The sequence below is a fragment of the Homalodisca vitripennis genome, chromosome 8 (assembly GCF_021130785.1).
Source record: "Homalodisca vitripennis isolate AUS2020 chromosome 8, UT_GWSS_2.1, whole genome shotgun sequence".
NCBI lineage: Eukaryota > Metazoa > Arthropoda > Insecta > Hemiptera > Cicadellidae > Homalodisca > Homalodisca vitripennis.
The window spans coordinates 54,539,016-54,683,194 of NC_060214.1; the positions used below are offsets into that span (position 1 = coordinate 54,539,016).

At 31.2% G+C, this 144,179-nt stretch overlaps 1 protein-coding gene across 1 annotated transcript; it reads right to left on the reverse strand.

Annotated features, from left to right (window-relative positions):
• Positions 1-1,995: 1,995 nt before the first annotated feature.
• On the reverse strand, positions 1,996-45,061 carry LOC124367133 (zwei Ig domain protein zig-8-like). Its single transcript, XM_046823786.1, has 7 exons — positions 44,990-45,061; positions 18,621-18,708; positions 17,297-17,475; positions 10,041-10,254; positions 8,335-8,512; positions 4,882-5,018; positions 1,996-2,263 (listed from the first exon to the last, which is right to left on the reverse strand). Exons 2-7 carry the CDS (start codon positions 18,676-18,678, stop codon positions 2,160-2,162), a joined length of 870 nt encoding a protein of 289 aa, XP_046679742.1. The 5' UTR covers positions 18,679-18,708; positions 44,990-45,061; the 3' UTR covers positions 1,996-2,159.
• Positions 45,062-144,179: the final 99,118 nt, after the last annotated feature.

The following is a 144,179-nucleotide window of genomic DNA, read 5'->3' on the forward strand; positions in this document are numbered from 1 at the left end:
TATATATATACATACATGAAAAATATAACTATATTACATGAATAACATATACATATACAGTACTATATGTCAGGTTAGTATATCTAAATAGTACCACAATAATTATATAGCTATCGTATAAAGTTAAAAATTATAAGAAAGCGCACAAAGTTTTTCTCTTTATGAAAACAAATTGGCGTATTGAAAATAGTTTTTAAATGCTTTTCACCTAAACTTGCTCTAATAAACTGTCGAGGTTGAGAAAACTAACAATCCTTCGTCTACCTGAAGTAAGAGAATAATCACAATTGTTATGGTAGAATTAAATTAACATATAGAAATATCTGTATATAGAAATTATTATGGTTTACTATTACCTGTTATCTATTTATATTTCTAATTATATAAAAGCCACAAATTGACATGCAAAGTGGATTTCCACAACATACTGTACCTGTAGGCTACTAGAACCATGATGTTTAAATATTCTAGTTCGATACCTGTATGATAACCAGACTTAGTAGTTTCACTTCAGCATCACTCTGCTAACATTAGGACATTAAGAATGGAGAAAAATATTGTCTAATGTGTGGACACCATTAATTTTTCGTCCAATTTTGGTTGTTTATAGGTTATATATATACATTTACAAAAATGTTTTATCTATAAAATGAAATATTTAAATTGACAGTGAATATCAATATATATTATTACATAAATTCATAAATGGAAAACCTCAGGATAACTGTTAAAATAAAATCGAAAGCACCTATTAATACGCCTGTGTAGAGAGGACGCGTACAGTAAGATAAGAATCATTAGCACATGATAATAAGAATCATTAGCACATGATAAAAGTTACCTGCTAAAATTTGGCCTTAGCTAAACGACATTGAGTTCTCCGCATAAGAAAAATGTTACATCTGATGCAATTTTACAAATTTAAGCTTGATCGCAGCATTATTAGAGTTTCTTGTTTTATACATAAGAATTAAATTTACGTAACATAAGTCGAAGCACTACTTGCAGTCTAAAAAATGTTATTCCGATATATAATCTTAAAATTCTTTTAAGCTTATACTATGTATTTTATATATGAAAACCACCATGGTACTCGTAATAAATAAAATGTAATAAATTATCTGAGAATTATATGAGAAAATTATGAGACATTATCTTATAGTGTGAGCGATTCAATATAGGCACGACTTTTGATTATTAAAAATACAATTACTCAGAATATGTTCTCCTCCTTCTTCTGTTTGATAAGTTTTTCTTAAGTCGAGGAGTTCGTATCGATAAAATATAAGATTTATTCGTTACATTATGTTCGTGTTTGCTTATAATTATTCAATTAATTCATTAAAAACCACTATTGTAACATATTTAATTACCAATCCCTTTTTTATTACGATTAATCATGTTTTACTACAGCTATTATTATTTTCTGTTTATTCTTAATTTCGAGCGCCTCGTGTTCTTTGTACCCAGCAATATAATATTAGTTGCAATGTATATTAAGATAATAGATATCAGTAACTATACTGTTTAATGGAAATAATGAAGCGAATAACAATTCTTGTTATTATTACAAAAAGTATACCCCCGTTTGGTATTGGAGAAGGATAGTTAACATATACATGCATTCCTAAACCAAGAAAAACACATATTATTCAGTCAAGCAAGACTTGGTTTCGTACAAGGCATGTGTTATAAATAAACAATTAGCCCGCGAAAACTTTAAACCACTCTAGCTTCAGACATCGTCTTACAGAAAATGGTAAATGCTAATCCAGCTTCCCTACCCAAGTTCATATAAAGTAATAAATGAATATTCAATATATAATTACCATTTCAAATTACTATTTTAGATGTACATAGATACAAAAAAAGTATTTAAATATTTGTAGCGAGTATTTAATTTTAAAGACCTGAGAATTGCATTAACGTACGTTTTGATAGTATATTCCATATATTTTCAAGACCAATGTATTTGGGTTTAAATAAGAACATCAGTTTAAAAACTATAAATTTATATCCCGACACAACAAGAAATCACACAAAAACAAACCTATAAACACCATTAATAAATCCACTGAGTCAAGGGAGCTTTTAACTTAATCATATTATTGTTGAGTGAAATGAGTTGTTATTGGAAAAAGTAAATATAGTGAATGACGTCATCTCATTTCCCAGAGACTGAAGAGAATTGTAAACAGCGAGGTACAGATTGATGAGCTAAGGAGAGTGCCAGTGCCGTGCTGCATAGCCGCAGGTGTTTCCCCTAGGCAACAGACAATGTAGTGAATTAAAAACCATGAGCATATCGGCAATACACATTTAGACTTTAACTAACGTGAACAATAAACTTAGTTTGATTCTATCAATATGAGTACTGAGAAAATAAAAAAAAAATAAGAGATGGCTCTGCTGATGATCATCTTGATATTACTAACATTAGAAATTTTTTTTAATGTTGAGACAATTTTACTGCTCTATTTATGGTCGGAGAAAATTGGGAGCTGTCTAATTTTCTGGAGCTGTAATCAATGCGGATCCAGGAAAACTACTACTTAATTTAAACTTGTCAGGAAATCTCAAAATAGTATAAGTAAAATTGTGCAAACTGTGGTTTCATCTGTATAATAAACATATTTGAGTTTGTCATCTTTCGTTATCATGTGTCCAGAGATGGAAGTTAAATTTTGTTAGTGTTACATTGTTCCTTTTGGCTTTATCTGAAGTTCGCATTGTTACCGTAGACATTTAAGTTCACAAGGTTTTTACCAAAAAGACATCAAGTGTTTACAAGGTAATTTGGTTGCTTTTTTGTCTAGAAGTGGGACATATATAAGGAAGTACCTTTGGTACACCAAAAGATTCATCATAGTCTTTGAAGCTGATAGTAGTAATTTATTATGACACCCTAGTATGTGCTGACATTCTGTCTGAGATATATATTGTTCACTGACTACGTAAATACTTGTAGAGCCTTTAAAGAATAAAATCATGAGTCCTACTTCTTTTATGAAAAATAAAAGTTCTAAAATAATTGAATTTCAAAATAGTTCACCACTAAACAACACTAAACGCAAAACTATACAATAGATTGTTTGAACCCATATTTATAGAAATGTGGCCGGATATTTAAATAGAAAGGAGAACTACCTTACCCATCATAACAATTGATTCACTTTAAAAATTTCTTGAAAGAGAGATAGCCCATCCTAAACCTAGCAACATAAAATAAAGCAATTCTAAATTCTATGTACTAATAATTTATAATTCTCGTCCTAATAGTACATGGCAGCTATGACCAATAGTCTCTCCCAATTTCTTCTATACAAAGGCAGATACATTTATTATATGTGTGACAGAGAAAGTAATGTGCCTAATTAAAACAATTTTACTGCGTTGATACTTTATCAAATACACCGATAGAATCCGGTGTAGAAGAATAACAAGGCCATGTCCTATGTTACAAAGGCGATGTCAAACATGCTTTCTATTGAATTTTGACTTATTAAATTAAATCCGTAACGACACGAATGTTAGTTTTACCGTGTTATTTTTCGGAAGTTAAAAATCGATTTCAGTTATATCAAATCATACTCTATTTCAGGTTAATAGTAAAAAAATATCATGTTTTTCTTATTCATTGTTTTACACACACAAGCTATCTGCAGGTATCTATATAAAAGCTTCAAATTATGAAATAAAGAGTCAGAGAGTCATTGTCTGTAGCCAAATATTTGGACTTTCCCACCGTGGATGGCCCTGATTTAATTTCAATTTACGTAAATGAATGTTAACTTTAAGTGTGCCAAGCTACAAAATAACATTTATTTTTCTTTAATAGTTTAATTCTTCGATCCCCTTCATTTTCCACTTTAATCAAAACAATTTATGGATTCATTTATTAAGGGAAATCTCTTTGTATTTCAAGAAAATCTTCTTTTGGTTCTTCTACAATTGGGAATTCCTATAACTATCATGTCTTCACTACATATTTAACTTAATTTATAAATATCTTAAAGGAACTTACAAGAAGTATCACTCAAGGTACAGTATAACGAGCTGAATCTCAAAGTGTATACTACATATAACAATAAAATTTTCCTAAAGAACTCATGATTGTCGATTCACAGTTAACGAATATAAATTACACATTATAAAAGATAGATTTTGGTAAAATTACTACAGAAATTAATGCAGTCTATATCCGTATGTATAATAAAAATTATTTTTTCGCCTGAGTTAAATCCATAACATGTTTTAAACCTTGAAAAATATAGAAATGTAAAGTTATTGATATAACAGGATCCTTGAAACAGAACGTATGTTAAATATAATCATTACTGTATACGAGATGTTGCTGTATTTGTATTAAGTGCAAAATGTTCATTTAAACATCTGCATGCATATAAAACAAATATCGAAATTTTTCAAAATAATATATAAAACTAAACAAACATCTGTTAAATATTATCGTTACTCTATACGGGATATTGCTATATTTCTATTGACTACATTACTAATTCCATTAAACTGAGGCTACGAAACATGTACGTATGAAGCATCATATACGTGTCACTTATATGACGTGTTTGAATAAACATGTTTTTGAGAAAAAAGTTACTAGAGGCACAGATATGAACCGAGTGTTTAATAAACTCAGCTTACCTCCTCTCCAATCGACTGTATGTTATTACACTTTGAACTGCCGTTTGACTTGGGCTTGATTTAGAATACTCGTTTCATGTTTCTGATGGTTACGATTCCTTCAGATACTACTGGTGTCACATACAAAAGGAGCCCTTTTAGAAGTAAAATTAAAGTTGTATCGATTACAATTGTAAAGTTATGTGATCCCAAATTAAACCAGCCAATTTTATTACCTACCAATGATGACATGGACGGCCACAGTGGTTTCCCCGACACCCGCCAGAGAGCAGGTATAGTTCCCCGAGTCCAGGGGACTAGCGTTGGCGATGAACAGGCTGCTCTTCACCCCATTATCAAAGATGTCTGACTTCACACTATATACAACCAATATATATATAGTAGTCATTAGCTTATATTATATAAGATGAAACATCATCACCTTACAATGCAAGTAAAATTCTGTAAAATAAGGGTTGTAATTAAAGTTGATTAATTACTACAACCACAATGTTCAGACTATTAATCAACCAACGGCTATAACAACGCCTTGGCAGTGCAATAGCGGCATAACAAAAGAAGCTTTTTAACTTTCCTTCCTTTCTTGTATTGCGGCCATGTACACCACTTAATGTATAAAACTTAAAACTGTTAAGAAATGAGATAATAATAGTGTAACGGTGTGATTAGCTATTAGATAAAATCTGTTTAGTTGTAAAATATCAGCCCAATGTTCTACTAGTTTTTATATTGTCTTCCAATAGTGATATATAAGTCTCAGTACCTTTGCGTTACATCTAAAGTGAAGAAGAAAATACTATTTTGATTTTATGCCAACTTTTGATAAAAATTATAATCAGGGCTGGAAATTCTGTTCTCTAAATAATTGCTACAAAATTAGAAATCCGCTAGGCACTAAGCTGTAATTGTAAGAGGTAATTGAAAATATGTAATTCTTACAGAAAATTATTTCAAAACTGCTTTAAACTTCATTTGTATGATAGGCTAGGAAGAGCTAGCATTTTTTATATACAATTAATTATTTCAAAATTTACTTTCACTAGGCTAAATTATGAAATGTTATTAAAAAAAATCTAATTCTTTCAGGAAAATAATTCAAAACGAATCTAACCATTATGTGTAATATAACTGGCAATTACTGAAGCTGAGTCGGACTAATTTATAAAAATACTTTAGTAAATACAGTAAGATTTCGGTAAAGCACACTTACGCTACGTTAAAACAGTTTTGTTGATGAAAACTCTTGCGCTGGTGTGTTTTATAAAGACCTTATGTGCCTCTATATCACTATTTCTATTTCGATATCTAATGTGATTTGTCAAGGACATCATACAAATTAACTGATGTAGACTAGTACGTATTAAATACGTTACCTGACAGTTCTAATGAAAATTTAGCTCTTGCGATATCCTGCAACGATAATATTTTTCATTCGACATATTTGCTTCATAAATACATGAAAACATACTAAACATTATGCATGCTAACTTCCAATTAGCGAAGAAAAGTTCCAGATGCAACTCGAATTATAATGAAGTGCCTATTGATTCGGACGCGTATTTATAAAGTACACTATGTGAACAAAGCGGATATCTTGATTTGGATAGAGTTTTAAAATAGAAATAATGTCATATAAAACATTATTTTATTAATTTCTATCTCAGGAAAACGCGTGAAATTCATTTTAATATATATTTATTTTTTTAGCAATACTGGACTATTAAAGTAAGCTCGTTATAGGTAACTCTTATACTAGTAAACGTACCTTTAAATGATATGTAAGTTTTGTTTTTCTAAGAACAAGTTCCAATTTTAACATAATAACTTTCCAATTTTGCAAAATTTTTTTTAATTGCTCCTCTTAAACTTATGAATTAAAATAAGCGGAGTCACTCTAAACCATATATAACAATACATTGTTGAAAAGGTAACGCAGTAGAAATTATAATAATTATCCATTTAAACTTATAGAAATGTATCGTTCAGTTTAGTTTTACAGTTAATAATTAATTGCCCTTCTGGATTTGTATGTTATACTAAATATATATTAAAAAAGGTTTCTCTTTTTTCTAAATATACTTATCATAATTTTAGAAGTAGATCCTAAAAATTGTGTAATATATCACAGCATAAAATGTGAAGATAATAAGGGTAAAGTGTTTTGTTAAACTCCATAAATTTAACTCTGGACATTGTCGACTTCCCTAAGCTAGTTAAGAACAAAGACATAGGATACATAAGCCGACTATCTGATATGTGTTGCCATGGAGACCATTGTTGCTCTGTTCGTTATAGTTGTTTAATCATTTTACATGAGAAAAACGTCCACAACGTGCTATTTATATCCTCAACGAGAAGCTATATTTAGTTTTTGCTCTAAAGTTACAACATGTTTGTTTTAAAGTTGTAATGGTGAATAAATGGCTTTGTATATCATAGTTTCGTTGTTTTCTTTCTAAGAACAATGATAAGTTGCATACTTAAATAGTAAATAAAAGCAGAAAAATATGCAAACTCTAATTATACTTCATACTCTCACTACAAAATTGAGGTCTAGTATCAAAAAGTAACGTCGGAGGCAGCTACCTTTTAACTTCTCACTAGTTCTTATTGCTTCGGTAAAATTGTGCAACGCCAATTTATACGTCATCTGAGTTATAATTACAAATAAGGAGCTTAGGAAAATTGTTTCCTGCTTGGTACACAGAATGATTAGGAATACTAGAGGTTTAACCTTAGCTCGTATTAGTAATTGAACATACTTAGCCCTTTTATACATAGCTGAGCATTATTAGGTAGGTGAAATGGAGCGAAACCTAACATTCATATTGATCAAACCTTCTCTCTATAGCTATGTTATCTGTAGAACATTAGGTTATTCTACCGTGCTTTGGGATCGTGTCTAAAACATCTTAGTATGCTCAATTGTGCACCTGGCATAATAACGACAATCTCTCTTTACGAAGAGCTTGTTTTGAGCTTCGGCATTGTCGACTATTTAAGAATTTATTTGGACGAACAGTTCTCTAGATTATAGGGATCAAGTCTCTAACAGCGTCAAATTTCTGGCACTTAACTAAAGTTGATAGTGAACTGAAGTTAAACTTATGCTAAACCACTTCTCGAGACAATATAGAAAGAATTTTGCCCGAGCGTTAGTGACGTCTCTTACAAAATTTTCATATTTCTCTGACTTTCTGAATGTCTAACTATCATTAGAAATGGCATATATAATTTAAATTTCAGGCTAAGTTTTATTTTTATATAGACTGAGCGTTAGTGAATATTTGTCTTATGGATACCTATTATATAAACAAAGAAGAATAGTAAATAAATTGGTAAACAAACTGGTAGAATTATATGACATATATAAATGAGATGTATTAAAAAACCTATAGTCTTAGGATTTTGCATGCTACATTATTCTTGGTTGAGGGTTAATTAACACGAGGTGTTCTAAATTCTAACCTTATTCAATATAAATACTATAACCATATATAAATATTAGTCCAGTTGTTTATTCTAAACACAAGTTGTTATTTTCAAAAACGCATTTGAAAAAAAGATAAAAAAATACGTACAAGGATGTATTTGTATTAGTACTCGGTAAAATATCAGTGTGTAATTTATAAGAATCATAAATAAAACACATAAATACGTGAATAATCACACCTGATTCCACCTCTTGTAGTGTCAAAATTAAGTATACGGTTTCCATGAACCCAGAGAATGAAATGCTGAGGTCGTGGAACTCTAGATATCAGACATTTGAGTTCCAGAGTACTCCCGGCGTTGTAGAATTTACTTAGGATCCGAAGTCCTCTCTCATCCAGGATCTTCAGCTCTGGAACTAAATTAATACTATGAATGAAGGAGGAAGCACTGGTCTCATTGTGCTGTTCTGAAAAATGTATTAATAAAGCAAGGTTTCCTATACAATAGTAAAACTGAATAGTATGATACCTAGAAAGGACTAGAACCCTCCACACGTGATAACACAGGAGTTGAAAAAACCGTATGTGATAATTTCTTTTTGTGCATTTGTCTCAAATAGATTGATTAGATTTTGGCTCTCGGAAATGAATCAGATAATAAGCATGTTTCCTATTTATCCAATATATATATATATATATATATATATATATATTGGATAAATAAGAAACATGCTTATGTATGGTTTATACCGTATATATATATATATATATATATATATATATATATATATATATATATATATATATGTGGTTCATAATGTTTTTAAAATACGCCAAATCAACTAGTATATTTATTTGAAAACAACATTTTAACTTTATCTTACAGAGAATTACACGAAATTGTAAATAATTTGTTCCATAAAATTGTTTAATTACATTCTCCTTTCATCTCCCCTATGCAGCAGCTGTGACACTATGTCACGATTGTATATATATTGGATCTTTTAAAGTATATTTGAAGCTATGTTATGAAGTTTTAATTACCTTAACGTCAGTAATATCAGTGGTATCATTGGTATCATCGTTATATCACAAGGAAATATATTTCAAGGAAGCGTAGGTTGAGTGTAACGTAATACCAGATGCTTTCCCCTGTGCATTCAATTTTTGTTACTTATATTCCTAATGGAATAGTATTATGTATGAATTTTAAAATAATAAAAAATGAACAAGAATAAAATACAAGTCGTTATTTATTTTACAATTGAATTTAATATTTATTGTGTTTCATTTCAGAGCTCAGTATGAGTAATTAATAATTAAATATTTATGTAAACATATACAGTATTATATTATTTAGCTATGATTATACTCTAATCTAGCGAAAAGATCTGAAGATTATGTATATTTATCACATATGTGTTATGAATTAGGGACTATTATGAAAATGTAATAATAACTTATTGGTATTTTTAATATTACTCTGTTACTTTCAACAAATAATGTGTTCAGTATTAAATATTAAGTAATTAATTAGCGTTGGTAGGGTTAAAATATTATTTTCAAAGGTAAAAAGTAATTTTATTTTATATTAGACTTTATTTATTTTACAGTTTTTAACAATTAATCCTTAAAGATGGACACCAGATAGAAATGATACGCTTTGTGCTTTCTTGAATAATGATAAGCATATATCGATATTAAAGTTAAATATCATTATGATAACGTAAAATAATCAATTTTTACATTTTATCGTCTTTAAGTAAATAAATCTGATTCTTTTTGTGTCTTTGTGCCCGAATGCATGGTATCATAGAACTAGTAATACCAAAGAAAGAAAACGAGTAAATACAACGACGAAGCACAATAACTCTTGCTGTTATACTAGTGTCCAGCTACTTATAGTAACCTAAACACAAGTAATAAGTCTAGCTAGGAGCCTACCAGTTACGTGCAGATAACGCGAGTAAGCCAGGGGAGGGTGTGAGGTCACCTGACACTCGTACAACCCCTGGTCCGTCTCCTGGACTCCGGCGACAGTCAGCTGCCAGTAATTGTCCTCTGAGCGCTGGAAAGTGTAACGGGAATCTCTGGAGTATATCTCCAGCCCTACGGACAGGAGACGCAGCTGACCCTCCTGTCTTCTCAGCCAGGATACCTGGGAACATCACTCACGTTTGATACTTTTTAAGGAATCAATACGACGAGTTTTTATGTAGTGATGATCTGATAATATAAGCCATTGATCTCAACAACACTAGCTATATCTATTATAAACTAAGGTTATTATTTTAAAAGGTCTCTCCATTATTATTGAATCGTACATAACGATTTATGTGATAATCGGTAACTATAACATTGCCTCGGTATAATTGTGCATATTAGTTACCAACTCTTTGTTTAATAATTGTGAAGGACCCACACTATTATTAAAGGATTGAGATTTCCGAAAATAATATAATTGGATCAGTTTTATTTCACTTTTGTTCTAAAGCAGATGTTCATTCATTAGGTATAGAACAATCACGTTGACCTAAATTAATGGGAAGGATGTAATAGCTATAATAATTTTAGTTGTCTTCTAATTTAGCTCTAAATATTAAATTAAACATTAGATAGTATTAAAATTCCCTAAAAAAATTATGAATGCCGATTGTCTATGAGTTATTACATAATTTGCTGTTGTACACAAATTCAAATTAAAATAACAGAAAATGCAAAACAAATAAGTTGTGACGTTAATAAATGTTACAGTACGTTAATAAAAGATATATAGTTTGCTGCGTGAAACTAGTAATATATTCCATGCCTGTAATAACAATTTATGATATATGTAAACATTTTATGAAAAAAAAAATCATTACATTTAATACCACCTCTTCTCTTGTGATCGGATGAAATAAGATACGCATGAAATAAAATTCCAGAACATACTCTACTAGCCTATATTTTTCAACCAATACTATTGTAGAAATTAGTGTTTGCATTACATAATAAACATGTCCGTTCCTTCCGAAAGAAATAATTTATTAGTATTAACCATTAGAGTGTCAATAGCTCATGTGACCATCAGAAGTTATTTCTGAGAATGCCGCAGCCCAATGAGGTAGGCGCGCTAGCATTTTCTAAATGAATACTTCATCCAGCTGTACGAAACCTTATAATTCTGTCAATAAATTTTGATGTATGGAACATGAATCATGACATTGATATTCAGTCTATACATTAAAAATCAAACATAAAGAGATTACCTCTTTTCATTTCATTAAAGTGCTTTATTTCATTTGTTACAATTAGTAACATTAGTAAATATTATTCCCTAATATGTTGCTCTAAGCAAGTGCAGTATTTTAAGTTTTGTTAGTCAAAACTCATTAATACAAATAACAAATTTTTTGAATCTTTGTACAATGAAATAGCAAACAATAAAAAAACACGTACGAAATTTTATTAAAATTCATAGGTAAAAATATTTATCCCACAAAATTTATATAAAGTTATTAAATGTTAATAATTTCTAAATTATTCAATATTTTATGTATTCTTTTTTATCTTTACAATGTTTTTTCCTTTAAATGAATACCATGACTTATACCAATACCTATTCCCTACCCAAAAATAGAAAATTCAACTAAACATTTTCTTAAAGTTATAAATAGTTTGAACGAATAATATAGTTATAAATACACGAACATTGAAACAGTGCTTGCTAATGACAGCACCACCCCGTCTAACGCGTTTGGCTTTCAAAGGGGAGTCAAAACCTAGATATGAATCGAACATGGTTACAGAGTAGATATTAGCTCTGAATAAGCCCCAAATATATTTACCTACCTGTTTTAGAAAAACACGTGTTAAGGATGAGGTATAATTGTGTATTGCTTATACTTTTAGAGAAAGATAGTTGATTAATTAATTCCAAATAATTGTTATATGTCTTTAAATTTCATACAGCAATCTTATAGAAGTAAGTGCACCTATTTAATTGGAAAACATTATCCTATCATATTGTTGTTAGCAATAACTTCACATAAAATTCAACTATTATCATGCATATAAATTTATATTAAGGAATACTTTTTTTAAATTTTATGTGAATACAATTTTACAAAAAAGAAAAATGTAATCTATACATCTCCTTATTTCTTAAGAAAATTACTTCCTATATCAAGATCATGTGTTTGTTTTGAGTCCATTAGTATACTTTTAATTAAGTCTAGTCTAAGTAGGTAGTGTATCCTAACAATTCTAATCATAATAACTATTTAAAATTGTTCTAAAAAAATTCATATTTATGTGTGTAAGCAAAACGAGCCGAGCACGTAACTGTGCAATGTTTGACCGGTCTGCCTCTCGGCTAAATGCACAATGATTAATCCAATCCAAACTTTCCTCAGAACTCTGTTTCATAACCCTGGGACCATCCACTGATGGAATAAAAAATTACATATTTTACCGCAGCACATATAATGTTAGATATACATAGTTAGGTAGCAGGGTGCGTCGACTGCAGAGAATGTGTCAAATGACTATACATCTATATCTATTGTACATGTTGTCGACAGATTCACTGCAGGACTGTTAATATTACTCATATTCACTTAGCTAACAGGGCGCGTATACTGCAGTGATTCTATCAATAACAATAGATCTCTATCTATTGTACATGTTGTTGACTCATGCACTGCAGCACTTCTAAAATTGAACCAGATTAGCTAGGTAAATTTCCTGGTATTCCGGACAATAATTTAATGTTTTATTTATGTATAATGAATCTATATTTTTAACAATATATCCCAGATGGTGATATTGTAAAGTAGCTGAAATATTAGGCATAAAGTAATAAAAGAATTTTCTCCGTTACATACAAGATTATAATTTATTTAGGAAGGATAAGGTAGGTATGTTATTTTTGTTTTGCTTTTGAAATGAATGGTTAAGTTATCATCTGGCTAATTCGTTGTTTTTAAATTTTTAAGATATCGTTTTGCCTTTTTAAATAATTCGATATTAGGGTTCTAAATCGAATACAAAAAAAATTCTTGAAGGTTGCGTAAGCAAAACTGCTTGGAGTAGCACTATACCAGAGGGAAGATGTCTCATTCACTGGCTTACATGTCTTAAATACCTAAAGGTATTGGTTATTCAATAAAAAATACTCTCAATTTCAATCGGACCACTCTACAAGAAACGGCAGTCCCAAACGTATAAAATTGAAAAGTAAGTTGCACCACACACCCCTCCTTTACTATTTTATTATTTTATTTATGTGAAAACGTTTCCTGCAATCTTACTAGCTACAAAGGTTTTTAGTAGAAATGAGAGTTTTAAAATTGTTGACCCTAAAAAATGTGAAAATCCAAAGCAAACTTCTATTAGGGATACATAGTTATTTCTTTTAAGTTCAATTGGGTTCTGTTAAAGAAGCCATGTTTTATAGATATGTATTGTATAAGTTAAAATATTTATTGTTTTGTTTATTATTATAACTGTATAGCCTATTAATTAGTCTTAATTGATGCATTGCACATCCAGTTGTTTTATATTTATTGTTATTTCTACATTTTAATCTCTGGCTTGTAGTTATCTTTGTGCACTCAAGAGTTAAAAAACCAAATGAAGGAAAAAATTTAATGCCAAAAATATGAGAAAACCATAATTTGTCGTTGTTTGTTATAATTATGAAAATTATAGCCATTTCAAATCAATAGTTAGTACAATTTCTTTGAACACTGATATAACAAACGTTGTAAATTAGTAAACAAAATTAATATGCCAATAAAATATTACCACTATAAATCTAAAGTTGGTTTTCAGATTATGAAACTTCATTAAAACTTGTGAGAGGAAATGTCCTATTGCAAAGGAACATTACTAATTGATTTTTGCCTCACTATCATCTAAAAAAACACGTAGGAGGCTCAACAAACAGATTAAAAAAAACATTTAAATTATTATAATTTATAAGAGTAATAAATCCATACTAACTATATCCATACTAACAAATGAGAAATTGTACAGTAGCAGATAATACTTATGCAAGTTTATTTACATAAAAATACATGTTTATAACTAAATTTTTTCTCAAATACATATTTTTACAATAGTCTAAATAAAAACACAATCTTCTGTCGTAGAAGCAGTATATTATTTAAAGAATTTTTAAACATAATTAACGTAATTAACGGATACTAAAAATAGTGCCGTGTAACAATATTGCGTGTCGCTGTAGTACAACAAATATAACAGGGTTGTGTAATAACTGCAGTGCCTTAAATTATAAAGTCACGATCCCGAGCGGAAGTGAAGATGTCCACCAGTCAGGCATAAGTAGTACCGGACCGAAAATGATTGCCAGCTTGTCCAAGGATTGCGTACGTTACGCAGCGGGTGACGTTTGTCCCTCATTAGGCGTATCTCGTCAATGAGACAGACGACTAAACTTCAACATGTTCGGGTTACACACCAAGTCCAATATCGTCAGTCAATTTTCCATCATGGATCATTCGTGCAATAACTATAACTCTTCCTGTATTGATGCTTACCTTTTTGCCTCGTAGGATGAAGTACATTTCGTATATTTCAATTATTAATAAATTATTATTTGTGAATTAGATAAAATGGTTTAGAATGAATAAATAACATATAAATGTAACTATAGCACATAGAATGTATACATAGTATATATTCTATGTGCATATTAAATAATTAAGTAATAAAAAACACAAAGGATTCGTTTATTTAGCAAGCGTTTTTCAGCGATAGGCCATTGCTTTGTAAATTTTATATCAAATACACATCTATTTTTGAAATAACAATTCGAATCATACAAATATACAAACTACAACAGTTACATGGCTTAGTCTAGCGCTATCCAGACATTTCTGTACCTAATAATTCACTATGCTTTGTTTATTAAATTAGGAAAAGATACACATTTGGGCTATTTAACGAAGTACGATATGCTCTTCACCCAAACTTCAAGCCTCACTTTAGGCAAGTGAAACTGGCTGGTGATTCGTTTAGAAAACTCCCAAAAGTACCAGAGCCTTACGACTAAGTATTGTGACTCTCCAGTCATGAGTACCCAGTGGACCATGCAGCATGTCAGCTATTTACATACTACTTCTATATGAAGCATTTGAGCAGAATGACATGATACATGATAATGATTCCGGAGGTTAAAAATGTACCTGATTAGAATTTGATGATGAATGTAGCTGTATAATGTAATAGGCAGTATAACAGTTGTTAAAAACCAACAGAACCGATAATTGCGTGTGCTGCAGCTTATCACATTCTAGTAGCAGTGTTATGAATCTATCCAGGGATCTTAGTCTACTAAGTGCACGTTGAGAATGTTAAAACGCGGTCAGTGAAAGTGAAGTCACCGTCACGCTTAACATCGAGTGCCATCCCTGTAAACTCCCATCAAAGGCCTAAAACAGGTTATCTTAGGCAGTATAAGATACTGAAAATGTGACTGCGTTGAAGTTAAGACAATTTTTCACTGAACTGGTTAAGACACTATCAGAGTATGTATTTATTTGATTAATGCTCATGCTTATGCCTCCAAATGCAATGGGCATTTGCGTACAGATAAGGAGTTCGAACTGGAACACAAATATGAAAATCAGATCATGGTAGATGCAGGCTTCTCAGACCTGTGTATGCATAGGCCTATATATTTTCTTCATCGGAAAAACATGACAAAACAATATATAAAAAACTAATAAGACCGGAGTAAATTAAAATACCATAACTATGTACTTTTTAAATTTCTTCTACACTCATAATTGCCATCGGATACATTATTATCTAAAATTTAAGTGCGAGTATACGTAAAATTTGTAAATTATAACATTTATTTCATTACCATATTAATCCTAATGAAACATATTCGCTATTTCTCAGCTAAATCTCATTCTCAATCTAAACACCGTGCGAATTTACAGACTGTGAAACAGACAGAATACAATTTTACACACTTACGTTCGATGGCATTCGATAAAGCTCAGCTGAAGATGGACATTTATAAATTTGGATGTAAACCCTATTTAAATTCCACATACATACTTAAAAAGCAATAGGATATAATTACAACTACGATTAGTAATTACAGTCCAGCTCAAAAAACTACGTTCTTTCAAAGCTGGAAAAACAGGCAATTAACTAGTTAAGATAAAAAACTTATATAATTGTATTTACACATATGGTGTCTACATTGTATAATTTGAATGTACAATTTGTTCAATTGGTAAATTATATTATGTTGTAGATATCAGGTATGTAACTACACTAATGATAGAAGAGCAATAGATGTGCCAGATAATAATAGAGAATTTCAGCTGAACAAAGGAATATTCAATAAAGACAAATGGCTTGTACAGTCACGATATTGGCAGACAGAATCCGATGCAGAGATATCGTCAATGCCAGTGTCGCTGGCAGACTCATTGAACTTGTTTGTCTGGAATATTATTAGCGATTTATCTGATATCGCTTTTCCTTCAGTTATGAATTTACTGTCTTTATTAAACGTTCCTAATCAACTTCTCTTCTTTTAATTTGTAACAAGACTGACTGTTCAATTCTTGGTGGCCTATGGTGTCGGCCCTTTTCAAGAGATTTCTCAAGTGAAATATGTATCAATACTTATTTATAAATGGTTCATTATCACTGATAGTCACTATTGATACTCACCCGATCTTATTACACGGCTTCACATTTCAATGTTTGGCTTGCCCCAACAAAACCTTAATTTTAGGTACTGTTAAAACATTTTAACAGTAACGTCATCGTGTGTCACCTCGTTTTAATGATCTTGATGAAAATTAGAGATGTATGTGCTGACTGCATGCAAAATAACGTAGAGTTCAATAGACGTTGGATTTAAAATTCGTTCATTTTGTACATAAAAAAGTAGGACATAGGTATAAAATACATAACAAAGTCCTCTATTGAATCGATGAGACACCTTACAAAAATTTTAATAAAAATTATCCTTAAAACGGCCCAAATATTTGATTTGAAGCTTATGAATCATTTATATCAATATAAAGTAATTTAAATAAAAATTAAATTAGAATAATGCCGCCTATACACATTTACAAATGTATCAAATTTCGTGTTAGCGAATTTTCCAGAACTGTTTCACTCTGTCTTCAAATTTTCTGTAAAATTCTGTATGCCTTACTGACCGTAGTTTTCTCCGTGATTTCGTTGAAGGCGCAGGTAAGAGTGGCTGTGGCCCCAGCCTGGACCGTCAGGTTGAGGAAGGGGGCGGAGTCTTTGGAGAGCGGAGTGAGCGAGATGTCCTCTGCCAGGCCCAAACCGTCCTCTTCCCACCCAGGGTACGCAGGCTCCTCGCGGCCATAACCTGTGAGTAAACGGTGAAGAATAAGCAAACTCTGTCAGTCTTGTTGCTTCTTAAAATATATTATCTTATAATGTTTCAATCTCTCCCTTCCCTATCTATAAGTAGTAAGAAAGTGGAAATCCATAAATTCCAGGCACCGAGAGCCAGTTTTGAAAGTATAAGCAAACAACCTAGTTTTTCCTACAATCATGTAAAATATTTCTTCTTAGTAAAAACTAATCATCAACGCACTAGTTTTTGTAGAGGTAAAAATTGGAGGTTATCAAAAGATTTATAACTGTATACTTTATATTATACCTTGGCACACATAAAATTAAATTTTAGATGGATATATTATAATAATTACATCACCGCTACAAATCGGTGGTTCGGAAGTCACTTTTAAGCCTTTGGTCGTCAGGTTTTGTTAGAGATTGCTTCTTAGCCCTAACTTCGCCTGGTAAAATAAGACATCTTCCCTTTACCTAACAAATCATGATAAAATAGACAGAAAGTCACCACTCTCAGCCTATTAGCCTATTATTCTGCACGTACTGTACTGTACCAAAAATGTGCATACATTAGCTGAAAGTGGTTAAAATTTGTTTACTCTTATTTTGATAAATATTTCTTCATTAGTTGACCTACTTATATATTTTCTTTTTTAATACTGTTTTTTTATCCTTCAGGTTACCATTTTATTATTTTATAATACGCAAAGAACTCGTTATACTATTTTGACATCAGTAAATTATAGATATAGTGTAATATGGGGAAATGGGTATTCTCATTGTCTCATCAGGTGCACAATTAGGTGCAAAACTAATTGATAAACACGATATCTTAGCACGGTGGAGCAATTGACTGTTTTACACGTAAATTAGCAAAGAGGTGAATGGAAGCTTAAATCAACATTCAAATGGAATCAACGTTTCCCACCATGCCTACGTTATGTGTAGAAAACCATATATTGCATACTACTTAACGTTAATGAATATAAAATACTGTTACACATAATAAAAGAGAAATCTCTTTTTCAAAGAAAAATTGGTAAATAGTAGCAATTATGTGCGAACATATCAAAACACTTCCGTTCCGTTATTTTTAAGTTACATTAAAATAAGTTTGTACTGTATTCTAAAAAAAGTACAGGCAATTACACTCACTATTTTGAGCAGTGTTGGTGTGCAACCACAGGCACATGGCTAGAGTCCAGATGAGCATATCTGCATCAGAAGTTCTCCTTCTGATTTCCTGAAAAAATGAAAATAATGATATTATTTAATAAGCAAATACTGTATAAATTATTACTGTGAATAGTTCTAATGTAATAATAATAATTATTATTATTTACGAACTATGAAGTCTCATAGTACAGCATATTTTAGAGACTGGTCTGTAAGTATTGCTTTACCACACTCTAATTATACTGATAATGGGAATGAAGAGGTTTTAATAACGCTTTTTAGCAATAAATTTTAATATAAATATATAATTAATTGTAAATGTCTAATAAAGCCCTATCTTAATTTTACAACAATGATGGTTTTTTCATTAAAAAATTAAAATATATTTCAATGCTTTTTATATATTTTTTATCTTAGCACAAGAAGCTTATAAATTGCACTTAGTCCTGTAAGAACCTTTGCGCTGCTTCCGGAGTGACAGGATATTCAGGATGGGTAAGGTTAGAGAGTAGGGGCCGCCTCCTTTTGAGATCTTTGAAGTAAAATTAGGGCACTACATCTCAAAGTCATGTATCTCCGGAAGAAGGGTAGGCCAGCTGGGGATTAACAAAGTAGGCAGGGGATGGCACATCCTTGTTGAGGTTAATAAGAACGTCTGAGGTTAGGGACAAACCCCACCAACTCCAACTGTCCTCTCCCACAGTAGACTACACCTATGGAATTGCCCATGAACCCCAGAATCTCGACATTTGCGGTTAGTAAAGTGCCGCTCCTGGACATCCATAAGGTTGTCCAGATTGATGTGATACATCGTTTTTACTGTGCCCAGAGGTTGGTTCAACCAGACAAGGTATAAACCAGCCAGAAGTGATCCTTGCTGGGTATCTCAATGTGTTAGTAAATGCTGTATACTATACACATGTACTTAAACATTTTATGATCATCCAAATTATTGCGTTGGAAAATGATGCGGTGTTGCTATAATGCTACCGAACACCAGCTGTTTCCGCTATGACGTGACTATGGCCGTATACCGTCTGCTTTATTATGTGTTGTCTGCAAAGTAGATGATTGAAAGAAAAATACATTTCTAATTTATAGTACTAATCGGTGATGGTTTTTTTATTGCACTAGACTTTGAAACGGATGAGTAGTTTTAATATCTTTAAATTGGCAAAAGTCTTTGGCGCGGGTTGTAGTGTTTGATTCAGAGGCACCAGTCATCACTGGTAATTTTCGTGCGGGTTGCTTTAGTACATTGATTATTCGTGTCGAGTACGTCATCATTTTTTATAGGACTACTGCAGTAATTGCGTATTGTTGTAATGAAAATGGCGAAACAACAATAATTTCAATAATGTTTTAGTTAAATTAAGAGTTTTGGATTCATTGATATAATATAATTAATAATATCTGCCATTAAGTAATAATATGAGTTAGCTTTATTAATTATAAAAGCTAATTTGAAGATACACTTCTATATGGTCTCAATTGTGTGCTTTGACCGGTTTTTCACAATAAGTCTTTATTTAAAACATAATTTACAGTCAGATCTTGAAGTTACATACATTTTCTCCTAATATTTCTGTGAATAATCATACGTAAATTTAATTGATTCGGTTTCTTTTTTATAACATATTGTCAAAGAATTAACCTATTTAATACTTGTTACGTATACCAATAACAGTCCAAGTTAATAAATAACTGAGATGGTACGTACTGTCATAACTTGTGTGAAATATTGGAAAGATTTTTGCCCTCAACGCCCTAAACTAACAACGATAGTGGGACAGCCTCGCCAAACGATGCGGACGTGTTGGACTAAGGCTGGCAGCTCTGACGTCACAAATTTGCAAGCGAGCCTTGACGGTGAGGACGGGTTTGTAGCTTTCTGTTACAAACATCCATGTGCCTCGAGGATGTCAATATGTCCCATACGGGATTACATACAACAGTGTACATTCTGTTTGACATTTTATAATAAAAATATATTAACATTAATAATTAGTTATTATTCATTACGATTAATCATTAGTCGTGTTTGATATCCAAATCATGGATGTTAAAACTAGGAAGTACTTCCCTAGCCAGGAAAAACTAGCTGCTATGTTAGAGGGTGATAGTCTGCAACTAAATTATCATATATTGCAAAAATCTCTTTTTTTGCTCACATCACACTCAAACTCCAATTGATGAGTATAATATAATAAGTGTTCGAAACTTTTTTTTGCTGAGGGTTACAAAAGCCTATCATTCGAGAAACGTAAAATCTTTTTTTATCTGCCCCAAGATATCTTGAGAAGGTATTTGAGAAGGTATTAAACTATAAACTTTAAATTGTGCAAATTTCGTTATCGTTGACAGAAATTTAGACTGTGGTATCACTTGTAACCATGATGTTTGTTAGACTAAACAATATACTATAACGTTAATTTAATGCTTCGTATTATCATATTTTACATTTGTAATGTTTATATTATATTTTACCTTTGAGATATTGAACTTAAACTTGTAAAATACGTACAATATGCATACCGGAGAATTGTAATATTAAAACAATATTAAGATTAAACATAGCGCAGTAGAATAGCTTTATACTGATTTGAGTTACCTGTATTTTGAATAACTTGCACTTTTGGGAAAGTTTTACTAAACAAATGTTCCCTAATAGTTATAGAGTTTAGAAAACCTAAATTTAGAAGTAACTTTTAATATTTTTAAACAAGTTATTCAAAATTATTTCACTTCTACTGAAATTAATTAATAAATAGTCAAGTAAATTACAGGTAGCAACCTTAAAAATAAATTTGTGACCTGATGCTTTTTATATGAATTTATTGAACCACAGGATGTTACTAACAAACATTAGTCAGCAATACAAAACTTTGAACTATTTGAATACTAATTTAGCAAGAAAAACATTATTATAGAAATGTTTATATTTTATGTTAAAAAAACAATTTTTGGGTTTATGATTTGAACATTTTTATTTAATTTTGAAAAAATGATTAATTCATGTGAGTTTTAAAAGAAAACACAAAGTATTCTGAACCACAAATACGTTTTCAAATATTGAGTAAAGATACTCAAATAAATTTTCTTAAATATGTAAGTTTACGTAAGGTATAAAATTTCGGTAACACTGTAGAAATCCGAGAGAAGAATTTTTCAATTTTAAATAGTGGTGCATTCTTATAAGTAAAAATAAATTTTGATCATAAATTTCATAGAACTTGTAAGTTACTAAAAACCTTTAATGTTTCTAAAAAGCTGTAGGAAAGATTTAAAATTCCAAGTAAATAAATATGTTTATTTTTAATTAGATAGTAGGGCCCACGAAAATATTATACTCATTTGTTTGCATAAAAAAATATATAAAATCTATTTCTACTTTTAAAATAATGTTTCGAGATATGCTTTGACTCATTTTTTGATAAATTTATACTTCAAATTTTATGATATTTTTATGTTTTCTTTTATTACAAGCAGTTAACCGAAAATAGTATGAAATCTCATGCTTCTAATATTAGGCCTACAGACTTTTGTAGATTTATATTAGATTAAAAGGGCAATCCCGTTACAATTTATTACTGTTGAATCCCAACAATATACCGAGTTTTATTAAGAAGAATGCAGATATTTTCAATGGTTTAAGGTGCTTTTCTGGTCAGTGTCACTTAAAACATAAGTGTAACTATTTCTAAAGCTTCTCCAGGAAGGCGGGTTCCACTGAAAGACATAATAAACTAAAAGACATCATACAAAGTCTAATAAAACAGTAGTTATTGTTCCCTTTCATGAAAATTGCTAGTACATAAATAACTTGTTGATTGTTACAAAACCAAACTCACCACTTAGTCTTTGTATCAATTCCCAGTAATTAAAGGGAGAATTGTTAAGGGATAATTATGTAATACATAATTCTAAAAAATAAGTATTTCTGTCAATTTTATTTTCAAACTGGACTTCATAAAATTCTTTTGAATTAAGAATATAGCCAGCTTTGAAGTTTTAGTGTGCCTTTTGGAATCTTCAGATATGCACATTTCCCTATGATATTTCCTGAAGGAACTAACAGAGTAAATAGTTTGGACATGTAAAAGGGGTTGTCTTTTACTTTGGTGACATTTTAATGCTGCAAACCCAGAGGACGAATTAAATTTTATTTTTGAAGAGATTCTTTCGGAAGCAAGGGAGAAAAATAAAACGTTTAACTCTAATAAGTTGCGGTATTGTGTGGTTAATTTTACGATTCTTGGTTGAATGTTTAATAAAAATTCTGAAGACCCTATTCTGAAAGAGTAGAGTGAAATCAGAACATAAAATAGTCTAAAAATAAAATGTCAGAAAATAATGGGTTTTGTGAACTTTTTGTGATTGTTTTTTCCATATTTTCAGACATTGTTTCTCCATTGAAGATTTTTTTAAAGAAGAATGTTGAATGTTTATGTAAACGTAATTAAAAATAAATTTTAAGAAAAAAGAAAACATTATCGCTAATGTATCAATATTGAATATTGGTAATATAAATTGGTCTCATATATATATATATATATATATATATATATATATATATATATATATATATATATATATATATATATATATATATATATATGGTCATAACAATAAATATTTTAGTACTTCTTTTTAAACATAAGGTTAAACAAGTATTTGAAGTTTAAGATTGTTTTAAGGGACTGAAGTCAATATTGCCGCTCATATAGCCAGCTCCCAACGCAAAGATTTATACAATGTTGGCCTTATCCTCGCAGTTTGAGTCTAAACTCGTGCATTCCAATCTATAACTTTACAGTGATGGATCGTGACTAACGATTGTACTTTAGTGAGTAATCTCTATACTGTAGACATAATATAGCTATGTTGTGAAGAGTTTATTCAAACTGATTGATGATATCTCCTCTCCCATTAATTATTTATCTCCTTACTTTATATTCAATAATTATTCTCTTGAATACCCGGGGACCCGAAATATGTGTACAAAAGGCTTACAAAAGAAATCTATTTTGACACTTTACAACAAAATTGTAACTAATCAACTAAATATTCATAGCATGAATAATGTTAATCTGAACGAAGTAAGTTTTTTACAATGTACAGTTAAAAGTGGTGGCTTATGATTAGAAAACTGTACTTTGGTCGTATTTGAACCAAATGTTAATTAATATCTTAACCTTTATTGTTGACCGGGTTGTGTAAAACTTTCGTCATTGATGTCGATATAGAAGTTTTAATTTCATTATCGTTTAATGTTGTAAATTACTAATTGAAACATTGAGCTTGTATCACTGATTACTTTATATAATTAATAATATTTTACACAAATTTAGTAATAATCAGATCAAAAGATCCCGAGTTATAAAGTTTTATAAGAGCAGTTTAATTTAAAAATACCTAAAACCAGTTCATTTATATACTTACGAGATCTAACCATTTATATTGCAGATATGCTGGTTATATTGTACATAACGTTCAAATTTATAGGCTACTTCTAAAATTGTTTACCCGAGAGTATTTACAAAAAGGGTTAATACTACACACGTACGATGTATCAGTTAAACGTGTTACCAGGATATGTCTAACCCAGATCCTAAATGTTTTTCTATGACAATCCCACGCCGACGCAGGACCGTGACTTGTTGTAGATGAATAAACAACAGTTGTCGGACCCAGTTGGTGAGTCACAGCTGCCGGGGTGACACATTTGTACAACTCCCTACATAACCATTTGCGAGGATTACAATGACAAATTAAAATCTGGCTGAGCAGCTTGTTTCTATGCAATTTTGACGGTTCACTGAAGTCACGTCATTACTTTTTAAATTATTGCTATCACAATTAGTTATGATTGAGTGGTCAAGTGGTACTAAAAATGTGGATAAAGGGGCCTGTAACTCTCCATATTGTAAAATGGAAAAGAAATTAATCGTATGTAAAATTTCTATCTTAATTTTTAATTTTATTTCAGGGCTCTGTTCAGTATAATTCTTCCCTGACCTGTTCGAGGATATTTTCGAACAGAACAAAGGATGGAGCTGGTATAGTCTAAGAGCCGATAGCCTATTAGTATTGTATAAGTACACAATATGATTTTTGGAAAAAAAATCGACACCAAGCTAATCTAAGTAGAGGTCAAAATATGATAATAATAAAAGGTCTGATAATAATAACAGACAGATGGACAGTAATAAAATAATTTAGAATAGACATGTGTACTTTCCCCCGTAGACAAGAGAAAGATTTGTTCACGCTTCTGACTGATAGGTTTAAATGACGAATAACCAAAGCCGAGGATTGATATTCACCTTAGTATAATACATTCTAATATATATTGACAGGAAATGTTAATTAAAATTTACATATGCTATTTTTCTTGTACATGTATATCTTGTAGATGGTTAAGCTATGTAACACGGTAGAACATCACATGATTTTCCTTAGTTTTTCAGTTTATTTATTTTGGGATTTTCTCCTTGCCGTCATGGCAATCCCAAATTCCATTGTAAGAATATTCAATAACGCTCATCAAAATTACATGCAGTAACATGCATATAGTGAATGAAGTGTCACGCTTAATTTCATGTCTATAAATCAGTTTGTTCTCGGATATAATACGTACATATAGAGACAGGGAACACTTTTCCACGGTTTTTAGAGTACATTTTAAAAGTCTGGTGTAAGTATTGTAAATCACCAATACAAATTTCAAGAAAATTATTACATAAATATAATTTAAAACGTTAAATAAGCGGATTTTCTGCTTAATTATATTCAAATTTACATTACATATTTTTTAAATATTTGAAATAGGACGAGTTTGGGAGTTTTATTTACGTTTTAAAAACCACTCTATGATAGTTATATTTTCCCGCTAAATACGTTTTTATACTTTCACCTTCTACATGGTTTAAACTGCATGAATACATCATTGCAATTACACAAACATCTCAAATGTCCTAGATATTATATTGATGATTGTCATACGTCAAAACTGATTGAGTGACAATCAACAGGCCAATTATCCATTGTGACCGCGAGGCCTTGGTTATGCATTCTGCACTGGCAATGACGGTCTGTTAAAGACATCAAAGCAATGTGAGCTAAAGCATGCCAGGCAGCTTGCTCCAGGCCAGTCAGTATCCACATACTCATGCTTCAAGTCCCACTAATCATGTTTGAAGTAACCAAAGACATTCTAATATTATAAAAATTACCGTAATCAAGAAAAATATTACACGACAATAAAAATGTTTTCTTTCGGAACTCCTCTGTCTGTAGAAACAGTTTTTATTACATTTTTATTAGATTTGTTAAATAAACTGTTATGTGTGTGTGTTTGTGTGTGTGTGTTTTAATTTAACAGCAGTAGTAGATAAGACCGTATAAAGTAGAGTTTTTATAGTTAGTTTTAAAATTTCTAGTAGATAGCCAAAATCCATTTTTTTTTTTTTTAAACTGAGAGAGCAAAAGTCTTTAATAAATAAATACACTGTAATCCACGCTATTATTAGTATTCTAGTAATTATTATAGTTTAAAATCAGTGGATACAAAATGGGCCAAAGATTATAGGTGATATTTTGGTCAAATTAAATTTACCTTACTTGACACTCATAAAAAGACGAATTTCAGACTGAAAATTCGTACAGCTAGATAACAACAGAAACGTGTGCTATTTTAAGGCATTTTAAGTTGATTAAAAATTCATTTTTGAATGAAAATTACTAAGAAAATTATTATAAGCGTAAAACTTTACTTTTCAGCCAGATATTTGATACCCTTCTATTTTGACTACAAGGAGTGGATTAGCTTGCGAGATTTTTACTTTACCTACCTGAAGAAGAGATCAGATTTCACATCTCGAAACGTAGTGTTACTGATATTGCTATTTCACTAAACGATGGCAAACATACGGAAAATGTATTACTCTGCCAGACATCATTTTTACACATGATACCACAGTTTAATACTTTTCTTTTTTATGGGAAATTACTTATATATATATATATATATATATATATATATATATATATATATATATATATATATATATATATACCTAAGCAAAAAATAAATGTGGTGTGTTGATATAAATCAAATTGGTTCACACCACCTTGTCTAAAAGGATAAAATTAGATTTTGGAAGTATATAATAGATTTATGAATTTTTTTTCATATATCTATTATATACTTCCAAATCTAATTTTATCATACTGGTTATGTAACCGGTACCTTTCAAGATCTGGGATCTACCTTTTATTTAGGTTGGCATAATATCTAGTACATTAATGAAATATACATATAATTACCATATATATTAATATTGTACGTTTACAATAAGTCAAGTGTCGCATACTATTAGGCTGCGTGTGTTACTATACCTGTATAATATGTAAAATTGTCGTACGTTTGTATCAATTTGCTTACCTAAGTATTTATTTATTAATCGATTTTCTGATTAACATTCTAGTTGTGAATATGCTGAGTGTTAACCTTACACCAAATGCAGAGATGTTTCCCAGCAATATTTTAACCCCTACGGTTTTGTCAGTAGCGTAAAGCGCTTCGTTACCACCCTAGAGAGGTAATGACGCATCATCTACGATTATTTACTGCTTTGATGAGCACAAGTTGAATGTCAGTGATCATAGTAGGCAATCTATAAACGACTTTTATAGTTTATTTTTAACATGATGTCTGTTTGATCAGATTATTCTAAGATAGCAGTTCGAATAGAAAACGCCTTATTTATAAAACTTACCCAATATGTTATTTTCAGCAACAGTATGTTTTCAAGAAATGCAATACGTATTAATGTTTATGTAAGCACTACAGCGTTTCTCCTAGTACTTTTACAGGTATTTACATAATCTTATGAAACAGTATAATACATAGGATATAATTTTTTTTGTAATTTTTAAAATCATTTACTCATTAAACCAAATATGTTCTAAGGATTAAAAATAATTAATAGGGACTAAAAGATTTTTAACATTCATGAACAATCTGCATGATTTGGAGTTTACTTGCGTGTTGAAATATACTGTATTCGGATAAAAAGCATTAACTAACAACTGTAAATTTACTTCGAGTGTAAGGTGTAAGGTTTCGTTTGCCCGCGAAGCAAAAATTACTGTTGCAACGAGTGTCTATTCCTGCAGGTTATATTACTGTTCGGTGTAGATTTTGGTATTACAGTTCAATTTGAATTTAGTATACATATTCAGATCGAAAACGAACTTATATGAACAAGCGTCTTTAGAGGATCTACAGTATTTCTGATTCAATCTTTTTTTGTTACTTCATTTCTACTCTAACTAAGAAAATATATACGTGTATAACCTAAAGATTAGGTCGATCAGTGAAAGTCTACTTTGGTTTGTGTCTTGATTCTGGCATGATAATAAGAGTAGAGAATCCTTAAAACTAAGTTAATTGAACATTAAAAAAATTATCGCTCATAATAAGGCTGTGTAATATAAGTATTGTCGTATTAATTGTGGTCTGTTGTCTTGGAAACAGTGGTCTGTTGAGATTTGTTTGAAATAATTTCCTGGCTTTTCTTCAATTCAAAATAAAAATTAAATAACATTGTTGAGGGACCCAACCAGGACCAGGTATAACAAGTACAATCCATCACAGTTTTAATCATTAAGGTGGGTTCTATAACAGATTTTAAGTAGTATTTCCAATGCTTTAGACGGTTCAAATTCATCACTGCACAACCTAATATTTAAATTCGATAATAACTTCTTTTCACTATCTTCATTACACTACAATATATTTAATATTTTCTAAAATTTAAATACACACTAATGTTTTTCTTGCTTTGGTACTTCACGTGAAGTTTAGAACACCTCTTTTTCATCAGTTAGTTTAGGATTACGTTTCGCGAATATTATCATTATTTTGTAATTATAAGTAACAGATAAAATTTCTTCAATAATTGTAGGACAACTTATGGTTATTTACAAAATCGCTGATCTCTGAACTTAAGCTTGTCTTACTCCATGCCTTATACCATATATATCGCCTCCAACAAGGACAATGTATTGAAGCTTAACAAGAAAAATGTTATGTTTATTAGAATAACTGAGATATGTAGGTTGGCAATTGAAAGAATTCGTAACTCTACATTTGACTAACTAATTTTTCCATGAGTAACACATTCGAGATTAAAGAAATTAAAAGTTTTTATATTATATTTGAACTTAGTCAAGGAACTACGAGCGTCATTTCTTTACTACAGGGTAAATTATTCTGAATACTCACAGCTCTATAATGGGGTGTGTAAGGGTATATGTAATCTGTGGCTGAGCCGCAGGTGAAGATTTACCTTAAACACACAATTAGAGTGAGCCACTTACTTGCGTGTTTTTCATATTCTGGGCGTAGAATATTGACTGTACATAAGGTGGACTGAATTATTGTTTGTCATAAAGAAGAGCGTGCCACACCACGTGAACAGTCTTCGCTGATGATGAATCCAAATTTATAGTTTATCACTCATTTAGTACCGTGTTAATGTGTGTTATGTTAAAATATCCTATGAATGTATTGAGGTCTTTCACAACTAAAACTAAACAATATATTCTATGGTTTTATTCTTGACATAATGGCTGCCCTTTAAACCAACGGGAAAAAAATGTTCGCAAAATTGCAGTCTAATTACCTGGATTAACAAGCACAATCATCAAACTCGATGTTCCGTTCTCTCTCTCTCTCTCTCTCTCTCTCTCTCTGAGTTTTGATCAAACTAAAATCGTTTATTTAGCTTACGTGAAATCCCTTTTTTCTTATGGCATTGTAGCTTGGGTGGGTGCTCTTCCTTCACGTATTAAAAGTTTAGATATAGTTCAGAAATCTATTCTGAAAGCCGGTTTTGCGAAGTGTAGACGATATCCCTCTGATTTATTGTTTCAAGAAACGGGAATTCTGCTAATTAAATAATTTTTTATTTAAGTCTTATTTATTCATATCTACAATAAATTGTTTCTACAATCCCACAATTTTTCAACCCAAGACATGAAAATATAGTCGGAATTAACACTATTCACCAACACAAATCATTAGCGACAGCAAACAGTTTTTATCTAGCACACATTTTGTATCGAAATATTCTAATAGTTTTAGAAATTTCAAGCTGTTTGATTCTCCCTCTCTTGAGGTTTTTAAGAAAAATTTCAAGGAGTTTTTGATTTTCATAAGCAGTGAGAAGGCTCAGTTACTTATCTCTGTTGACTACTGACGGACCTAGACTAACTAACAACTGACTGACGGCACTGTCCCCTCTCCTCTCCTCTTCAAACTATAGATAGAAAAATCCATTCACTTAAGTAATTAGCCTATTTTTTGTAATTTTTGTTCACTATATTATTTTATTTGTTTTGGTGTACTTTCTCCACAATATTGCTGATTATCTGAATTCCAGGTCATATCTGTCGGTTATTCTGCTTCAGATGACTTCTTTCAGTTAACAAATTTTATAAAATTAATCTACACTCTGCTCAAGATAAAATTCGAATCGTAACATTTTCAACTCGAGTCTACGCACAGACCATTAAGGCCCATGTAGGCTCTTTTTCCATTATTTTAATTTATTCAGAAATTATGTAACAAATATAATGCTGTTTTGCTAGGTATGCGTGTATGGATGTGGATATGTATGTATATGTATTTGTATATACATATATATGTATATTTAATCTCTTTATACATTACATTGATTTATTTATGGTGACATAAGTCTTTTTTATATTATTTTAGCGTTAATTATTTAATGTTATTTATTTTGAATTGTATTACTAGAATAACTTTGTATGTTTTATATTAATTAGATGTACAACTGCTACATTTGTTATAATTTTCAATGTAAGATTTATTTTGTATTTCAATTTTTTGTGTGGAAATAAACGTGATTTGATTTGATTATTAAATTTTGTAGTATCGCTGATGTCCAAACAATGTAAAAGCTTCTTTGTAAACAACTGTTTCTATCTATTCAGACAAATATAAATCCAGATTCCAGGAGTCAAGTCTGAGACAGCGTCAGATTCCAGGCTAAGAGGAAGGTGAAATGGAACTACTCACCATTCATAACGAAAGTATGTCATATTTCCCAGGTAATACCCGGATGAGACGTAATGTGCTGTTATGTTATTTAGAGATACACTTCCTGTATCTGCGAGATAATATCCCTCCCGGGCGCACTATACAAACGTCACACAGTTCACATACAAGCTGTGGCATTAAAAATACATTTAAAATTCCCATTACCGTAATTGATAATTCAATTTAAAAAGGATGATCGGATCTGCGTACATGTTATCGATACATTACAAGTCACTCAAACTCCAAACTTGGACAGTACTGATTATTAAATAACACTGTCGATGAATAATAGTGTTCAAAATTTACGCTACCATGTTTTGATATCATTTAATTCATGTTATTCGGATATCTATATTAGTTTTATTTCCTCAAACACAAGATACCCTCACCCACTTTTTTCCACTTACAAGGCTACAAGATTGTACTGGGTAACGTAATTTGTTTTAAATTTACAATAAAACAACAACATATAAAATTATTATTTGTTAATGATGTTAGATTTTCATACGGTAATTAGTAAACTAAAGTGGGTGTCTCTTCATAACATTAAGACTCTGCAGATTCATCGGAAAATGACGCATTTTAGCCCTTCATTTACACTTTAAGAAGGAAATTTTCTCTTAGAAATCAAAAATCTATTCATGCAAAAACAAATGTAAAATGTTAGAATTCTTTTTACCCCTAATGCAATTAAGTAGTCCCATTAACCAAGAGAAACCTATCGACAAAGTTTTAAGTCTCTATGACTTTTCTTATAGAGACATGTCGCACAGATTGACAGACAGACAGGAAACGACATAATTGTCGGGTCCTTACATGATTCGTAATAGACTTTGGGTTTTGTCAAATTATTTTTATGTTAATTCACAGTTCCTCCGTGAATAAAAATAGAAAAATTTTTATTGGTTTACGTGAAATTATAAGAATTTCAAGCACCAAATTCAGGGAATTTTTGAAATTTGAGGCAAATATAAAGTCAAAAGATAAAACTGTGAAATTTGAAAAGTACGTAAGCAAGCTAAAGCTTCAGGGATTGACGTGTGTATTCATGTATTACTTAAGAAAATTGTAATTTTTAATGATATATACTTTAAATTAGGTCAATTATACTTTTATAAATAAAAGATGTAAATTCCTGAAGGCATTTACGTGCTGTAAGAATTTCATATTTTTATAACCAGCAGTTTTTTTTGTCTGAGGACAAAATTCCTTGAATTCCCTATTTCAAATGTTTTTAATTTCATGCGAATTGTTTAAAATATATGTTACTATTATTTTGCATTCAGGGAAGTTATCTAAAAGAGCTATGACTGTATGATAAGAAACTATTTTCCAAACTCAAAGACGATTATAACACATTATCAGCTTAGGAAAACGTCAAGAGCTACAGGCCTTTATCATCAGAATGACTGAAGTCGATAAGGACTGGAAAAACTTAACCATGCTGTAGTAGAGATTAAACTTCTTTTAGATCCCCCTTTTAGATACAGGGTTCATCTATGTGTGGGCAAGAAGAAAGTGTTAGATGCTCTTGCAGCAAATGATACAGTGTGTATCATGCATGAAACTAAACCTCCTACAGATCTCTTGGTGATCGTATTTAGTATCATGCTGTAGGCATATGCTGGCGTCTTTTCTTCACCCGATTTATGTTGAACCAAGACCGAAGGTTTTATTTAGTATTTATAATGCATTCTAAGTTACTTATACACCTCCCAGACACACAGTAGTGTAGAAACACAGAAAGAATATTTATTCCTATAACTATAAAAATTAAATATACTTCTATATCAAAGTAACGAGGTCTCTCATTATCTCCTCTACCTTGGATGATAAAATAGGATACACATTTTTGAAATCAGAATAATTGGTGACCACCTAATCTTTAGAAAAATGCAATCCCTGTTTACTAAGACTTCAATGTTAAAGTAAATAGTAAAACATTTCAATTTTTGGTTGAGAGGTGTTTATTTATCACATTGAACTAAATTTACTGAATAAAGAGAGAAAATAGCTTGATAATCACTGAAATGAGCCACCTGAAACTTATGAGGACGTTATGAGTATTGTAAGGAAAAGTGCGGCATGTAAAAGAAAACGACAACTATTGCTACTGCTATATAGATTACCTTAAATTCCACTACTAATTTTTTAACGTGATGAGTAAATGCAATTTTAGTAACAAATAATGTCAGAAGGCGTGGTTTGATATACTTTGGTGTATAACTAGCCATATTTCAATTTCAAGAAACTACTCTATTCCTCAGTTAAACGATTGAACTGTATTTACATTAATACAAACATGCGTAAAACACTTAAATGCGTCGACCATTGAACACTTTCCGGTGATATATGATAGGTTTTCATTTCATTTGAAAGTCAGTTTTCTCGGTTTTTACTTCAACTTCCTCTCAACTTTCCATACATATCAAGTGGAGAGTGTACTCGTACTTGCGCTAAAACTATCTGTTAGACGGCTTGGTGTGATCGTTATGGAGCGGATACTATTACAAAAAGTTAATATATTGTCCAAAGGTTAATAAAGGGATAACAAAGAAAGGAGGAATGGCCGGGTGGCAGAATGGTGGTTTCGGTGGGAGGGCGCCGAAATAGTTTCTTGCAAGGATTGAGTTTCTATTTCAGACTAACTCTATTGTATAGCTTTTGGTAAAATGCTTTCTAAGATTTCAATAGTTTCTGCTTAACAACTAAATGTTAGTAGTACGTAACACAGCCAGCCAAAAAAATGTATCCATCCTCGTTTATAACAAAAACAAAGAAGTTTAACACTCCACTGGGATCCTTTATCATTGTTCAGAACTCTCATATGTGAATTTTTCAAGCAGTGGTCTTAAAAATTACAATATCATTATAAACACTATTAGGTCTTTCATCTTGTGGACCCAAAATTTAGTGTGTTCACTCTACAATCAGCAAATCCATGGTAAACAATGAAGATTAATTATCAAATATTTGTTGTCTTTTAATTTATTTCCAAGGACACGGATTGTCTTTTAGCTGTAATTTGGTGCGAGTCAGTCGATTTTCTGCGAGGCGATTTAGGAGAACTTACAAACACAAAAAAACTACTTTTGAAAGTAAGTGCCTTTGATTCAACTAGAAGACACCTAAGGATTTAGAGAACATTGTCAAGTGACTGACGAAGAGAAGAAAGAAGTTTCTACGCAGATACATCAGTTTTTCGTACGCCAGCATGAGAGCCTTTTTTGTTTCGACACATCGAAATTTCAACCAGAACATCTAGTCAACCTCTTGACTGACAATGGAGATGTTCCTCCTGCTACTTCTGCGCCAAGTCTCAGAGCGATGGGACGACCTCAACTGGTGCCCAATTGATCAAGTGGTGAACCTATGTAAAAATATCATGGGCTTCTTCAATCAATAAAATAACTTCTATGAATTTTATGTGTGATCTATAAAAGCTACCATCTATACAGGCTATCCGCCCTCATCATTGAAATAGAGGAATCGCCTAGGACATGAACTGAAAGTGTTTCATAATATTAAGACATCCAAAACTGGACTTAATGTTTGGAAGTATAAAAACATACGGGAAACTGCTTATTTATTCAAATTCCCACGGTATAACCATTTTGCAAATTACATTAATTACACTGACTACCAATAGCAAATGCTCACTATTATGACCAACAGAAGTTTCGCCATAAGCCCTAATATTAAAATCTGGCTGTACTACCAGATGTTATCCCTATAAGAACAGTGGTAAACCTAAACACTAACGCTCTTATGGGTCGGAAAGAGAGTTGGGTAGAACTTTCATTTTAGATATACTCAAAATGAATCCCAATGCTATTTAAGATTTTTAAACAATCTTTTACTTTACTGTATACTAAAACGTATACACTCTACAACAAAAACAAAAAATCGATTGGTTGTGCAATATTCGTTTCTTTGATACAACAATAATTGGGCAACAAAAAATATGGACTTAACAGTATTTGAGGTTGAACAGAGGTCATACGGGATAAAGTTCAAGGTCGGTCCAGTTTTCTTAATACATATTTCACATCACCGGAATATCGGAATAATAAGATGGCAGTGTACACTATACTTATTGAGATAATTGTGCCTAGGAGGAATATTAAACCTTCGGGTACAATATCCTCTCAGTATTACACTAGGATGTTCACGTGGTATACGCTATATAAACTGTTGTAAATCCTATTATCGTTAAATAAATCCTCACAATTCGTCCAAGCAACCTACAGGGTTACACACATCATTCAAGTTATTCTACGTAATGAATTCTTAAATACTACTATTGAACGTTTTCGAAAAATCGAACTAAATGATTATGTGTCTTACCCCGTAACAGCCGTTTAAAAATACGACAAAAACATTTTCATTCATAGATTATGTTACTGACAGTATCAATTTCATCACATTTATTTCAATGGTAAATTTAATTTCAACTCAATGAATAAGTTAATCGTTACACTCATAACAGTACGGAATCTTTATGGAAAAATTTTCCGAATTTACGAAATAGTATGGCCTTAGTTAGACATAATTATAATAATAAATTTGAAATTTAATATTTCAAGAATAAGAGATGTTAGTGCAAATATAAGGTTAATACTCTGAAGAGGGTATCAAACCGGTATTTTTAACAGCATATTCCTGTAATTATTTCATTTTCCAAAAGCGGTACATAGGTTTTTCAAAATACTAGAAGTTTAGGTAATAATATTTAAATGCTATTTTTTTTCATTGATAAAATAAGAATATGTTAATATAAATAAAGTGGTAATATATATATATATATATATATATATATATATATATATATACAATAAATTAAATAGTTAAAAATTTGTTCAAAAAATTTATGATTAATAAGTTATTGCTTGAATGTAATACATATGAAGTATTGAATGCATTATTGCTCTTGTTGTTCTACGTGTAGGATAGAACTTAGAAATGTTTATTTTTTAAAGAAAAATCAACAGTTTGATTATAAATAAAGGGATCTACGATTTTAGACAAAATACTCAGCAATTATGTAAACCTAACAACGTAATGTTTTTGTAAATACTCGTACTTCATTCCTTGGAGCCAGATTATAAGTATAGTCAATACATAGTCAATTATTATGGAGAGTCAAGCTGTTATGAAGTGTTAAATTGAAATTACTTACTTCCGTTCACAATAATAAAAAGGAAAAAAAAAATTATGGTTGCCTGTAAAGTCGGTTTTACGGGCGAAGATTTTACGTGACAACGTCTTTTTCTCGGTAGAATATTTATTGATATGAATATTATTAAATTGCACAATAGGAACAAGGAATTGAATGAAAATAAGAATTGCACAAATTTTAACTATAGAAATATATTTTGTTTACTAAAACATTGTACATAATTTGAAATTAATTAAAATTTGTTATTGTAAATGATAAAGTTGAATAAAACATTTACTAAAATTGGAATTTGAAATTCTTGCTAAACACAGTTAAATTCTAACTCCGCGCGTGGTGATTGGTCGGTTTAGTTCGTTTGTTTGGTCGCACTGTTATGACAGGTTAGAGGTTATAATTTGTTATTTTAAATGTTTGACTAGCAATACGCGCTGTTTTCTTCTCAATCGACTGAATTACGATTGATTGCAGAGTGATTTAAACTAATAATTTACTTAACACTATCAACATTTGTCAATAGTATGACATAACCTATAAACTCAGTTTCTCAACTTTTTGTGTCAATCTAACAATTAATCAATCAATCATAGTTTACGATAATGAAATATCGGTGTACAATTATTTACCTTTATTGTTGTAGTTGTTGTAAATGACGAATCTAAGCACTCCACATTTTCACGAATAGACATAGTTATCTGCTTTATCCCGTGCGGCGGACCCACAGTTATCTGCTTTATCCCGTGCGGCGGACCCACAGTTATCTGCTTTATCCCGTGCGGATCCCGTGCGGCGGACCCACTGGACGGGCATCGTAACGTTACCGGGCGTTACACTTTTTCATGAGTGACTCCGAGCCGCAACCTAATTTAAGACGTTGTCACGTCAAAAACTCCAACAGCTTTCGCGATGAGGTTTCATCTTATATTTCACAACGACTTTTGACTTCTCAGCCTATATCTACCCTTTATCTGGCCTGACCATATTTATACTGTTACTCCTATTTTTCACAACCTAGGTCTATTAGAGACTAGATGAGGTACTTCATTATTTTAAACTTTTTTTGCAACAGTCTGGCACTTATTTATTCATTTTTGTTTAACTAACTGTGTAAATGTGTTTTGGAACTATTTTAAAATGTTCCGTTTACTATTTTTCACTTATTTACCGTTGTGGGTTATGTTTTCTCATATGGTTGGTTGGAATAATGATGTTAGACAATAGTAATAGACACTAAACAGCTGGTCGTATTCAAATTGTTTTTGTCCTAAATCCCGTCAGAGAATAGGATAGTTTCAAATTGATAGTCACATTCCTAAATTATAAACGAAATCTTCGGCATTTTAGATTTCATACCCCATTTTTAATGTAACTTGTGTGTTGTTTGAATTGTGATTTTAGGTTAAATTTTTTTTGTTATATTTTAATCAATCTTTTTGAAATGAAATTACAAATTAAAGTTCTAAATCATACAACCCTGTCATATTCTTTTAAATTGAGAACTTATTATTACAGATTGTTGAAATGTAAAATATTACTGTTTGAAATTTTAATTTATATTCCAATTAGTTACAAGTTTAACAAACATGCCCCTGCTCAACTTATGGCGTCTTTCAAAAAAACGTTGGGCTTTCCCTTAGAGCCCATATTTTGTTATTCTCGTGGCCCAAGAAGCAAGAACTGGAATATTTCCTGATTCATTCAATTGCCTTTTAAACCAATCATAGAATGGCAGCGCGCCTAAGAGTTAGCAACTGCTAGGAATTTCCCGGAAACCTAGCACTTGCCTACGAATCCAAGTGAATAAAGAGAAATGTCTAGGTCTTACAGCTAGCCATCGCTAGAATTTTGTTGTTACACTCAGGGCACGCTAGATTTTGGTTAAAGGATGATTTAACGCCAGAAATGGCGGAGTTCATGCACTTGCGGCAACCTAAACAAGTATAATGCTAGTAGAGAAATAAACACGTGTAAAGAACTGTTACGCTTCGAGAAGGAAAACATAGATTTTTTAGCCAGGGGGAGTTTTTAAATTCAAGTGATAATCGCGGGGATAAACTGTCTCCTAGGAAACAAATAGAGATATTCTTGCTTTTTATGGCCGATCCTAATTTTCATACAGTCAATAACCGAAGATGTGGATGTTCATAGATCTACAGCATGCACAACTGTAAGCCGTGTTATTGATAAAATTATTGATAGAGCTAATCTTTTTATCAAATTCCCAAAAACACCATCAGACGCAAATGAAGCAAAAGTTCTGCGACAGGGAATTTTTCTTTTACCTACTGTCATTGGTGCACTGGACTGCACACACGTACAGATTGAGAACCCTTCTATACTTTTTGTGATTAATTGTTTATTGAAATTGAATTATATATACATATATATATATATATATATATATATATATATATATATATATATATATATATATATATATATATATATATATATATATTTATTGATTTATAAAAAATTGTTTAATTACTAACACTCCGTGTCCCGTGACACAAATACATGGACTTTGTTGCTACTTATTGTACACAGTGCTTGGCACAAGACATAATAAACGTGAATTGGAATTTACAAGGGATATGAGTCATAATAGATGCTATTTTGGCACAGAACTTACACATCGACCGAAAGCATATAACTATCAAAGGTTTATCATTCATAACAAATTTCTGTTAATGATGAAAATATAAAGACTGAGTCAGTGAACTTTAATTCATTGCATTATATTTGAGAGGACCTAAAATCTATTTAGAATTAATCTATTATACTTCCGCAAACACCTAATGAAACTGTTATCAACTTTGGAACAAATCTTTTCACAACCTGATCTTTATAATAGATGGAATCTTGAAACGTCAAGCAATTGTACCATTGTGAACAGTATCTTTAAACGTAACATCCCAAAGAATCTACAATAGCATCCGGAAACAATACATTTTCTCTTTCACATCCTTATACGTATGTTTAAGCTAATTATCTAGCATAAGAATGTTTCCATATTCGCACACGTGAAACAGGAATGTATCGGAAAAGTTTTTTCACTTGTAGGAACATTTTTATCTTTTTATTACGTTACAAATGCGGTTTAAAAAGTGTAGCTCCCTTGCTACTCTTCACGCAATAAATGTATATACTCGATGGATGTCTTTAGTATCATAAGATGAACGGTTGTGATTATTCACAATTAATGTAACAGTTTAATTTCATATATTTATGACGTACGTATTGTAGAACGAAAAAGATTTCACAATGTATAAAACTGTTACATATTATATAGGAAATATATTTTTGTTAATTGTTTAGCCAATTTTAGACCTATAGCAGTATAGCACTGGTTTTATGGTATAAAAAAGAGAATAAATTAATTCATGTTAAGACTAAATTAATAAAATCACTGCAATAGATGAAACATATTTCCAAAAATTTACGTAAATGTAGAAGATCACATGAAAAAAATTATATTTTACCTCTAGCATCTACTCTATCATTGCACTGTCGCTAGAATTCATCCATATTCGATTAGTGTATGTTTTTATTATAATCTGGTAGGTTAAAATTCTTGTGCGTCTTTTATACGCCTCTATGAAAGGTTTCCTGTTGAATATATGTTATAATTATGTTATGTTTATCGTGTGTAATCTGTTACCATCTTTGTCTTTCTAGTAAGGTGTTAATCAGTGCAACATAACTTTACCAAACTTCACTGTTTCTTCTTTGGAAGATCGTTAAAACACACTTTGCTGTATTTGTGGTCTCTAATTTTTAAATTGACACCAAGTATTCAAAACATTCCATTCATTTCATGTGTATTACATTGTGTGTTTATACTTATTACATTACTACTAAGTTTTCAAATGACTAGGTAAAGTACAATTTTGTTAAAAACAACACTCATATGGGAAGTAATGTAAACTCAGGTTAATATCTAATTGCTCTTGTAATAACATAATTAAAGCTAAATTACCTTTCTCGATTGTAAACAATTCAATATAGAATTAAAACTAATATTTCAGTAATTGTTCAAAAATAAACAAAACTTAATATTTTCATGTTGACTAGAAATTATATGTTAAAATTTTGTTTTTAAGCCCATAAACTAAACCGATACATACATTTCGATGCCGCTAATGCAACCCATATCAGCAATGGAGAAAATATATAAAATTTATTTTTAACTTAAGTTAAACCATTTGAAAATCAATACAGTTAAACATTGGACGAAATCAAATATTTGTTTATTGTCACAAAGCTCTATATATTTTCAAGTGAGTTATCATACATACAGATAGAGAATGAGGTAATTTAAGAGTTATCCTCGGACCTATATTAATATATTAAGTAAGCTATAAATAATAAGCTATAATATTAATTCCACCTATGATGCATGTCTCTTCTGTAGTTTGGGTTAATTTAGAACTGTATGAGACAATGGTAATAGTTCCAAGGCTGTGTTTGACAAAGTCATGACTCATTGTTCGATGAGGGCTCCATACCCCACTACGTTCACTACCTATGAGTCTCAACTAGAGCAAATGATCGATAAGGATAATTATTTAATCATTATTCATAGCCCTAATTCATAGCAACATGATACCTGTATTCTAATTCCACATGTATTTATATAAAATATGTGGTTAAAAGGTTGAATACTACTATGTTATACGTTAGAAAATAACTTCCTCTTTTAAGACTTGTGCTCTCATTAAAATATTTACAAGGTTTGAAGAGTGCGCAATATCACGTGTCAAATAACAGGCTTCGCTATGGAGGCAAGTACAATTCAAGTCTATAGCTCATTTCATTAGACTTCAGCTGTTACTGTGTATCACGTCTTACTCAGGTTATTTGAAAATATATGAGTTTTGCAATGTTTTTGATTACCCTGATAGTTAACTATAATGCAATGTACAAATAGGTAGTTAACGCACAGCCAAATAATTTAATGGAGTCAAACATACCAACGTCAGACTCGATGTTGGCTATGTTGAAATGAGTTTTTACCCTAAAATACAAGTCAAATGGTCAGTTAGATTCCTATATATCGTGAAACAGACAGGCGTAAAAATATTTTTTTGATTCCGTCGAGTGGTATTTGGTTTCGTATATAGAATTTTAGTTTCGTTTTAGATTTAAATCTTATACAAAAATGATTACCTATACTATCATTCATCGATATAGGTCTTTTTGTTCTTTAAATTTTGAGTAAACTGGCCAATTATTACATTACTTATATATTCAAAGTACTTAATAAAAAATGTTGTGGCTATCGATAAGAAATAACAAATTTTGCTATAAATGTAAGTTTCCCCTCTAAACATTGTTTTCTTAGGTACATTAAAACATTGTACCTTTTCTTATTGATTTATAAAACGATTTAAGTATAAAAAGTTTTTTTTTAATGAAGCCATTTGTGTTCGATGCAAGTTTAAGATGTAGCATTTTAAGATTTTTCCTCAGAATTTAGTTGTGACTTAGCACCCTCAGCTATTTAGGTCGAAACTATCGCTAGATGACTTACTTTTCAAAGAAGTTTAACATGCAATATTTTCCCAAATATTTTGCTTTAGTAATAAAAACATACACAAGGTTACCCATCGCTATGTTAGATGGTCCAAGTTCAATTTTTCTCCTGAAACTTGAGCTGTGAAGGCCTAAAAATTAGTTAGCTTAAGCTACACAACTGATTCCTTTATTAAAAAAAACTTTGGAAGTTTCTCTTTTATGAATAATTAGCTTACATGCATGTTGGCTATTTTAGTTCAAATGGTTCAACCTGCCTTCAAGTTGCCTATCCTGAAGGCAGGTAAACAGATACATTTATTGCTGCTAAAAATGAACTTTCAACTTCAAAGCGAATACTTTTAATAACTTTCAGGCAATTAAATAAACAAATAAATTTATTATTTAGTTTCGTTTTATTTTGTATTTAAAATATTTTATTGTACCCTAATCAAAAGGGACAAGTACATTTAATATTGTAGAAGAAATAATTACAAGATATCATAACGTATGGATGTAAGTGATACAGTTTATTATGATATGTGGTGTAATATTAAATGTATTATTTATTAATAAATACAAATTATTTTTACTATATTGCACGGCATGTACTTCTTACATTATAACTACACCAAAGCATGAAAAACCATTTGAAAAAATAATATAAACATGTATTCATAATTATTTATATGACATTATTATAATAAAATGAACATTACACGTAAATTTTCATTATTATATTATTTATGGTGTTTCACAAAACGGGCTGTATATTTTTCAAATCATCATAAAGCCCAATGAGATCACTTAAATGAAAAATATTTTTCATCTAAGTAAAAAAAAAGATTTCTTGGGAGTACAAGACGTGTACCTACGTATCTCTCATCGTTATAAATTCTTTTACAATATTGGAAATACAGTCTATGTAAAATAGACCATGATTTTTGATCGGGTTCTAACACAATGCCTCTAATAAGAATGATTGGAACTGCCGATTCCCAAGATGTTTAAGACATTGGACTTTAGAGAGTAGTTAGAGATAGCGCCCGGTTCAACTCCTGACTGCGACCTTAGCTCTTTTTATCCGTACTATCTACCTTGTACTGTATCGGATCTCCCCCTTTTTTGTTTGATAGCTAGAAAAAGATAGCTAAGCTACGTTGTGTAACTTGCCCAACGGCTTCCTTGGGGGAAAGATGTTCTAAATATGTCCGCTTAAATGAAAGTATAATGAGTATTAGTTTTTCTGCTTGCTATATTTCTATATTTACTATCAAACATTCACGAGGTTTATGGATGTTTTCTTGAATAATATGTAAAAATTTTAAATGTGTAGGAAGATTATTGTAGATTCGAATTTACGAATTACTTATATGCTAAAATATATGTAATAAATATTTGATTGATATCGACAAGTATTTAAAACAAATTTAACTTTTATTTACCTAGCAATTATAAGACTGTATTTTAAAATGTATTGCAGTTTTGGTAAATAGTCTCTAACTGATGTAAGAGATATCATAGTAAGAATGAATTTTGTATTCATAATTGAACTTATCTAGTCATCTAAATACACTACAATAATAATACAGCAAACTATCATTTGAGTTCTCCGTTTAAGAACAATTATAAAATAGTGGTGGCAGAAAAGTATGATTGTATGAACGAAGTACTAGAAAATGTCGAACCATTGAGAAATCTATAACGTTTTGCAACATTCAGAGTCGCCAGGGGAGCTGTCCCGCAAGGTGGTCATGGCTTTAACAAGGAACGAATCACAATAGACACTTAATAAACACTTTTTATCGTAATGATCAACATTGTTTATAAAAGGCACTGTACTTTTGATTAATTATGTGTGATACCTTGGACTCTATGTTACATATTATTAAGAGTATTACTCATACGAATCTGTTTATAAAAATAAACATTATTAAAAAGAAATTAAGTTTTAAACATCATTACCATAATCTAATTATGTCCAAATCAGTATGGAAATTATCTCAATTATATTTAAAATTCTTATAAAGTCTTAATTATATAGTAATGCTCTGCAAATTGTTATATATACTATTCTAGTAATGTGCCTTGTAATTCTAAACTAAATCAAACTGACCTGATTTCTCTCTGTCCACGACACCAGTCCTTGATTTTTTTATTTTAACGAATTTAAATTACCACTACCCTTTTTAATATATAACATAGATTAATATTCTTTCTATGTTATCCAAAAAATCCGATGAGTAGTTTTTTTATTCTCATAAAACTGTAAAGTATCAAGTATTCAACAAAACTCCTTTTACACAAACTGTTTAGACAATTCCTAAATTTATATTTTTAATTCTTAAAATGTATAGCAAAGTATTTTTCCGTAAATTTCCTTTCCCATATAACTATTTAAGTGATATGAAATACATATTTTTGAACTATAAGTGTGATACGCGACTAAAATTCATACCTTTAAATGGGTATTGGATTGTTCTTAAGTTAATTTTTTTAACGGTGAATAAGTTTAAAGATATATGTTCCTTAATGTTTTTGTTAGAACATGATTTTGTTGTAAGATGATTTTTTTTGTCTGCAAATAATTTAATATTTCAGACACACAAAATTTTGTTCAAACCGCAACCAATTGTTTAGTTAGCTTAATGTTATGAAACACTATAAAATTAAAATTAACTAATGCATAAATATCAAATTTCAAGTTAATATAGGTTAAATGTTTTGTAATCCAATATGACACATGTTACATATAGTCATAAATAAGTATTTTTATAGACATCCCTAACGATATTACAAAGTAATACCGCTCAAAATAAATTACAATAAAAATGTATGTGAATAAAAAAAAATAAAAAAACATGTGAGTGTTTCTGTGCACATGTCAAACAGTTTATAATATTAGACAATTAAGTCAGAACTGGGATATTAAATAATGATTCATATAGTAAGATTGAAGAATATTTTTCTGGCATAATATCTAATAATTTTACAACACTCAAACAGAAATGTGAGTAGAATAATAATATATTTATAACATCTAGTTTTAATTCTTGGTAGGTATGGTAACTACTTTACATTCAACGTCATAATCTAGCTATTCTAAAAAATCAAACAAACGTATTCTGAAAGCTTAAAAAATTTAACATTTTATTTCGTAAATTTAAACTCTTAATGAAACGGACATGAACTATAGTGAATATATTAAACTTTAAAGGGTAGTATTAGGAAATATATTTTAGATTGAAAAAGGTTCAAAATATGTTTTAATAATTTAAGAAATTAGAAATAAGCACGTCATTTTTATGATCAAGTATTAAATAGTTTTTAGATAAAAAACAGTTACCAGTAAGTTTTATAGCTCAGTAATCCACTAGCTAATTGAAAAGAGTAGTTAAATTATTTAATGGATAATTAGTTTTAAAAAGATTACTGTTACAAAAAAATTTATATTTGTTTTGAGTTACATATGAACTGACATAAATGATAAAGTTTTAAGACTTTAAATTATGGAATAAACAATCGTACCTATATACATAATCCTTCAGAGTTTACATTTAGCCGCATTGCAAAAACAGTGTTCACACCGCGAGCGCGAGGACGGGACTGGTACTGGACGCGGCTTTAACCACCCTCGGCTGTTGTCGGCTGTTTCCGCCCAACTTCGTGTTAAGCACTGTGTCGCTTATGTTGCCTTTAAAATATGTTAAAATAATTTCAGCACTGCACATGGTTTCATGTAAGGGATGACAAAATACCCGATTCACTCCTCCCAGAATTTAATGGCAGAGGTATTATCACATTATGAGAGCAATGAAATGTTCCTAAAATTTAGTGTTGTTCCATATCCATCCAATGAAATTCAGCTCAACATTGACACATTGTTCCTTATGGTAACGAGAAATTTACAGATAAATAATATTTTCTAACAGACTGGATATAACATTTCAACATGAGATTACTTTGATATAGTTGTTGGTAAGAAAAGATTTGGATGTAAGCTAACTAGAGCTCAATGATGATGTATATTCTTCTACATCTGAAAACTAGCTGAGCGTTAAAGAAGCCTATACATCAGGGTGACATCTAGACCGAGAGTTGAGTTATACATTTTATTTTCTTGCATTTACCTGTCACTAAGTCATTTGGAAAACTCCTACATCTCTCTATCTAGTCTCTTAAATATCTGTTTTCCATAGGACATTTCAAGAATATATATTGTTATAATACGCTTTCCAATACTGGTTCTTTTGTTGGTCATTATAAATTAATAATTGGAATTTTTTAAATATAAGAAAAAAGGCTATATACTAATACGCATTTTTATTACATGAAATACCACTGATATTATCCGAAACGGCAGTATTTCTTTTCTATGAAAATAGATAAAAATATATCCTATTATTGATCAAAACTACCTGAAAATAAACTACCGCATGCATTATGTTCCTTTGTTATTTTTTTACATCATAAAATTATATCTGACTATGAACATCACATAAATGTCTTTCATCACATACACATAGATTACTCATAGCGCTTGTTACAGTTTTACAGAACATCCATATATATTACTAAAGAGTATCTTTGCAAAATTATATAATATGCTTTTTTTTAAATTTCATCCATAAAATCATCCTAGATAATATGCTTTTCTATTTATTCTAATTTATTTGTTTCGGGTACGAGGGGATTAGCGTTTTCACTTGATTTTTGAAACGATGATTCTGTCCATTGTATGAAATATTACTATTATATGTACTAAATTATGTAGTTAATGTTTTGTTTATGAATACGTATCTTAGTTTCCAATTCATCGGAAACAAAAACTATTAATAGTTTTGAATATCTACTTTAACAATCGATCAGATATTTATAATTTATTAAGGATCATAAAACTTGATCTGTTAATTAAGTATGCCCGCTTATGTGGACTTCTTTAGTGGTTGTAATATACCTTTTATAAGTTTAAAACTTAGAAACAATTATATACACGTCAATATATGACTAGTTATATATGAAAGCTCCCCTTTATTATGAAAAACCGTTAAAATAAATTAACTAAATCAGGTTAAAATCAAATATTATATCATATACATCGTTTTAAATATTATGAACTAGAGTGTTATAATTTAAAACGTAAAACATTTGTTTATAAAAAACAATTATGATATCAAAGTAATAAAACATACTGTGGTACAAAATGGTAGCTAGTCTATATGTTGCCTTAAATTACAAGAGTTTGTCTAATTCTCAAGGGCGACGTGAAGCGATTAACTGGATTTCTCCTTATATTACATGTTATATGCATTTAAATAGTAAATAATTTATTGAATAATATATTATCTAATACATATCTAATTTAATTACTAAAATACGGAGTAACAACAACGTAATAAATAAGAATAAATGGTGAAAACATCGTCACGCTAGTAGTATGATAACTAGATAATATTAAACTTTGAAATTACTTTGTGGCGAAAAGACGATTTTTTATATCGTCTTTTAATACCATTTGTTTTTCAGAGAGTATGTGGAGACTTCCACAGTTGGGATTTGAAGAATTTAAAATATTTTATATTTTTTGCAACATAAGGATTATTTTTGCGACAACTGACGTCAGTTTTGATGATGGTTATGTCACTCTGTAGAATTTGGTTGAGCTTGTAGGTCATCTAACAATCCGCAGGATATCTCAATAAAACTTTCATCTGAGGTTTTTAACTCCTTCACGAAACTTTATTTATCATAGGCAATAATGAGTGTGCATTTATAATCATGGTATTAGACTAAGCCTTATTGAAGTCTACGACTCAGTAGCGTGGTAAAACTTTTTTTCTGGCTACCTTAGAGATTTAATAAAACCTTTTTTACAATTAAGCATCTCGAGTATGGGAGAAACTGTAGGCGTATAGGTTTTAGCTTACTTGTAATTTTTAGCAGCGTGGAGTGTTCTTAATTCTTTTATAAAATTATAACGAGCATCCTTAGCGTATAAATGCGTACAGTTATAATTTATAAATATTTCATGATAAATTATTTTTTATAAATATATATTAAAGCAGGTTGTTTTATATATATATTATGACATTTAAAAGATTTTATTTCCAATTCAAAATTATTATAAAGCAATTTTTTTTTTAAGTGGTGTTGTTTTTACAGATTAATCAATATAATTATTCAAAAGTCTTATATAATATATTTATCACCGTTTGCGTAGGTGTATTATTACGAAGTCGTTAAATTTCATGAGTCACATAAAGAAACTGCGACACATCCCTTTAGTCAGCTTCTCTTAATTTTAAAATCGATACCTAATTGGTGATTTCCCACGGCGTCATTCATTGTTAACATCATTAGCTTTCATCCCACCTACTTGTCTCTCGTAGGGCGGTGTTGTTATACAACTACCTTGGTAACTAGATTTGTCAACTAAGTTCTCGGTGACATCATATTTTTGTGTACTATGGTTGGAGCAAATTTCCTTCAAATATTAACATTTACCTCTACTTGTCAGTCTATAAAAGTCTAACATAACATATCAATAATAATATACTTCACAGCGAACCTGAAAAGAAGTGCAACATAGAAAAACCTTTCTCAAAATTTTCGGACATGCCTATATATAGAAAATATGATCTCATATATAATTATTTTTTATATTTACAATATATGGTAGTACGCTACACCTCGTGTTAAGTAACATGCTTCGCTGACGCTGAATTTAATATATAAAGTGTAAGCAAATGTAACACTAGAGATGTTCTGTGGACAGATAAATAGACAGATTTCCTACAAAAAAGAATATTTTCATTACCCAGACAGACAAAATAAAAATTGTGTCCGCATATGGAGGCTTTTAAGATGCTTAGACAAAGTCCAAGTCTAAAAATCTATTCTTCAAAATACCTTGCCAAATAATTTATTTCACACTTTGTTCATGGAGCAACAGCGTTGTATGAATAAAAAAGCTCGGAACATGCAAAAATAATTTCCATTATATTATGTTTTATGACTGAATAGACAAGTGTAATGTGCTAATATGACTCATGTTAAAACCATATTTGACTGCATGCAGCTTGTTTAAACAAGTATATTTTGTACTTGCTCACTACTTCCTCATTGAAATTATGGTTACGTTTAAGACCAATGTAAGTTATAGTCACTTATGATCAGCAAAATTCCCAGGGTTATCTACAAAATCGGCAAACTCATTATTGCTAGGATATAAATGAAAGTTCAAACAAAATTTCAAGTATATAGATAAGTTTTATTCCAAGATTAATTGTGGACAAAAATATAATACAGTTTTCTAACCCCTTCAGTGATAAGCTTCCATAATGCTCAGCGAATTAACTTTTATTGTTTTCTAATAACATTTACTGTATAACAAACACAGACCTAATAATTTCTTCTCCTAAACTTGGCAGATTCCAAGTAGAATATTGTACTTTCCATGTCATTGTTCCACTTCTGTTATGTTTACTTATGACTAGACATTGAGAGACTCTCAATTACACTTAGCCCTAAAAGAACCTCCAGCAGTACCAAAAAGATAGGATACTCAGAAAGTGTATGGTTCGGAGTGGGCCAACCCCCACAACCCCTCTAGTTATAATTATAAATGTATGCAGTCTTCAGAATGCCACACACAACTTACAATAACTACATGATAATTATGCCAGGCCTCATGTTACATCAAAGAAAATTACTTAATGATGCATGTAGATAATTTTATTCCCAACATGTTCTATAGGCAGACAAGATCTGCTAAAGAACATATTTTTATAACATAGAGAGGAATAACGGACACTATATATATCATGTCACATTTGAAGAAGGGGAGGCTAGCTCTATCCCGGGCTCATTGAGTGAAATAATTAGGAAAGATAATAATCTCGAACTTTTAAACTTGGATATATTTTATAAGTAACCTAAATATGTTATTTGGTTCTTGTCAATATTAAATGATTTGATTATTGTTTTAAAATGAATAATGCGATTAGAATCATCTATTTATCTTAAAATATCTTATACTTATTAATAAATATAATAAAGTTTAATGTACACGATAATCAACATCACAAAGATCTTCTTTACTGAGAATAAGAAAACTGGGATGAATATGATATTGAAAGATCTTGGCAAACGACAGTACTAAAACGTCTTTGTGATCTACTGTACCGCAGGAAAGTCTATCTCTCTGAGGATATTCTGTCTCTTTATTTTAGAAAAGTGGTTACTAACTACTATCTGAGTAGACTGTAAGTATTCAAGGGTGTAGATCTGGCCTAAAGTTTTAATTTTTACATTTTATTATTACTCTAACCATTTTTAAGTTCTATTCTTTTTGCTATACTATTATAATTTGTTTTTGGAAAATTATTTTACAATATCTAAGTGGTATAATATATAAAATTGTTCAATAACCACAATGAAATAAAGAGTGTAGATCCATTATTAAAATTTTCTTATATTAAACTAGCCCAGTTTACTCTCATATTTAAGTTACAAATCCGTTTTTGTACCATATAATTCATAGAATTTTCTTAAAAATATAAAATACTTCTAGTTAAAGTGTTAAAATGATAATTTAACCCCAACTGTAATAATTAGTATACTGAACACTAATTGTACTTGAAGGTTGTATCTAGGAAGCCAGACCATATTGTAGGAGGATCGGAGTCTATCTCTTCCCCCTGAATAAAATTACTGCATTCAACTTCACTTCTTTCAAATCCCTGTCGCTAAGCTCCTTTAGTTAGTCTGCAATCAGTAAATAGTTTATATCAGGTATTGCAAACCCATGTTACAACCTACATTATCAATACTGAAAAAGTTCAATTTACTGCCTGCTCTATCCTAAAAGAATTATTTTGTGAACTATATTCTTTTACCAACATTGCTTCAAATATAAGTATGAATTGTTTTACTATTCAAATTTTGTTTAGTTCAATCTGCTAGTAATTTCTCTAATATTATTGCTATCCTATTAATTATCAAAAGTCATTTACTTTAGCATGTTTATACAGTACTTCCAATAGTGCTTTCCAAAACTTTGCTTGAAACACCAGAATCACATGGTATGCGAGGCGAGCCATACTTGTGTCTTAGATCATTTCTAGGTAACATAAATCAAGTTGCCCAAATCTCAAATCAATTTTTAAATTTAATCCAATTGAGCTACGGGGTTCCGCAGGAATGAATTCTCAGTAAAATTATGTTTCTCATATATTTCTATGACATTGGTTCATCGCTACTGCATAGAAAAATCGTGCAGTATGCTGATGATACGACACTCCGTTTCAGTGGAAAATCAAAATCTCTTTTGGAAGAACAGACTTATGTTGAAATCAACAATTGCGTTCAAAATTCAGCAAACACAACAAAATACAACGTCATGAACTTTGCTCTGGGGACGTCTGACTCAGAATGTGGCCCTGCCGTCATATTAGTTAATTTCTGGAAGAATTTTCCAGCGGTAAATTCCTTGGAATACACCTAGATCGAGGGTTGACATGGTATTGCCAGATTGACCAGTTTGCGCCAAATTATCATCAGGCATACATACATGTATTGAGGTCTTTAGCTAAGGAGTGCCCAACTCAGGTTCTGATGACGGCGTACTATGAACTTATTTACCCCCACCTTACCTATGGAGCGGCATTGTAGGGTGCCTGTGAAAACAACCAGTTGGCGAGAGTGTTCGGATTGTAGAAGCAATCATATCATGCCCTCGCAATAAAACATTGATCGATTGAGTGATTTATTGAATATTTAGAATTACTCTAGTTTCTATCTAATGTATAGACTGAGTAGTTAATCATTAAATTACAGCTAATGAATTTATTTTATTTATACGCATGTTATTTGCCAAGATAATTGAAAGCTAAAAGTGCGAGAGTAGATTTTAAATACGATATGAGTCCTTGACATTAATTTTGCAGCCCAGATATAAGTTAAAAGTTCGTTTTTGTGCCACTTAGTAAACGGTCTATCTACAGTATTCTGAAAATTCGAATTTTACTTGTAATTGGACTTTTATCTCTCGCTAAAGTGTCTTAGGTTACAAAAATTTGAGTCTCTTTTAGAACGTACTATAGTGATTGGATTAAATCGTATAGAGTAATACGTGGTATACATGGCACTGCGTGTACGTGCAGGTTGTATCTGGGGTACCAGACCGAAGTGTAGGAGGATCGGTAAAAAAAAAAACTTATAGTTTATTGATTTTAAATATGTTTACCTAATTTTTTAAATTACATACTTACGGAATTAAGCACTTAAGCACGTTCCATTTTTATTAACCCATTAGTGCATAAAAGTTTTTTTTTTGTAAATTTTTTTTCTTGAAACTAATTTAAATGCATTATTTGCACTTTATAAAACATGGGAAAAATATATTAAAAAAAACTTATATAGTTTACTTTTGAAATAACAGCCGTCTTATAAAATTAGGACGTTATGCATAATGACTACCTTGGTGAAATTTCAGCCGTCTTATATAAATAGGACGTTATGCATAATGATACCTTGGTGAAATAACAGCCGTCTTATAAATAGGACGTTATGCATAATGACTACCTTGGTGAAATTTCAGCCGTCTTATAAATAGGACATCATGCACTGTGACTACATTAGTGAAATTTTAGCAGAAATTTAAGTTACGCTATGACTGTATCTTTCTCCATTATATGTGTACAATATAAAAGAATTTTATGCATAAGTGTTTTGGATGTCAATATAAACACCATCTAAAATGAAAATATTTATTTCACAGTATTTTAAAAACGTCTTTCGACGAAATTTACAAATTGTATGATGATAAAATTCTAAAACATGAGAGGGTAAATAAAATGGAACTAAGCACAAATATAGTTAACAAATCAATATTTACAAACAGGTTTTTGTGAACTACCATGTTACTTTCTGTTATGGTAGTCCATGAAACACTTAGGATGCAGTCCCACTTTGCACTTTGAACAAATGAACTTTGCCTTTTTCCAGTACAGTTAGCACATCTTCTCTGTGTTTCATTCTCCAATGGCCAGTGGTCAGTGTTGTCACGTATCACTTCTGGGAGTGGTTTAGGAGATATCTTCCCTTGAGTAGAGGGTTTTCCATACTTTTTCAATATAAATAAAGCCAAATTTCTCCGGAATTTTAACAGTTGGGGAATGGAGTCTTGAGAGGGAAGAAGTTTCCTGTTCAGTAACCATGCATTGGAGACTGATGCATCGAAAAGGTATACAAATATAGGCCACACCACTTCCGTTGGCGCATTCGTGTCCTATATGTTGCAATGTTTTGATCAAGGAGATCAACTCCCCCATTCCTTTGTTATAAATGGCAAAAATCCGTAGGCTGTTTGCACTTGTACCTTTGCTTTTTTCTCTCTTGACATCTTGTTGTGGTTCCCACATTTAGATTTTCATGGTTTGTGGCCACTGTAACGATATTATTATCATGCCATCTTACCAACATGTACTCTCAGTAGTTCGGAAGTCATAGGACCCTCTAGGTTCTTTTTTAAGATCTTGAGGACTTTTCAACGGACAATACTCACTTCTGTCAGCTCTCAATGTTCCAGTTACACAAAATTCCAATCTCAGCCAAATGTTTTACGAGTGGAACTGAGGTAAAAAAGTTATCTATAAAAAATCTTGTGTCCACTGTTTGTAGGAACCCTGGCTTTTTCTAATAGTTCAATAACCACATCACCCCCAAGTCCAAACTTACTCTCACGAGTTTTGTCAACACCTGTATATAAATTGAAAAAAAACTGACAAGGTAGCCACTGGAAGAGCATATTGCCCAATTTTTGAAGCCAAAACGTATTGGCTTACCTCTGATGAATTGTTTAGAGTAGTGCTTTACCATAATAAGGAATCATACTCTCGTCAACTGAAAGATTTTCATCCAGCCCCCCGTGTTGGGCAAAAGCGGTGTTCAAGATTTATATGTATGGTCGTAGCTTGTAGAGCCTATCAGAATCAATCTTACTGTTGTCATTCAAGTGGAGGAAGCGTAAGATTTGTTCAAAGCGGTTGCAAACGCATACTTTCAGACAACAAAGTGGGCACATCATTGTCCCTTGACCAGTACATTCTTTTATTGGGGTATTTTGCGTACCCCGACATAAGCAGTCCACCAAAGAACACAAGCAGTTCATCACGTGTCAAATTCAAATTTACATTTTTTTGTGAAGCATACAAATTACTTTGCTCACAGATCAAGTCTAACAGTTCGTTATTAAAAAATAATGAAAAAAAATTCAAATGGCGTTTGGCTTCTCCATAGCCTCATCAGAGCAAGGCAAATGCTCACAATTAGTTTCCATTCCAAAATTAGGTTTTAGAAGTTTTCCAACTGATTTATTTTTTCCTCCTTTACTTTTGCAGCTAATTTTTTTTTTTATAAATGTTTCTCCCTATCATTTTTGTTCCGTTTAGTTTTTCTTTCTAGTCGGTTCATTGTCACTTCCCTCTCACTATCTGAGTTAAAGCAATGCATACTTAGTTTTTTATGGGGGCGTTTTTTGATCCTTTACTTAACTCACTAGATGTAACTAAATTTATGCTAAGTTTACTTGGTTGTGGATCCTGAGCTGTTGCCTCACGTTCAGTCTCAATCCATGCAGTAGATATATCATTCCTTTGAAACATTACTCATGCAAGAACTATTTACTGTTAAGATAGACTCATCAGGTGAACATGCAGTTTGAAACTTCACATTCACCTCAGAAGTAAATTGCGCCCAAGATTGTTAATATTTCCTACATGTTCGTCATCCGAGTTATCACTGTCCACGTCGGTTTCTCCAAACTCGTTCGGGGGAACAACGTAGATTAGTCTTTCGACTCCATCATCATCATCATCATCTTCTAACTCCGCCAAAATATTCTCCACAGTTAGGCTGAAAACAAATTTAAATTAGGTCTACACGTAATGTATTTACGTACATGTTTGTAGAACTTAGCCTATATTTATTTATAAACTTAATTTTCATAGGGAATTGTTAATTTTAATTTTACAAAACATTATAAGAACAAAAACAATAAATAAGTACACTAAAAAAATGTACTACAGCTGTAAAATAAAAAAGTAGCTATGTGGTATAAAGGTCTGAAATGGTCCTCACGATTGCCCAGTTGCATAGTGTCCCAAAATGGGACGCTGCTGAATGAATCGCCAAAGAAAGTAAGAATACTGCAGTATTAACATTTATGATGCAACATTCATTTCATTGTATTACTAGTATGTAGGAAATATAGTTAAAGTTACAAAACTATATCTAATAAAAATATAAATAAAATAAACTTACCCTTGGTGTGTTACAACAAAAATTGTTGCGAGACATTTCAACATGTAGCAAATTGAGGTTATGTTGAACTCAACTAATAATGTGCTCTGCCTCAGCTGTGGTATCTAGAGGAAGCAGTGGGGGCCAACTCCAATTGCTTTTAGACTAAAATATCCCTTAAAAAAATTATTTATCAAGCGTCTTATTTTTAGGACGCTATGCACTAATGGGTTAATGTGATTAACCTTGTTATCTCAAAATGCTCTATAAGAATTTAGACAAATATGTTACATTTAGAGAATAGCCTACTATTACGTTAGCAAATCTTTCTAAAACACAAAGAGCGAAAGATGTTACCTCAGCGTTGATCACGAAATGTTGAATAAGGCCTTGGACTGATTAGTTTGATTTGTTTAGATTGACAAAAAAATACAGTACACTACATCTACAAACCAAATTATGAGTTATATGAATTGTGTATCAAAATGAGAGTCCATACTGAAATATCGGAGGGTGACGCACAAACTACCTTTAAACTTGGTAGACAAGCATATTGCAATCGATAGCAAACCTTTAAACTAAAATTAGGCATTTCGTTTGGAATTTGGACTTTACACATTCTTAGATACAAAAATAATTTCTCAAATGTTTCAGTTAAGACTGTTGTAAAATATTTATAGTAATACGTGTGATTTCAGAGAATATTATAATTTTGGCTCAAAATATACAATTATTACACATTACAATAAAAAATCACTAAACTCACAGAGTCAAGTGAGCCGGGCCTAACAGAGACATCATCCCATCCTTCGCTACTCCACCAATAGACCCGTCTGAGCATGGCTCACCACAGTATCGTGTTACACCATAGAAAGTGTCCGAGCGCTCACTTTTGCCTTGCCTCAATATATAGCATCGGATGGATTATCTATTGTGTAACTAGTACAATCAAAGTATGTCCCACAGTAGCCTACATTTGCTTGGACTTCATTTCATTAAGAACGCATTAAAGTTGTAAATGAATATACAGTATATCTAAGCTTATATCTAGTCATAGTCATCTCTATATACTGCTATTCCTATATAAAAAACTGCTCATTCTAAAAAATACATAAAATCTATTTTAAAGGTAAATGTTTCAATTTATATTCTTCAAAAGTACCCTTAAACATACTTTAAAACTACTTCTAGTGTATTTTATTACTTCATATGAGTCATTAGTGAAATTTAAATCATACTAAGATATATCTTTACACTTAATTGACAATATTTCTTATAAAATATGCATTTATTTATACATATAGGAATATACGTGTATTCCTAAAGGACAGCCCTGTGCTTTAGAATAATGAAATAGCGATGGTCTAAAAGTAAATTTGAATAAGTTACACACATAACATATTAAAAATTAAAGATTAACCGGAAATTCAATCATTGATTTAATCAACTAATAAACAAATGTATAAACGATCAAAGAGCTTCCGGAATCAAAAAATAATACTAAAAGGTAGCATTCTACTTCCATGAACAATAAATGTTAGTAGTTTATTCCTATTAATAAAATTAAGTGGCACTTGGTATATTAACTAATGCTCACAAAGTATGTTTTACTTTACCAGAGTATTTTACGACCTTCATAACGACATGTAATAATATACTTTTGTTGGGATCATTTATAGGGTCAGTTTATCTACTGTGCACGTGTTTCATTGGTGTGCCCTCATAAGTCACTTGATCTGTGGGACATACATTATCAATGGCTATTGATCCTGAGTTGTGTTTAGGGTTTAATTTTCCGAAAAATGTCTTATTTTGTATTTACTTCAGGAATACTTTTATAATTACCTCTTATGTTTAATATTCTATTTACCTATACCTAACTACATACCTACATAGAGCAGACGTATATAATATTAATATATTACTACTAAATGTTCTTTTTTATATTATACTTTGAATGTCTAATAATTTCTGGATAAATTAAAAGGACATTCCTTTCTTGGTAGTATAATTTAGCCAGTATAGTAAGATATTTTAACTCTTATTTATATGAAAGAGGTTTAGTAACATGTAGTAACAAGTTAAACTGCTTCCTAGCATTAAATTATATTATTGATATATACGGGCCAACTTATTTCACTGACCTTGAATGTAATTTGTCGCGGTTGAAATGGTAACACGTACTTCCTAGTATTATTCTCGAATGCTTGAAACATTTCTTTGAAATTAACATAACGAATCATATAGTAGAAACTATACCATACACAGTTCAAAGTTTTAATCTCTTTACATTTGATATTAAACATTTCGATAACCCCACAATGGAAATTTTATGGCTTTAATTTTTTTAAAGAAGGAGGGCTTGTTTTAATCAACTACACGTAACATAAGTTAACCCCCTTTCAAAAGGTATATATTTTAGTAAGTCGAATCACGGTAGAAATTTAATACTTTGGTTAAGTTTGTGGGCCGGTTTGGTATGGCATTTCTTTCCACTATTTTTACTAGTAAAAACACAAAGGGATAGTCGTGTAATCGATACATGTATTCATGGAAACAAAGTTTGAACAAACAAACGTGTTCAAAAATGCAGGATCTCAAAATAATCGGTGTTTTTTTTTTTCAGGAAATAATTCACAAGACTTTTTTCCAATACAAATACTTACGTAGAAGTGATCAACTAATCCTGAATGATAAACTATAGGCCAAGAGAATGCATTATGGAGACTATGACGACATTTTTGGTCTGGACGTTATGCACAGTTCGTATAAACTGTCAAAAATTCCCTGTAAACATTTTGGGAAAAATATTTGTAGTAGTAGACAACAAAAGTATTCATTTTTAGTGTGCGATGCTGGTCGTAAAATATTTTCTAGAGGAAAGTGTTTTTTCTTACAGTCCGTGTAATGATCCGGTGAAGAACTATAAGAAAATAAATCAAATATTGGTAAAGGTGGTTAAATTGGTAATGACCCTGAAAATAAAATAACATAACGTTAGGAGTCAACAGAACTGTTATAACACATTTAAAGAAATGCTTCTTTTTATAACAGCTTCTTTTATAGAATATCCCTGCTGCTTTAGTAAATACAGCTCTTCAAGAGAGCTGTATATTGGTTTTACAAATCTACAGAACTTGTAAGTTGTTATGAAAATAGATTCAATAATGTGAATGGAGACGATGTTCATAGTGTTTTATTCTCCTTCTATAATAATGTATCAAGGGACCATCGAAGTAACGATGCTTTTAAGATACCAGTGAAAGGTACGAAAAAGACACTTACACATTCTTTAGGTACAAAAGAAGATTAGTTTCAGGTTTTTTAAAGATTTAAATCTTTAATTCCATAATTCCCCAGGTTAAATATTATTCCCACTAAGGTAATTAATAATTCGTAATTTATTGCTAATAGAGTAAAATATTAATATATTCTAGTAGCAATGAGGTTGTGTCATTATCAGTTAGAACTGAAAAAGATTAATGGATCTTTATAATGTTGGCCTCTGAGTGATTGTCTTTTCCAGATTGTTTATTCAATGTAAACTGTCATTTTTCTTGGTTGGAACAAGAAATACTGAATAGATCCTGTTGTAATTGTAATTTGAAAGGATGAGATATTCTTTTAACTCTTTACTTAATTGAAGGACATTTTACTTTACAATAAACAATGCATTTCTATTAAGGTAATGTTGTGATTCTTAAGGATGGTAGTTTGTAAATAACAAATGTAATTTTAAAGCCATTTATGTAAGTAAATGTATGCCTGTTGATGTTTTTAGTAAAACAACAATAGGCTCTCAACGATCTAACAAGTTTATTCACAATTCTTTAGCATTTAACTTTTTCCTCCATATTATCTTTTTCTCTCTTGATAAAACTTATATCAAGTGCCAATAAGAAGGGGAACTTCGAAATATTTCAATTTAAAGATATAAAAAAATGAATAAGTTATAAAGTAGTATGTCATGTATCTGTTCAAACTCATCCTTCCGCTTTTCAGTGTACAATTTTTTAATATATATCATTGTATAATATAATTTAAGTTTCCATCACTGCAGACCTTAAAATGTTTGTCTTATACTTAAAATTTTATAAATAATGAAAATTGTGTATCAATAGCAATTCTTAACATTTAGCCGTAGGTTTTAAAAATAACTTAAGCTATGCATTATAAAAATCAAGGCACATACATATAATTCACAGAGAAATACAAAATTAAATGAAACAAATTAGTTAATACAAAATTAAACTAACATTTTAGGAATTCTTTTCAAAAGTCATTCTAAGATAGTTTTAAATCGAAGCGTGTCTATAGTAGGAATGCTGATGTATATCTGGGGGCCAAATTATATCAAATCCATTCCCTTTAATGTCTAGCCTATCCACCTAGACCTAGCACCTGGACTATGGCGCCCTGTCGGCTGCGACAGACTTTTATCTCAGCGCAGGTTTGAAGCATTTCGCTGATACAATTTTTTCCCATCAGCAACACCCTGTGAACAAAGCAAGCTACCTGAAGCCTGAACTTACACTTTACCGCAAGGATCCTAGCTCATGTGATCAAATTCTAACGCTGCACATAAGTATTAAAGCAGAGTTCTGCAAGCTTTCAATTAAGACCATGCTCCTTATGGACAATCTTCCTCTGAAGACAGGAAGAGCATGCAAAAAACAGGAAATACTCATTCTTAAATGTTAAAACCTTTTTATATTCATTACACAATTTTCGACATTTTTAAAATGGCTCAATAATGTAACTTGATTGTCACTAGTTACACCGACGATTTTCATTGTTTCCAAAACCTTCATAGTAACTTCTTCTAAGGAAAACCTCTAAGGTTCTAAGGTTCTTTAAACAAAAATTTAAAAAGTGGTAAAAATTAAGAAGTGAAAACTTTCTTGGATTAAACTAAAGCCTGTGATCGTCAGCCCAAAGCTTGACTCTCAATATATCAATAATGTTCGTCTGCTGTGTAGTTGTCAATATATCTCTTACCGTATACCATACACAAAGATTTGTATATGTTACTAAGTTTTGTACATTAATCTACGTGGAAATATTGTAATTTCAAATACAACAACTTAATGTTAAATACTTTACTCTAAATATCAGAGTATATATTCAGTAAAATAAATAATATGCTGCACTTCAATCTATATACATTCGAATTTACATCGTTTAAAACTTAACGAACAATGATAAATACGGCAAACTTGCCACTATTTGTCAACGTTTTTTACAACATGACGTTACTTTCATAGTTAACATTTCACAATCACAATACTGCTCTCCGCTTCAACTCACCTGTTAAAGCAATATTTATTTTGGCATTTGACTATGGAAAATAGATCCACGTGGAAAGGTTGCAGTTTCAAAAATGTCTCTAAAAAAAAAAAAGTCTCAAGAAACCATTTCCATTTTGAAAAATATAAAATATGCAAATTTTGATGCCATTATAATAATATATGAACAAAAGTGTTAAGAAAACAGCAAGCAATAAATAACATTCACAAGAAACCATTTCTATTTGTTAAGGTGTTAAATGTTTAATGTTCGTTTCCTTAATATAGTAACAAGAGAAAGATTTAAAGTCTAATCAATCGAAAGTACATTAGTCAAATAAGGCAATCTGTATTGATAAGATTAAGTAAAGTGATTAGCGGACGGCACGAGCAGTCTATAAAGTAGAGTTTGGAATCTAGCAAATATACTTTATTTTCTATTATTGCCCTGCCACACTACTGGATGAAGTGGTAGTGTATATTCATAGACCGTACATTGTTGTAAAACCGTATTTTTGTGGAGGAATAAACTCATTATTTCATTTCATTATTTCATTTTCATCATTTTTATTTCATTTTTATTCCTGGCTTAGCTTTAGCACAGCCTATCACTGGACGTGCTAGAAAATATTTATATTTGTGTGTCTGAACGATATGAAGAGCAACTGACATACAGACTTCATATACTTCATATCCCTTGGGATATAGCTAAAAGTTAACCATATTAAAATTATTCTTAGAAGTTAATATAATTACAAGAAAAAATATTTAGAATAATCGTATTAGTAAGAAAACTAAGTACAATTATAAAAAAATATTTTTATATGTGAATTAGTAACAAGTTAGTCTAACAATCCGGAATTATATCTCCGAGGTTTTATTTCTAGACTATTGATGAAATATATTTGATGAAACTTCTTACCTAAACAAAAGATTTATTGAATACATGGGTATTTTAAATAATCATGAAAACACTCAAAAGGAGTACTCAAGTCTAATTTGTCATCTTGAATACCTAAGAAAAAAAACATATAGAGGACGAAAACCCCAGAAATTTCAAATCTGAGACTCCAGCAAAATCAGGGATGAGAACTTTAAGCGCGGTCAAGTGTGGACTCCGATTGCTTACGAAGCTTTGTGGCCGTGCTTGACTCGATCTTGGTCACTTCATTATATATGTCCGCTATGTTTGACATCCTTGTTATTCTGCATAATGTATATGAGATTAAGTAATCATAAAAATACTCCACACTCTGTCCAATAATGCTCACGCTATTTTTGTTTTACCCTTTTATTTGGTATACCTCTTGTTTAAAACAAATTCCAGGTGATTTCAGAAGTAGAACTATTTTTTTGTGAAAGAGTAATTGGCTAACAATTAGAGGCTCCAGGTCAGGTCTCCAACTCGACAATGCGGAATCCTTGTCCTCTGGCAAATTGAGATGTCAAATCGTATGATCATGTTCCGTAAAGTGACAGAGTTATAATATGATCACTGGTTGAGTTTCACCCAATCACGTTACGGTTCTGAAGTCTCAATCCATATTACGTGCACAGTCGGTTCTGCCAGTTTCATTATATGTTAAATGAAGTTGTTATATATAGTGATAATCTAAAAACGCTACACTCTGGACCGAAATGGCATGGCAGGTTCAAATCTTATCTGAAACCATTAAGCTTAATATCTAGTACTGTAGACTTTGTATTGTTGCGACTCTCCTCCTTATTAAGGATGTGACAGGGTCGTCTCTAAATACTGTCGTTATCGTTCTGGTTCCCTATTTGCCTACCTGAGCAATAAATGTTTATAGATGGTTTTGAAACTTGGTACATTGGTTCCCATAGGTCCTAAGGAGAACACTAAAGACTTGTGGGTCAAATTTTCGAAGAGGAGTCCGTCTGTCTATTTGCACCATTTGCGGTCTGTGGAGCTGTAAGGCGATATGTCAAAAGTAGGCCAGTTCAGGGAAGACCAGAAATCACAGATAGACCAGGTGATCGATTTCTTATCGTTAATAGTCTATGTAGGAAAAACGCGTACTATTGTTCCAGGAGGTACTTAACGTATACATTTAAGGTTGTACAAGTACGTATATATTTTTAAAGAAGGTCATTGCAGCAGCATAAGACATGCCACAGGTCCTCTCCTCACCACACCTCATCTGATAGCGGATTTAGTTCTGGCCGGAAGCACGTAGATTGGAACAGAAACGATTGGAAGAAGGTTCCTTTTCAGACGAGACAAATATTAGGCTAGATTATCAAAACGAGTGCCAGTGTGTATGGGAAGGAGGGGTAAAAAAAACGTCCCATGATGGGGGGTGTTATGTTTTAATGCGGTATTAACTTTTACACAAGCAGAGAGCTCGTAGCACTTCCAAAACGAGCTTTAAATGAAAAAAAAATAATTATGTGAAAAACATACGAGAATTAACGTGTAATTCCACTTACTCCATTTGTTGCTCCACTGTTGGTATCAAACTGACAAAGCTCATTAACATAACGCTAAAGCAATCCGATACTACCATAGTTCTCTAGTTAGTGTAGAACGATTAATTACAACAAGTCCGGATTAAAATTGTATAGAAAACGTTTCTGATACTTTTAATAAAGTATTAGTGCTAAAAAATTTCCTAAAACAAGCCTAGGTACTTAAAACCCACAGTGATTAAAGAGACGCCATTTACAGTGTTTCATTTTACCGTAACTTTTACCCTAAAGTTTCAAATACTTATAGCATATTATAAAATAAAGAGAGTTTAAATATTCTAGGATGAACTGTAGCATTTTCTTTCATTTAAATTTACGTTGCTTAACGCAGGTGAAATGGGGATGAAACCTCTGGAGATTCAGCTGGAGCCAGCTTTGCTAAACTGTCAGCAAAGCTTCAAGACGGATTTAGCATTACACTGCTGTGTTTACTAGAATGAACATGTGTTTTAATTCTAACAAAACATTTCATAAGTAAGTATAATTTTTAGTATAATTTATGTCTATGTGGCTAGGAAAGTGCATCCAATATATTAAATTTATGTCTGAACCTGTCTTTGAACACCAAGGAGCTAACTTGCCCCTCTATCTAACATTTCATGTATCAGTCTAAAGTTATGTTTCTAAATACTTAAAAAATGCAATGTAATACATGATTTGCGCAATAATTCAGTGTAATATTAGTTCTGTTACCAATAATTCACTTCATTGTGAATTAAGTCCTTAGGTGAAATGCAAGTAATAAGTTTAATATTATGTTTATGTATTTTTCAGGAAAAAAACAATAAAAATATATAAGTAATCTTGATTGAAATAAGACAATATTTTGCTTTCTTTATTTGAACAAAATTATTATATTAATTTAAATTATTTTTCATGATTTTGGCCTTAATTTATCTAACTTAATATGAAGTTGTAGTCGAAACAGGTATAAACTTAGTACTTAGAAACTAATAAATCTTGTTGTAATAGAAAAATAAAGTAACACATACTTTAGAATGCACAATTTACAATGATAGTGAGTAAAGGATTGTAATTTCTAAACTCATGATAGTCCCCTAGATAAATTCATGATAATCGCGTACAAAAAGAAAGTTTTAAACTAAGCAGAATTTTTATTAAGTTTTAGTAAGCTGTAAAGTATATAAGGAGATGGAACGTTTCTTCGTTTCGTTTAAGGCGCCTATTCAGTGTGGGCTTTACACAACCTGCTTAACCTTTTATTCTTTTCTCAGAAATTGCATTTTACTTCCTTGAAACGAAATTTATCTCTTGCTGTTTTGTAAATAAAAATACCCCTTACTGTAATTTAGCACGCAATTAATAATCCAAGTCCTTTGTATTCTTACTAATATCACATGTAATGTAATACAATTGAGCTGAATAATAATTTTCAATAATAAGAGGACATATATCATGTGTCTATTATTTCATTGTCATGGTAAAGATAATAGTAGTGTAATCGAAATTGGAAATAGCTTTTATATCAGATGTTTCGGATGTATGATCATTTCATATTTGAATGAATATATTTCTGACGCAACAAATGAGTTTTCCTTGATCGAGAAAATATGTAACTCTTAGTTTTCAGAAACCTGCTTGGTAACAAATCGTCTTTTTACCGCCCTTGTTTCTTCTTCCAGTTTATGACAATCCCATGTCATAGGCGAGATTTCCTTGTTGTTTTGAAGAAGTGTGTGTGTGTGTGTGTGTGTGTGTGTGTGTGTGTGTGTGTGTGTGTGTGTGTGTGTGTGTGTGTGTGTGTGTACATATACATAAACAGAAAACATCTTTACTAACTACATGCTAAAATTAAAAATAATTGTTTATAATAGATTTATGCGATACAGGTATTATGTTTTTTGTGACTTTAGACAGTTAAAAATAGTTCTATGACTAAATGGATAAATGGCACGTTATTGTTTATTCCCCTGTTATATCCTAAAGGCAATTTAAAAAAGTCACACTGAAATTTCAATTGCAACCAACACGTATGAAGTGCCTCGACAAAGTCCCTACAGATTAATGGGATTTAGTTAAAATTTAAAGAAACTATTTAGGTTATCTTTAAGGGTAAAAATTTTTTTCCTTTACATGAATTTCAAATAGAAACACTATCGTCTATACTTGCGAATTAACTTGACATATTTTTTCCAGTAGAAATCAGTAAAATACATAGTATCACCTTGATAGTGTTGTTGTATATATTTCTTCTCAAAATTATCCTTCCTCATTATCCTTTGATCAAATTCTTGTATTTTTTTGTACTTAATATAATGATTTTTATGACCTGCATGTAGAGAAAACTTATTTTTCCACTAGCCCTTCATAAATATTTAGATCCTTTTCATTAAAAAACTTAGTATATTTTAGTACGGCTGCAATGCCAATTATGGAACAAACAAATTTCTTTGATGCCTGCATGAATCTTAGTTTATTTACATGGAGTTTCCTATTAATATTCTGGCTTCTGAAAGCTCTTTGATGTATTTTACGCCTACTATAACACTTTCTTCAATAATTCCAACACGGATGAAATCGTTGTATACAAATATATTTCCATGTCACTACTTTCTGGGTCAGGATTCTTTGTATTCTTTGTTTTAACTTAATAATGACGGATTACGTTTATCTGTGTAGAATAAAGTCATGAACAACTATGGAAATCCTTCTTTGGCATGTATATTATAGTTAGATACAGTGTAGAATAGCTGGATAACCATGTATTTTTTTCTCACAAAATATTGTCTCATTCATTTTTATTTATATTCTTTACTACATACATCCAATAAGGGAATATATATACCTCTGTATAATGGTTAAATGTATTGAGGGAGAAATTTCATTTATTTAGGCATGAGATAATATAGTTTAATGAAAGGAAAAGCAAAAGTGCAATCATTTTATATCCAAGTATTCATTTATTTTATCTCAGTTGAAGCAATGGCGCTTTATAAACTGATAAATAAATATTTTCCAAAAGGTACGGTGTATAAAACTAATTCATTCACTCCTATTCAATGTTACGCTATAGCCAAACACTGTTACATTGAATGCTTAAGTGTAACAGCTCCGTGGTTACGGGGATCGGAGATTACGGATACAAGAAATAAACTGACTAAGAGACGGGTATAAATCGACATAAAGGCAGACTAGGAGACGTTTGGTCATGCAAATTCACAAATAAATTAAACCTATTAAACAGGGAAGTAGACTAAGATATTAAAATGTTAGGACAGACAATCTTACAAACAGATACACAACTAACTGTAGGTATTAAATGTTTCATTTTTTGAATTATTTTAAAATTTTAGACTTAAGGTTTTCTTCTAACAAATTAAAGTGAGCAATAATATTTACAAGAAAATTGTGGCAAACATGTTACCCAGTAATAAAGAAAAATTGTCTTACTAATTATGTATTTCTAGTCTAGTTTATCCAATTCCAGTTATATTTTAATGTGCGGAGTACAATGCACGTAGAATTAAGATGAAATCTCTAGAGAGTCTGTTCCGTTCAACTCGTCTCCCGTCTTCATCACATTAAAAACAGAGTGTTAGGGAGTTGTCAGCGTCACATGTAAGCCGGATCAGCAGTACACGTTGTGTGAATAACTTAAGAATAAAAATTCTTGTAATAAAAAAATCAAACTTCCCATTTTAACATAATTCCTCTATGTTTAGTAAAGTAGATCCAAAATAATTTACTTATATTTGAATCTATTGTTTCCATGCTAAGAATATGCACACAATTTAAATTTTAGTAAGGTGGCTTGTAATTTCCTTATCAAATATCTCCTATATTAGTTTCCATTTCAGTTTTAATAAATTTTTGTAATAAATTGCAATCCGTCATTATTTATTTGGTGCAGAATATTACGCGTCGTATTGTCATATCATTCCAGTTATATTGTAGCAAATACTTATATGATATACAAATAAGTGTATTTTGTTCGTTCTTAAACATTTTATTTCAGCATAAGCAATACTTTTAATTAATTTACAATCTTGATTATAAACAATGATGCATACATCTTTGTTTAATGCAATTAAATAGGACTACAAGTTTATTACTTTTTGTAGTAATTTTACATGTCTTCGTGAAACTACTGGCATGTGCGAAGATTTTAAGAAAAATTAAAAAAATTATAGGATAAAATTAACAAATACACAGTGTAAAATTTCCTTCTTATTGGGGAATTTATTTATTTATACTCTTGGCTTAGAATTAGCACAGCCTATCATTGGATTTACTTGCATATATATATATATATATATATTCTAAGAAGGCTAAATATATTTTTTAAGTCCTAAATATCCAAGATCCAGTTTGATAATGGCTTTTTATATCCCCTAGAATATGGCTAACAGTTAGCAAATATTTTAAACTTTTTCTTAAGGATTAATATGACTGTAAAGAAAAATAATTAAAATTATTATATAAGTAAAATAAAAATCAATACAATTAAAAACATTAATTTTTAATGTGAATTATTAACACATTGGCCTATCTATCTAGAAGAGTTATCATGCAAATCTTATTTGAAGACTAGATATTTTATAAAACTTCTTTCCTAAACAAACAAAATGTGGCTGACTCATCGAAACCTCTAACTCATCATGCTCGAAAACTTCTATTTTATATGCTTGTCTATCGTTCTTTGTGGTAGGATGACATCTTATAATAATAAATTTATCATTATATATATGTATTTATTTATTTATATACAATTTTGCATATAATTTCACCTACGCCTGTTAAGGAATACGTAATGTGTTGTACCAAACACTTATGCTTTCAAACCTTATGAAAATTTCAAACTTCTACAATGGAAAAATGACATGTAATAAACTAGAATTGTGTAAAATTTAATTGTTTTGGTTTATAATATATAGGCCTTCGTTCTTATAATATATTTCACTTTTTTCTAGACAGGGAGTATGCATTGGACCAAAAGTATGTTAAATTATCGGTTCTTACTAATTTATTTTAAATTATTAGTAGAAAATTATAATCGAGCATCATTCTAATAGAGAGAATAGTTACGTGTAAATGCCAAGATGATCTTTCTTTAAACTTTATCTTTTGATTGTATTCATGTTCATTTGTGTTCTATTAAGTTATATCATGCATCGTTAATAATGAATAACCTCATCTCCTCATCCTTATAAACATGTTTCGTGTATTTTGAATAAGCTCCTGAATCTTCAGAAAAACCAGGTATGATAATTCTAAGCGCGGTCAAGTGTAGACACGGATTGCTTAACGAACCTTGGACGATGTGCTTGACTCGAGTCTGGCTCACTTCATTATGTATATCCACCACGATTGACATAATTGTTCTTCTACATAATATATATATATATATATATATATATATATATATATATATATGGGATATTTACCGTGAATATGGACAAATTCCTACTTAGTGGTATTTGGATACAAAGGACTTAAGTAATCATAAAAACACAATACTCTCTGCCCAAAAATGCACCTTTGTTTAAAACAAATACTCCTAAGACGTTAATATAAATCTGGATAATTGACAGTAACAGCAAATGTAGTTTGTATAATTTTCAATTTAACAAAATATATTTATAAGCCATGAATACATAATAGTATACTAAGTAAGATTGCATAAAAAAATTATAAAAGTACGAGCTGAGAATCACAATTATATAATGCTTTTAACATAGGCACTATCTAAAGAATAGAGCAAAAATATTAATTAATGACAAGGTATAACAACAATATAACAGTATTAGCCTAGATTAACCTTATAAAAAACATAACACTATGAGTGACGTAAGCTTTAAATATGGGTATTGTGCTTTGTTTTCGATTGCTATACAAGTATCATTACGTAAAGTATTTATTTCAATTATAACTAAAAACTACGTCATAATTTAATACAATCACAATTGTATTAACATTCCAATTTTATGTATATAATAAAGGCGGCTCTAATGCTAAGAGCTTCCATACATAATATATTAAAAAATGAAAGAAGAGTTGAAAATAATAATTTTTCATTCATTTGGGTATATTAGGTTTAAGGTGATTTAAAGAGCAGAATTTTCTTTCTTCTGAGAAGGTGATTGGCTTACATGTAGAAGCGTCACGTCTCCCAGTTGGCAGTGCCGAATCTTTGTCCGCCGACAAGTTAAGGAGTTAAATTTAATGATCACATACCGTCAGGTTACATAGTTACAAAATGATCACACTATTTCTTTCACCCCATAACGTTAGGGTTCTGAACTCTCAATTCATATTTATAAGCAAATGCACACAATTGTTTGGCCAGTTTAAAATATTTTTTGACTGTAGTTGTTCTATTTAGTTATGATCTATAACGTCACACTCTGGATCTAAATGAGTGACAGCAGATTAACATTCTATCTGTGACCATTGCACTAAATATCTAGTACTGTAGACCTTATACTGTATTGTCTTCTGTAAGGTCCTGAACTCTTCTTTTTCTCTTCTTCAGTGTCGTTATCCTTCTGTTCGTCTGTTCATTTATCTGAGCAATATATTTTTATAGAAAGCTCCTAGAGTTTTAAACTTGGTTCATGGGTTCCCATCGGTCCTAGTGAGAAGCCTATTGACTTTTGGGGTTTACTGTTTGAAGAGGAGTCCGTCTGCCTTTCTGTATGTACGTTGGACCATTCGGGTCATGCATATTGATAGAAATGTCTAGATACTTGAAATTTAAAATTCACGTTCCTCTTATTTATACAAATAACTATATTTTGTGCAGTCAAAAGATAATACAGCATTTACTTATTAGGTAAATGCTGTATTATCCACCCCATGAATCAATAAGCACATATTCAAGAGAGTTGTTCTTGTTTTAATTATAACACAGCAAAGGTAATTACCCGTAATAAACCAGTTACAAGTTTTAATTTCGTGAAAAATTATGATCGAAAATTCAAACAAATTACCCCTTAATATGGAAAATCAAAATTGGTTTGAATAACTGATAAGGTAATGTTTTGCATAAAATAATGAAGTAGCAATGGGAGCAATATAAATAAAGTATATACTACTTATTAACTACTTGTTGGAAATGATTTTATTTTGATTGATATGTTGTTTATGATAACCTATGAAACAGTTAACGTATTATTTACATTTTGAAGACTTTAATTTTCGTGATACTTAATTCTTCATAGACAAAATAGCAAAGAAAGATTACTTTCTCGTTTTCGATGTTAAATAAACAATATCTAACGGTTGCGTTTTCCAATGTCAACGTTATTTTAATTCTGAAGGTAATGTAGAGGAACTGGTCGAAGCCTCAGTATATGCATTTTTAGATTTACAAGGAGTAATTGGAAAAGCTGCTCAATGTCACGTGGAAACATCGGGGAGGAGCCACTTTTAGTCACGTGAAGAAACGTGGCGAGGGGACTGCCATGCTTACAACGCATTTACTTCCTTTTCTTGCTTTTTTGAAAGCAGTTGATAAATACAATATTTGGAGAAGCCATTACAATTTATATATTGAGCGCGTATATCATGACCAAGGAACGCAAGTTCGCGTTTATAGAATTGTATTTATACTATGTATTGTTGCATTTGAAAAACCACTACGCCGGAGTCTGACTTCATAGACAAGTTAAAATAACGTTTAGTTAAAACTGTAACTCTGTAAAAAATGAAACTGTTGAAAAATCCTCACACGTAAACCTTATGATTTTGCACCTCCTTATCATTTGACACACTATTAATGTTGTTAAACCTAACGAATTGTGCCGTAAATGCCAGAGAAAGACAACATTGTCTGTGTAAATTACAATTAATTAAATATACTAAATTAGTATTATATTATAATTATGCTTGTTCTGTGTATATTAATATAAGGTCTTAATAAAGGCTGATCAATAATAAGTAATAAAGGCATTTCCTTTTTTAAATTATGTATATGTAGCTAATGAATCAGAAGGAGTGATTTCCTTGTGAAAAAGAGTTATAAAACACTGTATATACACAACTTTTTGTATTACATTTTATGTTTGCTTTATGTAAAACGGCAAACCACATTTCTATTTCATTGAATAACTAAAACTTATTTTCATTGAGAAGGATAAAAACGTATAAATAACTTATATGCGTACAGGGTGTTTGTTTGGTTAGGATCAACTGGCCATCAATAATGTTTCATCCGCAATGTACAGTTACAGCCTTTCCTCCAAACGTACCATTTCTCACCAACTGAACAAAGAGTATCTGTAACGTGTCTATAGGAATGTTAATTTCCATAATCCAATTACAACTATTTTGTTTCAGTATAAGAGCGATCAAGTGACTTGTAAACCAACAACCCTTTATTTTAACAATGCACAACTCCCAAAGGAATCCAATAATTAAACTCAGTATAAATTAATAGAAATTTTAGTTATAATGAACACCAATAATAGACCATCGCCAAGCTATCTTTTTTATTTTTTATTTATTGCCACTATTTCTTATTTATTAACCTTCAGATATTCACATGTCCAGACTTAATAATTAACAATCAATCAAATCATTCAATAATTGTGTCCTTTAAGTTCTCAGTGCTAATATTTTCAAACACAAACTCAAAATAAAAATCTTCATTATATTTCAAAATAAAATAATCTTCTTCAAATACAAAATGAAACAACTAATAAAATAACACTTCTTCTCAATGTAAAAATCAAACAAATTAAGGCAATGTTGATAATTAAGTAGGAACAAGACAATGTCCAACCAGTTAAACTCAAAGTTTTATCAATTACTAAATCCTTATTTGCTGTAAATTTCCAATTTTCAAGATTATCGAATAAGCCAGAACCACAATAGAAAGAAATACCAAAGTTATCACTCATGTGCTTACTGGTGATAGTAACGCACACATCTGCCCAATTACCGACCGGATAATCCCTTTAGGGGACGGTCCACAAGGAGTCAGACAAAATTCTTAAATAGCAGCATAGGTCAAGTTTGGTATCAAATTAAAGGTCTTACTTAGCAAAGTACAATGTCACAAACCGGACTTCAAAAGGTGGATTCATTCAGTAGTTATAGTTATTTGAATTTTAAAACAATTGAACAATGTAAATTATTAAGTATTACAAGTAAACACCTATTTTTAAGTACCTGTGATCAAAGTAAGTGTTCAAAATGTTCCCCTCCCATCATCTGACAATGTAGTAATCGAAGCCAGGAATCAATAATTATTACCAATAACACAACTACTGTTTAGAATGTGGAAGTGGCAGATAGAGTCATACACAGCATCCACAGAAACTTAACGTTTTGGGCAGATATTACAGAAAATCAAATTATGGGCCCATTATTTATCAATGGTAATTTAAATGGTGACTCGTATCTACAATGCTCCAAAATGAGATAACTCCTGCACTACAAGCTGCTCTTGGTCGACAATTTCAAAGAATTTATTTCCAACAAGATGGCGCGCCACCACACTTTGCTCTCCTTGTTAGAGAATACTTGGATACAATATTCCTTCGCAGATGGATTGGAAGGACATGGTGCAGTAGAGTGGCCTGCTCGTTCCCCTGATTTATCTCCGCTGGATTTTTTTCTTTGGGGATACCTCAAAGATAAAGTTTATCGTACTAAAGCCTCGAGATTTGGCGCACCTAAGAAATCTCATAGTCCAAGAAGCTCAAGATATTCCTCGTGACTACCTTCAAAATGCAGTGGATGGCTTTTACAACCACCTAGGACATTGCCAGACGATGGGAGGGGAACATTTTGAACAATTATTTTGATCACAGGTACTTAAAAATAGGTGTTTACTTGTAATACTTAATAATTTACATTGTTCAATTGTTTTAAAATTCAAATAGCTATAACTACTGAATGAATCCACCTTTTGAAGTCCGGTTTATGACATTGTACTCTGCTAAGTAAGACCTTTAAATTTTGTACCAAACTTGACCTATGCTGCTTTTTAAGAATTTTGTCTGACTCCTTGTGGACCGTCCCCCAAAGGGATTATCCGGTCGGTAATTGGGCAGATGTATGCGTTACTATCACCAGTAAGCGCGTGTGAACTTTGCGAATTTTTTTATATTGTGGTTTAAAAATTTAAAAAAGGGGTTCCAGACTTAATTGACAACCTGTATATATATATATATATTATATATAGAATCTCAGAAAAGAAAAGAAAATTTCTTTATCACTGAATTAACCAACTTGAACAGGAAATTACCATTAGGCAATTTTCTATTAAAATGTTAAATTCTAACTTTTCACAGTACCTCACACGTTTCCAGAAGACTTCACAAACCAAAATAACTGTTGTTGATCAATTACTTGAAAATTGAAAACTTTAAATTTTGAAAAGAATATTTAACTTCAAACTCAACCTTCCTACCGAAATATCTACACGGCAAGAGTAGGCTAATCACTTCTACCACGAACTTCTCTCTCTGAACACACAGCAAAGACTCCCCTAAAAACCCACTTGAATCAAACCGGAAAGCTCTCGAAGTACCTCCCACCATCCAATCAACCTAACGTTGGCAAATTAAAATTGACCAAACACAGTGTCTGAGCTGGACGGCACCTATCCAACCCAGACCTGTATCTTATGGCCAATACCTCGAGACAAAAGGAAGCTTCTAGGCATTCCTCGAACCCGAATCAACAAGATATTCAGCACTGCTGAAAGGATCACAATTCACTTATATTATAAATTTACAATTCTCTTAACATAAATATAAATATTCCTATAAATTACTAAACGGATATAAGAAGCATCCTAGTATCCGTATCCGATGTTCAAATTGATATTTTCATCCCTATGTAATGTTTAATTTTCACTCTAAATAAGACAGAGTCCAGCTAAAATTAATATTCTCCCATTACAATAAATTTATAAATATTATACATTTAATAAAACTCTTCAAATATCGCCAACCTTACGACGTAGAGCTATTTCAATCATCAAGTACTGTAAAAATAAGTATGTATAAATAAACATTGCATGAACAGGTAAGTTAAAAAGGGGGAGCAGTATTGCGATTGTGAAATGTTAACTATGAAATTAACGTAATGTTATAAAAAAAAACCTGTGGCAACAATGCCATATTGATCATTTTTGATAGTAGTGGCTGTGGTTTTTACATTTCAGTGAAAATAAATTAGGGTATATATAAAATTGCAGTGGGGAGTATTAAATGTTGAATTATTGTATACCTCAATAGCTGAACTGAAATATTTCAAATTAAGTTCTATTTGCATTTAAAATATTTTCACGCAGAGTAATGTATAAAACTTATTAAGAAGTAAAAATCTTCGTTTATGTTAAATAACAGATTTGCCTAGACAAACACTCAACAGTGGATTAACGATGATATGTTGAGTGTAAAGCTTTGGGCTGACGATAAAATGCTTCAATTGAATCCAAGAAAGTTTTTCACTTCTAAATACTTACCCCTCTTAAATGTTTTTAAAGGACCTTCTGGGTTTCCTTGAAGGTATTGAAACAGTACAAATCCTTAGTGTGACTAATAGAAAACAGGTTACATACATAAACTATGTTCGTAATACCGATCATTGTGCAATGAATATGTTGAAAGTTTTTTTGAATAAATGAGTTGCTCCAGGAGAAGTTTTACCAGTTATGTTTGTGTTCTTCTTGTCTTTGCGATTGTCCATTGCAAGCATGTTCGTGATTGATATCTTGCAGAAACTCTGCTGTAAGGTTTATGTTCGGCATTAGAAATTTTATCTCATCGTCCAGTATCGTAGTGCAACTAGGATTCATGTGTAAAAGTTTACGTTCAGACTTCAAGTGTCTAGCCTTGCTCACAATGTGTTGCTGACGGGAAAACATTACCTCAGAGGATGCTGCAAACCTGCACTGAGTTCACGGATTTTCGCTCCCGACAGGGCGCATGTTCGAGGTGCCCAAGGATTAAGGGGAATGGATTTGGATACTTTGGCATCCAGATATACATCAGCGATCCTCATAGTCCTAGCGTATTGAGACACTTTGTTTAAAAACTTTTAATGATTTTGGAAAATAAACGTTTTACTCCAAAATAGTTTTTTTTACGTATTAACGATACTATTTGTTTTAATATATTATTAATCTGTGATGTATATGTATGTGGCTTTATTTTGATAATTGATAACTTTATTTATAATAAAATCTTATTAAACTTGTGCGCTTCTGTTGCACAATTCTCATATGTTATACATTTTTAGTATAAGACAAACATGTTTAAGATCTTTGATCTTCACAAATGAAATTTTAATTAATTAATACAGTATTATATATTAAATTATGGTATACTAAAAACATCTACAAATAATAAAAAAATGAGTAAGGAAGTATTTGAACTATGGTATCTGATATATTTAATATATAGATTTATTTGCTAATATTTTTATATATTTAAAACTTTAAGTAGCCTGAACTTCAAAATTTTTATTCATAATTCTGTACATAATTCTCCCTTATAGGATATCTTTGTAATAAAATACTTCATATTTCTCCGTCCCCATGGCACTTGAGATTATTTATATTAAGAGAGACAAAGATTAGATGGAGGAAAGACTTAAATGCTGAAGAATCCCGGATAAAGTTGTTACATCGTTGAGAGCCTATTGTTGTATTAATAAAACCAAGAGTAGTACATTTTCTTGGACGAGTAACTTTAACCAGTACATTTGGTTATTTATAAAATACCCTCCTAAATAATTAATATTTAGATTGGCCTCATAAAAAGTTTTACCTACATAGAAATACATTGTTTCTTGTAAAATATATTGTCCTTCAATTAAGTATAGAGTTCAAAGAAAATCCTACTCATTCAGTTTACAATAGGGAAAGGAGCTTCCCTTCAGCATTGTTTGCTCCAAAAAATATAATTTTAAAAACAGTTTAAGTTTAAGAAACATTTCCGGAAAAACACAATCTCTCAGAGGCCAACATTACAAAAGTCCATTAATCATTTTCAATATTATATGTGAATGTACCAACCACATTACCGTTCATGCCTGCAACGTGTACGGCTGGAAAGGCCTGTTTTGACACCCCTATTTAAACAAATAAGGGTTTAAAACTTTCTTCGGTATCTTTTTAATATTTGTATAATAAACTTACTTACAAATTTAACCACGTATTACGTAAAAATATAACGCTTAACGGAATTTTTTATTTAAAATTCAAATTCTTTATACAATAAGTGAATTAATATTTTACAATTTATTTTTTATTTCCTGATCTTTCTTTAACAATTATTGTTATTAGAAAATATTCAAACCAATGAAGAATAAAAGAAGAAACAATATATAATATATATATATATATGTTTTGACAGGTATTTGGTCTTCCGATCATATGTTAATTTGCTTATTTAAACACATATTGATAGATACGGCCAAATACAAAATGATTGAATCGGAAAAGGTTAAGCGCTCTGTGGTGTAATGGTAGCACATTCAACCGGCAAGTGAGAGATACGGGTTCGGCTCCCGGCGGAGCAAGTACTTTTGGCGATTCAATGTTTATTGAAATTAAATAAGACTATTTCCTTATATATATATATATATATATATATATATATATATATATATATATATATATATATATATATATCCTACACACATATAATATATTTATTATATATCCTACACAGGAACATCTAGAAGTACAAACTATTTACTAAGGAATGCCTATAACCTGAGTAAGTTTCTTTTATATATATGGTTATAAAAGTGCTGTATATTTAGATACTGATACATGGCTATTGCAACTAGAATATATTTATGATTTTTGTAAAAATGGTGGTGTGCTTTTTAAAATGTTTTCATACAAAACACTTATTACGACAAAACACTGTACTGTTAAATCTTAACTGTTAAAACAACTTTAAAATAAACTTCTTTTTCAAAGAATTTCTAAGTGTCCTTTCATACTTTTCACTAATATCATAAAAGCATCGTAATTTTAGTGGTTCCTTGATGGGTATAAAAGAAGGAGAATATAACACTATTAACCATCATCTTTATTGAATCTATTTCTATCTCAACTTATATGTTCTCCTTTATATTTATAAAACTAATATAGAGATCTCTTGACTAAAACGAACGGAAATGTCCTATAAAAGAAGGACCACATTTCTTTTAGAAGTGTTCTGTAGTCTCCAACGTAATATTATTTTAGTTTCAGGGGCCATCACCAATTTTTAATCTTTACAGAATATATTTTGCAATGCTGCTTCACAGCGTTTACACACTGTAAGTTTACAGACTGTAAAAACCCTTTCTCCTTGAGAAAGGAAAATCAAAGATTGTTATTGAAGTGTTACTGTATTTTTAAAATAAGAAATGTTTCTTTCTTTCATTATAATACTAACCAGGGTATATTATTGTGAATTTTTAATCTGTATAGCACACCATTTTAAATGATTCTATGTTTTGTTTTTATATCTTAAATAATCGCATTTATTATTTTCAAAAATATAAAGAGATACGTAAAAACTTGTCTTCTCTATTGCATATTTTATAACAGAATATAACTTATACTTGGTTTTTTAAGAAGAATTTATGCATGCACAAAAAATAATTATTCAGTTAAAATTATTATAATCTTTTCAATCCCAATCTTTGTCAAGTTAAGTGAATTCCTTTTTAAAATAACAAGAAACCTCTGAATTTTTATTTCTTACATTATTCAACAATGCGGTGACTTCCAAGAATTTACGTGTGAATATTTTTCATAGGGTACACTGTCTGAGTAGTTACGTGAGAGAAGCCAAAGTCAAAGCTCTTTCCAAATACCTGTAATCCCCGACTATCGACATTGTCATGATTCCCAAACTGAACCTGACTAACCAGTTTAATTCCTTGGAACCTTTACAAGCAGCATCGCACTCAGAGAACGAAAGTTTCTGTTGTATATTATAACAAATATTCTCTTCCTAAAGCGTTTAAAGCGACTTATGGACAGTTTATACAAAATGTGTTTAAATATCTGACCATAGGTATCGTCATATTTTACATAACTCATTCTCAATACTAATCATTTTTTCATTAAGGATTAGTTGATCACACGTTAGGTGATCGACAAGTGTTGGACAAATATCTTGCAGATTATTTCCTGGAAACAAAAACACCGAATATTTTGAGGCTGTGCATTTTTGGACACAGTGGTTTGTCAAAGTGGGTTTTTATGACTTAGAGTATTGATTACATTACTATCCCATTGTGCTTTTACTAGTTTTTAAATTCCAATCCCAAAATCCTCTATAATTCCAAAATATTATCAACCGTAGACTTACCACTTTAATGTGGAATGGAAAGAAACGTTTATATAAATCATTAAAAAATTGTTTTAACACATTGTGTATTGCAGAGTCTTGGATCATTTGGAAAAAACGTTTCTGTAGTATCACTAGTATAAATGAATGCGAAATTTTCCAATATAATAATTTTTTTTATTTTGTGCAAGTCCTTTCTGAATCAAAGATACCATCATCAGGCACTTCACACTTGTCATTATGAGTCATCGAAGTAGGATGACCCTATGTAAGATTAATAACAAAATATAATAAAAACAACTAATTAAGTTACTAATTAAACAACGTTTTTAACATCTTTTCAAATAAATATGTGGTACAATATATTTATGACTAAAATATACTATAAAAAAAGAAATATTGTAAAATTTAAAAATATTATCTACAAGCTATTAGACAGTCAAAGTATAATATTAATATAAATTAAGATATAACATAACAAACATTTCTTATGTCTGCTGAAGGTATTTATTGAAAATAAAGACGAACAAACTCGTTAGGTACAGGTCAATAAAAAAAATACGCCCAAAGAGGCATTTACGAAAGTATTTCTGAAGTAAATGAAAAAAACATGAAATGCTTTTCAGTAAATTAAATCGTAAACACGAGAATGGACAGGTATCCATTGATAATGAATGATCCACAGATAAAGTGAATTATGAGGCACACCGATAAAACACGTGCACAGTAAATAAATTCACCCCATAAATAATCCCTACAAAAGTATATTATCGAATGTCGTTATGGAGCTCGTAAAAGTACTCCGGAAAAGTAAAATATACTTTCGGAGCAATTAGTAATATACCAAGTGCCACTTCTTTCTTAAATAGGAATTAAAGTAAAAAAATTGTTCATGGAAGTAAAACGCTCTACATTTAGTATTTGTTTCGATTCAAGAAGTTATTTAAGATGTTATAAATTTATTTATTTGTTGAATAAAGTGAGTAGGTGAATTTGTGGTTACATCTTTTAAAATCATAATATTTCATGTTTTGTGTGCAACTTATTTACATTTTAATCAAAACCATAGACATTTATAATTCCAAAGCATTTTTGGAAAAATTTCATTACAACTATTATTTATTTATTTACATTCCCACCGTATAAACCATTTTGCATAACTACAACACTTAAGATGACTAGAACAGTAATAAATTCTCGTAAAAAAAGTAACAGTATGAAAAATCAAGTTCAGCAATTGACCATGCCTACGACATAGTGAAATAAACAGATATAACAAAGACAAAACTAAAACAATGTGAAACTTAACGAAAGTGGTACCAATAACAATAGTGCAATAACAATAACAAGTAGTGATATAACAAGTAAAAAAATAATTAATACAACAATAACAATAATGATAACAGTAATAGACTAAATCATCAAAGATAACAATGGAGTAACTATTTAATGTAATACTGTGCAGGACTCGGCAAGCTCACTTCTGACTCAAATGTCTCCAGCCTCACTGTCAAGACAGCACGTCTCAAAGCTCCCAGTCGAAAATTTATAACCCTATATTTATAATTAAATACATATTTTTAAACAAATATCTTATCAATTAAGTGTCTTATCAACATGAAAGGTAGATTTACAGGATGTTTAGGGTATTTGAAGAAATATGAATTGAAATATTAGCATTAAAAGTGAATTTATTTAGTTTTTTGATAGAGCAGTTTATTTACATTAGAATAGCAATATATAGAAATGAAGTTGGCTAGATAATCATATATATTCATTTTACTACTTTAATGCGCACTTAAAGAAAATCGTGTCCTACCAAGTGTAGGCCTATATGGTACATACTTTGATTGTACTAGTTACACAATAGATAATCCATCCAATGCTATATATTGAGGCAAGGCAAAAGTGAGCGCTCGGACACTTTCTGTGGTGTGACGTGATATTGGTTGGGCCATGCTCAGACGGGTCCATTGATGGAGTAGCGAGTGATAGGATGATGTCTTTTTTACGTCGGGTTACTGATTGCAACTATAGTCTATTTTCAAAACTTTCAATTGGATTTCACTTCATTAAGTATTAACGTAGTGGGAGTTGGTTAAAAATAATCATAAATGTCAAATAAGGGGAATGTCTATGCCCTCGCGGTGGGTTTAGGTGCAGCCTAGCTTAGGGCATCACAACTAATGAAACTAATACCACAGATCATTACACAAGGCCTAGTCCATATAAACGATGTAATTCTTTTGTAACTAATATTAGAATCAGAGGTACATGCTTGTTGATGCATCAAGTGAGGTAGAGCTCTTGAGGGTGAGATGTTGTTTGGTGGTTCTGAGGATGCAGGGCCACGAGTTGGATATCACGAACACATCTTCGTTGAGAAATACATATATTCAGGCAGAAACTATGTTTCCTTGTGTTAAGCAATGGCGAAGATGTTTTGTCAAATTGGTTTTACTATGTACCTTAGTATTCTAAAATAATACGTAATTTAATAATATATTTAATGATAATAATAAATTTCATTCTACTTCATAATTTACAATTGTATTAATGAATGAACTATGGGATAAAAAAGGAGAACTTCTCAATGTAAGTTTAGTAATTTGGTAATATTAATGTGTAACGTAGTTTACAGTGTATATTGCTAGCAAAAATGATGCTCTAGAAAACACACACTTAATAACAATAAATATTTTACTACTCTCTATTACTGAAAATTTTTGGAAAACTTTGTATCATAGAAGATTTAAAGTAACACCAAGAAAAAAAGACTCCATCGAAGTGCCTGTTCTTCATTTTACAGATTTCCTATCTTTATTGACTCATTGGAATACGTTTGTCTAACTTTGGAGGTAGTTTTTACATCATATTCAGATACTATAAAAATCAAAACAAATCAGTACAAAATTTCGTGGTCCACGCTGATAAACGAAATTGAGTTTGAAGCTGAGGCCGTTACCATGCGATTGTGAGATAGGTAACACCATTCGTCCTTTGTTTTTGTAGAAGAATTGGCTAAATAAATGGCGTTCTCTATAGCAAGCAGTTTACCCTAACTTTGTAATGATCAGTTAGAGATATCAAAGTTATATATGCTTTAAAGTTGCTATAAAAAATATAGCAACATGTTTCGTTGCATAGTATGGTAGGTATGCATTAAATATAAATAATATAATTTTATCTAAGTATTAAAAATTTACTTCTAATTTTGATAAGTTTATTGAGATTAAACATCAAACGCAAGTTACCGTTACTAGAATCTACTTAATGTTTTATTTCAAACAATAATGTTAATGGTTTTAATGACAAAATATGTTAAGGATGTATCAAGTTGAGAAATCATACTTTAAAATCAATAAAGTGAAAGTGTTTTTAATTATCTTGACAAATAACATGCATAAAAATGAAGTAAATTCATTAACAGAAAATTTGTAGTCCACCATTCAATCTAAACATTTAACCAAAACTAGAGTAATTCTAAATATTGGATGTACTCTGTGAATATGCGAGAGTAAAATTACTTTTGATAATTAATATAATAGCAATAATATTAGAGGAATTATTTAGCAGAGTAAATTAAGCACAGTTTGAATAGTAAAGCAATTAATACTTGTATTTGTAGTAATTACAGGTTTGGAAAAGAAAAAAACTAAATAGTTTACAAATTAATATAAATTTTAGGTTAGGGCTGTCATTATTTGTATTATTATTATTATTATTATTAATATTGGTAATTTAGGTAGTAACATGTGTTTGCAATACCTGATATAAACTATCTGCTGGTTGCAGACTAACTAAAGGAGCTTAGTGACAGGGATTTCAAGGAAGTGAGGGTGAATGTAGTAATTTGATTCAGGGAGAAGAGGCACACTCCGACCCTCCTACACCAGTTTCAAATACAACTTGCAAGTACAAATAATGTCATTTATAGCACATATTACACATGGGGTTAAATTAAAGATTATAAGCTATAACACAAACACTATAGTTGTTATTGACCACGGAGATAAAATAAAATATTAATAAGATTAGCCACTTCAGCAAGGAGTAGTGTATATTTTTAAGAAAAATCAAAATATTTATGAATATTCAAATTAATAAGTGGCACAAAAACGAATTTTAAAAATTTAATCTGAACAGGATAATGAATGTCTAGGACTAAGGAGAGGCACATCGTTAACCGAAAATTTTGAGATGTTGGGATGAATAAGAGAGTCAAGGAGACTAGTTTAATTATGGAGAGATTTAAGTAACGATCTATACTTGTTATTCGATTGTTTTTAACGAACGATTTGATATATTATACCATTTGGATATTGTGCAATAATCTTCCAAAAATAAATTATACTACTATAGCAACAAGAATAGCACGTAAAATCTTTTTTTAAATTAGCAAAACATACAAATTTAAAAATTTACCCTAAAAATCTACTTAAAATAATAAAAATACTTTATAATATTTACAGTGTCCTCAGATAGTGGTGAGTAACCACTTTTCTGAAATAAAAGAGACAGAATATCTCCAGACAAACGGACTTTCCTGCGGTACAGTAGATCACAAAAAAGTTCTGATAGAAACTGCCATTTGCCAATATCTTTCAATATCATATTCATCCCAGTTCTTTTATTCTCAATGAAGAGTTACTTCATGCTGTTGATTATTGTTTACATTAAACGCTATTATATTTATTAATAAGTTAGAGTCATATTATAAGATACATAAAATTATTTTAATCGCATTATTAATTTGATAAAAATAATCAAAACTTTTAATATCAATAACAAGCGAATAACACATTTAGGTTACTTTATTAAATTCGATCCAAGTTTAAAAGTTCGAGATTATTATCTTTCCTAATTATTTCACTCAATTCACATAACTGATATAATGTCCGTTTATCTCTCTCTATGTTATAAAAATATGTTCATTAGCAGATTTTGTCTGCCCATAGAACATGTCGGAATGGAATGATCTATATACATCAGTAAATTATGTTATTTAATGTAACATGAGGACTGGCATAAATTTGATGTCGTAATTGTAAGTTGTGTGGGCGTTCAGAAGACTGTATCAATTTGCAATTATAACGAGAGGCGATGAGGCCCACTCCTAACCATACACATCCTGAGTATCCCATCTTTTAGGTACTAATTGAGGCTCTTTTAGACCTAAGTTTAATTGAGTCTCTTATTGTCTTGTCATAAGTAAACATAACAGAAGTGGAAAGTACGATATTCTACTTGCAATCTGCCAAGTTGAGGAGAAGTAATTATTAGGCCTGGTTTTTTATACATTAAATGTTTTTACAAATCAATAAAGGTTGATTCGCTCAGCATTATGGAAGCTTATTACTGAAGGGGTTAGAAAACTCTGATTATATATTTTCCTACATTTTATCTTGAAACAAAACATATTTATATACCTCAAATTTTGCTTGAAGCTTAATTTATATTTATATTACTACTATAATTACTTTCTGGTACAGAGACTTCCAGAGATTTCCAAGATCGTTTAATATCATATTCATCCCACTTTTCTTATCTTCCAATAAATAGTTACTCCGTGCTGTTTATTGCTGTTTACATTAAAACATTTTTATATTTATTAAGAAATTGAAGTCGGATGATAAGATAAAAAAACTGTTTTTATCGCAATATTCATTTAATAAGAACGATTTAACCGTTCAATAAAAACAACTGAACGAAATATTGGTTACTTATTAAAATCTATCGAAGTTTAAACGCTCGGGGTCATTATTTCTTTTATTTTTTGACTCAATTCCTTTCTATTTTATAAAAAAATTGTTCTTGATACAGTAATTTGTAATTAATAAAACAATAAAAGTTAATTTGCTTAGCATTATTGAAACTTATTACTCAAGGGATAAAGAAAACTTCATTTCTATCCAAGCAATTATGAGTTCGCCGATTTTTGCAAGTCCCCCAATTGATTTGGCTGAGCGTAAGCGAATATGACTTACATTGTTCTTACGAGTAACTATAATTTCAACGAGAAAATAGCAAAACATATAAATGTTTAATCAAGCTGGGTGAAGTCACAAATGATTTTATCAAGAGATCAAAAGATTTTACTAATAAATTATATAGTCATAAAACATATTAGAATGGAAATTAAAATTGTTCTAACGTTATCGGAACTTTTTTATTCATACAAAACTGTTACTCCATGGACAAGGTGTGAAGTTAATTATTTAGCAAGATATTCCGAAGAATAATGCTTTTAGACTTGGACTTTGTCTAAGCATCTATAAAGCCTTCTACTCGGTATGCGGACACAATTTCTATTTTTTTCTGTCTGGAGAATGAAAAAATGTCTTTTGTGTATCACATCTATCTATTTATCCGTCCGTATAAAATATCAGAAATGAAATTTTGTCTAGACTTGATAAATTTAATTTAACGTCAGCGAAGCCTGTTTTGTGACACATTGTATGGCGTAATATCGTAAAATGTAAATATGAAAAGGATATATGAGATATTATTTTATATATTCAAGCATTACAGAAGACTTAGAGAAAAGGGTTTTCAAAATTGCACATATTTTGAAGTGTTTGTGGGGGAAGGGAAGTATTATTATTGATACATAAATTATATGGTGTCTAGATGAAACTTTAATGGACTGAAAAGTAGGAGTAAATGTTAATAATTCGTGGAAATTTTCTATAAAAATAGTATACAAGTATGTGATTGTACGAAGAGCCTAGTTGGCAAATAAAGTAACCAACATATTATAACAACCAGAGACAGCTAGGGCGAGTAATAGCTAATGATGTTCACAATGAATGACGTCTTGGAATATCACCAATTAGATATCGATTTTTAATTTACAATAAAATTACTGAATGGATAAGTCACAGTTTATATAAGTGCTTTCGTGAAATTTAATGACAGCCTTAAAATTAAAACTGCGCAAACTAAAACTGCGGGATTATTAATACTATATTAGAGGTTTGATTTATTATAATGCGTGGAAAAGAACAATATCACCATGAAAAAATAGAATAAATCCCTTTATTACTCTTAATAACAATAAAACATTTGAAATGCTAAAACTAAAAAATTAATATGTACTCATCTGTAATCATATTGGTAAGTGGAAAGGTTTCGTAGAAAAGTTTTACACTCTCATTCAGCAATATTTTAAAATGTATACACATCTTCTACCAAAATTTAATAGCAAAAACGTTGAAATAAACAAAGCAACATGTAAATTAAGGATATTTTGCAAATTTTCCATAACTATTTTATGTTTATATATTGCCATTTAGATAGCACATTCAATACGCCATTAAACATGTATCGTCAAAGTGTAATGTTCTATGTAAACCCATGGCGCTCAAAGTTAAGCCTGTTTCTACCAGTGCGTTATCAAAGTATTAAGAACAGAGGTTTACTCCATTAGTATGTTGTAAATCTGTTCCTACACGTTCTTGGTTACATGCAACGCAGTCACAAACATTTTATGACAATTTCCCGTATAATAAATATTGGCAAGAGTTTAATATTAATATGTGCTAGATAATTATTAACTATTAACTAGAATAATATCAAACAAAATACCTCAATTATGTTTAAGAGTTTTAAATTTAATTCTTATTTAAAACTGTTTTAAACCTTTTCAACCTTCAACCTTTTCAACAGTTTATACAAGAAAAAATATGGTCTATAATATTTAAGTTGTTCAGTCTTTATATAAATAAATCTCAAGAGCTTTCGTCCGCTGTACAAGTGATGAGAAATTGCAAATTAAAGTTATACAAACTATAGTCTCCGCTATCTTTCACATTTAAAAATTTATTATTAACAATATTGTAATTAAACATTTCATGACAAAAACTAATAAGTCGTTGTAGGTAAAAAATATCTGCTCTACATCGAGTGGGCATCCTATTGGATTAAACCAACATCAGAATAACCTAAGTATACGTATTTCTTAACAATAGTATTTAAATAATATTATCAATAAATCTTAAAACGTTACTAAGATGTTTAGTTTACTATCGCTTTAATTATATACTCTGTGTAAGTTCTTCGGTTTTAAGAAAGCTATTAAGTTCCATCATAAATAATGAAAGTCATGAAAATTACTTAAAAACATTTCCATGTCAATAATAATTATTAATATTTTAGTAAATTTCGTATGGTTCCAAATCAGATGAAAGTTTCTCTTTTCAGTGTTATTTCTTATTTATTATACTGATTCCACTAAGTATTATATCAAGAACGTTTGTCGAGATATTAAAGTGCAAAGGGTAGATTTATAGGTCTAGTTTACTGCGGGAGATAACAATTGAAGTTGATGGGGTGGGGTTTTCTAGGATTTTGCTATATCTAAGGGTGTGACATTCTCTGCCTAATTTTGACTGCAGATGCTGGTACAAAGCTGGCCTCCCTTTCTTTTAAGGAGACTTGTCTAATACAGATACCCCTAATCCTATTGGATCTCTATGTCCCGACCTTACCCAACCAGAATATTCTGTTCCTGAAGCAGCGATATGTTTCCTTTTGGGGCCAAGGGGAATTTCTCAGATTTTTAACAGGAAAATAAATTATCATTTATCCTATTTAAACCCCACTGCCACGCTCATAAAAACATATCAATAATATTTATAACAATATAAATAAAAGTATAATATGATCATGTAAAATCCAAATTACCTACCAAATTCCATTTGCGCAATATACAGGCATTCTGGTTCTGAGCGCTGAAAAAGGATATAGTGGAACGGAGGACCGTGGCAGGGTGCTAGGGGTCGGCAAATCGTGATGTGACGTAATGTGTATCCGTGTCTACTGTATATATGTCTAATTTATATAAAAGAAAGTTTTTAAAATTAAGCATTAAAAAATTGGTCTTAAAATTCTTAAATAAGTTTAACAAGATTTTTGTGTATTTTTAAAAAACCCCCCCCCCCCCCCACCCCCCCCCCCCCCCACCCCCCCCCCCCCCCACCCCCCCCCCCCCCCACCCCCCCCCCCCCCCACCCCCCCCCCCCCCCACCCCAGCTAGATCTTTTCACAAGTCAGTTACCCATTAGGAACGAACAGATTAAGGGTTTCAAGAGGATTAGCATCCCATTTTAAATAATAAATAATGCAAAGTAGACAAAAAAGAGTTTAAGAAGTAAGAAAATATAGTTTCACATTTTCTATTTTATTGAGAAAAATGAAAAACCTATACATTAATTTTATGTGGAATGAGTGTTTTTTTTGGTTAGGATCAATTGGCGATCGAATACTTGTATTGTACACAATATACAGTCTCACCCTCTCATCCCACCCCACCTCTTTTCACCAACTACAAATAAAAGAATTTAATGTTTTAAAAATCTAACGGATATGTCCACTCCTTATATTATGTTTTATATTTACGCTAAATAAACATAGTTTAGGTAAAATATATAGTCTCATATTAAAGCAAAATTTAAATATTGTAGATTAAAATATATTCTTGAAACTTCAACCTTTCCACGTGGATCTGTTTTCCATAGTCAAATGCCAAAATAAACATTGCTTTAACAGGTGAGTTGAAGCGGAGAGCAGTATTGTGATTGTGAAATGTTAAGTATGAAAATAACGTCATGTTGTAAAAAACGTTGACACATAGTGGCAAGTTTGCCGTATTTATCATTGTTAGTTAAGTTTCAAACGATGTAAATTCGAATGTATATAGATTGAAGTGCAGCATATTACTTATTTTACTGAATATATACTTTGAAATTTAGACCGAAGTATTTAACATTAAGTTGTTGTATTCGTAGTTACAATATTTCCACGTAGATTAATGTACAAAACTTAGTAACATATACAATTCTTTGTGTATGCTATATGGTAAGAGATATATTGACAACTAACACAGCAGACGAAACAATAATGATATATTGAGAGTCAAGCTTTGGGCTGAAGATCACAGGCTTTACTTTAATCCAAGAAAGTTTTCACTTCTTAATTTTTACCACTTTTTAAATTTTTGTTTAAAGAACCTTTGAGGTTTTCCTTAGAAGAAGTTCCTTTGAAGGTTTTGGAAAACAATAAAAATCCTCGGTTGTAACTAGTGACAATTACGTTACATTATAGAGCCAATTTTTAAAAATGTCGAAAATTGTGTAATGAATATGAAAAGGTTTTAAAATTTAAGGAGGAGTTTTTCCTGGTTTTTGTATGCTCTTCCTGTCTTCAGAGGAAGATTGTCCATAGGGAGCATGGTTTTAATTGAAAGCTTGCAGAACTCTGCTATAATACTTATGTGCGGCGTTAGAATTTGATCACATGAGCTAGGATCCTAGCGGTAAAGTGTAAGTTCACGCTTCAGGTAGCTTGCTTTGTTCACAGGGTGTTGCTGATGGGAAAAAATTGCACCAAAGAAATGCTGCAAACCTGCACTGAGATAAAAGTCTGTCGCAACCGACAGGGCGCCATAGTCCAGGTGCTAGGTCTAGGTGGATAGGCTAGACATTAAAGGGAATGGATTTGATATAATTTGGCCCCCAGATATACATCAGCATTCCTAATATGGACACGCTTTGATTTAAAACTATCTTAGAATGACTTTTGAAAAGAATTCCTAAAATTTTACTTTAATTTTGTATTAACTAATTCGTTTCATTTAATTTTGTATTTCTCTGTTAATTATATGTATGTGCCTTGATTTTTATAATGAATAGCTTAATTTATTTTTGAAAACCTACGCCTGAATGTTGAAAATTGCTATTGTTACACAATTTTCATTATTTATACAGTTTTAAGTATTAGACAAACATTTTAAGATCTGCAATGAATGAAACTTTAAATTATTTAATAGAATAATATGTATTAAACAATTGTACAATGAAAAACGGAAGGAAGTGTTTGAACAGAGATAAGGGTACTACTTTATATCTTATACATTTTTATATATCTTTGTATTAAAATACTTCCAAGTTCCCCTTCTTACTGGCACTTGATATAGGTTGTATTAAGAGAGAAAAAGAATATTGAGGAAAATTTAAATGCTAAAGAATTGTGAAGTTAAATGCTATAAACTTGTTACATCGTTGAGAGCCTACTGTTGTTTTATTAAAAACATCAACAGGCAAACAGTTACTTACATAAATGGCTTTAAAATTACATTTGTTATTTACAAAATACCATCCCTAAGAAATAATATTTAGGTTTCCTCATCAAAACATTACCTAAATAGAAATGCATTGTTTTTTTTGTAAAGTAAAAAGTCCTTCAATTAAGTATAGAGTTAAAAGAATATCTCATCCTTTCAAATTACAATTACAACAGGCTCTATTCAGTATTTCTTGTTCAAAGCAAGAAAAATGACAGTTTACATTGAATAAAACAATCTGGAAAACACAATCACTCAGAGGCCAGCATTATAAAGATCCATTAATATTTTTCAATTCTAACTGATAATGCAAACAACCTCATTGCTACTATAATATATTAATATTTACTCTATTAGCAATAAATTAAGAAATTATTGTTTACTCTAGTGAGAATAATATTTAACCTGGGGAATTATGGAATTAAAGATTACAATCTTTAAAAAACCTGAAACTAATCTTCTTTTATACCTAACGAATGTTTAAGTGTCTTTTCGTACCTTTCACTGGTATCTTAAAAGCATCGTTACTTCGATGGTCCCTTGATACAGTATAATAGAAGGAGAATAAAACACTATGAACATCGTCTCCATTCACATTATTGAATCTATTTTCATAACATCTTACAAGTTCTGGAGATTTGTAAAACCAATATAGAGCTCTCTTGAAGAGCTGTATTTACTAAAGCAGCAGAGATATCCTATAAAAGAAGCATTTCTTTAAATGTGTTATACCAGTTCTGTTGACTCCTAACGTTATGTTATTTTATTTTCAGGGCCATTACCAATGTAACCGCCTTTAGCAATATTTAATTTATTTTCTTATGCTTCTTCACCGGATCATTACACGGACTGTAAGAAAAAAAATTTCCTCTAGAAAAATATTTTACGACCAGCATTGCACTCTAAAAATTGAATACTTTTGTTGTCTACTATTACAATTATTTTTCTTAAAATGTTTACAGGGAATTTTTGACAGAGTGCATAACGTCCCGACCATAAATGTCGTCATAGTATCCATAATTCATTCTCTTGATCTATAATTTATCATTCAGGATTAGTTGATCACTTCTATGTAAGTATTTGTATTGGGTAAAAGTCTTGTGAATTATTTCCTGGAAAAAACAAACACCGATTATTTTGAGATACTGCATTTTTGAACACATTGGTTTGTTCAAAATTTGTTTCCAGGAATACAGGTACATCTATTGATTACAGAACTATCTCTTTGTGTTTTTACTAGTAAACATAGTGGAAAGAAATTCCATACCAATGCGGCTCACGAACTTAGCCAAAGTATTTATTTTATACTTTGATTCGATTTACTAAAATATACATACATACATTTTGGAAGGGGGTAAATTTATGTTACGTGTAGTTGTTTAAAACAAGCCCTCATTCTTTCGAAAATTAAAGCTATGTAATTTCCATAGTGGGGTTATCGAAATGTTTAATATAAAATGTAAAGAGTTTAAAACTTAGAAATGTAATATTGTATATTTTTAACTAGGTGATTCGTTATGTCAATTTCAAAGAAATGTTTTCAAGCATTCGAGAATAATACTACGAAGTACCATTTTAATCGCGACTAATTACATTCAAGGTTAGTAAAATAGCATGGCCCATATATATAAATAATATACTTTAATGCTAGGAAGCGGTTTAACTTATTAATAGATATTAATAAACTTCTTTTATATAAATAAGAGATAAAATATCTTCACTGACCAAAATACCTCAATGAAAGGAATGTTTTTTTTTTATTTATTCAGAAATTATCAGACATTCAACATATAATATAAACAAAAGATTTAGGCATAATATATTAATATTATGTATGTCTGCTCTATGTAGGTATGTAGTTAGGTACAGGTAACTATCAAATATTAAACATAAGAGGTAATTATAAAAGAATTACTGAGGTAAATACAAGACATTTTTCAGAAAATTAAACCGTAAACACGAACCAACAGCCATTGATGATGTATGTTCCACAGATAAAGTGACTTGTGAGCGCATACCGATGAAACACGTCCACAGTAGATAAACTCACCCCATAAATAATCCCAACTAAGGTATATTATTACTTGTCGTTATAGAGGTCGTAAAAGTACTCTGGTAAAGTAAAATATACAGTAATTTGTGAGCATTTAATAATATACCAAGTGCTACTTAATTTATTTAATAGGAATAAATAATTAAAATTGTTCATGGAGGTAGAACGCTACATTTTAGTGTTATTTTTCGATTCCAAAAGCTCTTTGATCCTTCATAAATGTTTTTATTAGTTGATCAAGTAAATAATGTAATTTTCGTTTAATCTTTAATTTTTTAATATGTTATGGTGTAACTTATTCAAATTTACTTTAAAAACCATCGCTATTTTATTATTCTAAGGCACAGTCCTGGAACCACTTCATTACACTTATATTCCTATATGTATAAATAAATACATATTTAATAACAAATATTAACAATTAATTGTAATCATTTATCTTGTTATGATTTACATTACACCAAATGACTCTCATATGAAAGTAATAAAAGACGTGCGAGGTAGTTTTAGAGTACGTTGAAGGTTTCTTTGAAGAATATTAGGTGGAATGTTTACCTTAAAATTGAATTTTATGTAATTTTTCTGAATGAGTCGTTTATTTCGATAAGAATCGCAGTATATAGAGATAAAGATGGCTGTGTATTCATACATATTCATTTTACAACTTGAATACGTGCTTAAGGAAAGGAAGTCTTAGCAAGTGTAGGCCACTATGGTACATACTGTGATTTTACTAGTTAGACGCGAGTAATCATCCAATGCTATATATTGAGGCAAGGCAAAAGGGAGCGCTCGGACACTTTTTGTGGTGTGATGCGATATTGTGGTGGGCCATGCTCAGACGGGATCATTGGTGGAGTAGCGAAGGATGGGATGATGTCTCTGTTAGGCCCGGCTCACTTGACTCCATGAGTTTAGTGATTTAGTATTTTAATGTGTATGTTTTGAGCCAAAATTATAACATTATCTGAAAATCATGTATTACTATAAATATTTGAATACTGTCTTAAAAATTTGTGGAAAAACTTTAGTATCACAGAATATGTAAAGTAACACCATGACAAAAGACTCCAATTGAAATGCATAATTTGTTGTATAGATATTTACCATCGATAGTGACTCATTGAAATAACTCAGTTTAGAGGCAGTGTGAATCACCTTCCGACATTTCAGTATGGACTCTCATTTTTATAACAAATGTATTAAACATAATTTTTTTTTGTAGATGTAGTTTCAATGCATTCTTGTCAATTTACACAAACCAATCAGTCATAGGCCTTTCAGTCTTTGTGTTTTTAGAAAGTTTCGGTACCAAAATAGCTTTCTCTAAAAGTAGCATATATTCTAACTTTTTATAGAGAATTTTTAAATATTTCAGTAAATTGGGATAATAAACAACATACGTTTAAATGATTAATTTGGTAAGTATGTAGTACATATAAATAATATATGTAAATATAGACTCCAACAATTTAATTTTACTCTGATTATATGTTTTGGATATAAAACATACTCAAACTTTATTACAATTACCTTTACTAGCATCTACTTGAGTTAAAAAATTATTAAAAAATGTTCTGAATGCAACATATTTTAAGGATGAACAAAATTAGGTGATCGTATTTAAAATCAACACACTAAGAGTGCTTTTAATTATCTTTGCTAATAACAAGCGAATACAGAAAATAAACTCATTAGCCGAAATTTTTTGGTCAACCATTTAGTCAAACATTGAACTGAAACTAAAATAATTCTAAATGTTGGAAGTACTGTATGAATATGTGAGAGTAAATGACTTTTGATAATTAATAGGATATCAATAATATTAGAGGAATTACTTGCAGAGCAAGCTAAACGTATTTTTCAAATTGGATAACTATCCATACTTATAATTTTAATAATTAAGGTTATAAAAAACAACAAAAATTAAAAAGTTAACAAACTCGAGTAATACAACCCTTAGAATATGACTGACAGTAATCTAAATATCGTTTCGATTATTGGTAATGTAGGTTATAACATGTGTTCGCAATATCTGATATAAACTATCAGCTGATTGCAGACTAGCTAAAGGAGCTTATTGACAGGGATTTGAAGGAAGTGATGGTGAATGTAGTAATTTGATTTCGGGAGAAGAGGCAGACTCCGATCCTCCTACACTACGGTCTGGTGTCCCAGATACAACCTGTAAATACTAGTGGTGTCCTGTATACTATTTATTACACTACTTGGGGTTAAATTATTATAAGTTTAGACACTTTAATAAGGAGTATTTTGTATTTTTAAGGGAAATAAATGAATTCTATATTAAAAAACTGATTTGTAACATAAATCTGAGCCACAAAATAAATGTTCAGGACTCACATTACTAACCGCAAATATCAGATATTGGGACAAAAGAGAGAGACAATTAAGCTAGTTTAATATGAGGAGATTTTAAAAAGGGATCCACACTCTTTATTTCATTGTTTTTAATGAAAAAGTTTATATATTATACCACTTAGATATTGTGCAACAATTTCCCTAAAACAAATTATAATAGAATAACAAAACGAACAGCACTGTAAAATGTTTAAGTAGCAATAAAATTTAAAAATTTAAAATTTAGGCCAAATGTACATATTTTGATTCATACAGTCTGCTCAGATAGTATTGAGTAAATTTCTGAAATAAAGAGACAGAATATTCTTAGACAGACGGACTTTCCTTCGGTACAGTAGATCGCAAAGAAGTTATAGTAGAGAGAGTGGTTTTTGCCAAGATATTCCAATATCATATTTATCCCAGTTTTCTTATTCTCAGAATTACTTCCTGCTGTTGATTATTGTTTACATTAAACGTTATTACATTTATTAAAACTTTGAAGTAATATTGTAAGACAAATAAATATTTTGAACACATTATTCACGTTAAATATCCTCAACAGCTAGATAACATATTTAAGTTACTTATAACAATCTATCCAAGTTTAAAAGTTCGAGATTATTATCTTTCCTAATTATATCACTCAATGAGCCCGGGATAGAGCTAGCCTCCCCTTCTTCAAAGGTGACATGTGTGCCGAGGGCACAACAGTTAGTTAGCAGGTGGTCAGATAGGCATAGTTGTCTTGCATGATAGAGGGCGCTACTGACGCCGGTTATCAAAGGTCGGGGGAGTCGCTCAAAAGACGAGGCAGTTTGTTCCGGTGGCTCCGTGGCTGTATGGGAGAGATCCTTCCAATAATTCTTAGGACTTAATTTGGTTAATTTTAGGGGAATTATACTATGGTGCTTTTTTTTACAGAAGATGCTATTACCATTTATAAATGTGGTGCACCTTAGTTGCTGTCTGAATAGGATCACGTTAGTTTTAAACCGGGGGGATTAGATTGAATTAAATTATATTTTCTAAACTAAAAAATCTGTCAAAGCTGGCTGTCTCTGCACCTTGAGGGGTGTCCACCTCGACCTCGGGCTCCTAAAGCTTAAATTAGTTGGTGAATTGCAAATTGGCGCGGTCAAATTATTTATTAACCGAGACTCGAATAATTTTTCGTTCACGCACGTGCTTAGAAACGTTACAGATGGTAGCAGAGCGATAACCTCAAGGTGTTGATCAGTCTGTGATAGATTTTTGTTTAAAAATTAAATAAGGTAAATTAATATTATTTTGCATTATCATTTAATTCATTATAATGTTCTAAATTCACTAGTATAGGATGGCAAGCCTCGTGGGTTCATGCGGGAGGAAACGGGTTCAATCGGCAGACCTGATCGGGCATGAAATTAGTGATTAGCCTGTTAGGTATCATGAATTAGAAAGTAATTTGGTCTCTCCGTTTGTACGTCTTTCCGGTATCCTTAGCGTTTAACAAAAGATTGAATTGGCCAATTTGGGTATTTATAGTGTAAAGTTAATTAAATAAAGGGTGTTCATTAATAACTAAAACAAAGAAATGGGATCATAGCATGTTGCATAGTATTCGAATTGTACCTGGATTATTGAATCGAATAAGTTGGAAAATGTATTAATTTATAAGTCTAAATTGGAGCATGTTAGTTTTATGTTAGATGGAAAATATTAAATATTATTAAACGGGAGAGAGAAATTGTTTAGGAAGGGAAAACATTACCATGAAGGTAAATTAGCATGTCATACTCGATTTCAACATAAATAATTGTTATTTAAAATTTCTGTTAAATAAGATATTATTAAGATATTAATTAGACGGATTATATTATACAGGATTTTTTTTTTATTTTGAATATTAGTTAAGAGGTACAATAGTACAATATTCTCACTTTATATTTTCATTACTTGAGAGGTCCACCTAATATTTATTGTTCGCAGTCAAACTTAAAGTCTTAAATAATAACTTATTAACCCCTAGGGTAAAGTTAATTATAAAAGTAACATTATTACTTGATTTCAGTAATTAATTGGGTACTCTTAAATTAAAGACTTATTGGTTGGAAATGTAGTGTTATTAGAGGGTGTTGGTTAAAAAGTCAATTCATTAAAATTATAACTTACATTATTGCTCATACCATACAGAAATTGTTTTAATACATTGTATATATTGTATTAAATATTAGAATATATATCTTAGAATTATATTGGTGAGTAATAACATGAATTTTCCTCATCTAAATTAAATTTCATGTGTTACAAATAGGTACATGGAACTACTGCAGTGTTTAATACATAGGGTGTAATTAAGGTTCACATATAAATACGTGTGTAAGGAACAAATAAATAACGAAACTATCAACCGAGGAAAAGGGCTGTGACCTCAAACCTTATCACTAGAGCTCAGCTGATTGACAGATAACACAGTCCCTTGGTTAGTGATAGTAAACTAGGGTATTCATTCACAAAATACAACATATTATATTAGATGCTTAGCATAAACGTGTTAGCAATTGTTGTAAGAAATTCATAAATAGTAGAATCACCAATTTTAATTTAATAGTAATTAATAGTAACTTGATCAATAACCTGAACTTAATTAATAATTAATCTTAAGTTCTGAAACAGCTTTAATAAATACCATAAGAAAGTTTTTATAGTTGTGTAATTTTTATTGCGTTTGATTGAAGTGAGTATCATATGACCCGGATAAGAGGTTTCGCTTAAATAAATAAAGGTCCTCTATAAAACAATTTTTGAACAAACAATTCTAGGTGTCCATAAATATTTACTGTACATACTGGATTTTTTATTGTAATAGTTTGGCACCAGTTATAAAACTACGTATAATTAAATCTTACACTAATTTTCAAACTTTACCTTGAATACCATACTATTTTATATAAAAGAATAATGAATGTGTTTTTACTTGGCGACTCTCACTTAAAACGGCTTATGAATTTCCCACATTCCTTAGAAATTAATATCTGTCCTATTATTACCATGGGAGGTTTTACAGTTTCTAATCTTAAAAAAGAAAAAAACATTAAGATAAAACAAACAATAATTCCGAATAATCAAGTTATTTTAGTTTCAATAGGCACAAACGATATTCTGCAAAAACAAAGCTATGCAACAGTTAAGAGATCAAATACCGATCGCTTATCAGGCTAATAAGAATTAAATATAGTCCGTCTAAAATCCTCTTAATGAAAGTGCCTTTATCCCCTAGAATTAAATCTGGTAGTTTGCACCTGAACGCAATTAAAAGTTTCAACTCATACTTGTCCACATTCAAAAGTCATGAAATACGATTAGTCGACATTAATCCTGTGGTAACTCAGGGCTATACTAGGGGGACAGGCAACCTAAAATATTTTGAATTGCAATATTTTAATGGGAAACCAGATTTATTACATTTGAATGGGCAGGGATACGCGGTTCTTTTTCAAATAATTAGGGAGGCCTTAGAGAGTTAAACAAATGTCACATAAACTTTGCCCGGTAGAATCGTCCTGTATTGAGCTCAGGGGTAGGCCATCCGCAACTATCATATTATTGTTATTGTTATTTGATCTATAGTATTACTTGTTTTGGGAATCTGTGTGCTTTGGTATTAATATGTCGTCTGACGAAGATATCCAAATTTCTGATTAAAGTCTGAATTGGATTTACAAACTTGATAGGGATCAACTCAAGATACAGTGTGACAAATTCAAATTAGCTAGTGGTACGGTCCGGCAGATGAGGGCTGCGCTATCGGATTTTGTAAAATCGCAAAAGAAAATTGATTCGGAGTGGGTTCCATCTAGTAGCCGAATCAATGACGGTATGGGACTTAACTTAATATCTGGAAACAATTTCGAAGAGGAACGGTCTGATGTTACCAAAGTAAATGTGGACGTAAACGAACGGGAAACCCCAGGTAGTATTAAAAATAACGGTCTTACAGAAAATCAAAATGATGATAAGGAATCGAATCAACAGAAACCCTCGGTTAATGGTATTGCAGTGCCAACAACATCATCCAACGCCGCGTTAGGAGACCCAATGTCTTTGATTCTTCAGCTGCAACAATCAACAATGGAAGTTATAAAGCAGACAGCTGACAGTTTTAATAGGAACCTAGCTACGGCATTAAATCCTCCACCGTATAGTCAGGAATGGTTCAAGTTCAGTTTTTGAGGGATGTTGTTGCCGCCTTACCTTATAATTCCGGTGGAGATCCGCATAAAATACTTACATTTCTTTCGAAAATCTTCCAAATCTTTAATTTGAAGATAACTTCAGATCAAAGCGTAATTTTGAATATTTTACCCAAAACTGAAGGGCGTCTGCGAAACATTTTCCACGAAGCGGTAACTCAAAAATTAGACTGGCCAGAGCTTAGAAAATTAATCAAAGAGCATTCTTCCCTGGAAGATTACTTCGGGAGGCAATAAGTCGGCATGTGTACAGGACTCAACGCCAACAAGAGCGGTTTACCGATTTTTTAGATGATATCCGAGCTATGTGTGCTATCTTAACTCCGGAAGCCGAGGATCATGATATTTTTGAAACAATAATGGGAGGAATTTTGCCTGATACACGAGCTTGTTTTGCGGGACTGCCTACTCCGTCACACCTACAGAATTTGATAGAGATGGGTTCCACTATCGATGGTATTAGGGAATTTAATGTTCAGCAAACCCCTTCTCGGCCTAATGCAAAAAGTAGTGAGTCATATAACTCAAACTGGCCTCGGGACAGTAGATATGGTAATCTTTCGGGCCGTAATGGTAGCTCCGGTAACAGGGGATGGTTACAACACAGACGGGGGGCTGATAATAACGCCGGACCCAGTGATACAGGAACAAGTGCCCAGTACTCGGGTCGCCCAAATCATGTGGCTGCAGAGGTAAATAATAGCACGAGAAGAACTTACTCACACACCAATCCTACACGAAGAGAGATTGCAGGCACTCCGGTGGGTCAGCAAGCAACAGACAGGGAGTACTCGGAACGAACACGGTATAATGGTGACAGGCGAGTACCTTGGAGTGGTCGTGGAGGCAATACTGGTGGAAGTTCTCATAATTATCGGGAAAATAATAATTTAAACAACTCAAGGGGACGTTGGTAGGCAGGCCCTACGCCCCCTTTAAAAGCTTTGTCCGTGGTAAGACCTGCCAATGCCCTTAAAACTGGGGTTCCCAAGTCAGACTTGATGTATATTCCAATGCAATTTGGGAGAGTTACCTTATTCGGTCTCCTTGACACAGGTTCATCTAGAACCATAATAAGTGCCAGTGCGCTAAAACAGTTGAGCAACGAAAAGGGTGTTCTGAAAGGAATAAATCCCACAGATAGTACCGGTATCGTCGCAAATGGCCAGCCGATAAATTTCATAGATAAGAGAGATATTCATTTCAAAATAAATTACTGTTCATGGACCTTTCCTTTTTTAGTAGCCGAAGAATTGCCTGTTTCAATTATTTTAGGGTTTAACTTTATGCAAGCTTCGGGTATGATTATAAACACGGTAAGGAAAACAGTGACATTTAATTTTAATACCTCATTGGTTTTAGCAAACTTGGAAGCCAAGGTCGTGGACAATTCGAACCCTAAAGGACCAAGTTTTGGCGAATCTCTTAATCAGTCTCAGATAAATGAATTGAAACATATAATCAGTAGCTACCCAAATACGATTTCCAAGACACTAGGAAGGAAAAAATTAATTGAGCACAACATTAGAGTAACGTCAAATCAGTTGGTAAGGACTAGACCCTATCAGTATGCGCCTCCGAAGCAAATGTTGGTAGAAAAACACGTAAAATCGTTACTTGAACAGGGTGTAATTAGACCATGAAATTCACCATACAGCAGTCCAGCTTTTTTAGTTCCAAAAACGAACGGTTCGCAAAGATTAGTAGTAAATTACCGGGGAATTAACAAAATAATTGAATTAGAATCAACACCTATGCCTACTATTGAAAGCGCCTTCCAGTACCTCGGAAAATCTTCTTGGTATTCTACCATGGATTTAGTGAACGCATATAATCAGATTCCCTTACAGGAGGCCTCAAAAAAATATACCGCCTTCGTGACAAGTACGGGACAGTTTGAATGGAATTATGTTCTTTCGGTTTAGCATCGGGGAGCATGGTTCTGGCGAATTTATTAAATAAGGTGCTTGGCGACTTAAAGTTTCAGTTTGTGTTCACATATTTTGACGATATTTTAATCTACAGTGATACATTTGAGGATCATTTAAAGCACATAAAACTGGTTTTGGATCGTTTGCGAGAGGCGGGACTCACTGTTAGCCCAGACAAAATGGTATTGGCCACTCAAAAAATTGAATTTTTGGGACACGTTTTTCAGCCAAATAAAGTTTCCATTATTAATGAAAGAATTGAGCCCACAGAAAACTACCCAGAACCCAAAAATTTAAAGCAATTAAGTAGATTCTTAGGTATGTGCTCCTTTTATGCAAGATACATTAAAGATTTTTCTAGCATCGCTCAACCATTAAATGAATTGAAGAAAAAAGGGGTTAACTTTGTTTGGGGTCCACAGCAAAAAGTAGCTTTTAACACATTGAAACAGCGATTAACATCTGGGGCAGTGTTGAGACTACCTAAGTTTGACATACCGTTTACGCTGCAAACAGACGCATCAGGTTCAGCCCTAGGAGCCGTATTGTCTCTGCGTATTGAGGGTAGTTTGGCCCCAATAGCATTGGCAAGCCGACCACTAAATCAACATGAGCGACATTATAGTACCTTTGAATTAGAAGCTCTCGCGGTAGTATTTGCCCTTAACAAATTTAGACATTATCTAGAACATTCGGAATTCGATCTTTATACAGACAATAGTGCACTCAGCTGGTTATTAAATCATCCTAGACAAATTGGCAAAATAGCACGATGGGTTACTTTCATAAATGCATTTAAATTTACGGTGCATCACATTAAAGGCAAGGACAATGTTGTGGCGGATTGCTTATCAAGAATATTTGAACATAAAAATGATGAACAGATAAATCCATCTACTTCAAAAGAGCAATCACCTCATTCGGTATTTCTTTTGTATGGGATACCCGAAGCATTTAAGGATGTTAAGGAGCATCAAAGGGACGACTTAAACATTAATAGCATAATTCGGCAGGTTCAAAGTCGTACGCCGCCACCTAATTATTTTCTTCGTGACGGAATTTTAATGTATCGAGCACCTAATCATAAACGACCACGTATTGTAATTCCGGAAAAATTGATTCCAATGCTATTTACAGTATATCACTGCTCGCCAACGTCTGCTCATTTGGGGATTTAAAAAACATGGTCTAGGGTATCCAAGTATTTTCATGGGGATCAGCTGCGTCAGCGTATAATGGGTATGGTGAAATTTTGCGTGGAATGTCAGCGTTGTAAACAGGCTCAAAACACGCGTGTGGGTCATCTTGCGTCCGAAGTCTACTCAGTACCTTTTGAACGTATATTTATCGATTTCATAGGACCACTCCCACGTTCAAAAAGAGGGAACAAATGGCTTTTAACAGGGGTAGATGGCTTTTCCAAATATTGTATAATGCTTCCTGCAAGAAACTGTACTGCTAAGACAGCCGTCAGCTTAATGGAAAAGGGAGTTTTCACGTACTTTGGATTCCCAAAATCGATTGTTTCCGATCATGGTAGTTGTTTTAGGTCAGAAATGTTCCAGGGCATGTGCCGATCACTCGGGATACAGCACGTACGAACAACGGTTTATTATCCGCAGCCATCACATGCCAAGAGAGTTAACAAAAATATTAAGGTAGCTCTCCGGGTTTTTCATCAAAAGGACCATTCAGAATGGGACCGTAAATTACATTTATTTCAAATCGCGTTTAACTCTGCTGAACATGCTAGCACTGGATTTTCACCTGCCAAACTGTTTTTGGGATACAGCATTAGAAATCACTTGGAGAATATTTGGAATTTAGATGATTTGATGCAGTTAGATGATAATCAAACTAATATCGAGGCGCGTTGGGCCCAGGCTTTTGAAAACCTTAAAATTGCTCATCAAAAGATAGCTTCAAGGTACAATATCAACGGGAAACCTGCGGCCTTCAAGGTTGGTGACATGGTAATGTACCGGTTGATCAATATTAGTCAGGCAGCGAAGAACATATCGGCTAAACTAAACCCGTTATGGTCCCGGCCCCTTATTATTACACGTTTCACGTCTCCGGTGACAGTTTCCCTAAGCGACCCTAAAAGTAAGAAATTCGTGAGAAATGCCCATATCTCGCAATTAAAGCCATTTTCAGGTAAAATTTAAATAAATTGGAAATTTAATATTATAAATATCCAGTTAGCTTGAGAGGCGGGGTATGATCCCTCAAGGTGCCAAATAGAGACTTTGTGATACTATATATTAAGAATACACTTACATTTGAAAATATACATCTACTACAGATCGTCCTCAATGCGGGAGGCCTTTTCGACGCAGTTGTCACTAAGATCTGGGTTTGCGAAGCCTTGATCACTTCTGCGTTTTTGAGGCTGACTGCGTTGAGAGATGGTTGGAAACACACACACACATATACGAGGGAGGGTTATCCAAATCTGGTTATCCTTTTTTTATGTGAAGAAAAGAGCATATGCTACCAAGTAATTTTTGTTTTATTATTTACATTTCAAACAGATGGTTGGACGAGGAGATCCCTAGCGCACTCTCATAACACTGACATTCATTACACAAACAAATATTCACATTAATATTAGTTCAGCGTCGAATTTTACTACGGAAGTGATAGGAAAGTAGAATGTTGTGATATGAAATCTGTCTTGTATTATTTCATATAGAAATATAAATAAAATGAGAGTTGTATACAAATATGATAGATCAATAATGAAAGAGTGTTAGGTGGGTGAGTTGTCATAGAGCATCGCCAATAAGTCGGACATGTGCCGTTCGAACCGAGTCAGATTTTTCACAAACTCTACGTAAGGAGTTTGCAAAATGGAGCGGAGATGGGAAAACCTTTTCTACAGTACTTGGGAAATTGTAACGTGAATGTTAACATTCACTTCGTTAGTGTAAGTAGGTTAATTTTAATTAGTTGGTTTTGGTGTAGGGTCTTTTAATTTCTCCTCATTTCTAAGCAGGCACGTCTTTAGTGAATGGAGTTCGTTTCCTCACCATCAATATTTTGTGACTGGGAATTGTTTTTACGATGACCGCTTTTGGGAGAGGAAAGCGCTCACTTTCCCTCCTACAAGAATAGGTTAGTGGCACCCACTAATCGTGTGACCAGTCAGAGTCTCATTTGGAACAGTAAAAAAACTCACAAACTGCCAACCTTTAAAATCCTACCTTTTCCTATTTGAGATAGAGTGACATCTTCCAGCTGATAAGTTAGAACCAGAGTAAATATATAAATACAGTCAACATTGATCTAATTATTAAGATATATAAGAGTGGTTTTTGCCAAGATATTCCAATATCATATTTATCCCAGTTTTCTTATTCTCAGAATTACTTCCTGCTGTTGATTATTGTTTACATTAAACGTTATTACATTTATTAAAACTTTGAAGTAATACTGTAAGACAAATAAATATTTTGAACACATTATTCACGTTAAATATCCTCAACAGCTAGATAACATATTTAAGTTACTTATTACAATCTATCCAAGTTTAAAAGTTCGAGATTATTATCTTTCCTAATTATATCACTCAATGAGCCCGGGATAGAGCTAGCCTCCCCTTCTTCAAAGGTGACATGTGTGCCGAGGGCACAACAGTTAGTTAACAGGTGGTCAGATAGGCATAGTTGTCTTGCATGATAGAGGGCGCTACTGACGCCGGTTATCAAAGGTCGGGGGAGTCGCTCAAAAGACGAGGCAGTTGTTCCAGTGGCTCCGTGGCTGTATGGGAGAGATCCTTCCAATAATTCTTAGGACTTAATTTGGTTAATTTTAGGGGAATTATACTATGGTGCTTTTTTTTACAGAAGATGCTATTACCATTTATAAATGTGGTGCACCTTAGTTGCTGTCTGAATAGGATCACGTTAGTTTTAAACCGGGGGGATTAGATTGAATTAAATTATATTTTCTAAACTAAAAAATCTGTCAAAGCTGGCTGTCTCTGCACCTTGAGGGGTGTCCACCTCGACCTCGGGCTCCTAAAGCTTAAATTAGTTGGTGAATTGCAAGTTGGCGCGGTCAAATTATTTATTAACCGAGACACGAATAATTTTTCGTTCACGCACGTGCTTAGAAACGTTACACATGATAGATATAGTGTCCGTTATTCCTCTCTATGTTATAAAAATCTGTTCTTTAGCACATTTGTCTGCCCATAGGACATTTCGGGAGTGAAATGATCTATATACATCATTAAGTTATTTTCTTTAACGTACCACGAGTCCTGGCATAATTATCATGTGGTAATTGTAAGTTGTGTGGAGCGTTCTGAAGACTGTATCTATTTGTAATTATAACGAGAGGTGATGTGGGCCACTCCCAACCATACACCCATACACATCCTTTTGTATCCTATCTTTTTGGTACTGCTTGTGCCTCTTTTAGACCTAAGTGTAATCGACAGCCTCTCATTGTCATTAGTAAACATAACAGAAGTGGAAAGTACGATATTCTACTTGCAATCTGCCAAGTTGAGGAGGAGAAATTATTAGGCTTGGTTTTTTTTATACATTAAATGTTTTTAAAAATCAATAAAGGTTAATTCGCTAAGCATTATGGAAGCTTATCACTGAAGTATATTATATTTTTGCCCACTCTTTATCTTGGAACAAAACTTATTTATATAATTGAAATTTTGCTTGAAGCATAATTTATATCCTAGCAATACACTATACTACTATAATACTTTCTTGTACAGAGACTGTCGATTGCCAAGATCCTTTAATATCATATTCGTCCCAGTTTTCTAATTCTCCAATAAATAGTTACTCCGTGCTGTTTATTGCTGTTTACATTAAGCATTTTTATATTTATTAAAAAGTTAAAGTCAGATGATAAGATAAATAAATAGTTTTTATCGCAATATTCATTTAATAAGAACGATTGAACCGTTCAATAAATACAACTGAATGAAATATAAGTTACTTATTAAAATATATCCAAGTTTAAACGTTCGGGGTCATTATTTCTTTTATTGTTTGGCTCAATTCCTCTCTATGTTATAAAAATTTGTTCTTTATACAGTAATTTTAAATTAATAAAACAATAAAAGTTAATTTGCTTAGCATTATTGAAACTTATTACTCAAGGACACTTCACAATGAAACAATATCACCATGAAAAAATAGAATCAATATCGTATTACTCTTAATAACAATAAAACATTTGAAATGCTAAAACTAAAAAATTCATATTTATAATCACTCATCTGTAATCATATTGGTAAGTGGAAAGGTTTCGTAGAAAAGTTTCACACACTCTTTTAGATCATTCAGCGATATTTTTAAAATATACACATCTTCTACCAAAATTTGACAGCACAATCGGTGAAACAAAAAGAGCAGCATGTAAATAAAGGATATTTTGTAAATTTCGATAACTATTTTATGTTTATATATTGCCATTTAGATAGCACATTCAATACGCCATTAAACATGTATCGTCAAAGTGTAATGTTCTATGTAAACCCACGGCGCTCAAAGTTAAGTTAGTTGCAACCAGTGTTTTGTCAAAGTATTAAGAACAGAGCTTTACTCCATTAGTGTCTTGTAAATCTGTTCCTACACGTTCTTGGTTACATGAAACGCAGTCACATTTTTATGACAATTTCCTGTATAGTAAATATTGGCAAGAGTTTAAATATTAATGTGCGCTAGATAATTATTAACTATTAACTAGAATAATATCAAACAAAATACCTCAATTATGTTTAAGAGTTTAAATTTAATTCTTATTTAAAACTGTTTTAAAACCTTTTCAACATTTTATACAAGAAAAACATGGTCTATAAGGTTTAATTTGTTCAGTATTTTTATAAATAAATCTCAAGAGCTTGCGTCCGCTGTACAAATGATGAGAAATCGCAAATTCAAGTTATACAACAATAGTCTCCGCTATCTTTCACATTTAAAACATTTATTATTTTAAGTGTAACTAATAATATTGTAATTAATATTTCATGACAAGAACTAATTAGTCGTTGTGGGTAAAATATATCTGCTCTACATCGAGTGGGCACACTATTGGATTAAACCAACATCAGAATAACCTAAGTACACGTATTTCTTTACAATGGTAATTAAATATTATCAATAAATCTTAAAACGTTACTAAGATGTTTAGTTACTATTGCTTTAATTATATACTCTGTGTAAGTTCTTCGGTTTTAAGAAAGCCATTAAGTTCCATCATAAATAATGAAAGTCATGAAAATTATGTTACAACATCAAAAATTATTAATATTTTAGTAAAAATGTATATTTCCAAATCAGATGAAAGTACTTTTTTCAGTGTTTCTTCTTATTTATTTCATGGATTCCACTAAGTCTATGTCAAAAACGTTGTCGAGATATTGAAGTGCAAGGGTAGTTTGATAGGTCTAGTTTACTGCGGGAGATAACAATTGGAGTTGGTGGGGTGGGGTTTTCTAGGATTTTGTTACATATAAGGGTGTGACACTCTCTGCCTACCTTAACTGGAGATGCTGGTACAAAGCTGGCCTCCCTTTCTTTTAAGGAGACATGTCTTAGACAGATACCCCTAATCCTCTTCGATCTCTACTGAAGGGGGATCCCTATGTCCCACCTTACCCAACCAGAATATTCTTTTTCTTGAAGCAGCGATAGGTTCCTTTTGGGGCTAAGGGGAATGTCTCAGCCTTTGTCCCCGAAAAATAAAATAGCATAAATATAAATTATCCCATTTAAACCCCACTGCCACACTCATAAAAAAAGTATCAATAATATTTGCAACAATATGTAAATAAAAGTAGAGCATGACCATGTGAAATTCAAATTACCTACCAAATTCCATTTGCGCAATATGCAGACATTCTGATTTTGAGATGGCGCTGAAAAAGGATATACTGGAACGGAGGACCGTGACAGGGTGCTGGGGGTCGGCAATCCTGATGTGAAATAATGTGTATCCGTGTTTAATTATGTCTAATTTATGAAATGAAAGTTTAAAAATTAAGCATTAAAAAGATTGTCTTAAATTCTTAAATAAGTTAAACAATATTTGTGTGTGTTTTAAAACAAGTCACTAATTTGTATGTTATTTGAATAACTATATGCACTTGTAATGGTAATGGAAATGTATTTTTCTTTAGTCACTAATTTTCTAAAATTGAGGAATATTGTATGAATAGAGCAAGCGTGAATCCTTATGGAGTTAAATGATAGTTGATTAAATTACACATCGTATATTCAGCAAAGTAAAATAATACACCATAAAACAATAAATATAATTTAAAAGAAGATTGGAGCCCATGCTTTTATATTAGGCGAGAGTGGATGGGGACAGTTGATTCTTGCCAATACATTATCGATAAGATGTTGTGTTTCGACCAAACACAACACACAATCGGATACTTATGGCTTAATTTAGTTTTCGACTGATTGTATATACATTCATTTTTGTTGTCATATTGTTTAATTTTAATTTTGAATTTCCAGTAATAAAATTTTTAAAATGAATTAAAAGTAAAAAGTACGCAATATAATTACGTGTATTAAATACTAAAAAACTAATATACTGGTAGGAAGGGCTGATTCGATGCGACTGTTCACTCTAGTTCACCTGCCTCTTACGTGCAGCATCTAAATTCTGATGCTGTTGCAGACAACTCTTGGTATCTGAAGTAATTTTCATTTGAAGGAATCCACAAAAAGTCGGCGATGAAGAACCAAGAAGTTCAAATGACCCCTCCCACCATTCCACGGAGTCATCCCGATATCAGAGACGCCTACACTAAACAATACAGTGAAATCCTGTAAATAATGTTATAGTCGAAAACTTTACTTGAACAAAATATGTATTGACGTGGTTAAATCTTGCACTCTCGCGTTATAAATTCATTGAGTCTGCCAATATAACAATTTCAAATGTATTAACATTATACATTATTTCCGGTAAAAAGAGATCCTATTTGGTTTACAATGATTTCCTCTAAGAAGTTGTGGTTCCAGTAAAAACCTTTTATATCTTACGGAGAACGATTCTAAACGAAATATAAACACAAAAAATTATGTGTCAAATACCGAAAAATGCCGATAGATTCATGAGCCTTTAATACCACTCCTTCCCCAACCTACATTACTTCATAACCGAAGCCACTGATTGGTCTCCGACCATCCAATCACAAGGCTAAAGAAATTTTCATCTTTTCTACCATGTTGGAAAGAATTATTTTAGACAATATTAAAAAGTGTTGAGTGAATTATCCTTATTATTACCTTACCATTATTGTATTAATTTAAAATGTTTAACATCCGGCCAGTTGTTATTTGTAAAAAATTAAATAAGGGTTACAAATAAATTTTTTAATGTTATTTATAACCCTTACTTGAATTTATGACACGAATAAAAAACTAATATTGATTCTTCATTAAATTATTATTTAATAAAAACTAATTTAATTTATCCTCTCAGGTACAGTTTTTTTATATTGTAAAAAACATATGCTTTATTTGTTATTGTACTAATTTACATCTGGCTTCTCGTGTCTTCTTTAACTGGGAGACAACGCAACAGAATTATCCTTCCAACTAAGATTACATGACTCAGTGCCAGTTATTCCCTTTCCTGAGTTCTCGGCATAAAACGGGTTATTCCCACAATCTTACTCATCTTTAATATCCTGTTATTCTGGAAGAAGGAAAAAGATAATTTTTTAGATTATAGATAATGAGGAATAAACACTTTCTATGTTTGGCCCGTAAGTATGACAACATTTTCAGTCTAATAAATTCTTAAATGGAATGATGCAAATTAAATAATAAAATACTAAACCAATAACATAAAATATTTCCAAAAAAAAACCAAGTAACAGACTGTAAATCTCTTGCAATTGAAACGAATACTGCTGAATAATACCAGCCGTGGTACTTTGGGCCAATAAATCACAGGTTACTGCCTTACCTCTGGATCAGCGGTTTGATGCATCTAATTCATGGAGTTTACTGAGCATCTAGTAAACTTCCACTACTACATGAGTGTATTGGCAGCTGATTTTGTAGAACCTAAAACACTGTACAGAAAAAATTTAAATTTTCGAAATAATGTTTTATGTTTTATTATTTTTATTTATAGTGAGGCACCTACCAGATTACGTCCTTTGTAACTGCAAAGGTAACAATCGTACGGTCTATTTAGTCTTTCTCCTGCTTTGCAAATCAGAGTTAAAAGTGGAGCTTTGCAAGGGTTTACTTGCTAAGCGCACTGATTTAGGTGTAACGATATTTGCATTGACTCTTATATCCAGGGTCTATATTTCCTACAAACCTCAGTTCTAATTACCATATAATTCACCAGGAATATTATCATATCATAAAGCTTATCATATTTATTCCTGTTGAAATCAAACGAATAATAAGAAATTGATATTCCAAAACTAAAATAAATATGTAAAATGTATTATTGATGTTTCTCTAAACTTAAGATTCATTAACAAATTCAGGTAGAAGGAAACTCTTACATCCCGAATTCCACAGTTACTCAAGAAATATAACTTTTAATAATGGGTGGTTCATCCATAATGCACGAAGATAATTGTTAGTCACACACTAACGTCAAGTATTTTGCCCAACTTAATTTGAAATTTTCTTGTTTCAGTGTTATACAAATTCAACCATAGAACAAATGGATTTAATTGTTGGATACAATTGAGCAGCGCGTTAATATTGTTGAATCATTTTAAGAAAATGGACGTTCAAATCAGTGCAAACTTCCTGTGCGTGCTCGTTCGTTCTGCGGAAAACATTGGTGTTGTTCGCGATAGTGTGGCAGAAGAGCCGTCAACCTCGACTCGTCGTCGTGCGCAACAATTGAAAATCTATCTCACCAACATCACTGATGCGAATATTGCATAACGATTTGAATTTAAATGCTTTACAAGATTCAATTAACTCAAGGTCTGAAGCCTACTGACCGTTTCAAGCGTCATCAATATGCCGAATGGTTGGTTGAACAGACAGAAGTCAATGATGCTTTTTCAAAGAAAATTATCTCCAGCGACGAGGCACACTTCACCTCAGTGGATTCGTAAACAAGCAGAATTTCCGCATTTGGGCAAATGAGAATCTACGAGTGATTGTTAAAAAGCCGAAGTATCCAGAAAGAGCGGTATCCTGTTTGGGGCGGTTTATGGGCTGGCGGCGTCATTTCGTACTTCTTCGAAAATGAGGTCGGCCAAGCAGTTACCGTAAATGGTGTTCACTATGGTGATAACGGACTTCTTGTCGCCAGAAATTGAGGATAGGAACCTGGACGATATGTGGTTCCAACAGGATGGTGCCACTTGCCACACATCCAACGAAACAATGGCTCTTTTGCGCGAGAAATTCAATGGCCGTGTTATCTCACGTCGTCGTGGCGATGTTAATTGGCCGCCACGATCATGTGATTTGACACCGTTGGACTTCTTTCTTTGGGGATATTTAAAAGAAAAAGTGTTCGTCAATAACCCAAGAACAATTTAAGAGCTGAAGAATGAGATAATTTGGCATAACGACATAGAGCCTCAATTATGTCTCAGAATCATACAAAATATAAAGCATCGGATATAGGTATGCCACCGAAGCCGGGGCGAACATTCGGCCGATATTTTTGGTAATAGATCTTTATATCGTAATAGAATATATTAAAATAATTCTCTGAAAAACTCTTCGTTTTATTTACAATTTACCTCGTGCATTTTGGTTGGATCACCCTACATAATGTAATCAAAACTAAGATGAAAAAAATTTTAACACGATTGATTGTGTATATTATATTATATTATCGCTCAGCGTAAAATATATTAGGGTCTCCTATATGTGATAATATTTTTACAGTAACCTTGTGCCTACTTTACATCTCAACTATGCTAGACTTGTCATTAATCTTTTTATTTTATACTACACAGTCACAAGATATTACGCCTCATTTATCTGGCATTCAATTTTTAGGAAGCATTTGATTGACCGGTATTAGTTTTAATTTATTTACTTAACGTGGACAAAGAACATATACGGATTTTAACTAAAATAAATTACAGCCAACAATCTGTTTCTTATCTAATTTTAACTCATTTTTAATGCAGAGTTGAAAGTTTGCTCCCAACAGGCAGAACTCATGCATGAAACATGACTTTCCATTCCATTTGCCAGTTTGTCAATCTGTAAGTAAGAGTTATAACAGATGTACATGATACATGTTAATATAAGTAGACGAAAAATTTACCAAATACATTGGAATAGATTATATTTATTGCATTTACTGAGTTTAGTAAAGCCTAGATACAGAACTTTCAGTTATCTTCCCTTAGAAAAAACCCATATTGGATGATCGGTACATTATTATAAAAATACATTTTTGTCGATATAATTGATACCGATTATCATAGTAAACATTTCTTTATAAACTGTGATAGGGGCTAGAAATTTAAATAATCTGCAATGACTAGAGACCTTAATTCCATATATAAGAAAAGAATGCAGTGCAGCAGATGAAGACAATGACCTGATTGTTGTGACTACCCAGAGTATACTCCGAGATGACCACCATACGGAATGAATCTATTACTTATATCATCTTTTTGTCACTGACCCACTTACAAGGAATTTCTTTACCACCTAACACTAACCTATAATAAGCCTTGCTGAATTATAGAATTATAGGTGAAACACAACCCCCATCTCACTTTACTGTCTTGAATCGTGTTTCATTAAAACTGGATAGCACTCAAAAATATTTTTATTTAGTTATCACGAGCAGATATTAGTATCTTGATTTTTATGTATTGAGATAGATGTGACGTGAGGAGGAAAACGCCCGTAAAACTCCAAGTGCAGTAACAAACTTCAAGATTTAGTAGGAATTCTCTTTTTTCCGTATTTGAACGTCGGGCTAGAGACGAGAGCTCATCTGAACGGATAGTAACGACAACCATACTCCGAAGAAATCAAAGTGCCCTAGTTTGTAAATTACGACAACACACAACATTTTACAGAATTTATTTAACTTGCTGTAACTCTCTTAAGATTTAAAAAGCTCATTCCTTTGAAAATCTTAATCAATATTTAAATGTACTTGTGTAAAGACCATTACGCATAACATTCTGAACGTAAAATATTCTTAAATAAGTTTTGTAGGATCAATATTACTGTAGACTTTATTATGAATAGATAAATATGTTTACTAGACATATCGTAATATATTGTGGGTTTCTTACAAGTAAAGGACATATTTTACTTATGGAGAGTCACGTAGAGCATGAATTACGGTTATACAGCGGCGTTAGCAAACAAGAAGTGGGTATAATATTAGGATTACACTATTTGACGATTTGGAGAGCTAAAGTCAATTTCTAGAAAACTACCCATGACAAAAGTAGGCCTGTTCAGGGCAGACTAAGAGTCAAAGATAGGACCGATGGTCGATTTATTATCGTCAATAATCTATCTAGGAAAACGAGCACCAGTAGTCAGCTGGAAAATTTCAAGTAGTACAAGTACGTATATATTTTACGAGAAGGTCATTTTATTTTAGACACCACACATCATTGGGTCGCCGGACTTCGATCTGCCCTAAAGCATACTAATTGATAAGCGATTGGAAGAAGTTTCCTTCTCAGACGAGACTACGTTTAGTCTAGGTTACCAAAATGAGTGCCAGAATGTTTCGAGAAGGCGGGGTAAAACATACGTCCCATGTTGTGGGATGAATATCCCCAATAGTAGGTGTTTTTTGTTTTGGAACAGTATTTACTCTACGCAAGCACATGGCTCGTATTACGTCCTAAAGTAACTTTAAATTTACAACGTTATGTAGGAAAAATACTAGAAGTAACATGTATTTCCATTTCCTCCATTTGTTGGTCATCACTTCAAACTGACAATGCTTGTTAGCATAACTTTGCAGCAATCCTAGACCACCTTTGCGAGGTTGGTATAGAACTATTAACTGTCACAATTCTTGATTTTAATTGTATAGAAACGTTAGTGACACTTTCATTAAAGTATTATAGCCAGAAAAAATACTCTAAGTCTGGCTTATAAAAAACCACAGCGTTTGATAGACACCATTTCCACACTCTCATTTTTGACTACATGTTACCCTAAAGTTTTAAATACCTACATCATATTATAAAATAAATAGATCTTACATATACAGAGTTTATCTGTAGCATTTTCTTTCATTTAAATTTTTGTTGCTTAAATTGTGGAACGAATATAAAAATCCTAGTGAGTCAGTTTCACTCAACTCGTCTCTCGTTTTCATTAAAGCCCAAGCTTTGCTAAGCTGTCAGCGCTACGTCTCCTGCAATTCAGATGATTCAGCATCTAACACTGCAATGCTGTGTTTTAAAATAAGCATTTGTTTCAATTCTAACAAAATATTTCATTTCAATATAATTTATATATTTTTGGATAGCAAGGTGGTCAAAAACATTCTATTTATGTTTTAACTTGTTTTGGAATGCTAAGAAGGGGTATACTAAATTTTGCAAAGGTAAATAAAAAATGCACCTTTATCTATCATTTCATATATTGGTCTAATTCTATGTTTCTAATAATTTGACTAATATAATGAAATCTATATTTTGGTCTATAATATTAAAAAGCCTAGCCTGCTAGGAATAAAGGCTACCAATACGTATGGACCCTTAATTGTTCCATCTACGTGAGAAAGGCTACTAACGATAAAGCTGTGAAAATTCTTACTGAAGCCTAGATGGGCTTTGAGTGGAGGACCCTAGTGTTAGTGTCATGTCATTTTGGTTTGGTGTTTATTGTGCATTTTTATATCGAGAGTGAAATATGTTATTACCAAAAAGGTAGGCCTCCTTATATGTATTATTCACTGCATGGTGTTAGTTATATTTATACTAGGTTTGTTTACAAAGCTATTAGGTTAGACACTTTAAGCTTAAGTTTGGAACACATATTTAGAAGCTTGAACAATGCTAGTTGTAATGTTTATTATTATTATTTATGTATGCCTATCATGAGCAGTATTATATTAATGTACAATATTTATACTGAAGTTAGTTGCCTGGTTGATATAGGCCTAGTAGGCCTGTTATATGGTAGTATTATGTGGTTACTACTGAATGAGCCTTATACTGTTAAATTATATTTTCTATTCATTTTCTCCAAATGTGCTCTATGTCTAACATGAATAAGTGTAACAAAGTACTTAATATATACTACCAGAATGTAAGAGGGCTTAGGTCAAAAACTACTACTTTTAGAACTAATTTTTTGGCTTGTGATTATCACATAATTGCATTGACAGAAACCTGGTTACTTCCTGAAATAAATAATGGAGAAATGTTTAATAATGAGTTTAGTATTTTTCGTAGAGATAGGGATAGGCTAGTGAGTGGAATGGGCAAGGGGGGAGGAGTTTTTATTAGCTGTTAGGAATAATTGTTTACAGTCTGAGCATGTGTTAGTTGATAGGTCAGAAGAGATGATATGGGTTAAAGTTAGGGATGGGAAGGGGTTTACTTTATTGATTGGAGTAGTATACTTTAGATGTAATTCTAGTTTAGATGCTTATATTAGGTTTTTTGAATTTGTAGAAAGGTTATGTAGTACCCATAAATGTAGAATTTGCATTCTTGGGGATTTTAACTTAAGAATACTTCCTCATGAAGATTTAGAAAAAGGTGACAGCATTTTTAATGAGTTAAGTAATTTGATGAATTTGGGAAATTTGTCTATGCATAATTTTATACCTAATCACCAGGGCAGAACATTGGATCTTGTTATTTCAAATTGGCTGGAACGGGGTTTGGCCTATCATTGTGACAGCCCCATTGTTAATGAGGACAATTACCACCCTGCTTTATATTTGGAAGCTAGAATGGTGCATTATGGTTGGAATAAGTCAGGAAATAGTAATAACAACAGCATTAGTAGTTATAATTAAAAAAAAAAACAAATTTTGTAGAGTTGTATCATGGTCTTAGGAGCATTGATTGGTCCTTTTTGTATAATATTAATGATCCTAATTTGGCTGTGGACTTATTTTACAAAGCAATTTATCAAGTTATTGATAACTGTTGTCCAAAGAGGAACAAAGTGAAACGTGGATATCCAGTATGGTATAGTAACGAACTAATAAATATTATTACATTAAAAATAAGAATTAGAAGGAAGTTAACACGAAACTTTAATGAGATAGATTTAAGAGAGTTCAAAAGGGAAAGATATTAAATGTAGAATAAAATTGGATTATTATATTTATTTAAATAGTGTTGAAAGTAGCATCAATAAAGATGTGAGAAAATTCTGGGATTTTATAAAGAATTCAAGGAATCATAAGAATGCTAATAATCATATGTCAGATGGATGTCATATTATTAAAGGGGATAGTAACATAGCGGAAGCATTTGCTACATACTTTAAATCTACTTTCACTCCATCCTTTTTAACTGGAAATTTCACTGACCCTGGAACTTGTCTAACCTCCCTAGCCTTAGTTATTGATAAGATATTTGAGGGTGGTGTAAGTGATGCTATTAAATACCTTAGTTGTAAACGATCTGCTGGCCCAGATAAAATCCCATCATATATTTATAAGGGTTGTAGTGAAATATTTGTGAAAGCACTTTGTGTAATTTTTAACATTTGTTTTATTAATTGTTGTTTTCCTGATTTGTTTAAATTAACTCGAGTAACACCTATTTTTAAAAGTGGAAATTCCAAGCTTGTACAGAGTTATCGCCCAGTTGCAATTTTATCAACTCCTGCAAAAATATTTCAGATTATTATTTGTAAAAAAATTGTAAATTTTATGACACCATTGATGTCTGATAGGCAGCATGGGTTTCAAGCTAAGAAATCAATTGTTACAAATTTGTTAAATTTTACGGAATATGTCTTATTTCAAATGGATAATAACTCTCAGGTAGATGTAATATTTACAGATTTAACTAAGGCGTTTGATAGAGTAGATCACGGTTTAATTTTAAGTAAAATGCATAATTTAGGTTTCTCGTCTAAGTTGGTAAATTTTTTTTCTTCTTACTTTTCTAATAGGTTACAATATGTTTCTTATATGGGGCACAATTCTAGTCAATATTTAGTAACTTCAGGGGTTCCTCAGGGGTCAAACTTGGGCCCAGTACTTTTTAATTTGTTTATCAATGATATTGTTAACTGCACAAAAAATTCACAAATTTTACTGTACGCAGATGACCTTAAACTTTATAAAGTAGTCAATAGCCCTCAGGATTCCAACGCATTACAGGGGGATTTGGATGCTATTGTAGATTGGACTAGTAAATATATGATCTTTTTTAATATTAGTAAGTGCAAAGTAATGTCATTCACAAGGAAAAAGATATCAATTTCGAATAACTATGCCGTAAATGGTAGTAATCTTGAAAGGGTATTTGAATTTAAGGATTTAGGCGTAATTTTGGATCCTACTTTAACTTTCAATCCTCATATCTCATCTATTGTAAATAAGGCCTACAAAAACTTGGGATTTATTATTAGACAGTCTTCAAATTTTCATTCAATTTCAACCTTAAAAACATTGTATATATCACTTGTCCGATCAAATTTAGAATTTGGCAATATAGTATGGAATCCTTATTTTGCTAATCGCATTAATTTAATTGAAAAGGTACAAAAAAGGTTTTTACGATATTTATATTTTAAAGAAACTGGTCACTTTACCTTCGATATTTCATATAATCAACTTTTAAGCATTTTTGAAATGGAAAGTCTTCAAAAACGTAGAAAATTAGCGAATTTACTTTTTCTTTTTAAATTGCTGAGAGGTGAAGTAATGGATTCATTTTGCTTGTCAAAAATTAATTTTTACACTCCATCATTTTATAATAGATCCCAAAATTTGTTTCACATTAATTTTTCTCGTACAATGGCACATTTTTCATCACCTTTGAATACAATGACGAGATTGCATAATTCTTTGCCTGGGGAGGTTGATATATTTTTACATAGTATTAATCAATACAAAAGACTTTGTCAGAGGGATATAAACTGAGCTAAACTATCTTATACCTTACATACACACATTTAACAAATTACTACACTACCAATATTTTTATTAAGATGTTTATACGTGATTAAAAACGCACACATACGCGCGTTCTTTTTGTTATGGCTTATCTTGACTTTGTTAATATTTATGATTATTTATTATTGTTGTTATTTTGTTTATAATTTTGTTTATATAGTTACGTTGTTATACATATATATATATATATATATATATATATATATATATATATATATATATGTATCTGTTATTCATCTTTAGGCTTAATTATCTATTTAATGAAACTATTTTGGTGGAACACTGGACTGGATTGAATTTATTTGAATGTTGAATATTATTGCATGTCATCTTCATTTAAACATGCACAATGTAATTGGGTGTGTAACCTGTATTGTTGCATGTAAATAAAATAAATAAATAATTTAGCGTATTATTCGTCCAGTTCCTATATAAATCCCTTGATTTTGCATTAAATCCTTATTTGTCATGTACATAATAAGTATTAATATTTTTTCTGTATTCTTCAAGAAAAAGCCATATATGGGTTTAATCTTTGATCTCTTTAGTTATAATATCCAAATAATATTGTATTTTTTATTAGAAAAAAATTCTTATATTATTTTAAATTAATGTTTCTTCCTTTAAGCCTTATTCTGTCCATACTAATGTGAAGATATTGTGTGGATGAGAATGTCCTACTGTGTGAAGATTTTAAAACACCCTACGCACAAAACGATAAAAAAGGATTGTGTTTTTGTTATTTTTACGAAATCGGTATTGCCTTGATACTTGGAAACTAAGAAACCAATTTTAATTGAAAAATATAGTAAGGCATATACTTTACATTTCAGTGAATAAATTATTATAGTTTCTAGACACATGATAGTCCTCCTAGAATAATCGTGCTATAATTGCGTATTTCAAGAACATTTCGTAATCAGCAGAATATTTAGTTAATTTTGGAAACTATAGAGTATATAAGATAATGGAACGTTTCCTCGTTTCGTTCGAGGCGCCTATTCAGTGTGGATTTTACCCAAGTTTCTTACCCTTCATTGTATTTCCTTGAACCGAAGTTTATCTCTTGCTGTTTTCTAAACAAAACTATCACTTACCTGCTGCTTCGCACGCTACTGATGAAATACAGTCCGAAGCATTATTACGAAAAGCACATATGATGTGATACATTTATGGTGCATTATAATTTGCAATAATTAATACCTGGGCATATATAGGTGAATATTATTTCATTCTTCATGGTAAAGATGATCGTAGGATAAGCACAATTGCAAATAGCTTTAATATCAGAGTTTTATTGTATAAGACCATTTCTGGTTGTAATGAATCACATTTTTGACGTGAAAGCTGAGTTTTTTTTGTTGCACTTATGAAGAAAATATGTACCCGTGCAGTTCTCAGAAACCTACTTCGGTCAAAAGCGTCTTTTTAAGCTCTTGTTTATGATATTCCAATTGTCATAGATGAGAGTTCTTTGTTACTTCGAAGAAGTATATTTATATGCTCGTTCTAAGTTTACTCGATAAACGTCTTATTTTTTTTGGGACTGTGGGCAGATAAGTAATGACCGGATAACTAAATGGATGAATGGCATATTATTTTTCATCTCCCTGTTGTATCCAAAACCACTGCAAAACGCATATTGCAATGGCAAGGCAGCCAACCTGTATTAAGTACCTTTATTAAAACATTCAAAGCTTTTGTTATTAAAGCGTGTTTTAAAAAGATTTTGGAAAGTATTTACAATTTATTAAATGAATTTAAGTCCCTACTAGCGCACTCCGTCGTAAAATTCAAATGGTAACTTTATGTTTGAACTAGTTATTAAGCAATGTATGCTTAATAATCCTAAAATGATAACAATGTCTCGGTCTCATCGGCAATCTTCAGCTGAATATGTAAACATCTGTTATATAGCAATTATATTTGAAAAATATTGTGTAGAAATACAAACATTTTTTTATGTATTAAAACCTTCTTCGGACTTCAACAAATAAATGATAAGAGTAATTTATTGGCCAAATTGGTCTAGCCATTGTTGCGGTTAAAACTTGACATTGCATTTAATTATTCATTTCTATTTAAAGTATGTAGCTTATATACTTTTAATTGTAACATACAAAGTAAACAAAAATTTATGGCGCAGGAAATTATAGAATATAAATACCCAAAAGAAGAAGTTTCAACTTATCTGTTTTCTACTCATTATTCTACTACTTACTAATTAGATTACTGGTCTTTAGCGAAGGCCGCTAGAGGAACTGGGAAAATTTAAATAATTTCTCTGTGTTTGTTTCTCTTTTGGATACCACAAACAATAAACACCCTGTAGACTTGAAATTATAAAGCAATATTTCTATACAGGCACATCAACCTAGAAGATAGTGCGTGTAACCCCGAGGGACTTTTACCTATTACAAAAGAATATTGATTAACATTGAAGGTAACTATAACATCATGTAGAAACTTGCAGAAGAGATATATTTGTAACCAAACTGAGTAAAATGATTTAAAATTAAATCAACACACGTGAAAATAATACAAATAATACTTTTTTAGCGTTGCGAAGTATAACTATGCTCAAAATATAAGGATTCCATCTATAGACAATAAATATAAATAAATAAATATATATATATATATATATATTAAATAGGCAAGGCTGTACATGATTTAAACCTATCACTTAGTATGCTGGAAACATTTATTACATTCATATGTAGACTTGATATCTACATGCAACCTCAGTAAAGCCATTACGTGGTGTGGCGTACTTCTTGTAATGCAGAACAAAAAATGTATACTCCAGATTAGTTTTAACTATTGCGGTTGTACTTTTACTATCGTTTAGTTCCCTTGTCATTAGGAAAAATATATAGATTTTCCCAGTTTTCGTTGAGTTTTTTTTTATTTGCCAACTATGGTATTAATTAATTAATTACTACTTCAAAAATAGCTAACACCAGTCCAAAAACTATAAACTTATTCTGACCTGTTTTAATGATTTTTTTTCTTTTTCATGAACTTTAAATAGTACAAATATCGTGTATGCTTGTGTAATAACTTAACATAAATTTCCAGTAGAAAGCAGTAATATACGTCGTATAACCTCGGTAGTGTGTTTGTAAACATGTCTTCTCTAAAGTATGCTTCCAATTATCCTTTGATTGAACTCTTCGCGATGTATTTTGCTAGTTTCATTTACCGCATGTGATTATTGTTAAGCCAACAATATTGAGGAACCTTACTCTTCTACCTGTCCATTTTCTGTTATGTTTTTCTCCTTTTTTTAAATTTGGTGATCTTCAATATCGTATATGTATTCCTCGCTGCAACGCTTTTCATGCAGTAAATAAAGTGATTTAGATCCCTGCAAAAGTTTTCATTTATTTACAAGATTTTTCCTAAGTGACTTTTGGGTTGTAAAAGTTTTTTTTTGGTATTTTACGCTCATTATAACATTTTCGAATTAATAATCTTGTCACAGAGTAGCTGTGAACAAATATTTCATTTTCATCGCTTTCGGAGTCACGATGTGTTCTATATCTTATTTTCCTTAATCATGACGGACTTAGATTATCTGTTTAGGATACGGTCAGATTCGACAATGAAAATCCATCCGTGGCATATATGTTATGGTTGGATAACCACGTGTTTACTCTTCTTATAAACTGTTGTCTCATTGGCATCCATATATTTTACTACATACACATCCAATAAGAGAAAATTGTTTTATACCTCTATAAACATGGTTAAATTAATCGAGAGAAATGTTATTTAATTGGATCAAAAATAATATAGTTTTGTGTTTTAGGACAGAAAATAAGTAATCATTGGTTTTAAATCAGTTGCAGCCTTGACATTTTTCTAATACTTTTTAGTAATAATTTTTAAAAAGGTGCGATATGTAAAAAAGTGTTGTCTTTTACTCATAGTAAATGTTACAAAATAGTTAAACACACATTGAATGCTTAAGTATAACAACTCTGTGATTACGGGGGTCGGAACGTACTGATGCAAGAAATAAACTGACTAAGAAACGGGTATGATTCGACATACAATTAGACTAAGAGACGTTTGGTCGTAAAAAATGACGAATAGATGGAACTACAGATAAATATACTATTATATTAACATGTTAGAAAAGACAATCACACTAACAGACAAACAGCTCACTGTAGATATTCAATTAAATGTTTATTTTTTACTTATAATACAAATTTGGACTTAAAGTTTTTTCTAACAAAATTTTTTTCAACTGAGCAATCATATTTACAAGAAAATTGTGACAAACATGGTACACAGTAAAAACGTAGCTTACTAACCACGAATAACATTTATTTTTATTTAAATGTACGGAGTACAACTCACATAGAATTAAGATGAAATCTCTAGAGAGTCTGTTTCGTTCAACTCGTCTACCGTCTTCATTACATTAAGCCGAGTGTTCCTGAGTTGTCAGCGCCACACCACTGTAAGCCGGATCAGCAGGACACGTTGTGTGAAAAACTTAAGAATAAACATTTGTTTTAATCTAAAAAAACATTCCATTTTAATATCATTCCTCTCAATGTGTTTAGCAAAGTGAGTCCAAAATAATCTACTTATGTTAAAACCTATTGTTGTTAAAAAAATTCATACATCTTTTATTGTACTAAGGTAGCTCGTACTTCCCACCTTATCGAATCTCTCCTATATTAGTTTCAATTTCTATAAATTTTTAAGACAAATTTTAGTCCATAATTAATTATTGCGTGCAAAGTATATTCGTCTTATTGCCATGTCTTTTTCTTTATGTTGAATTAAATACTGATATAACATACAAATAAGAGTATTAATTAGTACGTTCTTAAATATTTACTTTATATAAAGTAATAATTTTAAATTTTTTATAATATCTTTTAAATTGATTTATCCATCTATGTTTAGAATAATAATGTTTATTAAATGTTTTTGCCTATTTCTACATGCCCTCGTGAGCTAATGGCATGTGCTAGTATTTAAATAAAATATGGAGACAGAAATTTAAAAGGGGAATTATTTTTAAATGTATAAGAATTTGGTAATGCCCTTAGTTCTCAGAAGCTGAGATATCTTTTTCTTAATTGAAAACCTATTTTAGAGACATATTTTCAATATAGTGAGTAAATTAATAAAACTTCTTAACACATAGTATTCTCTATACTAATAAATGCTTAATTTCGTATATCATGAAACTTTTAGAATCAGCAGAATATTTACGAACTTTTAGTAAACTGAGGTGTATATCAGCAGAAGGAATGTTTCACTCAAGGTGCCTATTCAGTGTGGTTCTAATCCGAGCTTCCTAACCTTTCGTCCTTTTGTCAGAACTGTCAGGGCTCTCCCTTGAAAATAAATTTGTCCCTTCCTGTGTAAAGAACTTAATTTAAACCAATATATATGAAGTCTGGTTATAACAAATATTTATAATATATGAAATTATATATTTTAATTATCCCAAATAAATCCTGTGAAATAACTTGTCAGTGAATATACTTTAGCAGTAAACTTATTTATTTATAGGTCAGGCTTAGATTTAGCACAGCCTATCACTGGATGTGCTAGACAATCTTTATATCTGTCTGTCTGAACGATATGAGGAACAACTGACATACAGGCTTCATATACTCATGTATATAAAGCCTAAATATCAAAGATCAAATTCGATAATAGTTTTTGTCATATCCCTTGAGATATAGCTGAACGGTAACCATATTACAATTAGTATTAAAAGTTAATATAATTGCAAGGAAAAATATATTTAGAATAATCATATTGTTTCAAAAACTAAGTACAATTATAAAAAATTGATTTTTATATGTGAATTATTAACAAGTTAGTCCAACTATCCGGAATATATCTCCAAGTTTTTATTTCTAGACTATTGATGAAGTAGGAAACTTCTTACCTAAACAAAAGATTTATTGAATATATGGGTATTTAAAATAATCATTAAACATTCAAAAGGAGTACTCAAGTCTAATTTGTCATCTTGACTAAAGAACAAAAACATATAGAGGACGAAAACCCCAGAAATTTCAAATCTGAGACTCCACCAAAATCAGGGGTGAGAACTTTAAGCGCGGTCAAGTATGGACTCTCATTGCTTAACGAAGCTTGGTAGCCGTGCTTGACTCGATCTTGGTCACTTCATTATATATGTCCGCTATGTTTGACATCCTTTTTATCCTTCATAATGTATATGAGATTAAGTAATCATAAAAATACTCAAGTCTCGCGCTATTTGGGGTTTACCCTTTTAATTTGGTATACCTCTTGTTTAAAACGAATTCCAGGTGATTTCAGAAGTAGAACTATTTTTTGGTGAAAAAGTAATTGGCTAACAATTAGAGGCTCCAGGTCAGGTTTCCAACTCGAAAATGCGGAATCCTTGTCGTCTGGCAAATTGAGAGGTCAAAACGTACGATCATGTTCCGTAAAGTGACAGAGTTATAATATGATCACTGTTTGACTTTCACCCATTCACGTTACGGTTCTGAAGTCTCAATTCATATTATGTGCACAGTCGGTTCTGCCAGTTTTCATTATATGTTAAATAAAGTTGTTATATATAGTGATGATCTAAAACGCCACTCTCTAGGTCTAAATGGCATGGCAGGTTCAAATCCTATCAGCAACCATTGGGCTTAATATCTAGTACTGTTGACTTTCTATTGTTTCGACTCTCCTCCTTATTAAGGATAAGACAGGATCGTCTCTAAATACTGTCGTTATCGTTCTGGTTCCCTATTTGCCCACCTGAGCAATAAATTTGTATAGATAGTTTTAAAAACTTGGTACATTGGTTCCCATCGGTCCTAAGGGAACACTAAAGACTTGTGGGTCAAATTTTCGAAGAAGAGTCCGTCTGTCTATCTGTATGTCTATTTGACCGTTCGGGACATTTGATACAAATGTCTCGAATTCAAATGAATTGAAACTTCGAATTTACGTTCCTCCCGTTTACACAAGGAACTATTGATTTTCAAGTAAAAAGGTCATTATATTATAGAACGTATGAGGTATATCCGTCGACTATTTATGACGTTAATAATTACACATTGGTATTACCAATTTTACATTGGTATAATTGAAATTTACTTGTTGTATAATTTCTCTTGGTCGAAGGAAGAGCTCCAGATTAAATTAAAAGTGCAGTGAGTCCATTTGTCGGTTTATCTGTGCATCTCCTTTGTTACGTTCTTTCTTTAGATGGACACTCAATTTACCTGTATATTTAGTTTGCTAGATCTTTTCACAAGTCAGTTACCAATCAGGACGAACAGATTAAGGGTTTCAAGAGGATTAGCATCCCATTTTTAAATAATAAATAATGCAAAGTAGACAAAAAAGAGTTTAAGAAGTAAGAAAATATAGTTTCACATTTTCTATTTTATTGAGAAAAAATGAAAACCTATACATTAATTTTATGTGGAATGAGTGTTTTGTTTGGTTAGGATCAATTGGCGATCGATATTGTATTGTACACAATATGAAGACTCACCCTCTCATCCCACCCCACCTCTTTTCACCAACTACAAATAAAAGAATCTGGTGTTTTAAAAATCTAACGGATATGTCCACTCCTTATATTATGTTTTATATTTACGCTAAATAAACATAGTTTAGGTAAAATATATAGTCTAATATCAAAGCAAAATTTAAATATTGTAGATTAAAATATATTCTTGAAACTTCAACCTTTCCACGTGGATCTGTTTTCCATAGTAAAATGCCAAAATAAACATTGCTTTAACAGGTGAGTTGAAGCGGAGAGCAGTATTGTGATTGTGAAATGTTAAGTATGAAAAATAACGTCATGTTGTAAAAAACGTTGACACATAGTGGCAAGTTTGCCGTATTTATCATTGTTAGTTAAGTTTCAAACGATGTAAATTCGAATGTATATAGATTGAAGTGCAGCATATTACTTATTTTACTGAATATATACTTTGAAATTTAGACTGAAGTATTTAACATTAAGTTGTTGTATTCGTAGTTACAATATTTCCACGTAGATTAATGTACAAAACTTATTAACATATACAATTCTTTGTGTATGCTATATGGTAAGAGATATATTGACAACTACACAGCAGACGAACAATAATGATATATTGAGAGTCAAGCTTTGGGCTGAAGATCACAGGCTTTACTTTAATCCAAGAAATTTTTCACTTCTTAATTTTTACCACTTTTTAAATTTTTGTTTAAAGAACCTTTGAGGTTTTCCTTAGAAGAAGTTCCTTTGAAGGTTTTGGAAACAATAAAAATCCTCGGTGTAACTAGTGACAATTACGTTACATTATAGAGCCAATTTCAAAATGTCGAAAATTGTGTAATGAATATGAAAAGGTTTTAAAATTTAAGGAGGAGTTTTTCCTGGTTTTTGTATGCTCTTCCTGTCTTCAGAGGAAGATTGTCCATAGGGAGCATGGTTTTAATTGAAAGCTTGCAGAACTCTGCTATAATACTTATGTGCGGCGTTAGAATTTGATCACATGAGCTAGGATCCTTGCGGTAAAGTGTAAGTTCAGGCTTCAGGTAGCTTGCTTTGTTCACAGGGTGTTGCTGATGGGAAAGAATTGCATCAAAGAAATGCTGCAAACCTGCGCTGAGATAAAAGTCTGTCGCAACCGACAGGGCGCCATAGTCCAGGTGCTAGGTCTAGGTGGATAGGCTAGACATTAAAGGGAATGGATTTGATATAATTTGGCCCCCAGATATAGATCACCATTCCTAATATGGACACGCTTTGATTTAAAATTATCTTAGAATGACTTTTGAAAAGAATTCCTAAAATTTTACTTTAATTTTGTATTAACGATTTTTTTCATTTAATTTTGTATTTCTTTGTAAATTATATGTATGTGCCTTGATTTTTATAATGGATAGCTTAAGTTATTTTGAAAACCTACGCCTGAATGTTGAAAATTGCTATTGTTACACAATTTTCATTATTTATACAATTTTAAGTATAAGACAAACATTTTAAGATCTGCAGTGATGGAAACTTAAATTATTTAATACAATAATATATATTAAAAAATTGTACACTGAAAAGCGGAAGGAAGAGTTTGAACAGATACATCACATACTAATTTATAACTTATTCATTTTTTTATATCTTTAAATTGAAATATTTCGAAGTTCCCCTTCTTATTGGAACTTGATATAAGTTTTATCAAGAGAGAAAAAGATAATATGGAGGAAAAAGTTAAATGCTAAAGAATTGTGAATAAATTTGTTACATCGTTGATAGCCTATTGTTGTTTTATTAAACACATGAACAGGCATATATTTACTTAAATAAATGGCTTTAAAGTTACATTTTTTATTTACAAACTACCATCCTTAACAAATAATATTAGGTTTTCCTCATCAAAACATTACCTAAATAGAAATGCAATGTAATATGTAAAGTAAAAAGTCCTTCAATTAAGTAAAGAGTTGAAAGAATATCTCATCCTTTCGAATTTCAATTACAACAGGCTGTATTCAGTATTTCTTGTTCCAACCAAGAAAAATAACAGTTTACATTGAATAAACAATCTGGAAAACACAATCACTCAGAGGCCAACATTATAAAGATCCATTAATCTTTTTCAATTCTAACTGATAATGCAACAATCTCATTGCTACTAGAATATATTAATATTTACTCTATTAGCAATAAATTACGAATTATTATTTACTCTAGTGGGAATAATATTTACCCTGGGGAATTAAGGAATTAAAGATTTAAATCTTTAAAAAACCTGAAAATAATCTTCTTATATATTAATGTGTAAGTGTCTTTTCGTAACTTTCACTGGTATCTTAAAAGCATCGTTACTTAGATGGTCCCTTGATACAATATAATAGAAGGAGAATAAAACACTATGAACATGGTCTCCATTCATATTATTGAATCAATTTTCATAACAACTTAAAAGTTCTGGAGATTTGTAAAACCAATATAGAGCTCTCTTGAAGAGCTGTATTTACTGTAGGAGACAGAGATATCCTATAAAGAAGCTGTTATAAAAAGAAGCATTAATTTAAAAGTGTTATTTCAGTTCTGTTGACTCCTAACGTTATGTTATTTTATTTTCAGGGTCATTACCAATTTAACCACCTTTACCAATATTTAATTTATTTTCTTATGCTTCTTCACCGGATCATTACACGGACTGTAAGAAAAAAACACTTTCCTCTAGAGGATATTTTACGACCAGCATCGCACTATAAAAATGAATACTTTTGTTATCTATTACTACAAATATTTTTCCAAAAATGTGTAATTAAGGGAATTTTTGACAGTTTATACGGACTGTGCATAACGTCCAGACCAAAAATGTCGTCATAGTCTCCATAATTTATTCTCTTGACCTATAATTTATCATTCAGGATTAGTTGATCACTTCTACGTAAGTATTTGTATTGGAAAAAAGTTTTGTGAATTATTTCCTGGAAAAAAAACACCGAATATTTTGAGATCCTGTATTTTTGAACACATTGGTTTGTTCAAAGTTTGTTTCCATGAATACATGTATCGATTGATTACAGGACTATCCCTTTTGTGTTTATACTAGTAAACATAGTGGAAATAAATTCCATACCAAACCGGCCTACAAACTTAGCCAAAGTACTTAATTTTTACCATGATTCGATTTACTAAAATATAAATATATACCTTTTGAAAGGGGGTAAACTTTTTTTACGTGTACTTGATTAAAACAAGCCCTCCTTCTTTAGAAAATTAAAGCTATAACATTTTCCATGGTGGGGTTATCGAAATGTTTAATATTAAATTGTAAAGTGTTTAAAACTTAGAAGTTTATATTTTATATTTTTAACTAGGTGATTCTTTATGTCAATTTCAAATAAATGTTTCAAGCATTCGAGAATAATACTAGGAAGTACCATTTTAATCGCGACGATTACATTCAAGGTAAGTAAAATAGAATGGCCCATATATATAAATAATATACTTTAATACTAGGAAGCGGTTTAACTTATTACTAGATGTTACTAAACCTCTGTTATATAAATAAGAGATAAAATATCTTCACTGGTCACAATACCTCCAAGAAAGGAATGTTTTTTTTATTTATTCAGAAATTATCAGACATTCAACATATAATATAAACAAAAGATTTAGGCATAATATATCAATATTATGTATGTCTGCTCTATGTAGGTATGTATTTAGGTACAGGTAAATCAAATATTAAACATAAGAGGTAATTATAAAAGAATTACTGAGGTAAATACAAGACATTTTTCAGAAAATTAAACCGTAAACACGAACCAATAGCCATTGATGATGTATGTTCCACAGATAAAGTGACTTGTGAGCGCATACCGATGAAACACGTCCACAGTAGATAAACTCACCCCATAAATAATCCCAACTAAGGTATATTATTACTTGTCGTTATAGAGGTCGTAAAAAGTACTCTGGTAAAGTAAAATATACAGTACTTTGTGAGCATTTAATAATATACCAAGTGCCACTTAATTCATTTAATAGGAATAAATAACTGAAATTGTTCATGGAGGTAGAACGCTACATTTTAGTGTTATTTTTCGATTTCGGAAGCTCTTTGATCCTTCATACATTTTTATATTTGTTGATCAAGTAAATAATGTAATTTTCAGTTAATCTTTAATTTTTTAATATGTTATGGTTTAACTTATTCAAATGTATTTTAAAACCATCGCCATTTCATTATTCTAAAGCACAGTGGTGGAAATATTTCATTACACTTATATTCCTATATGTATAAATAAATACATATTTAATAACAAATATTAACAATTAAGTGTAATCATTTATCTTAGTATGAATTACATTTCACCAATGACTCTCATATGAAGTAATAAAAGACGTGCGAGGGAGTTTTAGAGTACGTTGAAGGTTTCTTTGAAGAATATTAGGTGGAATGTTTACCTTAAAATTGAATTTTATGTAGTTTTTTTAAATGAGTCGTTTATTTCGATAAGAATTGCAGTATATAGAGATAAAGATGGCTATGTATTCATACATATTCATTTTACAACTTGAATGCGTGCTTAAAGAAAGGAAGTCTTAGCAAGTGTAGGCCACTATGGTACATACTGTGATTTTACTAGTTAGACGCGAGATAATCATCCAATGCTATATATTGAGGCAAGGCAAAAGTGAGCACTCGGACACTTTCTGTGGTGTGACGCAACATTGTGGTGAGCCCATGCTCATACGGGTCTATTGGTGGAGTAGCGAATGATAGGATGATGTCTCTGTTAGGCCCGGCTCACTTGACTCTGTGAGTGTAGTGATTTTTTATTGTAATGTGTTATAATTGTATATTGTGAGCCAAAATTATAATATTCTCTGAAATCACACGTATATAAGGATTTTTGTATCTAAGAATATGTAAAGTAATACTAAGGCAACTAATTCCAAACGAAATGGCTAATTTTAGTTTAGAGGTTTGCTATCGATTGCAATATGCTTGTCTACAAGTTTAGAGGTAGTTTGTGCGTCACCCTCTGACATTTCAGTATGGACTCTCATTTTGATACACAATTCATATAACTCATAATTTAGTTTATATTTTTTGTCCATCTACACAAATCAAACTATTCAGTCCAAGGCCTTTTTCAACATTTCGTGATCAACGCTGAGGTAACATTTTTCGCTCTTTGTGTTTTAGAAAGATTTGTTAACGTAATAGTAGGCTATTCTCTAAAAGTAACATATTTGTCTAAATTCTTATAGAGCATTTTGAGATAACAAGGTTAATCAGATTAATAAAAATGGAACGTACTTAAGTGCTTAATTCAGTAAGAATGCAATTAGGTAAACATATTTTAAATCAATAAACTTAAAAGTTTTTTTATTACCTTGGCAAATAAAATGCGTATAAATAAAATAAACTCATCAGATGAAATTTAATGTTCAAACCATTCAGTCTAAACATTAAACTGAAACTAGACTATTTCTAAATATTGGAAGTGCTGTTTAATACGCGAGAGTAAATGGCATTTAATAATTAATATGATAGCAATAATACTAAAGGAGTTACTAGCAGAGCTTCTAATATGGTTAAAAATTAGAAATTTTTAGTAATTACAGTTATTGAAAACAAAGTCATAGTTTAGAAACTAATATACTTTTAGGATGTGGCTGTCAGTAATTTGAATATTATTTTCAATATTGGTAATGTTGATAGTAACAGTGTTTGCTATACCTGATATAAACTATCTGCTGATTGCAGACTAACTAAAGGACAGAGATTGAAGGAAGTTTATGGTAAATATAGTAATTAGATTCCTCTAGAAGAAGCACACTCCGATCCTCCTACACTTCGGTCTGGTACCCAGATACAACCTGCACGTACAGGCATGTATACCACGTATTACTCTATACGATTTAATCCAATCACTATAGTACGTTTTAAAAGAGACTCAAATTTTTGTAAGTTAAGACACTTTAGCGAGAGATAAAAGTTCAATTACAAGTAAAATTAGAATACTGTAGATAGACTGTTTATTACGTGGCACAAAAACGGACTTTTAACATATATCTTGGCTGCAAAAGTAATGTCAAGGACTCATATAGTATTTAAAATCAACTCTCGCGCAATCCAAACACTCTCGCCAACTGGTTGTTTTTCACAGGCACCCTACAATGCCGCTCCATAGGTAAGGTGGGGGTAAATAAGTTCATAGTACGCCGTCATCAGAACCTGAGTTGGGCACTCCTTAGCTAAAGACCTCAATACATGTATGTATGCCTGATGATAATTTGGCGCAAACTGGTCAATCTGGCAATACCATGTCAACCCTCGATCTAGGTGTATTCCAAGGAATTTACCGCTGGAAAAATTCTTCCAGAAATTAACTAATATGACGGCAGGGCCACATTCTGAGTCAGACGTCCCCAGAGCAAAGTTCATGACGTTGTATTTTGTTGTGTTTGCTGAATTTTGAACGCAATTGTTGATTTGAACATAAGTCTGTTCTTCCAAAAGAGATTTTGATTTTCCACTGAAGCGGAGTGTCGTATCATCATCAGCATACTGCACGATTTTTCTATGCAGTAGCGATGAACCAATGTCATAGAAGTATATGAGAAACATAATTTTACTGAGAATTCATCCCTGCGGAACCCCGTAGCTCAATTGGATTAGATTTAAAAATTGATTTGAGATTTGGGCAACTTGATTTATGTCACCTAGAAATGATCTAAGACACAAGTATGGCTCGCCTCGCATACCATGTGATTCTGGTGTTTCAAGCAGAGTTTTGGAAAGTACTATTGGAAGTACTGTATAAACATGCTAAAGTAAATTACTTTTGATAATTAATAGGATAGCAATAATATTTAGAGAAATTACTGGCAGATTGAACTAAACAAAATTTGAATAGTAAAACAATTCATACTTATAATTTGTAGCAATGTTGGTAAAATAATATAGTTCTCAAAATAATTCTTTTAGGATAGAGCAGGCAGTAAATTGAACTTTTTTTTTGGTAATGTAGGTTGTAACATGTGTTTGCAGTACCTGATATAAACTATCTACCGATTGCAGACTAACTACAGGAGCTTAGCGACAGGGATTTGAAGGAAGTGAAGTTGAATGCAGTAATTTGATTCAGAGGGAAGAGATAGACTCCGATCCTCCTATAACATGGTCTGGTTTCCTAGATACAACCTCCAAGTACAAGTAGTGTTCAGTATACTATTTATTACAGTTTGGGGTTTAATTATTATTTTAACACTTTAACTAGAAGTATTTTATATTTTTAAGAAAAATCGATGAATTCTATGGTACAAAAACGTAACTTAAATATGAGAGTAAACTGAGCTAGTTTAATATGAGAAAATTTTAATAATAGATCTAAACACTTTATTTCATTGTCGTTATTGAACAATTTGATATATTATACCACTTAGATATTGTAAATAATTTTTCCAAAAACAAATTATAATAAAATAACAAAAAGAATAGAACTTCAAATGGTTAGAGTAATAATAAAATGTAAAAATTAAAATTTTAGGCTAGATCTACACACTTGAATACTTACAGTCTACTCAGATAGTAGTTAGTAACCACTTTTCTAAAATAAAGAGACAGAATATCCTCAGAGAGATAGACTTTCCTGCGGTACAGTAGATCACAAAGACGTTTTAGTACTGTCGTTTGCCAAGATCTTTCAATATCATATTCATCCCAGTTTTCTTATTCTCAGTAAAGAAGGTCTTTGTGATGTTGATTATCGTTTACATTAAACTTTATTATATTTATTGATAAGTATAAGATATTTTAAGATAAATAAATGATTCTTATCGCATTATTCATTTTAAAACAACAATCAAATCATTTAATATTGACAAGAACCGAATAACATATTTAGGTTACTTATAAAATATATCCAAGTTTAAAAGTTTGAGATTATTATCTTTCCTAATTATTTCACTCAATGAGCCCGGGATAGAGCTAGCCTGCCCTTCTTCAAATGTGACATGATATATATAGTGTCCGTTATTCCTCTCTATGTTATAAAAATATGTTCTTTAGCAGATCTTGTCTGCCTATAGAACATGTTGGGAATAAAATTATCTACATACATCATTAAGTAATTTTCTTTGACGTAACATAAGGCCTGGCATAATTATCATGTGGTAGTTGTAAGTTGTGTGCGGCATTCTGAAGACTGCATACATTTATAATTATAACTAGAGGGGTTGTGGGGGTTGGCCCACTCCCAACCATACACTTCCTGAGTATCCTATCTTTTTGGTACTGCTGGAGGTTCTTTTAGGGCTAAGTGTAATTGCGAGTCTCTCAATGTCTAGTCATAAGTAAACATAACAGAAGTGGAACAATGACATGGAAAGTACAATATTTTACTTAGAATCTGCCAAGTTTAGGAGAAGAAATTATTAGGTCTGGGTTTGTTTATACAGTAAAATGTTATTACAAAACAATAAAAGTTAATTCGCTGAGCATTATGGAAGCTTATCACTGAAGGGGTTAGAAAACTATATTATATTTTTGTCCACAATTAATCTTGGAACAAAACTTATCTATATACTTGAAATTTTGTTTGAAGTTTCATTTATATCCTAGCAATAATGAGTTTGCCGATTGTGTAGATCCCCCTGGGGATTTTGCTGATCGTAAGTGACTATAACTTACATTGGTCTTAAACGTAACCATAATTCCAATGAGGAAGTAGTGAGCAAGTACAAAATATATTTGTTTAAACAAGCTGGATGCAGTCAAATATGGTTTTAACATGAGTCATATCAACACATTACACTTGTCTATTCAGTCATAAAACATAACAGAATGGAAATTATTTTTGTATGTTCCGAGCTTTTTTATTCACACAACGCTTGTTACTCCATGAACAAAGTGTGAAATGAATTATTTGGCAAGGTATTTTTAAGAATAGATTTTTAGACTTGGACTTTGTCTAAGCATCTTAAAAGCCTCCGTATGCGGACACTATTTCTATTTTGTCTGTCTGGGTAATGAAAATATTCTTTTTTGTAGGAAATCTGTCTATTTGTCTGTCCACAGAACATCTCTAGTGTTACATTTGCTTACACTTTATACAGGGTGTACATAAAGTCCTGCACGGGTATAATATTTTCTGAACGATAACAGATAAATAAACAAGATTTGGTACATCAATACTACACCTAAAAATCTACTTTTTGAAGGAACTATCAGTTTTCTGTAATATCATGGGGACGTCCCGCAAGGAGTCAGAAGGAAATCTTAAATAGGAGCACAGGTCAATATGGACATCATTTTAAAGGGCTTATCTATGCAGAGTGTAATGCCGCAAACCGCACTCAAAAAGATTGATCCAGTACAAAATGGCGGCTGTTCAAAGATTTTACTTGGTTACATTTTATTAGTAGCCATAACCCCAGTAAAGCAAAACTGCAACCAAACGAATACTGCAGCTAATTTACTACATTATGCTTGTCAGTTGTACAGAAGTGAATTATGACATTAGTTATCCTCAAGGGTTACAAATTTGGTCCTAATATATTGATAACGGGGAAAACCTGATAACAGTAACAATTAGAAATCTCTTATCTTTGGGTCGCAGTTAGGACTTTCATATTAGCCAGTCTATTCATAGTAGGCTATTGTCAGTGCGCTTTATTACAAAAGAGTTTGTCGTATTGCTTGTAGTTCTTCAACTACACTATGTCGCTTGACGAACGTGAACGTATAACACTTCTTATGATGGTTGGTTTGGGGGAAATAACAGACGATCACACGAGGAAGCATGCCATTTATTTAATGACTACTTTCACGAGAGGCAGCCAATTTCTAGAACAACTGTAGGGAGAACTGTTTCAACACTTTATGAAAAACAGGAAGTGTTTCCGATCGTCATAGGTCGCTGAGATTTCTAATTGTTACTGTTATCAGGTTTTCCCTGTTATCAACTATATTACGACCAAATTTGTAACCCTTGAGGATAACTAATGTCATAATTCACTTCTGTACAACTGACAAGCATAATGTAGTAGTTAGCTGCAGTATTCGTTTGGTTGCAGTTTTGCTTTACTGGGGTTATGGCTACTAATTAAAATGTAACCAAGTAAAATCTTTGAACAGCCGCCATTTTTGTACTGGATCAATCTTTTTGAGTGCGGTTTGCGGCATTACACTCTGCTAGATAAGCCCTTTAAAATGATGTCCATGTTGACCTATGCTCCTATTTAAGATTTCCTTCTGACTCCTTGCGGGACGTCCCCATGATATTACAGAAAACTGATAGTTCCCTTCAAAAAAGTAGATTTTTAGGTGTAGTATTGATGTACCAAATCTTGTTTTATTTATCTGTTATCGTTCAGAAAATATTATACCCGTGCAGGACTTTATGTACACCCTGTATATTAAAATCCAGCGTCAGCGAAGCATGATACTTAACACGAGGTGTAGCGTACTACCATACCATACACTGTAAATATAACAAATAATTTATATGAGATAATATTTTCTGTTTATAAGCATGTCCGAAAATTTTGAGAAAGATTTTCTATATATTGCACTTCTTTTTAGGTTCGCTGTGAAGTATATTATTATTGATATGTTATGTTAGACTTTTATAGACTGACAAGTAGAGGTAAATGTTAATATTTCAAGGAAATTTGCTCCAACCATAGTACAACAAAAATATGATGTCACCGAGAACCTAGTTGAAAAATCTAGTTACCAAGGTAGTTGTATATAACAACACCGCCCTACGAGAGACAAGTAGGTGGGATGAAAGCTAATGATGTTCACAATGAATGACGCCGTGGGAAATCACCCAATTAGGTATCGATTTTAAAATTAAGAGAAGCTGACTAAAAGGGATGTGTCACAGTTTCTTTTATGTGACTCATGAAATTTAAACGACTTCTTTAATAATACACCTACGCAAACGGTGATAAATATATTATATAAGGACTTTTGAATAATTATATAGATTAATCTGTAAAAAACAACACCACTTTGAAAAAAATAATTCTTTATAATTCCTTTAAGTTGTTGTTACTCTGTATTTTAGTAATTAAATTAGATATATATTAGATAATATATTATTCAATAAGTTATTTATTATTTAAATGCATATAACATGTAATATAGGGAGAGAATTCAGTTAATCGCTTCACGTCGCCGTTGAGAATTAGACAAACTCTTTGTAATTTATCACAAAATATAGACTAGCTACCATTTTGTACCACAATATGTTTTATTACTTTGATATCATAATTGTTTAAAACAAAATGTTTTACGTTTTAAATTATAACACTCTAGTTCCATAATATTTAAAACGATTTATATGATATAATATTTGATGTTTAACCTGATTTAGTTAATTTATTTTAACGGTTTTCATAATAAAGGGGAGCTTTCATATATAACTAGTCATATATTGACGTGTATATAATTGTTTCTAAGTTTTAAACTTATAAAAGGTATATTACAACCACTAAAGAGGTCCACATAAGCGGGCATACTTAATTAACAGATCAAGTTTTATGATCTTAAATAAATTATAAATATCTGATCGATTGTTAAAGTAGATATTCAAAACTATTAATAGTTTTTGTTTCCGATGAATTGGAAACAAAGATACGTATTCATAAACAAAACATTAACTACATAATTTAGTACATATTATAGTAATATTTCATACAAAAGGACAGAATCATCGTTTCAAAACAAGTGAAAACGCTAATCCCCTCGTACCCGAAACAAATAAATTACAATAAATAGAAAAGCATATTATCTAGGACGATTTTATGGATGAAATTAAAAAAAAGTATATTACATAATGGTGATCATATCAAACCCGCTATTTTGCAAAGATACTCAATAGCAATATATATATATATATTATATATATATATATATATAAATGGAAGTTCTGTAAAACTGTATCAAGCGCTATGCGGAATCTATGTGTATGTGATGAAAGGCAGTTATGTGATATTCATAGTCAGATAAAAATGTTATGATGTAAAAAAAATAACAAAAGAACAAAATGCATGCGGTAGTTTATTTTCATGTAGTTTTGATCATTAACAGGATATATTTTTATCTATTTTCATAGAAAAGAAATACCGCCGTTTCGAATAATATCAGTGGTATTTCATGTAATAAAAATGCGTATTAGTATTTTTTTCTTATATTTAAAAAATTCCAATTAATAATTTATAAATGGACCAACAAAAGAACCAGTATTGGAAAGCGTATTATAACAATATATATATTCTTTGAAATGTCCTATGGAAAACAGATATTTAAGAGACTAGATAGAGAGATGTAGGAGTTTTCCAAATGACTTAGTGACAGGTAAATGCAAGAAAATAAAATGTATAACCCAACTCTCAGTCTAGATGTCACCCTGATGTATTAGGCTTCTTTAACGCTAAGCTAGTTTTCAGATGTAGAGTAATATACATCATCATTGGAGCTCTAGTTAGCTTACATGCAAATCTTTTCTTACCAACAACTATATCAAAGTAATCTCATGTTGAAATGTTATATCCAGTCTTGTTAGAAAATATTATTTAATCTGTAAATTTCTCGGTACCATAAAGAACAATGTGTCAATGTTGAGCTGAATTTCATTGGATGGATATGGAACAACACTAAGTTGTAGGAACATTTCATTGCTCTCATAATGTGATAATAACCTCTGCCATTAAATTCTGGGAGGAGTGAATCGGGTAATTTTGTCATCCCTTACATGAAACCATGTGCAGTGCTGAAATTATTTTAACATATTTTAAAGGCAACAATTAGCGACACAGTGCTTAACACGAAGTTGGGCGGAAACAGCCGACAACAGCCGAGGGTGGTTAAAGCCGCGTCCAGTACCAGTCCCGTCCGTCGCGCTCGCGGTGTGAACACTGTTTTTTTTGCAATGCGGCTAAATGTAAAACTCTGAAGGATTATGTATATAGGTACGATTGTTTTATTCCATAAATTTTAAAGTCTTAAGTTTTTAACATTGATATAAATTCATATATAACATAAATGTGAAGTTCTTTTAAACATTTTGAAACTGAAAACAAATGTATATTTGTTTGTAACAATAATCTTTTTAAAACAAATTTTCCATTAAATAATTAAACGAGTCTTTTCAATTAGCTAGTGGATTATTGAGCTATAAAAATTATTGGTAACTGTTTGTTTTTATCTAGAAGTATTTATTATCATATATAGTATCATAAAAATGACGTGCTTATTTCCAATTTTCATAAATTGTTAAAAAAATATATTTGAACCTTTTTCAAGCTAAAAATATATATAGAAATACTAGCCTTTAAGTTTAATATGTTCACTATAGTTCATGTCCGTTTTATTAAGAGTTTACGAAATAATATGTAAAAATTATTTAAGCTTTTAGAATACGATTGTTTGGTTTTTTAGAATAGATAAGTATGAATCATACAAAGTAGTTACCATAGCTACCAAGAATTAAAACTAGATGTTATAGATATATTATTATTCTACTCACATTTTTCTGTTTGAGGTGTAAAAGTTTTAGATAATATGCCGGCAAAATATTCGTCAATCTTACCATATTAATAGTTATTCTATAATCCTTGTTTTAAGAGATGTTAATTGTGTAATACTAAATTGCTTGACATGTGCACTTAACGCATCACTCAAATTTTTTTTAAATTTTTTTATTTACATTTTTTTATTTTCATTTATTTTGAGCTATATTACTTTGTAATATCGTTAGGGACGTCTATTAAAAATAAATATTTAGAGCTATATGTAACATGTGCCCATATTGGATTATAAAAAAATTTAACCGATATTAACTTAAAATTTCGTAGTTATGCATTAGTTAATAAAATTTTATAGTGTTTAATAACATTAAGCTAAGTAAACAATTGGTTGCGGTTTCAACGATATTTTGTGTTCTTAAATATTAAATTATTTGCAGACTCAAAAATCATCTTACAACAAAATTATGCTCTAACAACATTTTAAGGAACTATATATCTTTAAACTTATTCGTCGTTAAAAGAAATTAACTTAAGAACAATCCAATCAATGCCCATATCAAAAGTTACGAGTTTTAGTCGCTTATCACACTTGTAGTTCAAACATATATATTTTAAATCACTGAAATAGTAATATGCGAAAGGAAATTTATGGAAAAATACTTTGCTATATATTTTAAGAAGCAGGCATATATTAAAAACATAAAGTTAAGAATTGTCTAAACAGTTTTATGTAGAAGGCCCACCCCCCCCCCCCCCCACCCCCCCCCCCCCCCACCCCCCCCCCCCCCCACCCCCCCCCCCCCCCACCCCCCCCCCCCCCCACCCCCCCCCCCCCCCAAAAGGAACTTACTTTAAACCAATATATTTAAGGTCAGAGTGTAACAAACACTTATAATATTGGTAAATTATAGATTTTAAGTATCCGAAATAAACCCTGTTAAATGACGTATCAGTAAAATATAAATTAGCAGTGAACTTATTAATTTTTATTAGCTTTAGAACAGCATATTACTGAATGTGCTAGAAAAATCTTTATATTTGTCTGTCTGAACGATATGAGGAACAGCTGATGTACAGGTATCATACACTCGTGTGTATAAATTCTAAATATCAAAGATCAAATTCGGTAATAGTTTTTGTCATATCTCTTATGATATAGCTGAAAGTTTAAACATTTTAAAATTATTTTTAAAATTTAATATAACTGCAAGGAAAAAATATTTTGAATAATCATATTAGTACAAAAACTAAGTACAATAAATAAAAAAAAAAGTTATTTTTATTTGTAAATTATTAATAATTTAGTCTAAATATCTAGAATATACCTTAAATATTTTATTTCTAAACTATTGATGAAAAATATTTGATAAAACTTTATAATAATCAATAATCAAGCAAACTAAGTACTCAAGCTTAAGCTGTCATCTTGAATAACTAAGGAACAAAAACATATAGAGGGACGAAAACCCAAGAAATTTCATATCTGTGACTCCAGCAAAATCAGGGGATGACGAACAGAGAACTCTAAGCGCGGTCAAGTGTGGACTCTGATTGCTTAACGAAGCTTGGTGGCCGTGCTTGACCTTCTTGGCTCACTTCATTGTAAATTCCCGCTATTTTTGGACGTTCTTTTTATACTTCAAAATGTATATCAGATATTTACTATAAGTTTTTCAAAAATCCTCTTTAGTGTAATAAAAGTATGTGGATAAGGCTTTCTTTATGTAATCATAGAAACACTCAAACACTCTGTACAATAATAATCACCGCTATTTTTATTTGAAGCTCTTAATTTAGTATACCTCTTTTTTTTTAAATAAATGCCAGGTGAATTCTAAATTAGAATTATTTTTTTGCTGACAAAGTCTACATTGGATAACATGTAGAGACTCCAGGTCAAGTCTCCAACTCGACGATGCGGAATCCTTGTCCGCCAGAACATTAAAGAGTTAAGTCCTATGAATCACGTTCCGTTAAAGTGACAGAGTTATAATATGATCTCTGTTTGGGTTTCACCCAAGCACGTTAGGGGCTCCGAACTCAATTCATACTATGTGCACAATCGGATTCTGCCACTTTTAGTATATGTTAAATGAAGTTGTTTAATAAAATTTCACATTCTGGAATCTAAATGGCAAGGCAGATTCAAATCCTATCTTGCCCATTAGGACGAACATATTAAATAGTAATCGGAGAGGATTGGCATCCCATTTTAAATAATAAATAATGCAAAGTTGACAAACAAGAGTTTTAGACGTAAGGAAATTTAAGTTTCGTATTATGTATTTTCATTAAGAAAGATAAAAACGTATAAATTACTTTTATGTGGAAATGGTGTTTGTTTAGTTAGTTAGGTTCAATGGGCCATCGATAATGTATTGTACACAATATACAGTCACGCCCTCTCATCCCACCCCACCTCTTCTCACCAACTGCAAATAAAAGGATCTGGTGTTTTACAAATCTAACTGATATGGTCAACTCATTATATTATGTTTTTATATTTACGCTAAATAAACATAGTTCAGGTAAAATCGATAGTCTCAATATTAAAGTAACACTGAAATATTGTAGATTAAAATATATTCTTGAAACTGCAACCTTTTCCACGTGGATCTATTTCCCATAGTCAAATGCCAAAATAAATATTGCTTTAACAGGTGAGTTGAAGCGGAGAGGCAGTATTGTGATTGTGAAATGTTTAACTATGAAAGTAAACGTCATGTTGTAAAAAAACGTTGGCAAATAGTGGCAAGTTTGCCGTATTTATTCATTGTTCTTTAAGTTTTAAACGATGTAAAATTCGAATGTATATAGATTGAAGTGCAGCATATTATTTATTTTACTGAATATATACTCTGATATTTAGAGTAAAGTATTTAACATTAAGTTGTTGTATTTGTAATTACAATATTTCCACGTAGATTAATGTACAAAACTTAGTAACTATATACAAATCTTTGTGTATGGTATACGGTAAGAGATATATTGACAACTACACAGCAGGACGAAACAATATTGATATATTGAGAGTCAAAGCTTTGGGCTGACGATCACAGGCTTTAGTTTAATCCAAGAAAGTTTTCACTTCTTAATTTTTACCACTTTTTAAATTTTTGTTTAAAGGACCTTTGAGGTTTTCCTTAGAAGAAGTTACTATGAAGGTTTTGGAAACAATGAAAATCCTCGGTTGTAACTAGTGACAATTAAGTTACATTATTGAGCCATTTTCAAAATGTCGAAAATTGTGTATTGAATATGAAAAGGTTTTAACATGGAGGAGTTTTTCCTGTTTTTTTAATGCTCTTCCTGTCTTCAGAGGAAAGATTGTCCATAGGGAGCATGGTCTTAATTGAAAGCTTGCAGAACTCTACTATAAATACTTATGTGCAGCGTTAGAATTTGATCACATGAGCTAGGATCCTTGCGGTAAAGTGTAAGTTCAGGCTTCAGGTAGCTTGCCTTGTTCACAGGGTGTTGCTGATGGGAAAGATTTGCATCAGAGAAATGCTGCAAACCTGCGCTGAGATAAAAGTCTGTCGCAACCGACAGGGCGCCATAGTCCAGGTGCTAGGTCTAGGTGGATAGGCTAGACATTAAAGGGAATGGATTTGATATAATTTGGCCCCCAGATATACATCAGCATTCCTACTATAGACACGCTTCGATTTAAAACTATCTTAGAATGACATTTGAAAAGAATTCCTAAAATGTTAGTTTAATTTTGTATTAACTAAATTTGTTTCATTTAATTTTGTATTTCTCTGTGAATTATATGTATGTGCCTTGATTTTTTTATAATGCATAGCTTAATTTATTTTCAAAAAAACCCTACGCCTGAATGTTGAAAAAATTGCTATTGTTACACAATTTTCATTATTAATATAATTTTAAGTATAAGACAAAACATTTTAAGATCTGCAGTGATGGAAACTTAAACTATTTTAATAACAATAATATATATAAAAAAATTGTACACTGAAAATCGGAACGAAGTGTTTGAACAGATACATCACATACTACTTTATAACGTATTAATTTTTTTATATCTTTAAATTGAAATATTTCGACGTTCCCCTTCTTATTGGCACTTGATATAAGTTTTATTAAGAGAGACAAAGATAATATGGAGGAAAACGTTAAATGCTAAAGAATTGTGAATAAACTTGTTACATCGTTGATAGCCTATTGTTGTTTTATTAAAAACATCAACAGGCATACATTTACTTACATAAATGGCTTTAAAATTACATTTTTTATTTACAAACTACCATCCTTAAGAAATAATATTTAGGTTTCCTCATTAAAAAACATTACCTAAATAGAAATGCATTGTTTTTTGTAAAGTAAAAAAGTCCTTCAATTAAGTAAAGAGTTGAAAGAATGTCTCATCCTTTCAAATTACAATTACAACAGGCTCTATTCAATATTTCTTGTTTCAACCAAGAAAAATGACAGTTTACATTGAATAATCAATCTGGAAAACACAATCACTCAGACGCCAACATTATAAAGATCCATTAATCTATTTAAATTCTAACTGATAATGCAACAACCTCATTGCTACTAGAATATATTAATATTTACTCTATTAGCAATAGATGACGAATTATGGAATTAAAGATTTAAATCTTTAAAAAACCTGAAACTAATCTTATTTTGTACCTAAAGAATGTGTAAGTGTCTTTTCGTACCTTTCACTGGTATCTTAAAAACATCGTTACTTCGATTTTCCCTTGATACAGTATAATAGAAGGAGAAGAAAACACTATGAACATCGTCTCCATTCACATGATTGAATCTATTTTTACAACAACTTACAAGTTCTGGAGATTTGTAAAACCAAAATAGAGCTCTCTTAAAGATCTGCATTTACTGTAGGAGACAGAGATATCCTATAAAAGAAGCTGTTATAAAAAGAAGCATTTCTTGAAATGTGTTATACCAGTTCTGTTGACTCCTAAACATTATGTTATTTCATTTTCAGGGTCATTACCAATTTAACCGCCTTTGAAATATTACCCCGGCCTTTACCAATATTGAATTTATTTTCTTATGCTTCTTCACCAGATCATTACACGGACTGTAAAAAAAACACTTTCCTCTAGAGGATTTTTTACGACCAGCATCGCACTCTAAAAAATGAATACTTTTGTTGTCTACTACTACAAATATTTTTCTCAAATTTTTACAGGGAATCTTTGACATTTTATACGAACTGTGCATAACGTCTAGACCAAATGTGTCGTCATAGTCTCCATAATTCATTCTTTTGACCTATAATTTATCATTTAGGATTAGTTGATCACTTCTACGTAAGTATTTGTATTGGAAAAAATTTTGTGAATTATTTCCTGGAAAAAACACCGATTATTTTGAGATCCTGTATTTTTTGAACACGTTGGTTTGTTCAAACTTTGTTTCCATGAATAAATGTATCTATTACAGGACTATCCCTTTTGTGTTTTTACTAGTAAACATAGTGGAAAGAAAATTCCATACCAAACCGGCCCACAAACTTAGCCAAAGTACTTAATTTTTACCATGATTCGATTTACTAAAATATAAATATATACCTTTTGAAAGGGGGTAAGCTTATGTTACCTGTAGTTGATTAAAACAAGCCCTCCTTCTTTAGAAAATTAAAGCTATAAAATTTCCATGGTAGGGTTATCGAAATGTGTAATATAAAATGTAAACAGTTTAAAACTTAGAACTTTATATTGTATATTTTAACTATGTAATTCGTTATGTCAATTTCCAATAAATGTTTCAATCATTCGATAATAATACTACCAATTTAACCGCGACAAATTACATTCAAGGTCTGTAAAATAGGATGGCCTATATATATGAATAATATACTTTAATGCTAGGAATCGGTTTAACTTATACTAGATGTTACTAAACCTCCTCTATATAAATAAGAGATAAAATATCTTCACTGACTAAAATATACCACCAAGAATGGAATGTTTTTTTATTTATTCAAAAAATTATCAAAAATTCAAAATATAATATAAACAAAAGATTTAGGCATAATATATTAATATTATGTATGTCTGTTCTATGTTGGTATGTAGTTAGGTACAGGTAAATAAAATATTAAACATAAGAGGTAATTATAAAAAAATTTCTGGGATAAATACAACATAAAAGAAATTTTTCAGAAAATTAGACCGTAAACATGAGTCTGGACCAATAGCCATTGATAATGTATGTTCCACAGATAAAGTGACTTATGAGGGCATACCGATGAAAACACGTGGATAGTAGATAAACTCGCCCTATAAATAATCCCTACAAAGTATATAATAAAATGTCGTTATGGAGGTCGTAAAATAACTCTGGTAAAGTAAAATATACTTTGGGAGCATTTAATAATATACCAAGTGCCACTTAATTGTTTTAATAGGAAAAAAACTACTAAAATGTTTCATGGAAGTAGAAAGCTACCCTTTAGTATTATTTTTCGATTCCGGAAGCTGTTTGATCATTCATACATATTTTTATTAGTTAATCAAGTGAATGATTTAATTATC

What these genes read in the sequence shown, in the direction of transcription:
- LOC124367133 (XM_046823786.1), bottom strand. Translation starts at nt 18,678, where the DNA reads ATGCTCATCTGGACTCTAGCCATGTGCCTGTGGTTGCACACCAACACT. An exon ending in CACCAACACTGCTCAAAATA is followed by an intron (nt 17,476 to 18,620) that starts GTGAGTGTAATT and finishes GTTTACTCACAG; the next exon opens with GTTATGGCCGCGAGGAGCCT. An exon ending in GGCCGTCCATGTCATCATTG is followed by an intron (nt 2,264 to 4,881) that starts GTAGGTAATAAA and finishes TCTGTTGCCTAG; the next exon opens with GGGAAACACCTGCGGCTATG.